The sequence below is a fragment of the Adiantum capillus-veneris genome, chromosome 2 (genome assembly GCF_014529385.1).
Source record: "Adiantum capillus-veneris isolate H3 chromosome 2, ASM1452938v2, whole genome shotgun sequence".
In the NCBI taxonomy this organism is placed as follows: domain Eukaryota; kingdom Viridiplantae; phylum Streptophyta; class Polypodiopsida; order Polypodiales; family Pteridaceae; genus Adiantum; species Adiantum capillus-veneris.
In genome coordinates this window covers 14,742,165-14,886,343 of record NC_140932.1, presented here as the reverse complement: position 1 = coordinate 14,886,343, position 144,179 = coordinate 14,742,165, and the positions used below count along the sequence as shown (strand labels likewise).

The 144,179-nt window shown below is 44.1% G+C and overlaps 2 protein-coding genes and 1 pseudogene across 2 annotated transcripts; 2 read left to right on the top strand and 1 right to left on the bottom strand.

Moving 5' to 3' along the window:
* Positions 1-29,594: 29,594 nt before the first annotated feature.
* On the bottom strand, positions 29,595-87,374 carry LOC147462405 (uncharacterized). Its single transcript, XM_086483903.1, has 3 exons — positions 84,767-87,374; positions 30,572-30,655; positions 29,595-29,613 (listed from the first exon to the last, which is right to left on the bottom strand). The coding sequence occupies exon 1, from the start codon at positions 86,140-86,142 to the stop codon at positions 84,985-84,987; it is 1,158 nt and encodes a 385-aa protein (XP_086340029.1). The 5' UTR covers positions 86,143-87,374; the 3' UTR covers positions 29,595-29,613; positions 30,572-30,655; positions 84,767-84,984.
* LOC147462406 (uncharacterized) lies at positions 81,938-84,544 on the top strand. Its single transcript, XM_086483910.1, has one exon. It carries the CDS (start codon positions 83,217-83,219, stop codon positions 83,721-83,723), a length of 507 nt encoding a protein of 168 aa, XP_086340036.1. The 5' UTR covers positions 81,938-83,216; the 3' UTR covers positions 83,724-84,544.
* Positions 87,375-124,429: 37,055 nt separating the features above from the next.
* Positions 124,430-125,416, top strand: LOC147462404 (uncharacterized; annotated as a pseudogene).
* The last annotated feature ends 18,763 nt before the right edge of the window (positions 125,417-144,179 follow it).

Genomic DNA, 144,179 nt, shown 5'->3' with positions numbered 1-144,179 from the left:
TCTGCTAGCTTAACCAATATTCTAGCTTTTTCTCCCTTGGCACTTCCCCACATTAAATGATCAGTTTAATATGAGAAAATCATTTAGGAGAATTAGATATTGATTATTATGACATTACCTCTCTCTTGAAATCATAGTCGTCCTCGACTATGGTGTAGAGAAGATAAAGCATATGCATGAGTCCTTTTCTTAGCGGGTAGAGGATCCCTATGTTACCCTATGACATCATTCCATAATGGATGACTAGTCCATTTGGCGCTTGAGAGCCTGAGGCTGCCGCAAGCATGTCTGCACATTAGTCCTATCAATCTTCCATAGTAGAGTGACAAGCTCTACTTGGTGTTTGGGAGATGTTGTCTCCGCAAACTTGATCTAAGCATGCATACTACTTCATTTTTGTGCACAAAAAAGAGAAAGAGAGTCTTATAAGACAAAAATTTTGTTCATTTTTAACATTTTGTACATTTGCTTACTCTTGGGAAGCATTGTAAGCATTGACAAGGTTTAGGTTATCCTTTAATTGTATGCCTTGCATCCATCTAGCATCTTCAAAAGGATAATTCTTAAACTTAATAAGATATCGTCGGATAGTCTTACCGCCTCTTAATACCTTGTCTTCATGTCGGAGAATGGACTCGGGCTGCAGCACCTCCTCGTGGTCCTCGATCTCCGGTGGGTCTTCAATAGTTGGTTCTTGAGGTGGCTCTCCTTTGTAAGGCTTTAATAGGCTCACATGAAAAGCATTGTGTATGAGCCAATGATTGGGCAACTTAAGTTGATAGGCCATCTCATTGATTGGCCTAAGAATCTGGAAGGGACCATAATACCTTTTTGCTAGTTTAGCATAGTACTTTTGGTGGCCCGTAGGATTCTTGCCCGTCGTGTGCCTTAATCGAGCCTTGGGAAACTTTAACAAGACCCAATCGTTTTCTTTAAAGGCTTGGGCTCTTCTGTGCTTGTCAGCAGCAGCCTTTTGCCTTTGCTGTGAGATAGAGATAGCATCCTTAATCTTTTGGAAAGATTCTTGTAGGTCTCGGCTATACTCATCTGCAGCGAAGATCTTCCCATGTACCTTAAGTAGCAAGGGACTTTTTGATCTTCCCTCAATTACCTCGAAAGGTGCTTTTCCTGTGGAAGTATGTACAGTGTTATTGTAAGCATACTCTACTAAAGGTAAGTACTTCTCCCATTGGGATCTTTGATCTACTTCCATTACATAGGCTTTCAGTAGATCAAGAATGGTTAGGTTAGCTATTTCACTTTGGCCATCAGTTTGTGGATGATAGGCCGAAGAGAAGCTAAATTCTCAAAGAGACCCTTCCAGAAATTACTGGTCATTCTAGGATCTCTATCCGACACTATGGACATTGGCAAGCCATGGTACTTGAAAATTTGTGAAATGAAGAGGGTTGCCATTTGATGGGCTTTGATAGTCTTTTTGACAGGTATAAAATGAGCTTGTTTACTGAACCTGTCTACTATCGTCCATATTCCCGTATTCCCATGGATAGACTTAGGCAATCCAAAGATAAAATCCATGGATATGCTCTCCCAAGGTGAATTAGGGATTGGCAAGGGTTGAAGCAATCCAAGTTGCTTCCCTCTATCAAATTTTGTCTTTTGGCATACCACACATTTGGAAACATACTCGTGTATGTTCACTTTCATGGTAGGCCAATAGAAATATGTTTCAATTCCCTTTAGGGTAGACTGAATCCCTCTATGCCCCGCATATGGGGGAGCATGAGATTCATACATTACTTTCTCACGTAGTGAGTTAGTAACGCATAGTCTATTGCCATAGAGAAGATAACCATCTTGTAAAGTAAATGGTTCTTCTTTCTTCCCTAATGCAAGGGCTGAAATCACATCTCTAAAATCGGGATCAATAGCATACTCATCTATCATTGAAGATAGATCATTGTGAGTTGCTATGGAAACCGCATTCACTCTCGGTCGTCTTGAGAGTGCATCGGCTACTTGATTATGCTTGCCAGCAATGTGAGCAATATGAAAATGAAATTGCGAAAGGAAATTTGCCCACCTCATTTGTTTGTCGGAAAGCTTGGTCTGCGTCATGAAGTACTTAAGACTTTGGTGATCCGTTCGCAGAATGAAAGGAGTCCCCAATAAATAGTGCTTCCATGAGTCTAAGGCATGTAGAACTGCAAGGAGTTCTTTTTCGTATATGCCTAGAGCTTGCTCAACAGGGTCGAGCCTTCGACTCTCATAGCCTATGGCGTGCCCTTCTTGGAGCAGAACAGCCCTAAGGCAATCACCACAAGCATCACATTGGACCTCAAATGGTTTTGAGAGATCCGGTAGTGTAAGCACAGGTTGAGAGATAAGCTTTTCGAAAGCATTGTTCTCCTTAGCAGACCACGTATACTTAACATTTTTCTTTGTTAGGTCATGTAATGGTCCCGCAATTCGTGAGAACTTTTCTATGAAGCGTCTATAGTATGCACACATACCTATAAAGCTTCTTAGTTCATGAAGATTCCTTGGTTTAGGCCATCCTTTTATTACCTCTAACTTGGATGGATCCATTTGGATTCCATCTTGAGAGATAATGTGACCTAAATATTGAATCTCTTGCAAGAAAAATTCACTTTTCTTTCGATTAACATAAAGTTTATTCTCTCTTAAAACTTGAAATATTACCTGGAGGTGTTGCTTGTGTTCCTCCAATGAATTAGAGTAGATGATAATATCATCAAAGAACACTCCAGTGAAGGTTCGATGAGGCCTGAACAGCTTCTCCATCAAGCGGTTGAATGTGGCTGGTGCATTAGTCAAGCCAAAAGGCATGACAATGTATTCGTAAAGACCAAATGTAGTACGAAATGCGGTCTTTACAATGTCTTGATCAACTATCCTTATTTGATGATAGCCACTTTTTAGGTCAATCCTACTGAAGTAGGTCGATCCTTGTAGCTTATCAAATAGGTCTTCTACCCGTGGAACGGGAAACCTATTCTTGATAGTGATCCTATTTAGTGCTCTATAGTCGACACACATACGATATGTGCCGTCTTTCTTTTCACTAATAGCACAGGTGAGCAAAATGGAGATGAGCTAGGCCTAACCATGCCCTTCTCAACTAACTCATGCACTTGCCGCATAATCTCCTCTTGTTGAGCTTGAGAAACTCTATAAGGAGGTTTGTTAGGCGGTGAACTTCCTGGAAGAAGTTCAATTGCATGGTCGTCATTACCTCGTTTAGGAGGTAGCTCACAAGGGATGTCGTCAATAAAAACATCTTGAAACCCCTTGAGAAAATTGGATAACTCTAATTCTTTTGGTTGCTTTTATTTTCTTTTGCTAAAGCATTAGGTTCATTTTGAGAATCTTTAACAAAAATCATGTACACGGAAATAGAGCTCTTTATTGACTTGTTGAAAGCTGGTGTATGTACAATGGGGATGGTGTTACCCATCTCCTTAGCATCTATATACATGTCCTTTTCCCTGAAATTAAAGGAGATTCTCCTTTCAGGAAATTTAACATCGGCAGCCAGGCGGTCAAACCATGGTGCCCCTAGGATTACATCCTCATGCTTGAGAGGAGAGATAAAGAAGTCCTCTTTGTCCACATAGCCTTGGACATGAAGCCTCAATTTCCCGATTAAGGGAGTGACTGAAGCTTCTTGCCCCTTGAAGGCACTGTCTGCGGGTAGGATATCTCCCATCTCGTAGGATTGTATGCCTAGCTTGGTGGCTAACTCCATAGATATGAAATTGTGAGTAGAACCAGGGTCAAAGAGAATAAAAGCATCATGTTCTCTTACCTTTCCCCAAGCATGGCATAGAGGAGATCCTTTGTGGTGAGTTTGGTGAATCTCCTCCTCTTGGATTTCAACCAAAGAAGCTCTAGGAGGATCTTGGCGGTTGTTCTTTTGGGGACAAGCGCGGTACGCATGCCCTTGTTCGCCGCACTTGAAACACCGGTTATCCTTACGATAACGCTCAAGCTCTTCAGGAGAGAGTTTATTCTTTCCTTTGTAAACTCCCTTCTCTTTAGCTTTGTTGGAATTGCCCTTAGGAGACTTTTGGACATTGTCCTTCCCCTTAGGCTCATTGGAACCCTTGTTTTCCGGGGGCTTATTATTTCTTTTACCCCCCGTTTGGAAATTGATTCGCGAGGCCACCATAGTATGGTGTATTACCGCCGATATGGTACGTGGCCTTTGGGATTTGACATACTCCGCCATTTCTTCGGTTAAGCCCGCACAAAATTGTTGCTTTTGCTCTCCAAAATCCAACTTTTTGAAGACAGTGGCTTTGAGTTGTAGGTCCCAAAACTTGTCTACATATTTGTGGATGGATTCATTGGGAGAGAGCTTTAAGCTTCGCCATTCGGTGAGTACTTTGTCTTTGGCATCGGTGGCCAAAAACTGCTTCATAATGGAAGCTCTTAAAGCCTTCCATGTTCGTGGAGCTTCACCGTTGGCTCGTAGGCTAGACCACCATTGTCTGGCGGACTTTTGAAAGTGCATAGCTACATGGCGTAGCTTAGAGGACTCCGTGAAGCCCTCATCTCCAAACGCCACATCGAATTGCTGGATAAAGGCCAAAACTTTGTCTGTAGCACCGAAGGTGCCATCATAGGTAAGGAAAGAGATGCTCTTCCCTCCCTCTTTGAATTTCTTCAGCTTGGACGACCTCTTCCATGCGGCATAGGATTTCCTATGGCCTCTTCTTTTTGATGGTTCAAAAGTTGCACCATCACTTTCTTCAGAAGGTGAAGAATTTGAAGAAGGTGGAGAAGAGGGTGACCTCTTTCTCGCCTTTTTCTTGTCTTGATCTTTGTCGTCTTCACCATAGCTTTCATAAGAGGAAGAGGATGAAGAAGATGGAGAAGAGGGTGTCCTCTTTCTCGCCTTTTTCTTCTCTTGTTTTTTATCATCCCTCTTTGAATTATGGCGTGGAGAAGAGTGTGATGGTCTTCTCCGCTTTGGTGGTGATGGAGAGCGTTTAGCCCGCCGTCTTCGTGGAGCCATCTCCGCCGAGGTGGCGGGAGACTCGCTTCTTTCTCGTTCCTTCGATGGAGGCTCTTGAGTTCTCCTTTGAGAAGGAGATACATCATCAAGAAGTAAATTCTTGAGCCCTTCATATGGATTCTCTTCTTCTTCCCAAATCGGAGAGAGACCTCTTTTGGTAGTCTCACAAGGAGGCTTCCTAGGTGTTCTCTCGTCATGGTGATGAGCTTGGAGAATCCCGTGAGCACGGAGCTGCCGTTGCACTTCACTTTGGAGAGATGGATTGCCTATGGCTTGTTGAAGCCTAGAAACAAGATAGTTAACAAGCATTGAAGCATCATTAGTAGCTTGCTCATGAGCAAAATCAAAGTTATCAACATTAATTTCACTCTCTTTACTATTGTCAGCCATTCTAACAACTTTTAGGTGTAAACTTTTTAGGTGTACTTTGGCACTTCAAGCCCTAGTTGCTACTCCTCTTTACCCCTTTAGAAAAAGCACTCAAGCTACTGTACCCGCGGCTCGAATACCATTAATTGCAAGGAATAGAAGAGAGGGTCTTTCGACACCAAGACAGCACCGGCTCCTGTCAAGCTTCTAATAGCTCAATAGTGGTTAAGCCGTAGGCAAGCCCCGTAGGACTCCACTATTAAGACCATAGCTCTCGACGGTGATGCCCCGTTAACTGCACAAAGGCAGGCGCACTGCAAGGCTGAAAAATCCCTATTCTACTTACTCACAGGCAATTAATAATACCAACCATTTGTAGCTAGCTTGAGGACCTCCCTTCTTGAGCAAGAAAAGAGAAACCTTGTGCTCTGATACCAATGTAACATTTAATGGCCTAATAACTTTTGTGTAGCGGAAATCAGCATGAACATAGTGGGCATTTCATTAGAATAGCTTCCTAATGAGAATTACAAGAGTGCTTGGGTGGAGAGAGCAACAAAAAGCATAACACCTAATTAGATAGCATCGACAATACTTTCAAAAGAGAGAGAAATTAAGCTATTGACAACAGTTGAGGACCGGATTTGCATGGAGCCGGTCCCCCCTCCAAAAGGCTTTGTATTATAGTTTCTCCCATCAAGAGAGACATTGTACAATACAATTCTTTGTGTTCCTTCAAGACTAGCTAGTGCAATGAAGATGGAAGCTTCATACACTAAGCAAAACACTAAATCAAACACAACTTGAATTATCCCCGTTCTCAGACCCAAGACCTCACACACCTTCGAAGATGGTGAGAGCTAGCATGGTATGAGAGTAGATTGAGAGGAAGAAGGAGTATCTTACAAGAAAGATGTACATCTCCTCACATTATCACTCATATTAGCATACCTTAGCTTAGTAATTAGCTTGGTAGAGAAGATGAGCATGCATTGAAGCTTGGCTCTTGGTTGGATTTGCATCCACATGCCAAGAGAGTGTTGATGTAGGCTTCTATCTCACAAGCTTGGAGTAGGTGATGAGCTCTCCATTAAAGCTTGGGAGGAGATAGAGTATTCTTCCTTCACACATGGTCAAGTGTGAGTGTGTGTGTGTCAATGCCAAGCAAAAATCAGCCCTCCCTCTCTCTTGGGCGAGCCCTAGCTACTAATTAGGTCTGGCTTTTGCCTCATTGGACCTCCCCAGGTCAAACCAATAGGAATTAAGCAGCATAAGTGATAGCCTTCTGACATGTGTCCCCCTTTCCCCTTTTGTGAGAGCTTTAGGTAATTAAATAATTAAACAAAACTCTCATTGGACCCCTTTGTCTCCTGGCCAAAAGAAATCAGGCAAGCCATGAGGCTTCTGAATGCTCATTGGACCCTTTGGGAGACTGCCCAATAGTCTTCTAGGAGACTTAATTCTCATTGGTTTCTTTTATTAAATGTTTTTAAATTAATTAAACTACATTTACTCTAGCTTAATTCTCATCGGTCCACTTCAAGGGTCTTCCAATAGGAATTGGGCACACCTTGTGGGCATCTGGCCTAGAGAGCTGACATGTGTCCCTCATTCCCTTTGTGTAAAGGGAGCCTGTGTGTGTGTGTGGCTTTCTCTCTCATCCCCTACCTTTGGGGCTCGCCCCCTCCCATGTAGGGATGTGAAAAGACTTTTAGGGCACACACTAAGCATCCAATTTTCCCTAGGGTTGACCTTTGGACACAACCTTTGAATTTTGGAACCTTAGCATTTTGGAAGTCTTAATGGGCTGAACCTTAGGGTCTTTTTGGCCCATTGTTTCACATGGCTCTTTTGCAGATGGCCCCCCCTTTGGATCCCTATTTTCCCTCCTTTGGATCCCTACTGTGGCCAGTCTGCTAGCTTAACCAATATTCTAGCTTTTTCTCCCTTGGCACTTCCCCACATTAAATGATCAGTTTAATATGAGAAAATCATTTAGGAGAATTAGATATTGATTATTATGACAATTAGTCAGGGTTGATGAGGACAGGACTACTAGTCAAGAGGTCTTTGAGTCTATTGAAGTCAGCATCTCTCTCCAAAAAAAAAAAAAAAAAGAGCTATCCTCAACTTGAATAAAATACGTAATTGATGAAGCTTCTCGGATACGTTTTTCAACTTAACTTCTTGTTAACGCTTTCAACTTGACTTCTCTCTTACACTTCTTCATCCCGAAAACTCTGCTAATATAATATTGGAGTCATGGAAAATATTTCTTAATAAGCCATCTTCCTGAATAAGTCATCGCGTTTGTGGCTTCTTTGATACGCTACTTCTTCTTTATAAGCTACTAGCAATCCCTTCTTTATTAGCACTTGTTATCTTCTTATTTTTGCGATCTTCACTCTCTTGTAACTTAGCCATTTTCTTATCTGATGGCGTCTTAGCAAGAAGACTTGGTTCTTCCTATATGCATCTCTCACTTGCAGAGTGCAGATGAGGCAGTTAAAAGACAGTTCTTAGAGCGATACAAAGATCTCCTCTTCCCTCAGCCAAATTCTTGTGTCGGACAGACGATATGGAAGGCATGGCGACATCTCACAAGAGTGACTCTCTGGGGTAGAGACCATTTCCGCAACAATACCCGACTTGCTATGGTTATAGAAGCTCTCGGACTTGGTCCTCGATACTACTGCGTCAAAAAGACACGAGATCCTGGGTTCTCCACAAGGTTGTTCTTGCTTGTGGAGTTTATCCCCCATATTAAGGTTTACCTTGATACCATTTGGAGTCTTCCTCTTAGAGGTCCTCTTCTTTTCTCAGCTCATACCCGAGAAATTGCTCAAGCTGTTTCTCGTAGAACCATTCCAGAGGGTGAGTGTCCTAACATGTGTGGCGCTTGCGATACTTGGTTATGTGACCATATATTAAAGGATCTTAATGAGTTGTAAACTTTCTTGCCTCTCCGTAATTACTTCCTGCCTCCCTTGTAATCCTTTTTGGCTTTAATTGAAGAAATAACCCTTTTTGAAAAAAATGAGTATTGTCAGTATTTCCTTTTCTTCAAATGTTAGTCTCTCTTCTTCAATTGCCAATGAGTTTTTAATGACTTCTCTGTACTGTGTACTTTTAATTTCTGTAAATGGTCTTTCGTCTACAATAGTCTTGGGTAAAGTTTCCCTCTTTAAAGTTCTTGGCTAACTCATAAGTTTGCTTTCTTATTCTTCTCAAGTCTTTGAATGATCCGCAGAATTTGTGAGCTTATCTCTTGCACTTTCCCATCTTTAAGGGATTTCTTTTGGTCGGACTTTTAAAAAAAAAAAAAAAACACTTGGTCATCACTTGCACTCTTAAGATTCTTTCTTATGACTTGCAATTTGGCAATCCAATTCTTCACTTGATCAAAAAAATCCTTGTGTCTCAAGATAATCTTGGTACGATTTACAGTAATCTTGAATTCTCATGAAGTCCTAACAATAGAAAACTTGGAAAATCCGCAACTCTTGCGCTCAACAAGACTTCTTCAATTCAGTGGTGGATAAGTACTCAATTTTTTATTTTATTGATGTAAGCAAAAATGCCATCCTTGCCATTCCATGTAATCTTCCAATCCTGATAAATTTCAACCTTCATAAATCTCTTATTTATGAGCTTCCTAAAATGTTCCAACATAGCGAGCCTTTGCTCTAGCATAGCATTTTGCATCCTCTCATCGATAATCCGTTGAATTTTTTCTGGCAGATCCCAAGCCATATTGAAAAATGTTAAATAATTTATTGGAACATCAAGACTTCATTTTGTAATATAATTGAATTTTTGGGTACTAGACTGAGTTGTTTTTCTCTCATGTATTAATCTTAAATCCAAAATTCTAAATTCCAAGGTCCAAGATTCAAAATTAGGCTCTGCCGAGACTCGACCCTACTCACCTCCCTCAGTCCTCCAGACCGTTCCAGGGAGTGACGTAGATCTATCTGCAGGTATCCCTCCCACTTGGGACCGACACTCAAACAGGACTCCGGCCTATCTCGAACGCCAACCCAATGTAAGGGCCATACCCAGTCTCGACCCTACTTATCTCCCTTAGTCCTCCAGAAGTTCCACGAAATGACGTAGATTTATCTGCAAGTATCCCTCCCACTTGGGACCGACACTCGGCCAGGACTCCAGTCTATCTCGAATGCCAACCCAAGGGGGTACGTCCCTTCATTCAATGATTATATTCGCTTCTCATAATGAATCTGTCCTTGACAGCTTTCCGCACCCAAAATCGTGGTCCTTAGTTTTGATTCTCTTGATCTTTTAACTTGAGGATCTGCTCTTGCTTTCTTGTTCTCCCTTGGTTCATGGCGATAACCCCTCTTTCCTGACAAGCAGGCACGGACGTTATCACTTTCCCCTAAGAAGAGGGATCTTGCAATCCTACTTGGTCTCACTCGTCCCCGATTACCCATTTTTATCCCTCGTAGTCCTAGCGTTTAACATAAAATTTTAAAATCAACATCGGCCATCTGATCCTCCGGATCCGCCCACCCACCGAACCATTTCGTGAAAATCCCTCCCCGAGGTAGTACTTAACTACTACAAAATCATGAAAACAGTAGTCTATCAAAGATCATCAAACAACAAGTAGCATGCAATCTGTTGCATACCCTTGTTCAGGGAAATTCAGCTGGTTGTTCCCACCAGATCCTTATTTAGAAACTTTTAATTCATTTTCTTTCCTTTATCTGCTACAATGAGCTTGTAACTAGTTTCCTAACTAATCATGCAACACATTTAGTTTCAACCAATTCATCTTTCCTCCCCATTCAAGCCAAGATAATCGGTTACAAGCCATCAAAATGGCATCACCTTCACAAAATTTCTCAGGTTTTTGTGTTTGGGAAACGCTCAAGTAATTTAATCATTCCTTCCTAAGCATTTTATTTCGAGAGATATAGCACCATTTGCTGACAGATACACAGGATAGCCCCTATATTCCTAGCCTTTCCAGTTCCTTTTTAAGCAACCAAGTCGAACAAATCTCCTTAATTAAATTCACATCATCCTCCCTGAGTATAACCTTCTCATCCAACTATTGACATCAAGCCATACCCGGATTTTGATCGATTTCCAATAAGATACCGCGGGTACCTCACCCTGCCGGGCCAAAAAAAAAACAAACGCATTCATCCCTTATCCCTCGGACATGAATGACCTAGGTATAACAACTTGTCGGTTACAATACCCTAGCCGAAAAGGACCAATCTTCGACAAGTTCCCCAAGAGAATCCTCTCAATGGACCGGACTTTCAATCAAATTGACCCCAAGAAGATCCATCTTGGTTTCTAGTCATTCTCAGACAATCTTAAAAACTCCTAGTTAAATCTATGTTTTGCAATGGGCTATCCCTATCACCTCTCGAGATTTCTTTTAAACTCCTAGTTGGTAATTTCCAGGTTCATTCATTTATCAACCTTAATTCGTACTTTCATTAATTATCTACCAACCAAGTTTATTTAGAAAATACAAGCGCGTTTTTGCCATATAAATTTGATGGTTAATGTCTCTTTGAAAATGCCACCTTTTTAAGTTCAATCCCCTTTTGTCGATTCTCAGGTTTTTGCAATCCTTTGCCATCCATGGGGCATCTCCATGGAAGCTTGTAGAGTTTTCAGTTCAAACAAGACGGAGATCAATTCCGCAAAGTTATCCCCTACCTCCCCCATCCCGTATTTGCAAACAAACTTGAAATTGAAAACTTTAGGAATACTCTTTAATACCAAAAATTCAACTACTTCTATCGAACTTAGACAACTACTCTTTTCTTATGGTACCTAGCTTTCCATTTCAGGAAGCTAAAAGGTCATCCTATAATTTATGAGTTTTCGAGCTTTCCATTAAAGCTTAAACCTAAAATACAAGGTAGTCACTAAAGCTTATACCTAAGTGCAAAGTTACCATTAATGCTTAGCTTAAGAGTGTAAATCTACCTGTGAAACTTAACTTAATGATGTATAGATACTCTTAGCACTTAACCTATTTGCAAGGTTTCCATTAAAGCTTAAACCTAAAAATACAAGGTAGTCACTAAAGTTTACACCTAAGTGCAAAGTTACCATTAAAACTTAGCTTACGAGAGCAAGTCTACCTTTGAAGCTTAACTTTTTGATGCATAGATACTCTTATCACTTGACCCTTATTGCAAGGTTTCCATTAAAGCTTAAAACCTAAAAATGCAAGGTAATCACTAAAGCTTACAGTTTAAGTGCAAAGTTACCATTAAAGCTTAGCTTACGAATGTAAATCTACTTTTGAAGCTTAACTTTATGATGCGTCAATACTCTTATCCTTAACCCTAATTACAAGGTTTCCATTAAAGCTTAAAACCTAAAAATGCAAGGTAATCACTAAAGCTTATATCTGAGTGCAAAGTTACCACTAAGGATTAGCTTACGAGTGCAAATCTACTTTTGAAGCTTAACTTCATGATGCGTGGATACTCCTATCACTTAACTTTATGATGCGTAGATAGTCCTATCATTTAACTCTAATTACAAGGTTTCCATTAAAGCTTAAAACCTAAAAATGCAAGGTAGTCATTAAACCTTACATTTAAGTGCAAAGTTACCATTAAAGCTTAGCTTATGAATCTAAATCTACCTTTGAATCCTAACTTTATGGTGCATAGCTACCATTAATAATTAACCCTAATTCCAAGGTTACCATTAAAGCTTAAACCTAAAATGATGCACATAAACCTTCCTAGTATTAAAAGACATTTAATTAAACCTACTAAAAATGAAGATCACCTCCTCTTAGCAAGAGGGATGTAGGGTTGAAGTCCTTCTTGAAGAGATGTGAGGCTCAAGGAGGAAGGAAAGGGATTTATGGTGAAGAGGAAGGAGAGAGGAGCTTCTTCACAAAACCCTCAAGGTTTTGGCCTTCACGAGAGGAAGAGAGTTGAGTGTTTGGTCTTCAAGAGAGGGAGAGAGTTGAGGGTTTGGCCTTCAAGAGAGGGAGAGAGCAAGAGCAAGGTTTAATGGAAACCTTGAGTTACTTAAGCATAGTCTTGACCATGGCAAGTATGCAAGTAGTTTAGCAATATGTGTGTGTGTCTAAAAATACAAAGGAGAGGGGGTGTTTATATAAGAAATGGTGGGTGAAATTGTCTTTTCAATTCGTATTGGATCCCAATTCTCTTCTCAATTCCTACTAGACCCCAAATTCTCTTTTCAAATGCTATTGGACCCCAATTCTCTTCTTAATTCCTATTGGACCCCAATTTTCTTCTTAGTTCTTATCCTTTAACTTTATCTTTCAATTAAGTTAGTCCCTTTTTCTCTTAGTTCTCGATCTAGATCAATTTCCACGCGGGTTTTGATGAAGAAGTATAAAAATAATCTCAATCTTTTGGAAAAATATAAGGATGACGTAATTTCTTATCCGAAATATCTTTGTCTTTTCATTCTGGAGCAAAGTCTCGTTGTCCACATGGTTTCTTTGTCCGTCTTGCCTTTTTCTAAATTATTTTTATAGGCAATAAAAGTTCCGAATGGCTCTAGGGTTTAGGGAGGGACCTTACAAACTCCCCAACAAAAAGAAAGAGTTGTACTCAGCTTGGGACATGCTTTAGAGAGTAGACTTACTCCATCTTTGATCAACTTATGATTAAGATTGTCAGTAACTTTAGGGTATCTAGATTAAAGCACAATGAATCTGGTATTGACCTATTTTTAGCGTTGTCTCAAAAGTCTTAATCATAAAGAAGTCTTAATGACTCGGGGTTACTTTAATTACTGAGTGTGATCTTACTCAGCTAGGTATTTTTCCTTTGGTGTGACCGGATTGTGTTTCTCTTGTTAGGTTTGAAGATCATTTCTTCACTTCGCTCTCTATCTAGCCTTAATACGCTTACCATTCTTACCTAAACTTTAATCTTTTTCCGTTTTGAGAGTTGACCCATTTCTCTATTGATATCATCCAACTAATACCATATTCTTGACAGTTAAAGAATTTTATACTAATATTTCAATTAAATCTTGCAATATCTCCTCCCTTGTGTACCCAATTTATTTTCTCCATCCATATTTCTCTTATGTCTATAGCTTACTGCCTCATGCTTCACTTGGTAATCAGTTATTTCACGTATCATAACAACTAGACTTGTAAAACACCATAGACAATTTGAATCTCAAAAGAATTGACTGACTCGAGATGCTTGAATTCCATAAATATGATGATTGATTACATCCGCATAAAAATTTCATCAAAAGTGCCATCGATATCTTGAAGAATAATTATAAGTTGTTCCGAAGAATCAACCAAAAATATGATCAAGGGTTTAGATAAAAAGGAGATATTGATTTGATCCCAAAAGGTCCACAATATCTAAATGCAAGCTTACGGAATTTCCCTAGCTTTAAGGAGTTGTGTTTGGGTTTGATTCTGAGGAAAACTTGTTCGTCTTTGCTAAAGCTTCTAGCGGAGCGGTGAAGATCAGTGTAGCTCTTCTACCTATCACTAGCTCTCTTTAGGTTGTCTCTAACGACTAGAAGTTGATGATCCATCTCTTCCAGGGTAGACTTAGCGGCAGAAACATGAAGAGTTGGGTCGGCTAATCGAAGACGGACTAAACGTTCCTGACCATACAAGGCTTTAAAGGGTGGCATTCCGAGGCTGCGATGGTGAGGAGAGTTATAAGAACCTCAACTAGGGTAAGAAACTTGATCCATTTCTCAGGTTATTGGTTGGAGTATGCTCGAAGCATATCTTCAATGACTTGATTCACTCTCTCGGTTTGACCATCAGTCTTTGGATGATATACTGAGCTAAGATTCAGTTGGGTACCTAGAGATCGAAACATGGCTTGCCAAAGTTGGCATCCCGATCACTGATGATTCTTGCAGGGATTCCATGTAATCTTACTACCTCTTTGACAAATACTTGGGTTATGTCGATGACGGTGGCTGTCTGCTTGACTGGAATTAGATGAGCCACCTTAGTGAGCTTATCTACTACGACAAAAATAGAATCAAATTTTCTAGTTATCTTTGGAAGATGAGTGACAAAGTCCATACTCAGACAATTCCCACTTCATCGAGGAATATGTAGGGGCTGAAGCTTTCTAGGTAGTAAAGAAGACCATCTGCTAAGGTATAGTCAATTAAGTGTTCCCTCTGGTTCTGAGCTTGAATCTCTTACTAAAGAGGTCTAAAATAGGGGTCTATCTGAATTTCTTGTTGAACTTCCTCGTTGAAAGAAGAGCTAAGGAGTGAATTAGTCAGGGTTGATGAGGACAAGACTGTTGGTCAAGAGGTCTTTGAGTCTATTGAAGTCAGCATCTCTCTCCAAAAAAAAAAAAAAAAGAGCTATCCTCAACTTGAATAAAATACGTAATTGATGAAGCTTCTCGGATACGTTTTGCAACTTAACTTCTTGTTAACGCTTTCAACTTGACTTCTCTCTTACACTTCTTCATCCCGAAAACTCTGCTAATATAATATTGGAGTCATGGAAAATATTTCTTAATAAGCCATCTTCATGAATAAGTCATCGCGTTTGCGGCTTCTTTAATACGCTACTTCTTCTTTATAAGCTACTAGCAATCCCTTCTTTATTAGCACTTGTTATCTTCTTATTTTTGCGATCTTCACTCTCTTGTAACTTAGCCATTTTCTTATCTGATGGCGTCTTAGCAAGAAGACTTGGTTCTTCCTATATGCATCTCTCACTTGCAGAGTGCAGATGAGGCAGTTAAAAGACAGTTCTTAGAGCGATACAAAGATCTCCTCTTCCCTCAACCAAATTCTTGTGTCGGCCAGACGATATGGAAGGCATGGCGACATCTCACAAGAGAGACTCTCTGGGGTAGAGACCATTTCAGCAACAATACCCGACTTTCTATGGTTATAGAAGCTCTCAGACTTGGTCCTCGATACTACCGCGTCAAAAAGACACCAGATCCTGGGTTCTCCACAAGGTTGTTCTTGCTTGTGCAGTTTATCCCCCGTATTAAGGTTTACCTTGATACCATTTGGAGTCTTCCTCTTAGAGGTTCTCTTCTTTTCTCAGCTCATACCCGAGAAATTGCTCAAGATGTTTCTCGTAGAACCATTCCAGAGGGTGAGTGTCCTAACATGTGTGGCGCTTGCGATACTTGGTTATGTGACCATATATTAAAAGATCTTTATGAGTTATAAACTTTCTTTCCTCTCCGTAATTACTTCCTGTCCCCCTTGTAATCCTTTTTGGCTTTAATTGAAGAAATAACCCTTTTTGAAAAAATTGAGTATTGTTAGTATTTCCTTTTCTTCAAATGTTAGTCTCTCTTCTTCAATTGCCAATGAGTTTTTAATGACTTCTCTTTACTGTGTACTTTTAATTTCTGCAAATGGTCTTTCGTCTACAATAGTCTTGGGTAAAGATTCCCACTTTAAAGTTCTTGGCTAACTCATAAGTTTGCTTTCTTATTCTTCTCAAGTCTTTGAATGATCTGCAGAATTTGTGAGCTTATCTCTTGCACTTTCCCATCTTTAAGGGATTTCTTTTGGTCATCACTTGCACTCTTAAGATTCTTTCTTATGACTTGCAATTTGGCAATCCAATTCTTCACTTGATCAAAAAAATCCTTCTGTCTCAAGATTATCTTGGTACGATCTACAGTAATCTTGAATTCTCATGAAGTCCTAACAATAGAAAACTTGGAAAATCCGCAACTCTTGCGCTCAACAAGACTTCTTCAATTCAGGGGTGGATAAGTACTCAATTTTTTATTTTATTGATGTAAACAAAAATGCCATCCTTGCCATTCCATGTAATCTTCCAATTCTGATAAATTCCAACCTTCATAAATCTCTTATTTATGAGCTTCCTAAAATGTTCCAGCATAGAGAGCCTTTGCTCTAGCATAGCATTTTTCATCCTCTCATCCATAATCCATTGAATTTTTTCTGGCAAATCCCAAGCCATATTGAAAAATTTTGAATAATTTATTGGAACATCAAGACTTCATTTTGTAATATAATTGAATTTTTGGGTGCTAGACTGAGTTTTTTTTTCTCTCATACATTAATCTTAAATCCAAAATTCTAAATTCCAAGGTCCAAGATTCAAAATTAGGCTCTACCCAGACTCGACCCTACTCACCTCCCTCAGTCCCCCAAATCGTTCCAGGGATTGACGTAGATCTATCTGCAGGTATCCCTCCCACTTGGGACTGACACTCAGACAGGACTCCTACCTATCTCGAACACCAACCCAATGTGAGGGCCATACCCAAACTTGACCCTACTTAGCTCCCTCAGTCCTCCAGAACGTTCCAGGGAATGACGTAGATCTATTTGCAAGTATCCCTCCTACTTGGGACCGACACTCGGACATGATTCCGGTATATCTCGAATGCCAACCCAAGGGGGTACTTCCCTTCATTCAATGATTCTATCTGCTTCTCATAATCAATCTACCCTTGACAACTTTCCGCACCCAAAATCGTGGTCCTTAGTCTTGATTCTCTTGATCTTTTCACTTGAGAATCTGCGCTTGGTTTCTTGTTCTCCCTTGGTTCATGGCGATAACCCCTCTTTCCTAACAAGCAGGCACGACAGTTATCACTTTCACCTAATAAGAGGGATCTTGCAATCCTACCTGGTCTCACTCGTCCCCGATTACCCATTTTTATCCCTCGTAGTCCTAGCGTTTAACATAAAAATTATAAATCAACATCCGGCCATCTAACCCTCGGGATCCGCCCACCCACCGAACCATTTCATGAAAATTCCTCCCCGAGGTAGTACTTAACTACTACAAAATCAGGAAGACAGTAGTCTATCAGACATCATCAGACAACAAGCAGCATGCAATCTGTTGCATACCCTCATTCAGGGAAATTCATCTGTTTGTTCCCACCAGATCCTTATTTAGAAACTTTTAATACATTTCCTTTCATTTATCTGCTATAATGAGCTTGTAACTAGTTTCCTAACTAATCATGCAACACATTTAGTATCAACCAATTCATTTTACCTCCCCATTCAGGCCCAGATAATCGGTTACAAGCCATCAAAATGGCATCACCTTCACAAAATTTCTCAGGTTTTTGTGTTTGGGAAACGTTCATCAAGTAATTTAATCATTCCTTCCTAAGAATTTTATTTCGAGAGGTATAGCACCATCTGGTGACAGATGCACATGATAGCCCCTATATTCCTAGCCTTTCCAGGTCCTTTTTAAGCAACCAAGTCGAACAAATTTCCTTAATTAAATTCACATCATCCTCCCTCAGTATAACCTTCTCATCCAACTATTGGCATCAGGCCATATCCGGATTATGGCCGATTTCCAATAAGATATCGCGGGTACTTCACGCGGCCGGGCAAAAATAAACCAAACCCATTCATCCCTTATCCCTCGGGCATGAATGACTTAGGTATAAAAACTTGCCAATTACACTGCTCTAGCCGAAAAGGACCAATCTCCGACAAGTTCCCCAAGAGAATCCTCTCAATGGGCCGGACTTTCAATAAAATTGACCGCAAGAAGATCCATCTTGGTTCCCGGTCATTTCCAGACAATCTTCAAAACTCCTAGTTAAATCTATGTTTTGCAATTGACTATCTCTCTCACCGCTCTAGATTTCTTTTTAACTCCTAGTTGGTAATTTCCAGGTTCATTCATTTATTCACCTTAATTCCTACTTTCATTAATTATCTACAAACCAAGTTTATTTAGAAAATACAAGCGAGTTTTTGCCATATGCATTTGATGGTTAATGTCTCTTCGAAAATGCCAACTTTTTAAGTTCAATCCCCGTTTTGTCGATTCCCCAAGTTTTTGCAATCCTTTGCCATCCATGGGGCATCTCCATGGAAGCTTGTAGAGTTTTCGGTTCAAACAAGACGGAGATCAATTCCGCAAAGTTATCCCCTACCTCCTCCATCCCGTATTTTCAAACAAACTTGAAATTGAAAACTTTAGAAATACTCTTCAATACCAAAAATTAAACTACTTCTATCGAACTTAGACAACTACTCTTTTCTTATGGTACCTAGCTTTCCATTTCAGGAAGTTAGAAGGTCATCCTATAATTTATGAGTTTTCGAGCTTTCCATTAAAGCTTAAACCTAAAATACAAGGTAGTCACTAAAGCTTATACCTAAGTGCAAAGTTACCATTAATGCTTAACTTAAGACTGTAAATCTACCTGTGAAACTTAACTTAATGATGTATAGATACCTCAGCACTTAACCTATTTGCGAAGTTTTCATTAAAGCTTAAACCTAAAAATGCAAGGTAGTCACAAAAGTTTACACCTAAGTGCAAAGTTACCATTAAAGCTTAGCTTACGAGAGCAAGTCTACCTTTGAAGCTTAACTTTATGATGCATAGATACTCTTATCACTTGACCCTAATTGCAAGGTTTCCATTAAAGCTTAAAACCTAAAAATGCAAGGTAATCACTAAAGCTTACATTTAAGTGCAAAGTTACCATTAAAGCTTAGCTTACGAGTGCAAATCTACTTTTGAATCTTAACTTTATGATGCGTAGATACTCTTATCCTCAACCCTAATTACAAAGTTTTCATTAAAGCTTAAAACCTAAAATGCAAGGTAATCACTAAAGCTTACATCTAAGTACAAAGTTATCACTAAAGCTTAGCTTACGAGTGCAAATCTACTTTTGAAGCTTAACTTTATGATGCGTAGATACTCTTATCACTTAAACCGAATTGCAAGGTTTCCATTAAAGCTTAAAATCTAAAAATGCAAGGTAGTCAATAAACCTTATATCTAAGTGCAAAGTTACCATTAAAGCTTAGCTTATGAGTACAAATCTACATTTGAAGCCTAACTTTATGATGCATAGCTACCATTAATAGTTAACCCTAATTTCAAAGTTACCAGTAAAGCTTAAATCTAAAATGATACACATAAACCTTCCTAGTATTAAAAGACATTTAATTAAACCTACTAGAAATGAAGATTACCTCCTCTAAGCAAGAGGGATGTGGGGTTGAAGTCCTTCTTGAAGAGATGTGAGGCTCAAGGAGGAAGGAAAGGGATTTATGGTGAAGAGGAAGGAGAGAGGAGCTTCTTCACAAAACCCTCAAGGGTTTGGCCTTCAAGAGAGGAAGAGAGTTGAGTGTTTGGCCTTCAAGAGAGGGAGAGAGTTGAGAGTTTGGCCTTCAAGAGAGGGAGAGAGCAAGAGCAAGGTCTAATGGAAACCTTGAGTTACTTAAGCATAGTCTTGAGCATGGCAAGTATGCAAGTAGCTTAGCAATGTGTGTGTGTGTCTAAAAATACAAAGGAGAGGGGGTGTTTTTATAGGAAATGGTGGATGGAATTCTCTTCTCAATTCCTATTGGATCCCAATTCTCTTCTCAATTCCTATTGGATCCTATTTCTCTTCTCAAATGCTATTGGACCCCAATTCTCTTCTCAAATGCTATTGAACCCCAATTCTCTTCTTAATTCATATTGAACCCCAATTTTCTTCTTAGTTCTTATCCCTTAACTTTATCTTTCAATTAAGTTAGTCCCTTTTTCTCCTAGTTCCCGATCTAGATCAGTTCGCACGCGGCTTTTGATGAAGAAGTATAAAAATAATCTCAATCTTTTTGAAAAATATAAGGATGACGTAGTTTCGTATCCGAAATATCCTTGTCTTTTCATTCTGGAGTTAAGTCTCGTTGTCCGCATGGTTTCGTTGTCCGTCTTGCTTTTTTCTAAATTATTTTTCTACGCTAAAAAAATTTCGAATGGCTCTAGGGTTTAGGAAGGGACCTTACACCGTTGGGTCACATTCTATAGGGACACCTTGTGCTCACCTGGTGTTCACATTGCTAGGGTTCTTGCCCTTGGACACTCGAGTGCAGCCTCCTTCTAGGGTGGGTCACTTGAGGAGGAGATTCCCAGCTGTCCTCATATAATATCTTACTTTACTAAATGATTTTCTCATATTAAACTGATCACTTAATATGGAAAGATAAAAGGTAAACAAGAGTTAGGATATAGATATGTGCTTCTAGACCTATCTCAAAAGGGGACCAAAAGGAGAAATGGTTGCATCTCAATAGGGACCAAAAGAAGACGGTCTACCAAAGAGCAATGTGCAATAAGTGCATCTAGATATACCTCAGTAAGGGACCAAGAGGAGAGATGGTTACATCTCAATAGGGGTCCAAAAGGAGGTAGTCTATCAAAGAGCAACATGCATCTGATGAAACTTAAAAGACCTTAGGGTTAGCTTCATTAAAGACCTCCAAAAGTTAATGTTAAAAAGTCATTTGAACTTAGGTAAGCTAGGACTGACCTTGAAGTGGGAATCCTCCCAAAACATGAGGTGCTTGCCGGCTTACTAAGTGTTTGTGGGAACCTTGACCAAAGCTTGAGGTGATTTTTATGCTTAAATGACTAAGGTTCTTGAAGTGTTCAATTCAAAGATAAACTCTCAAGAGACATAAACAGTTTCCATGTTTGAAAGACTAGGTGCTTGAAGTGTTTAATTCAAACAAAATGACTTAAGAAGCATAAAAGACACATGTTAAGATATCCTCCACATGTGGCCCTCATGATGTGCTTAAATCGTATTGGATAGGCTTTAAAGGGGTCCAATGAGAATTTAGATGCATAAAAATAAATAATTAAGTTCTTTCTCTCAAAAAGGAAAAAGAGGACACATGTCCAAATTGATATAATTAAATAATAAGAGAGAGAGAGAGAGAGAGAGAGAGAGAGAGAGAGAGAGAGAGGGGGTATACTCTCCCACAACCACATACACACACTCATTGTGTAGAGTGCAAAGTACAAGAGCTCCATATCCTTCTCCAAGCTTGTTGAGAAGTGGAGAGCCTACACCAAAAATCTTGGCTATGGAATGCAAATCCAACCAAGAGCCATGCTTCAATGCTTAAACTTGTGATCTTCTTCATCTTCATTACTATTCTATTATGCTATGCTAAGCAACAAGAGTGATGCTAAGTAAAAAACTATTTCTTTCTACTATGGATGATTCTTCCTCCTCTTCCCTACCCTCAATCCCTGCTAGCTCTCTTCACCTTCGAAGGTGTTTGAGGCCTTGGGACTAAGGCTTGGGATAGTTAATGTTTTTTGCAAAGTGCATGTTATGCTCGTGATGCATGAAGCTTTTCCATCTTCATAGCATCACCAAAGTCACAAGGAACACAAAGATTGTATTGTTCCAAGTCTCTCTTGATGGGAGAATCTATAATACAAACGCGTTTTGGAGGGGGGACCGGATCCAAGTACATTCGGTCCTCAACTATTCTCATGTTCTCTAATAGTCTCTCTCTTGCAAAAGTATTGTTCATGCCAAGTTAATTAAGTACTATGTTCATGTTGCTACTATCAATTAAGTTCACCCTCTATGTTCTCAGAGTAATCTCACAAAAATGATCACTCTAATTCTCTTAATTCCGCTATTCTCAAAGTTCATAGGCCATTCCCATTATATTGGTATCAAATAATTTGGTTTCTCTTTTCTTGCTTAAGAAGAGAGGTCTTTAAGTAGCCTATTAATGGTTGATTTTGTTAATTATATTAAGGTAAGTGGGATTGGGATATATTATGGGTTTTGTTGAGTCCACTATGTGGGATATGGTGCACACCTCGGGAGCTTTGGTCTTAATAGTGGACTTTTTATACTTACCTACAGCTTTACCATTATTGAGCCATAAGAAGTCCGAAAGGAGCTATACCTCGGCAATTTTGTTATGTTAGACCCACTCCACTACTCTCTATAATTAAGCAATTCGAGCATTGGGTATATACTTAAGTGCTTATTTTCAAAGGCAAAGAGGAATAGCAACTAAGATTTTGAATTGCCAAAGGATACACTAAGTAAACACATAAGTATAGTTAGCATGGCTGACAATAACCAAGAGAGTAGAATGAACATTGGTAACTTTGATTTTGCACATGAAGGTGCTAATGATGATGCCCCCATGTTTATCAATTATCTTGTTATACTAAGTTGCATCAAGCTATGGGCAACCCTACTTTGCAAGCCAAAGTCACCCAATAACTTCGTGCTTATGGGATTTTCCTTCCTCTCCAAGAGGAGAGAGAGTTTAGGAGGCCTCTTGATGAGACTCCCGAAAGGAAACTCTCTCCCATAAGAGAGGAGGAATTTAAAGAACGAGAAAGAAGTGAATTCCTAAGTTCCTCTAAAGATGTGGCTCCATGAAGATGGCGGTCTAGACTATCACCAACTCCTCCCAAGAGGAAACGGTCAACCCATAGTCCTTCTTCTCGTTACTCCAAAAGGAAAGAGAGGAAATAAAGGAAGAAAAAGGCAAGAAAGAGGTCACCCTCTTCTCCTTTTTCTTCGCCTTCCTCCTCTTCCGATGAAATCTATGGCTATTCTCCTAGAGAATACAAGAGGGGAGGACATCGCAAATAATACCCTGCATGGCGAAGATCACAAAATCTCAAGAAGTTCAAAGAGGGAGGAAAGAGTATCTCTTTTCTCACCTATGATGGCACCTTTGGTGCCACAAACAAAGTATTGGCCTTATCCAACAATTTGATGCAGCCTTTGGAGACAAGGGCTTCACAGAGTCCTCCAAGCTACAACATGTAGCTATGCACTGTCAAAAATCTGCTCGTCGATGGTGGGCTAGGCTTCGTGGAAATGGCAAGACCTCAAAGACATGGAAACTTCTACGAGTTTTCATCATGAAGTAATTCCTTGCAAAGCGATGCAAAGGAAAAAGTGCTTACCGAATGGTGGAGCTTGAAGATGCTCTTCAACGAGTCTATCCACAAATATGTAGACAAGTTTTGGGATTTACATCTCAAAGCTACAGTCTTTCAAATGATAGACTTCTCCGAACAAAAGAAACAATTTTGTGCGATATTACTTGAAGAAATGGCCGAGTATGTCAACTCACAACAGCCTAGCACTATCACCGAAGCCATCCACCACACTATGATTGCTTCAAGGATCAATTACCAACAAGGGGTGAGAAAAAATTTCAAGCCCATGGAAAACAAGGATCGAAATGGAGCTAACGGGAAGAGCAATATCAACAATAACAAGGCCAAGAAGAAGGGAGCTTACAAAGGTAAAAATAAGCTCTCTCCCGACGAATTAAAGGCCTTTTATAAAGACCATAAATGCTTTAAGTGTGGCGAGGAAGGACATGATTCGTTCTTACCCCAAAAGAAATATACGCAATGATACTCCTAGAGCTTCCATGGTTGAAGCTCCAAAAGAGGATACTCATTGCAAAGGCTCATTCCTGTCCTATGGTTGGGGAAAAGTAACGGAGCATGATGCCATCATCTTGTTTGACCCTGGCTCTACTCACAACTTCATATCAACGCAGTTGGCCATCAAGTTGGGCATTCAAGCTTTTGAGATGAGAGATACTGTAACCACTTACACAACTTTCAAGGGACAATAAGCCTCCATAACTCCCTTGATTGGGAAGTTGAGGCTTCATGTCCAAAGCTCATGGAAAACAAGGATCGAAATGGAGCTAACGAGAAGAGCAATATCAACAATAACAAGGCCAAGAAGAAGGGAGCTTACGAAGGTAAAAATAAGCTCTCTCCCGACGAATTAAAGGCCTTTTATAAAGACCATAAATGCTTTAAGTGTGGCGAGGAAGGACATGATTCGTTCTTACCCCAAAAGAAATATACGCAACGATACTCCTAGAGCTTCCATGGTTGAAGCTCCAAAAGAGGATACTCATTGCAAAGGCTCATTCCTGTCCTATGGTTGGGGAAAAGTAACGGAGCATGATGCCATCATCTTGTTTGACCCTGGCTCTACTCACAACTTCATATCAACGCAGTTGGACATCAAGTTGGGCATTCAAGCTTTTGAGATGAGAGATACTGTAACCACTTACACAACTTTCAAGGGACAATAAGCCTCCATAACTCCCTTGATTGGGAAGTTGAGGCTTCATGTCCAAAGCTATACTTTTTCATCTCTCCTCTCTAACATGAGGATGTTATCTTAAGGGCACCATGATTCAACCGCATGGCTGCCAACATGAAGTTCCTTGAAAAGAGAATCTATTTCACCTACAGGAGAAAGAGCATGTACATAGATGCTAATGAGTTAGGGAACACCGTATCCCTGGTAAATACGCTTGCTTTTGATAAGTCAATGAAAAGTTGTATTTTTGCGTATATGATTTTTATTAGAGAATCTGTAAATGATTCTAATGTTTTTACAAGTAGTAATAAAGGGAATCAAGAGGAATTAGTGTTTTCTAATTTCATAAATGGATTTCAAGATGTTTTCATTGATGACATCCCTAGTGAGTTACCTCCAAAACGAGGGGATGATGACCATGCAATAGAGCTTCTACTAGGAATCTCACCGCCTAATAAATCTCCTTATTGAGTTTCACAAGCTCAACAAGAGGAGATCACGAGGCAAGTGCATGAATTTGGTGTCTGACAAATACTGCAGCCGCATTCAAACTCACGATGGACAAAAATCTTCAGGCCATTCAAATTCTCTTGAGGAGTACAAGTGCCACCTCCAGGTAATCTTTTAAGTTTGTGTTGTGAGAGAAAATAAGTTTTTTATTAATCAAAAGAAAAGTGATTTTTTTCTACAAGAGGTTCAATATTTAGGTCACATTATCTCTCTAAGATGGTATCCGTATGGATCCATCAAAGTTGAAGGTAATAAAAGCATGGCCTAATCCAAGGAATCTACATGAGCTAAGAAGCTTTATCGGTATGTGTGCATACTATAAACGCTTCATAGCAAAATTCTCTCAAATAGCAGGGCCATTGCATCACTTAACAAAGAGGACCATTAAGTACTCATGGACTGCTAAAGAACAAAATGCTTTTGACAAGCTCAAAGAGAAGCTTATCTCTCAACGAGTCCTGATGCGTCCGGATCTCTTAAAGTCATTTGAGATCCAATGTTATCCTTGTGGTGATTGCCGTTGAGCAGTTTTGCTTCAAGAAGGGTATGCCATAGAATATGAGAGCCGAAGGCTCAATGCCGATGAACGGGTCTTGGACATATACAAAAAAGAGCTTTTAGCTGTTCTACATGTCCTATACACATGGAAGCACTATCTCTTGGACACTCCATTCATCCTACAAATGGATCACAAACCTCAAGAAATTCATGACACAAACCAAGCTCCTCGACAAACAAATGAGGTGGGCAAATTTTCTTTTGCAATTTAAATTTCATATATGCTCACATTGTTGGGCAAACACAATCAAGTGGTCGATGCACTTTCACAACAGCCAATGGTAAATTTAGTGTCTATAGAAACTCACAATGATCTACCTTTTATGATAGATGAGTATGCTATTGACCAAGACTTTAAGTAGGTAATTACAGCTTTTGCATTAGGGAAGAAAAAAAAGAACCATTCACCTTGAAGGATGGTTATCTTCCAAACGGCAATAGGCTATTTGTTTCTCACCAATACAATAAGAAAGTCATGTATGAATCCCATGCTTCTCCTTATGCGGGGCAAAGAGGGATTCCATAATCTACTCTTCGAAGAGTAGAAATGTATGTCTATTGGTATATCAAAAATTGAAATTTGATCGAGGGAAGCAACTTGGATTATTTCAGTGGACAGGCTTAGCAAGAAAACACACTCTATGCCTGTCAAAAAGACTAATAAGGCATATCAAACGGCAATCCTCCTTAGATCTCAAATTTTCAAGTATCATGGCTTGTCAACATCCATAGTGCTGGACAAAGATCCTAGAATGACCAGTAATTTCTAGAAGGGTCTCATTGAGAATCTAGAAAGTAGATTAAATCTCTTTCGGCCTATCATCCACAAACGGATGACCAAAGTGAAATAACTAATCTAACGATTCTTGAATCTACTAAAAGCCTATGTCATGGAAGTAGATCAACGTTCTCAATGAGAGAAGTACCTACCTCTTATAGAGTGCGCGTATAATGACATTGTACATACTTCTATGAGGAAAACACATTTCGAGGTTAAAGAGGAAAGATCCAAAAGTCCCTTACTACTTAAAGTATATGGGAAGATCTTCGCTACTGATAAATATAGCCGAAACTTACAAGAATCTTTTTCAAAGATTAAAAAGATTATATCCATCTTACAGCAAAGGCAAAAAGGGCTATTGTTGCTAATAAGAATAGAAGAACCTTAGCCTTTAAGAAAAATGATTGGATCTTGCTAAAGTTTCTCAAGGCTCATCTAAGGCGTACTACGGGCAAGAATTCTACGAGCCACCAAGACTATTATTTTAAACTAGCAAAAAGATACTACAGTCCTTTCTTTTAAAATTCTTAAGCCAATCAATGAGATGCGTTATTAGTTAAAGTTGTCCAACCATTGGCTCATTCACAATGCTAACCATGTGAGCCTACTCAAGCCTTACAAAGGAGAGCCACCAAAAGAACCAATAACAGAGGACCCGCGAAAGATCGAAGATCAAGAAGAGATGTTGCAACCTGAATCGATTCTTCGACACGAGACAAGGTACTAAGAAATGGTAACGTTATCCAATGATATCTTGTTAAGTTTAAGAATTATCATTTTAAAGATGTTAGATGGATGCAAGGAACCTAGCTTAAGGATAATATGAACATTGTCAATGCTTACAATGCTACAATAAAGTAAGCAAATAAAAACGCATTTTAAATGAAAAATATTTTTGTCTTATATGACTCGTTCTCTTTCTTTTATTGTGCACAAAATTTAAGAATTATGCATGCTTAGGATCATGTTTGTAGTGACGACGTCTCCCAAACACCAAGTAGAACGTGTCATTCTACTTTGGAAGTATGATATGGACTAAAGATCAGACATGCTTGCGGCAGCTAAGTCTCCCAAGCACCAAATGGATTAGTCATCCATTCTGGAATAATATCGTAGCGTAAAAAGGGATCCTCTAACTGCTAAGAAACATGGATTAATGACTATGTTGTATCCTCTCTACCTCATAGTCGAGGACAACTATGATTTCAAGAGAGGTAATGTCATAAAATATAATATCTAACTTTACCAAATGATTTTTCATATTAAATTGATCACTTAATATGAGAAGATAAAAGGAAAACAAAAGTTAGGATATATATATGTGCTTCTAAACCTATCTCAAAAGGAGATCAAAAAGAGAAATGGTTGCATCTCAACAGGCGTCCAAAAAAAGACGGTCTACCAAAGAGCAATGTACAATAAGGGCTTCTACATTTACCTCAGCAAGAAACCAAGAGGAGAGATGGTTACATCTCAATAGGGGTCCAAAAGAAGGTAGTTTATCAAAGAGCAATGTGCATTTAATGGAGCTTAAAAGACCTTAGGGTTAGCTTCATTAAAGACCTCCAAAAGTTAGTGCTCAAAAGTCTTTTGACCTTAGGCAAGTTAGGGTTTACCTTGAGGTGGGAATCCTACCCAAGCATGAGATACTTGTCGGCTTGCTAAGTGTTGGTGAGAACCTTGTCTAAAGCTTGAGGTGATTTTTATGTTTAAATAACTAAGGTTCTTGAAGTGTTCAATTCAAAGATAAACTCTCAAAAGACAAACGGTTTTCATGTTTGAAAGACTGGGTGCTTGAAGTGTTCAATTCAAACAAAATGACTTAAGAAGCATAAAAAACACATGTTAAGATATCCTCCACATGTGGCCCTCATGATGTGCTTAAATCGTATTGAATAGGCTTTAAAAAGGTCCAATGAGAATTTAGATGCATAAAAACTAATAATTAAGTTCTCTCTTTCAAAGAAGAAAAAGAGGACACATGTCCAAGTGATATAATTAAATAATACAAAAGAGAGAGAGAGAGAGAGAGAGAAGCATGAGAGAGAATATACTCTCCCACAACAACACACACACTCTCTCATTGTGTGAAGTGCAAAGTGCAAGAGCTCCATCTCCTTCTCTAGAAGTGGAGAACCTACACCAACAATCTTGGTTATGGAATGCAAATCCAACCAAGAGCCATGCTTCAATGCTTAAGCTTGTCATCTTCTTCATCTTCATTAGCATGTTATTATGCTATTATGCTATGCTAAGCAAGAAGAGTGATGATAAATGAGAAACTATTTCTTTCTCCTATGGATGATTCTTTTTCCTCTTCTCTACCCTCATTCCCCGCTAGCGCTCTCCACCTTCGAAGGTGTTTGAGTCCTTGAGACTGAGGCTTGGGATAGTTAATTTTTTTTGCAACGTTTATGTTATGCTCCCGATGCATGAAGCTTACCATCTTCATAGCATCACCAAGGTCGCAAGGAACACAAAGATTGTATTGTACTAAGTCTCTTTTGATGGGAGAATCTATAATACAAACATCTTTTGGAGGGGGGACCGGCTTCAAGTAAATCCGGTCCTCAACTATTGTCATGTTCTTTAATAGTTTCTCTCTTGCAAAAGTATTGTTCATGCCAAGTTAATTAAGTACTATGTTCATGTTGCTACCATCAATTAAGTTCACTTTCTATGTTCTCAAAGTAATCTCACAAAAATGCTTACTCTAATTCTCTTAATTCCGCTATTCTCAAAGTTCATAAGCCATTCCCACTATGCTAGCTCGTTGCTACAAGTTCTCTTCTTCGTTCCCACCACATAATTAGTTGGTCATGGTGATGCTTGCGCATGGCTCTTACCCGATGGTACGCGGCCCTTGCCCGAGCATGTAACATGGCTAATATTTGGAAGGGATAAGCACCTCCCCTGTGGGCCCCCTGGTGTGTCGGAAAAAAAAAGAAGTCCATTTTGTTCACAAGGAAGAAAACTGTTTCTCATTCCAAAAAAAAAGACCATTGAGGAATGATACATCAAATTTACACTTTGCACAAAGTACAATATTTTACAAAATCAAAACTCTTCTGCTATTACATCAAATTTTCTCTGTTGTTAGCAGTACGTAGAGTTTCGTCTTTGTTTGCTTTAGCGTTGATGACGTATTTACTTCTGCATTGGAAAGCAAATCTTCAGCAGGAATCATGTTTACTTCCAAAAGCTGATAGTTCTTTAACAGCATGTGATAATGATTGACATGGATACCTTCAAAGCATTTGCAAAATAAGTCTCCAAATCATTATGCTAGCATTCCCCAAGATTCAGTGATGAAGCATGAAAATATCCAATGGCTGATTAGGTGCCTTGATTGTTTCAAGCACCGGAATACTTCAGCATTGGCGTATTAGCCATCCCACGCTTGGTGTGAAGAAGCTTTATCACCCATTCAAAAATGAGATTTGCTCTTTGAGCCTGTGCTTGGTATCTACCATGCCTAACCACCTCTTTTTGACCTCAGCCTGAAATTTTCAATCGATCAGCAACCTAGATGGACAAATAAAAGCAGTATTTTGAAATAAATTTCCCAAAGTTAACCGCCCTTCATTTCTTTTCTTTTAATTGGAGGTTTCCAAGATTTGCAGCCCTTCAAGGTCACCCTTTTAAGAGAGGGGTAATGTCAAAGATACAGTATGTTTCCCTCACAGACATGAGATCAAGTGTGCCTAAGAAGAAAAAGGCAGAGATCGAGACAATTTACCGAGGCTATCTGCAAGCAAACACAGATTATATGCCAATTAATTAAAAGCAAAGTAGTGCTTTTCCATCTCTTCGTCCATGCCTGGCCTGAAAAAATGAGGTTTCAATATATATGCCTAGACCTTTTTCGCTAAATTTTGGTAAAAATTCAAGGCTTGTCACCAGATTACGACACGGGTTCAAGTGTGCTTTCATATAGCAGACATCATGTACAAACAAGAGCCTCTCGCCCATGCAGAGTAAGAATTGCCAATGCATTCTTACAAAGTTTTTGAGGGCATGATTATGAGTTCATATAGACTACAATAAACGAATCTGTTTTTCTCAAGACTTCAAGACTTGGTTGAGACACCTCTAAATAGATGTTGATGTTGGTTAAGACACATACTTGATACTTCTCAACATGCACATACACACAGGGGCCCTTACGGTAATTGTATCATAACCTATACCCTTTTATTGGTGTCATAGGCGTCCTGAAATAATGTATCACTTTTACTACAAAGAGGATTAGGCCTATACAAAAAGGCTTATGAAAAAGGTAGGTTTGGTCTAGCCTTGAGGATACCTCTGGTGGTGGACTTGTTTTTGTGTCTGCTGGAAAGTTTAATGCCCTTGAGGACCATTTATAGGAACATGCGGTTTTGGAAGAAAATTATTATATGGACACAATTTTAAAAAAGCAAACAAATAACTGCCAAATAATGCTTCTGAACTCACAGTAACAGGAAGAATATGGCCAATTGCAAAGGATGCTACAATTGGATCCTGAAATTGCTTTCCAGCAGCCAGTATTGAAGCTGCCTGCACAAATTTAGAGCCATCACTTAAAAAATGTACACCACGTACGTGTTATTGTTTATAATGTCTGATTATTGATAGCATGCAGTACAAAATGAGGTACACATACACACAGGTTTTTTGGTAATACTTATCTTACTGGTGGGAAACCTTAGAATGAGGAAAAACCCACAAAGAAGATAATGCACGAAGTAGAATCATGCACTGAGACCATGAATAAGGGGGTCGAGGCAGCGAGCAAGTAAATGCAGTCAAAAGACAACTCTTGGATCTGCTGAGACATGTCTTGAATGGTGAATGAGAAGAGAAACTCTTTGATTCAAGAAATCCTTTCCAACACTTCTTGAGAAAAATGGAATCGATAACTATAAGTTGAAGCAAGCAGAAACAACACACTGGCTCTCGTACTAATAATTAGAAAACATCCAAGTGAATGGGGCACATCTTAAGGTTGTAGAGAAATGCAATGTACTTAGCTAGAATACAAAACTTATTGTGTTTCTACCAGCTTCATAACCATGGAGTTGAATCACAGGAGTAAATGGATGACAAAACCTATCTACTTGACCTGTCTCTCCCTTTCTGTCGCATTTCCCTGAGCATGGCACACTTGCGATCTGCCTCTTCTTCTTTCTCTAACACTCAAGATCACGTTCTTAGTATCCAAGCGGAATGGGTCTAGTAGAGGGCGCCCCGTTCATGTGGAGAAGTTGGGAAGATCCATCATCAACCATGAGTTTGTCATGCAGAAGATGAATAGGTGCGTCTCATCTTTCATTATGAAGGGGCCGATCACATTGGGAATGGAAAAACACATGAAGCAATTGTAATATCTGTGCTTGCAAAAGACGGGCATCACGCATGTTGAGGATATGACCAACTACTTGCCGCAGTTACAAGAACTCCTAGTGGAAGAATATTTCTTGAAATTAGGCTTGGCAACCTACAAGTCTTGGTCTTCAGCGCTATGGACACGTTTATTGAGGGTTGCTTATTTTATGCAGGTTTGGACAACTTTTGAGGTTTTTCATTGAGCAAAGCTCACAAGGCCACCGACAACAATGCAAATATAGCAGGAGTGCTGCTATTGGGGCCATCATCACCGTTTGCAAGCAAGTCACGGCTCGAAGGGGCAACATTGGTGACCAGGAGACTATATTGCCTGTGTAGAACTTGATTGGTAAGGTTTTTTGAGCCAGGCCAAGTAAGGTGGAGATGGCTAGAGCTGGCGAGCAGGAGAGAATGTAGATACAGTGGTGCACCGTCATAGAGAGAGAGCTTGCATGACTCAACTAGCAACAAAAGCAGGGCTAATGGCACTTTTTAAGTGTATAGAAGAGGGTCCTACAAAAAGGGCGTTTTCACTCATTCACTCGTGACCCTCCTCTCCTTGGATTTCGCACACACTCATACCCCGCGCACATGAGCAACCATGGTTGCTGAAAGTGCACCTTTTTCTCACGTAGCTTTGAATCTTGGTGCAACCAAGCTGTGATGACTTCTTTGTCAAAAACCATGGAAAATTTTTGCGTTGGTGGTTAAACTAAGGAACTGAGGGCACGTGTCCTCCTTTCATGCATGGATTCACCTAGTGTTAGCGAGGTACCGTGTATTTTCTTAGTCTTCAGGTGCGTCTCTAAGTTCAACTTAGTAAACCGATATGAGCTGCCAGTAGGTGACCAAAACGTCTTTTTTTGGGCTCATTAAGTGGCATCTGCGGAGATGCTTTGTTGGTTTAATATCAAAAGGGAGGGGTTGGGCAGGCTGAGGGCACGTGGTGGAGAGAGATGAAGAGACGGTAGATTTTTTAATGTGGGTCAACAGGGAAAGCGAGGTACGCATGCCGAGCTACAGGGGACAGTGCTCATGTTGAGCGGAGGAGAGGCGGAGACTCTCTCTCTCTCTCTCTCTCTCTCTATGTCTTGCGCTCAAGTGGCAACAGCGCATGGTGTACAGTTTTGCAGGTGTAGCGCATAGTGGAAGCACATTGTAGGAACAGCTAGTGAAGAAGGGAACTCGCAGAATGTGTGGTTATCAAGGAGGTATCGCGCTCGTATGCAGAGGACTGCCAGTTGTGGCAGTTTTTGGGGATGGGGTCGACTTCAGGTCATGAGGCAAAGACGGGGGCAGAAGGCTCGGGGAAGAGGTGGGAAAGGCAGTAGCAGAAGAGGTGTTTCGAGCTTGTTGGGGTCTCCCTGAGCAAGGCACGGCCTGCTTGCATCGCACTGCTCGTTTTTGGGTGGGCAAGCACACGGAGTGCGACGGCATCATACCAGGGCCAAGATTTGCATGCAAAGGCAATAAGTAAGGGGTTGGATAGCCACCTTCTTGTTGGTAGTACATTGGTTGATATGTATGCAAAGTGCGGCCTGATTGAGAAGGCCCAGGAGGTTTTTGATCAGCTTCCAACACACAATGTAGTCACATGGACCGCGTTGATTGCAGGGTTCGTGGAATCAGGGCATGGTGAAGATGCCCTTTTGCAGCTTGAAAAAATGCAAGAAGAGGAATTTCGCCAAATGCTACTACATTTGTTTGCTGCTTGAAAGCCTGTGGCAATTTAGGATTCACAGATAGGGGAAGAGAATTGCATGCTGACATTGCCAGAAAGGGTTTGGAAAAGGATCCTCTTGTCGGAAGCAGTTTGGTTGACATGTACGCAAATTGTGGCACGATGGAAACAGCTCAAGAAGTGTTTGATAAGCTTAGAGGTCAAAGTGTAATTTCATGGAATGTCTTGATGGCTGGTTATCGCCATTGTCAGGCAACTGGGGGGGAGCTCTGCTGAGGCGCATCTGCAGTATAGGGATCCACAGTTGAGGCGGGGCGGAGACTGTGTATCTTCGCAGGAACAGGGGATAAAGTAAAGGGTTTGGTTTTGGAAGCTAACGAAAAGGTATCTCGAGCACTAATTAATTAATTGGGAGCAAAGTGCATCCAGTAGTGTCTAACATAGTAAACCGATATGAGCTGCCATAAAGTGCATGTTGGTAGATTTGGATTAGCTCATGTGTGAGGGCTTTCTTGGGGGCAAAGCAAAGGCCACTACTGGCTTTTCTCACTTCCCACATGCGCATTTGCATCTTAACTTAGAGCCCCGTCCCACCTAGGGGTTGGGGGGGCTGCAGCGGCTCCATGCGCTGTCAAAAAGCCGTCACACACAAAATAAGTGAGCTCTTATGGCGCTTCATGTTCCTGCAGCATGCGCTCTAGCCCCTGCAAGGTTTCTGAAATTTGCCAATATTTGCAGTGCTTCAATTGTGCAAACGGTCATGATTGCGCCTTGACGGGTCATAACAAGTTGTGAAAACTAATTTAGAACCTATCCGCTGCTGAGCAAGTATACTCACCATATATTGAAGGTCGAACGTGCTGAGAAGGCCCTATTAAATATGTGCTTAGAGTGCTTTGTCTACTTGCGCTGCAGCTGCTGCAAGGCCTCTGCGTGACGGGGCTCTTATCTGTCATCCGCGAGCAAGCTGTGACCTTTGATGCCATCGCTGTGCCACTAGCGTCTTTGAGTTTTCATGCCACATCACCCCAAATTCACACACTATTTTATTTTTTTGTTGTAACCCAAATTTACACACTTTTTTTTGTAAATATGTTTTGATTAATTTACAAGTGGGAAACCTCAAAAGGAGGAAAACCCACCAGAAAGAAAGATCAGATACAAAGGGAGGAACACAGAAGTGTTCTGTGATGTGAAAGCGCTAAAAGCATACATAGAAGAGTTGCAAGATTTCCAGGAATATTTCCCCAATATCAAAGGTGAAATGTAAAGATTGCCTAAGCGAAATCTTGAACGAGGGAAAAGGATCTGCCTCATGCTCATGGAACATGTGAAAATTGCGTTGGTGCCACAAAGACCATAGTGACCAAAATTTGACCCATGTGAAGAAGATAGCAATCGTTGAAGGGAAGTCAGGAGAATGCCAAAAACCCAGAATCGTTTTTGGAAAACTGTTGAGGAAAATCGCAGGTACATACAAGCAGAAACGCGGTCAAGGAAAGCCCTAGTGAAGAGACAATCCCAAAGCAAATGCCTGACAATATCATCACCAGCGGAGCAACTGACACAACGGGAGGAGTTGATGTGATGTGACGCACCGCAAGGAGAGTTCCAACAGGAAAAACTCCCAGCAAACAGCGCCAAAGAAGCAGACGCTCCTTAAGAGGCAAGTGGGTTGTCTGACAATCTCATCACCAGCGGAGCAACTGACACAACGGGAGGAGTTGATGTGATGTGACGCACCGCAAGGAGAGTTCCAACAGGAAAAACTCCCAGCAAACAGCGCCAAAGAAGCAGACGCTCCTTAAGAGGCAAGTGGGTTGTCCAGATTGCAGTAAGAGCCTTTCGCCACCATTGATCAGATTTGTGTAAATACCACCATTGATCAAATTTGTGTAAAGACCAAAGCGCATAATAGTGATCAGCTAGCCAAAAATCCTTCATAAGAGAAGCATAAATATTGCGGGCAAAAATTGCAGCAGAGGAGTGTCCCATAAATTCCAATCCTGCATACGGCATCCACTGGCCAGTGGCGGAATGGGGAGGAAAACAGCCAACATATGCTCAAGGACGCTCCAAATATGACGATAATGCAAGCCCAACCCAAAGCGTGATGCTGCGTGAGAAAAAGGAAGCAAATTCCTAGATGAATCCACCACATCAACCATCGTGCGTATGGCTCGGCAAGAGAGGAAATAAGTTTGGCTAGGCGACCGATCAACAAGAGTAAGAGAGAACGCCCTACTCCAGTGAATGCTTTCCAAACGCAACGAATTTCCATTTGTTTGTTGTCCACCATGCCAAGAGAGATGATCCGTAACAACTTTCCATGCACAAAGCAAACTAGAGGTGATTGAGCAACCAGGAATATGACCGACCATCTTGCCAAACACAATCTTCCAAAGGGAAGTCTGCCAATGGCCAAAGCCGAGAGTGGTAACATGCTGACCTAGAGCCGCGATCATAAATGTCCATGGCTGAGACTGTTGTGCAAGAGTAGGCAATAACATAGCCTTCCTTGCCTATGCGTGGCGGCGAAGGTCCAAAATATTCAGTCCCCCCAAAACTCTTCTGAGTGCAAAGTTTCTTCATTGATAACAAACAGAGGCCTTTCTTATGAGAACTAGAGCGCCACAAGTGAGATTGTTGTGCAAGAGTAGGCAATAACATAGCCTTCCTTGCCAATGCGTGGCGGCGAAGGTTCAAAATATTCATTCCCCCCAGTACGCTTCGGAGTGCAAAGTTTCTCCGTTGATAACAAACGGAGGCCTTTCTTATGAGAACTAGTGTGCCACAATATCAGACATAAGCAACGAGAGGCGAGAATGAGGCCAATGCAACAACGGCAAGTAAAACTGAACATACGCCATCATGATACTTTGGACAATACGAAGTCGAACATGTAACGTCCACGTAAACAGTTTCCAATAGTGCAATTTGACATTTAGTTGTTCCATGACCCAATCCACTTGCTGGGTATTAGTTACCTGCCAGCCACTAGGATATCCCAAGTGTTTGGCCACCACATCCATATCAAGAATTTCCAGGAGATGATGCCAGTCACAAACACCAAGGGGCAAGAGTTTGGATTTTCGAAAGTTAACCCTAAGGCCTACAGCCAGACCAAATGTATCCAATGCCTGCATAATCTCTCACACATCATCCTGGTTACTGCGGGGCATGAACAACGAGTTATCAGCATAGGCTTGCCCAATAAAGTCATTTGACATAGGGTAATTTCAAACCGTGAAGACGACCCGGTGAATTCAAGTGATCCAAATGCAATAACAAGGGGTGAGTGGCAATGGCATACAAGGCGCTGAGTAGGAAACCTTGTCTGACAGAGCATCTGAGAGGCCAAGGTTCAATCAACTCACCATCAAGAAGGCCTGCAGATGTACAGTGAGCACACAAGAATGGGAGTTGTTTATAGAACTAGCGGGTTCTATAGAAGCAAGGGAACAGCTTGTGGAAGTATATAACCATGCACGCACTGCTGCCAAGAAATGAAATGTTATATTAACGTCTTCAAAAGGCCAAAATGACCTATGAGACCAATCTGTTACAAAAATCCATCCTCATTTGCACTCTGGATGTCGAGAGAGTATGGCTCGAATCCTCTGCTGTAGTCTCCGTCAATGCTGTGTAGCCCCTCTCCTCAATCGTGACCGTCTGGATCTCCGTAGCTCCAGTGCTCGGTCGATGAGAGTGCTAGTAGTGGTCGAATGAGTGTGGGTCGAGCTCTCTAGTGATGGCTGCTCCTCTGGCCTATATATATATATATATATCTATATATATATACATATATATATATATATATATATATATATATGTATATATATATATATATATATATATATATATATGTATATATATATATATATATATATATATATATATAGAGAGAGAGAGAGAGAGAGAGAGAGAGAGAGCACTCATACCTCCACGTGGCCACCAGAGAGATCGATCCTCTACCTATTATGATCACAGCAAAATTTCTAAAGATAACCAAGTTTTAAAAAAATTACATCACAGGGAGGCATCACTAAGGGTGCGTTCAGACTCCCTGAGCACTCCAACTGCCTTTTCCATGCAGCCATGATGAAGTCAAGCAATGGCCGAGGATCACGGTTCACACTGCGCATGTTCTTGTTGCGCTTTTCCTACACAGTCAGAGAGTTTGGGTGGTGATGATTGGCTGCGGACAGTGTGTTCTAGCCATGGGTGACCTTTCCACCCCGGAACATTTGAGCCCAGAGTAGGTCATGAGTCAGCCTTCTAGCTCAGATTGCACACAAGTGAAGGATGTGCAGTGTGAATAGCGGAGCATGGACATCGCCTTTCCATTGGTCCACCTCAGAAGTCAAAGGGCAGTCTGAACGCTGCCTAAGAGATCGGTAATGATTACCCAAATCAAACCGATGTCGAGCAATATAAAATGAAATACATTGCCCATTGTCATCCACAAGATCATCCAATATAATCACCCTTTTTTGTGCCAAGAAATATAGTTTCCTAGGAGGAAGATCAGTTAATGTAGTTGGAAAAGCAATGTAAATTGTCACAATGTGATGAGGTGGCAAGAACTAGATTGGCCACGCACACACGCACTCTTTATTAGTAATGTCAGATTGAATTACTAATGAGAAACCTCAAAACGAGGAGAACCCATAGAAAATATTTTAAACGGTAAATCAGAAATAGTCAAAGTAGAGCTTGTATTGACTGAAAGAGAGCTCATCCAAATCATAGGCAACTTGAAGAGACTGTCAAAGAGATGTTTCGAAGAAGGATACATACTCTACTTGAATCTACTAAAACATGAGATAATTACATGCTCTCCACAGTGTATATAGCACCCAGAATCTGAAAAAGTATGTATGTGGCCGAAGTAATGGCGAAAGCACTCTAGAGAGCCTGAAAAATCTACCAAAATGTATTCCAGGGAAACGCATGCGAAGAGCTATAGAGATGCAATCCACAAACTGTTGCATACTAGAGCAATGCCATAATAAATGTGGACTATTTTCAATGCCTGCACCACAACAAACACATCGTGAGGGACCAATCTTCTGGAGCACAAAAAATTGCCAGTTGAGAGAACCCAATGATGCATCTCCATATAAATAATCGCTCGTTTAGAGGTAGCTTAGCATAACTTTCATAACTCTAGTCTGCCACCATGTAGCACCCTTATTCATAATCCACACCTTATTACAGTGTTTCTATATCCATGAGGAAGACTGCAAATGACAATACACCTTCTTTGCAGATATATAGAGGATCGAAAAAATCAACGTAATGCCAATCATAGACTCAATCCTCCACAACCAGGAGCAAAATCAACCAGATCCTTAATGATGTTCCACATGTGCCTATAGTGCATTCCAAGTCCAAATTTAATTGCAGCCTTTGTCTAAACGAGAGCACCCGTCCATCCACGTCAATCACATCTAATATCCTTTCAATCCCTTTCTAGGAGAGAGTAAGCTTGTCTGGGAGACCGCTGAACAAGAGTCTGATGAAGAACCCGACTCCAATACAAACTCTCCAATCGAAGCAAATTGCCACTCATCTTTGTGTGACTATTTTCCAATCAGCCAAAAGACTGGAAGCAAGGGGGCATCCAGGTAATTTGGCCTCAAATTTACCGAAGACTACATCCCAGTATGGAATTGCCAATGGCCAAAAGATGGTGTAGAAACCGCACGAGAATACAGAAACGCCATCATTTACGTCAAGGGCTGTTTTACCTCTACCAATACCAATAGCAAAGTGGCCTTCCTTGCTGTAACATGAGAACACAAATGCAGAATATTCAAAACACCACAATGCTTAGGAGTACACAACTTATCCATCGCGAGCAATCGTAGGCCGGGAGCAAGTAGACCAAAAGTGCTCTAAAATCCGAGACATAAAGGCCCGCACTCAAAGGACATCCTTGCCTGACCGATCGACAAGGTCCCATAATTGAGTCAGCTCACCATCAATCATTCCAGAAGATTGACTATGTTCATAAAGAAAATAAACCACACGACACAATCTGGACTCAAAGCCCAATGCCGCCATTATCTGTGCAATGAAGTCCCAATGAACAATATCAACTGCTTTCTCTATATCAACCTGCATAACAAGTACATCTTGTCCAGTATATTTTGCATACTCAATTCCAATGAAAGTGCTGGCAATATTATCCATAATTTGTCGGCGAGTAATGAATCCATACTGAGTCGGATATATGCCAGAGAACAAGTGATCTTCAATACGTGTAGCTATCATTTTCGACAACAATTTGTAAATGACCGACATAAGCGTAATAGGACGCTAATGTGAGAAGGATTCACACAATGCTTGCTTGGGCAACCATTTCACTAGTCCTTCTTTCCACAATTGAGGCAAAGATTGTGTAGTCCATGCATGATTAATCATGAAAGTAGAGGTTGCTTAAGGGACTCCCAAAAACGGAGAAAACATTCAACCGTAAGACCATCCCATCCAGGTGATTTCCAATGACCAAGATGTGACAAACTATCATGCAATTCTGCTTCAGTAAAGTTGGCCTCAAGAGTAGTTACATCACCCGTTGTCAATATAAGATGTACATATGGCATCAGCAACTGTCTGGCTTGCAAAACCTCACTTGAGGGAGCCTCAGGAGTGGCAAAAACCCATTAAAAATGATCCATTATAGAATTTGCTAATTAAATTTTATTGGTCTTCCATTTCCCAATATCATCTTTAATCCTTTTAATAGTCACAGATTGCCGCGAATGATACAAATGCTTAAAGAACTGTTTTGACGAACAACCTTTATCCATGAAAGCATACTGTCTTGATCTCACCTTCCATTTTTCAAGTTTCCTCTTGTTATTATACATCAATGAGGCTTTAGCCGCACATAACTCCTCTTGTTCCAAATCTGTAAGCGGTCTAGTATCTACAAGACTTTCCAAGGCTTGACAAGTCGCCTTATCTTCATACACTTTATCTGTTAGCTAATACATGTACCACAAACCATAATCCTTTATGATTGCCTCAATCCGCATGACAGAACGATACTAAGCCACATCCACATCAATAAACATATGAGAGACAAGTGGAGGAATCACCGCTTCAACCAAGCTTTGGAAGGCTTTGTGTGAAAGATATGCATTATTAATATGCAACAACCGCTTGCAGGGAAGCGGGGAATCTACGGCCAATGCCTCGCCTCAAAATGGACCAAGAGCCAAAGAGAAATGATCAGATAAGGTTTTAGAATGATCAATCCTCATATCATATTGCAGAGTGCCCAACACATACCAACAATCCAATCGAGCCCTATATCCAGAGTGAGCATCATGAGCAAAAGTATAACCCCTCGTCATTCGCATATGTTGAGCGTTGAGCGTTCTTCTTGGGATGCTATGGTTGATAATACTGGTGCTTTGTATTTGTGGGCCATTACCCATTCTTCGAAGTGGATGTATTGTTTGTGTTTGCAGGTGCATTATTAAAATCCCCACCCAAATAAGCATGCGAACGCTAGGGATATTTGGCTAAATCTTTCCAAAGGCGTCTTCTGTGTGCCGAGGCAGTATAAGCATAAACACCAACAAATTCTATAATGTTTCCTTGTCCCACCCATTGAACAACCATCCAACGCCCCGTTAGGTCATTTTGAGCTACGCCCCCCCCCCCCCCCCCCCCCCCCCCACAAAAAAAAAACCCACCCACGCGCACACATTTTTTTTTGTAATGTCACATTGAATTACCAATGGGAAACCTCAAGACGAAGAAAACCCATGAAAAATACTACAAAAAGGAAATCATAAACAATCAAAATACAGCTCATAATCGCTAACGGGAAGTTCATCCAAGTCATAGGCAACTCGAAGAGACTGTCGGAGAGATGTCTTGAAGAAGGAAACCTAGTCCACTTGAATATGCTGAAACATGAGGGAATTACGTGCTCTCTATACCATCCAAAGCACCTAGAATCTGACCCACCCAAAAAAGTATGCATACAGCCGAAGCAATGGCGGAACGATGCATCTCCGCATAAACAGTCGCTCCTTCCTGGGCAACTTCGCATGCCACTCTTTCATGACTTTACTCCGCCACCATGTAACACTCTTGTTCATATTCCATACCTTATTACAGTGTTCATGGATCCAAGTGGATGACCGCAAATGACAGTACACTTTCTTTGCAGAAATCGAAGAGATCGAAGAACCAGCGTAGCGCCAATCACAAACTTGATTTTCCATAACCAACGGTGGAACGAGAGATATGGAGTCACCAGATTTTTAATGGTGTCCCACATGCGCCTATAATGCATCCCAAGCCCAAAGGTAAGAGCAGCCTGTCTAAATGAGAGCACTTGTCCATCAGCGTCCGTCACATCAGTTATGCTGTCAATACCTTTCTGGGAGAGAAAATAAGCCTGTCTAGGAGAGCGTTGAACAAGAGTTTGATAAAAAACCCGACTCCAATGTAAACTTTCTTATCGAAGTGAATTTTCACAAGCATCATTTCTACCATGCCACAACAATTCCCGCGTGACCAATTTCCAATCCGCTACAAGACTGGTAGCAAAGGGGCAACTAGGTATTGTGGCCTCATACCAAAAACCACATCCCAATACGACGGCTGCCAAAGGCCAAAAGCTGGTGTAGAAACCGTATGAGAGCACAGAAATGCAAACATCTGCGTCCAAGGCTGCTTTTGCTCAACCAACACCAACAACAAAGTGGCCTTTCTTGCTGTAACATGAGAACCCAAATGCAGAATATTCAAACCACCACAACGGTTTGGAGTAATAACTTATCCATTGCAAGCAAAAGCAGACCCTTTTTCTGAGAGAAATTAGACCAGAAGTGCTTGAGTATCCGAGACATCAAAGTCCAAAGACAACGGGGTGGCCGATGCAACATAGGTAGGAAAGATTGCATATATGCCACCAATATGGACTGTACTATTCTGAGTCTTATATGTAGCAGCCAAGTGGATAATTTGTAGCGCGGATAATGTGTCGTGCTCTCTGTAGTGGGTGCTCCTCAATACAATGTGCGCCATAATCTCACTCAAGACAGACTGAAAACAAAGGAACAATAGATAACAATTGATCACACAGAGACATAACAACAGACCAGAACATATGACTCGACTATCTCAAAGAACCGATATAGACTCTGGCATGGCAACACACTCAACTCCAGCCCAAGACTCACAGGTACAATGGGGTGTCGAGGCTCAGATGTGCGGGGATGGTGCAGACGTGCTATGTGTATAGACTCGCTACCCCAGACCACGACGTTGGACCATGTATCAAGAAGATATTAATAATGACCCAACCGCTACTACTCACATGTACCGCCATAAAGAGCCACCAATAGCTCATAAATGTCAGCCATCTGTTTAAAGATTACAAGGGATGCCCAAAAGCAAAGCCCCAAAAGCTCCAGTTCCAAAAGCAAACTCTTTTTTTTTGTTTCTCTCACAAACTCACTTGAGTTTTTACAAAATAAAGCAATCAATTCTCTCTCTCTCTCTCTCTCTCTCTCTCTCTCTCTCTCTCTCTCTCTCTCTCTCTCTCTCCCCTTGCCCATGCGTAGAGAAAAAAGCAACAAGCTGTTGTCGCCGGAAGGCTGAAAAAGCGCCGAAAAATCCGAAACTCCGTACTACTTGCCACGTGGCATTTTTGCCGCCAGTTTTAGGGTTTTCAGAAATTAGGGTTTCTGCAAATTAAGGTTTCTGGTAGATATTAGGGTTTGCAAGTTTTAGGGTTTCTGACAGAAATTAAGGTCTCTGCTCTCGGTAGTCACGTCATCACTTTGTGACAGGGGACATCTCTCTCTACCATACTGGCGCGCCATAGGAGCCGTCCCAGATACTGATGTATATGTATATGATGCCTCGACTGTCAGAGAGCTCCATTGTATTAGCTCACCCTTTGTATTCCCCTTTGTATCAGCTTTCACCCCACCCCTACCCACTATTTTCTTTTCAGATCTTTGTACTTTTTGTACCCAGACCTGGTATAAGATTCACCACATGTAACCTTTTGGTCTCATAGGTCATTTTGGCCTTTTGAAGACGTTAATATTACATTTCATTTCATCTCTCTCTCTCTCTCTCTCTCTCTCTCTCTCTCTCTCTCTCTCTCTCTCTAGAAATAAAAGCATTGCAAAAAATGTACACGTATATCATGAAGGTCAAAGCGATGCCTACTACTCGAATCCCCGCATTGCATGGGAAACAAGATGTGCGCCACAAAAGACAAAAAAAAGCAAATTTATGTCATTGAGCCTCATACAGGTTATTAAGAAATGGTTCGCTAAATGGAATGTAGAGGCATATGTGGACATGCTTATTGAGGAGGGCAAGGAGGAAGAACACATGCTGAATTTTGACATTGCATTACTAAATAGCCTCCACACCTAGTGGAAGACAACGCACCACCGCTTGAAATTTGAATACTATTGCAAGCATGTCAACACAAAGTATTGGGAAGGCTATAGCACAAACCCAATGGAAGCCCAGGCCCACATACAAACACCCATGCCCCACATGGCACGAAGAGCCATCTCTTTGATGCGCACAAGGTCACATATGCTCAAAATAGAAACAGAGGGCGGGCTGAAAATTAATGCTTCTAAACGGATATGCACATCATGTACAATGCAAGCTCCCAAAGATGAAGCACATGTGACATTGGAATGCCCAGAATACGCTCACATCCGGGCTAATTTTCAACCACTTCTAAGCGGTTGTTCTACCTTTGCGGACCTATTATCCAAGACAGACCCCTCCCCTACAGCTCTCGGAACATACCTCACCCGCATACTTGAGAATAAAAAGACACTCATAGGAACACAAAAAGAGAATAACACACACCACACCAGACACCCCTGTGAGGGGAGACTATGTATCACTTTGAGGTCCCATGGGTCATTTCTGGCCCCCCGCGGACGTTAATACCAAATCAAATCAAATCAAATCTCTCTCTCTCTCATTCCCTTTGTTTAGTAGCAGAACATATGATCCATGCTAGGGATCTACTTTCAGAAGTCCTTGCTCGTCTGTTTAATCGGGTCATGTGTGAAGGATTACCTGAATCTTGGAAATTATCTACTGTCCTACCTATTTTCAAGTCAGGGGACCCTATGATACCCGGGAACTACCGTATTATTATGGTAGGTCACACATTGACCCGACTTATGCATCCATTCTTGAACAAAAATTTAGTAGATGGGCAAAGAATGAGGGCATAAGGGCAACAGGACAAGCTGGATTCAGGAGGGGTTATTCCACTTTAGATCATATTCTTACGCTCAGAGCCATTATTGAGGAAGGAAGAGCAAGCGGGAGAAGGATGTAACCCCCCCCCCCCCCAACCCCCCCCCCAGCGCTGCCCACTGCCTTTGCTGCCTGCCTGCCTGACAGCGCAGCTTGCCCCCGCGCTGCCGGCCTGCCCGCCTCTGCTACCCGCCCGCCCGCCCGCCCGCTGCCTGCCCCGCGCTGCCCTGCTGCCCCAGTCACACTGTCCTGCCGCCACCAGCGCTCCCATTTGCCTCAGCCCGCTGCCCCCCCCCCCCCCCCCCCATCTACTCGCCTGCCTGGTTTCCGCCCTGACAGCCCTACAACTGGGCTCATTCAGTTTCATTCTTGGGGTTTTCTGCGCCGGATTGCAACATCCTCCCAGCGTCATCTTCCTTCGACACAGCAGTAGACACAGATGGAGGCTCCAGCTTCGCCACAGAGGGACTCGCCAGAAGCCCCCTCGCCCGACCCCGCTGAGCCCACCATTCGACTTGCTCTCTCGCCTACAGAGCAAGCGAGCCTTGCCGCCGAGGTAGAGTGATTGCATGCGACTTCGGTCATTTGCATGATTCTCGGCACCCGACCTAGCAGAGGAGAGCTGCGAGACCTTCTCCAGGCCCGCCTTCTCACAGAGGTGGGAAAGATTTTGGATGTCCAGATTCTCGGACGGGGCTACTATCAGATCGAGTTTGAGTCCTCCGAGATCGCGTCCAAGGTCATAGCTATGAGTCCACTGGCCATCTGAGCCTCACGTGCCCGCTTTCGACAGTGGCGACATGGTTTTGACCCAGCTTCGGATGTTCTAGTAGAGGAGGCAGACATCCCCATCTCAGTCTGCTTTTCGGGTTTACGGAGGGAGTACCTACCTCTTCTTTCCAGGATCGGTTCCGCCATTGGGACTGTCCTGGAGACACCTCGCACGGCAGCATCAGTAGCTGCCAAGGCGGCTGGCATTCCCTCAGTTCGAGTTTTGGTTAGAGATACCCACACACTCCCGAAGGTTATCGGGTCTCCCGAACCAGTGCATTTGCCGCCAGATGGGCCATCTAGCGAAGGCTTGTCCCCGGAGAAGGCCGCGACCTGCACCACAGCCTCAGCCCCAGCCTGCCAGGGCTGGCCCGCAGCCACAGCCAGCGGCACAGCGTACAGATGCAGTGCCACCCTCCGAGCCTGGGGCTCTAGCAGAGGAGGGGTGGCAGCAGGCCCGTGGCCGCCGACGCCAGGGGCCACAGCGATAGCCTGGCACTCAGAGTGACCTTCACGTGCCGACTCAGCAGCAGTGGGTTCCCACGCGGAACCGTTTTGGTCCTCTTGAGCAGGAGGAGATCCCTACGCCAGCCTCCACCTCCGCTTCTCCCTCGATAGCCGCACCCCCCCCCCCCCCCCCAGAGTTCCCTCCCGCATCCTCCCCGCCTTCTGCTCCCGTCGCCTCTCCACCCCGCCCCTCTACCTCTGTCGCCCCATCCCGCCTCTCTTCTCCTCCTCTCGCCCCAGCTCCCTCTCCTCCTCCTGCTCCAGTTTCTCAGTTGGCTCAGGCGACTGGTCCCTCTCCGGCGGCAAAGAGATCTCTTGGCAGCGCTTTTGCCACGAGTCGCCTAGTGCAAGAGGGTCAGCCCTTCTTGCGGCCCCCTCTGCAGATTCAGACATCCTCCCTTGCAGCCATCCCTCGTGGGCTGACGAGCATTGACATCAGACGCCGCTGAGACTTCTTCGACTACGGGTTCACTCATTTTCTCGGCGACTCCGCAGCAGACCATGAGGCAGCCTGTTTCAGGGTCAATGTTTTGTTCCTCTCCGCTAGGGGGACAGAGGCCCTGGACTCAGCAGTTGGTTTCTCCTTCCCCCTCTGTGGTAGGACCGAGACAGAGTGGTCCCTTGACTCAGTGGTCGGATGGTTGCATACACAGGTTTTAGAGTTCTCTCAACACATGGGAGAACTTGGAGCTAAAGATATGCTGCAGACTTTGTGGCCATTGGCCAAGTTTGCGGTGACACCCCCAAACTCAGCAGGATGTAGGCACATTGTGGTGTACTTCTTTGCTGATACGCAATGTTTGCCTTGCTATGTATACATTCATGAGGACTCCTAGACAGAGGAGGTTGCGCTTCGTACGGCTCGCTCTGCTTGGGCTTGGGCTCGGCACTCACTGCAGTCACGCCTATCTAGAGGCCGCTCGGATGCGGATTACTCCCCATCCAAGCTTGCCTCGAAGATAGCCCGTCTTGCTGCTGCGGCAGCATCTGTTCTCTCTCGCTCCCCATGAGGATCGTCTCATGGAACGTGCAGGGACTAGGTGGGCCCCAGTTTCAGCGACAGCGGTGCCGATTGCGTCAGGAGCTTCAGCGTTGCCTTGTGGGAGGATAGATTGATCTCCTTATGCTTCAGGAGCACCATCTGTGTGAGAGCCGCATTCGGCGTTGTGGTCAGATTTTGCGTGGACGGTATGATACCTTTTGGTCAGCTGCTTTTGGACCTGGAGGCATCCAGGGAGGGGTATGTATGACTATTGCGGACTCATTGCAGCAGGCCATTGTAGGCAGAGGGATTATTGTGCCAGGCAGGGCTCAGTAAGTTACTATGCAGGTTCAGGGTGGCCTTGTGGGCTTCCTGAACATCTATGCGCCCAATGTGGCGAGTGATCGTGCAGAGTTTTGGTCACAGATTGTTGAGTCTTTGCCGCAGGCCGATCATTGGTGTATAGGAGGGGACTTTTTTTTTTTCCGAGAAAAAGATCCTTCTATTAGTTAATGAAAGCTGCCCATAGGGCTACATCCACCTCTGCAAGAGAGGGCTACAACAAACATGATGGGGAGACTCTCCCAATGAAAAAACAGCATATATACAATGGGGCTAAATCAAGAGATGGGAGGAGGGAAAAGCCACACAGGTGGACAATAGTGCCATCTGAGCACCCCCTGGACCATGGAGTAAAACGGCCCAGGGCGCCAGAGACGAAGGAAAGCCTCGCGGCGCTCCCGCATGCGGTCGGAGCTGCCCTGTAGTCCCTCAAGCTGTCCTCTGAGAGTGTGGATCAGCTCTAGCCAAAAGTCACGAACAGTCTCCGCTGGTGGTACAGGGCGAGCCTCAAAGATGCGGAAACAACGGGCCCGCCAGATGAACCAGAGAGCTAGGCCGCTGATGAGCTCCCAACACTCCGCTCTCTCACTGCTCCACTCCTGTGGAGTAAGGTCTGTAGCAGGCTGGAGTGTAGGTCGACCCCCCTGTATCACTATCATCCTGCTGGTGGAAGATAGCTCAAACTGAAGTGCCGGGCTCGTGAGGGTGGACCAAGCCGCCGCCCCCCAAGTGTACTGTCGAGCCGTGGAGAGGGTAGGCATCAGCCGAAGAACTCGTAGCCACACCTGCTGGGCCGAGGGGCAGTCCCAAAGACAGTGTCGCTGACTCTCCACCAACTGGTCACAGGCTGTACATGCGGCCGAGAGACCACTATGTACAAGCCAGCTTCCTACTGCTGTGGCTCTGTGTGCAACCAACCACTGGAACAAGGTGACGCGCCTCGGCTGTCTGGAGTCCCACAGCCTCTGCCAAAAAGCTGCCAAGAACTCAACTGTGAGACCCTCCTCCTGCCAATGACGTGCTGCAGCGGGGCGGGCCTCTCTCTGTGCTGCAAGTATATGACGTCCAAGCCGAACAGTGTACTGAAAGAAAGGGACTCCTGGGCGGTCTGCAGAAGAGAATGGGTCCCTCCATAGCCACTCACCAGGATCCCACTGTACTCGTGCCAGTGGACAGCACTCCCAAGCCCATAGCCTCCAGTGTCCTGTCTCAAGAGCTGCTCGGTCAGGGTCTATGACGCAAGTCCTCCCACAGATGCCCACAACTCGGATCCTCTGGAAACAACACTCTGCTACCTGCGGGGCCTCTACTGCAACTCTCTGTAATCGTCCCCCACCCTGAAGCTCGAAGAACAGGGCTGGGACAGTCTCTGAGCAAGCCCTGACTGAAATGAGAACCTCCAGTCGTGTGAAGGCTCCCAACCACCGGGGTGCTACTGGCTCAGGAGGCGTGAGCCAATCAGCTGGAACTGACTTTGAGATGTCCTGACACATGCTCTGAACCCCTCTCATGCCCTGTAGCTGGACAACCTGCACCTCCTTTGACAAACCTGTGAACTCTAGCCAGTCACCTAGAGAGCGCGCTGGACCTGCTGCCATGGGACCCCAAGAAACATGAGGCCTACTCCCAACCAAGTGGCCTCTCTGAGTGCTAACCATGGGGTTCCAGACGAGGGGCTGCCGTAGGCGCTCCTCCGTGCACGTCGGCTGCCGCTGCTCTAGGCCACGCCGCAATAGCTCCCAAGAACGAAGTAAACTCACAGCGAATCGGTCCTCCAGTCTCCTGCTCAAACCAACTTGGCGCAACTCTGTAAAGATCCATCTGGTCGAAGGTTGCCAAGGGCCTCCTGACTGAGGCACCCTGGCACGAAGCCTCTGCAACAAGAACTCCTTCCAGGGCTCCTCGCCTGGAAGAAGTCCTCTGACGACGAACTTCCCAAGAAGGGCTCTGCTCTGCTGTGCTGGATCAATGATCCCAAGCCCTCCCTGAGAACAAGGAAGTGTGATGACCGACCAAGCCACCTTGGCTCGGGCAATCTGAGTGTCGCGACCAGACCAAAGGAAGTTCCTGATCAACCTCTCTACCTGGCTGATGCAAGAACTCGAGAAGATCCGGCAAGAAGTGATGTACCACATAGTCGCCAACAACACCTGGTTGGCAACTACTACTCTACCAGCCAGCGAAAGTCGTGCTGAGCTCCAATGTAACAGCTTTCTCCTGATGGACAGGAGAAGAGGAGCAATCTGCTGCTCGGGGGACAAATCCAAACCAACCTGACAACCCAAGTACCGAACTGCAGTCCCTGGAGGAATCCACCTAAAACCCTCTCCTGGCATCCCATCTGGCACAGGAGCACTACCAACTGAGAAAGCCACTGTCTTTCTCCAGTTGATCAGTGCGCCCGATGCACAGCAGAAGGTCTCCAAGGCCTGCCCACATCTGTGTAAATTGGCCTCCTGGCCCTCTAAGTACAAGGCTGAGTCGTCGGCAAACTCAACGTCCAGAAGCTCATCTCCCCGTATAGGGAGTGCTAAGCCCCTCAAACCAACCTGCTGTGACACCAAAAATCTGCTCATCGCCTCCGCATAGAACAGAAAGAGAAAGGGGGCAAGAGGACAACCTTGTCTGACCGATCCTGTGAGCATGAAGCGCTCACCTCTACCTCCTGCCAAAAGCACTTGACTGTGGGCCTGCCTGTACAAAGCTGACACCCCTCTGATCCAAGCCTCTGAGAAGCCCATCCTACGTAGCGTGCCCTCTAGAAAGTCCCAGTCAACTCTGTCATATGCCTTCTCAAAATCGAGAAGAAGAATCACAAGGTCCTCCCCACGGAGCCGTGCAAGGGCAGAAGCCTCCCAAAAAGTGAAGATGTTGTCAAGGATACTGCGTTCCTTGACAAAACCTGTCTGAGTCCCATGTATAAGGCTCTCCAAAAGTGGCTGAATCCTCAAACTCAGAGCCTTGGCAATAATTTTGTAGGCTGAGTTGAGAATGGTGATGGGGCACCACTGTCGAATCTCATCCAAGGAGCCACCCTCCTTTGGAATGAGGTAAATCAGGCCCTCACTCATGCTATCCGGCATCACTCCTGTGTGTAGAATGTACTGAAAGGCACTACAAAGATCTGGGCCAAGCAGGTCCCAGTACTCCAAGAAGAAGGTGAAAGTCAGCCCATCCTCACCTGGACAGCTACCACGAGGGAGGGCCCTAAGAGCCGTGTGCAGCTCCTCAAGTTGAAGAGGTAACTCAAGTCTCTGCCGCATCTCCTCAGTCACAAGACAAGGCATCTGTGCCCAGACCTGCTCCCTGCATGCATCCTGTCTCTCTGACTCGGGCTCAGCCGACAGTAGCTCACGGTAAAAGTCAGTAGCAACTGCACGCATATCCTCTGGCTCACAAACAACTGACCCATCGGGTCTCCTCAACTGATTGACCTTGGCATGCGAGTGCCGAGGTCCCACTGTCTCAAAAAAAACACCTGTCACTCTGTCACCCACGTGAGTCCACTGAGATGCCTGTCGGTGGAAGGCAAACTCATGGCGCCTCTCCTCTGTGCAAGCAAGCTCCTGTCGAGCCTGCTGTAGCTGCTCCACCAACCATGGACTGTCTGGATGCTGCTCCTGCATCCTCTGTAGTGGAGCAATGCCTCGTCTGAGACGCTGCTCCTCCTCTCTCGCTGCAGCCCGTCGAGCCAAAGACTCCTGGAGAAAGAAGTGGCTAAGATGAGCTAGGCCTGAGGCCACTCTCTCTGCAGGTGGAGCCTGGCTGTCCATGCCCTCTGTCCATAGAGCCTCGACCCTCTCTCTGAGTGCTGAGTCCAACAAGACCCGCTCTGGGATGCAAAGCATCGTGCTCCCACTCCTCTGCCTGTCTGCCACTGTGAGGATCACTGGTGCATGGTCCGAGAAGGATGTCCCTGCCAGGATGCCCACTGATCCCCCCAAGTTACTGAAGTGGTCACTAGTGTAGAAGCGATCTATGCGCGATAGATTCACTCCTCCCACTCTGCGGTCCGATCTAGAGAAGGCAAGACTCTCTGGAGGCCTCACAAAGCCAGAATGCTGCCATGTATCCGAGACCCTCAGCGTCATACAAAACCTCTCCCAAGCTGCTAACTCGACTCCATGCAAAGTAGCATGGCTGCCTCCGATCCTGTCAGAAGGGTCCTCCAACATGTTGAAGTCCCCTCCTACACACCACTGGTCAACCTGTGGCAAAGACTCAACAATCTGTGACCAAAACTCTGCACGAGCACCCGCCACATTGGGCGCATAGATGTTCAGGAAACCCACAAGGCTACCCTGAACCTGCATAGTAATCCACTGAGCCCTGCCTGGTACAATAATCCCTCTGCCCACAATGGCCTGCTGTAATGAGTCCGCAATAGTCATACATACCCCACCCTGGATGCCTCCAGGTCCAACAGCAGCTGACCAAAAGGTATCATAGCGACCACGCAAAATCTGACCACATCGCCGAATGCGGCTCTCAGACAAATGGTGCTCCTGAAGCATAAGGAGATCAATCTCCCCTCCCACAAGGCAACGCTGAAGCTCCTGACGCAATCGGCCCCGCTGTCGCTGAAACTGGGGCCCACCTAGTCCCTGCACGTTCCACGAGACGATCCTCATGGGGAGCGAGAGAGAACAGATGCTGCCGCAGCAGCAAGACGAGCTATCTTCGAAGCAGGCTTGGATGGCTTGGAGCGTCCTCTAGATAGGCGAGACTGCAGTGAGTGCCTGGTCCAAGCCCAAGTAGAGCGAGCCGTGCGTAAAGCAACCTCCTCTGTCCAGGAGTCCTCATGAATGAATACATAGCAAGGCAGACACTGCGTATCAGCAAAAAAGTACACCACAATGTGTCTACATCCTGCAGAATCTGGGGGTGTCACCACAAACTTGGCCAGTGGCCACAATGTCTGCAGCAAATCTGTAATGCCAAGATCTCCCATGTGGTGAGAGAACTCGAGAACCTGTGTATGCAACCATCCCACCACTGAGTCGAGGGACCACTCTGTCTCAGTCCTGCCACATAGGGGGAAGGAGAAACCAACTGCTGAGTCCAAGGCCTCTATCCCCCTAGCGGCGAGGAACAAAGCGTGGACTCTGAAGCAGGCTGCCTCGTGGTCTACTGCGGAATCGCCAAGAAAACGAGTAAACCCGTAATCGAAGAAATCCCAGCGGCGTCGGAGGTCAAAGCTCGTCAAACCACGAGGGATAGCTGCAAGAGGAGAAGTCTGAATCTACAGTGGGGGCCGCATGAAGGGCTGACCCTCTCTCGCTAGGCGACTCGTGGCGAAGGCGCTGCCAAGAGATCTCCTGGCCGCCGGCAAGGGTCCAGTCTCCTGAGCCGACTGTGGTACTGAAGCAGGAGGAGGGGGAGAAGGGGCTGGGGGGGGCAGGGGAGAGGAGAAGCGGGGTGGGGCGGCAAAGACATGGGGGGGGCAAGGTGGGGAGTGAGCGGTAGCAGAGGGCGGGGGAGGGCATGAGGAGGAGGAGGGGAGATCGGAAGGCGGAGCGGCTGGCGAGGGTGAAGCGGAGGTGGTGGCTGGCGTAGGGGGCTCCTCCTGCTCAAGAGGACCAAAGCGGTTCCCCGTGGGAACCCACTGCTGCTGAGTAGGCACCTGGGGGCCACTCTGAGTGCCAGACTGTCGCTGTGGCCCTTGGCGTCGACGGCCACGGGCCTGCTGCCACCCCTCCTCCGCTGGAGCCCCAGGCTCGGAGGGTGGCGCTGAATCTGTGCTCTGTGTCGCTGGCTGTGGCTGCGGCCCAGCCTTGGCAGGCTGGGGCTGAGGCTGGGGTGCGGGTCGTGGTCTCCTCCGTGGACAGGCTTTCGCTAGGTGGCCCATCTGTCTGCAAATGAAGCACTGGTTCGAGAGACCCGAGTACTCCAAACTCTGTCTAAACCAACCCCCACTCACCCGAGGCAGAAGGATGACCTTCGGGAGCGTGTGGGTATCTCTGACCAAAACTCGAACTGAAGGGATGCCAGCCGCCTTGGCAGCTACTGATGCTGCCGTGCGAGGTGTCTCCAGGACAGTTCTGATGGCGGAGCCAATCCTGGAGAGAAGTGGAAGGTACTCCCTCCGTAAACCCGGAAAGCAGACTGAGATGGGGATGTCCGCCTCCTCTACTAGCACATCCGAAGACGGGTCAAAACCATGTCGCCACTGTCGAAAGTGGGCGCGTGATGCTCGGATGGCCAATGGACTCATAGCTATGACCTTGGAGGCCATCTCGGAAGTCTCGAACTCAATCTGGTAGTACCCCCGTCTGAGAATCTGGACATCCAAGATCTTGCCCACCTCTGCGAGGAGGCGGGCCTGGAGAAGGTCTCGCAGCTCTCCTCTGCTGGGACGAGTGCCGAGAACCTTGCAGATGACAGAAGTCGCTTGCAAGCGTTCTACCTCTGTGGCAAGGCTCGCTTGCTCTGCCGGCGTAAGAGCAAGTCGAATGGTGGGCGCAGCGGGGTCGGGCGAGGGGGCTTCATTGGAGTCCCTCTGCGGTGGAGCATGAGCCGCCATCTGTGTCTGCTACTGATAAAGAAAAGGCGGAGGATCGTCGACGAAGAAAGGGGGGGAAGACCTGCTGGACCGAGCACGTCAATGGTGCTGGCGACGCCCGTCAAGGAAGAATGGAGAGGGAGAAGGCTAACGGTAAAAAGCAAGCGAGGGGGGCAGACAGTGGGAGGGGGCGGGCTGGCGTGGATGACTGCGGGAACTGCTTCGGGCTGGCTGGGCAGCAGGCAGCAACGGGGGGCAGCGCGAGGGGGAGGGGGGGGGGGGGGGAGCGGCAGGGAGAGCTGGCTGAGCTGGGCAACGGGCTGCCAGTGCAGCGGACAGCAGCAGGGGTAGCGCAAGGGGAAGGGGGCAACGCAAGGTGGACAAGCGGGAGAGCAGCGCGAGGGAGTGAGGGAGGGCGATGGCGCAAGGGGGGAGAGGTGTGAGCAGCAGCGAGCCAATCGTATAGGAGGGGACTTCAACATGTTGGAGGACCCTTCTGACAGGATTGGTGGCAGCCATGCTACTGTGCATGGAGTCGAGTTGGCTGCTTGGGAGAGATTTTGTATGATTTTGAGGGTCTCGGATACATGGCAGCACTCAGGTTTTGTGAGGCCCCCAGACAGTCTTGCCTTCTCTAGATCGGACCGCAGAGTGGGAGGAGTGAATCTATCGCGGATAGATCGCTTTTACACTAGTGACCACTTCAGTGACTTGGAGGGTTCAGTGGGCATCCTGGCAGGGACTTCCTTCTCGGACCATGCACCAGTGATCCTCACAGTGGCAGACAGGCAGAGGAGTGGGAGCACGATGCTCCACATCCCAGAGAGGGTCTTGTTGGACTCAGCACTCAGAGAGAGGGTAGAGGCTCTCTGGACAGAGGGTATGGACAGACAGGATTCACCTGCAGACAGAGTTGCCGCAGGCCTAGCTCAGCTTGGCCACTTTTTTCTTCAGGAGTCTCTGGCTCGCCGGGCTCCAGCGAGAGAGGCGGAGCAGCGTCTCAGACGGGGCATTGCTTCACTGTAGAGGATGCAGGAGCGGCATCCAGACAGTCCATGGTTAGAGGAGCAGTTACAACAGGCTCGACAGGAGCTTGCTAGCACAGAGGAGAGGCGTCATGAGTTTGCCTTCCACCGACAGGCATCTCAGTGGACTCAGGTGGGTGACAGAGCGACTGGTGCTTTTTTTGAGACAGTGGGGCCTCGGCATTCGCATGCCAAGGTCAGTCAGTTGAGGAGGCCCGATGGGTCAGTTGCTTGTGAGCCCGAGGATATGCGTGCAGTCGCTACTGACTTCTACCATGAGTTACTGTCGGCTGAGCCTCAATCAGAGCGGCAGGATGCATGCAGGGAGCACGTTTGGGCAGAGATGCCATGTCTTGTGACAGAGGGATGCGCCAGAGGCTAGAGATGCCACTTCAGCTTGAGGAGTTGCACACAGCTCTGAGGGCCCTTCCTCGTGGTAGCTGTCCAGGTGAGGATGGGTTGACTCCCAAATTTTTCTTGGTACTGGGACCTGCTTGGCCCAGATCTGTGTAGTGCTTTTCAGCACATTTTGCACACAGGGTGATGCCTGACAGCATGAGTGAGGGCCTGATCTACCTCATTCCCAAGGAGGGTGGCTCCTTGGATGAGATTCGTCAGTGGCGCCCCATCACCATCCTCAACTCAGCCTACAAAATTCTTGCCAAGGCTCTGAGTTTGAGGATTCAGCCACTTCTAGAGAGCCTTATACATGGGACTCAGACAGGTTTTGTCAAGGAACGCAGTATCCTTGACAACATCTTTACTTTCTGGGAGGCTTCTGCCCTGGCACGGCTCTGTGGTGAGGACCTTGTGATTCTTCTTCTCGATTTTGAGAAGGCCTACGACCGAGTTGACTGGGACTTTCTAGAGGGCACTCTTTGCAGGATGGGCTTCTCAGATGCTTGGATCAGAGGGGTGTCAGCTTTGTACAGACAGGCTCACAGTCAGGTGCTTTTGGCAAGGGGGAGAGGTACGCGTTTCATGCTCACACGCTCGGTCAGACAAGGCTGCCCTCTTGCCCCCTTTCTCTTTCTGTTCTATGCGGAGGCGATGAGCAGATTTTTGGTGTCACAGCAGGTTGGTCTTCGGGGCTTAGCGCTCCCTATTCGGGGAGAGGAGTTACTAGACGCTGAGTTTGCCGATGACTCAGCCTTGTACTTAGATGGCCAGGAGGCCAATCTTCACAGATGTGAGCAGGCTTTGGAGACCTTCTATTGTGCATCGGGCGCACTGATCAACTGGAGAAAGACAGTGGATTTCTCGGTTGGTAGTGCTCCTATGCCAGATTGGATGCCAGGAGAGGGTTTCAGGTGGATTCCCTCAGGGACTACAGTTCGATACTTGGGTTGTCAGGTTGGTTTGGACTTGTCTCCCGAGCAGCAGATTGCTCCTCTTCTCCTGTCCATCAGGAGAAAGCTATTACATTGGAGCTCAGCACGTCTGTCGTTGGCTGGTAGAGTAGTAGTTGCCAGCCAGGTGCTGTTGGTGACTATGTGGTACATCACCTCCTGCTGGATCTTCTCGAGTTCTTGTATCAGCCAGGTAGAGAGGCTGATCAGGAACTTCCTTTGGTCAGGACGTGACACTCAGATGGCCCGAGCCAAGGTGGCTTGGTCGGTCATCACGCTTCCTTGTTCTCAGGGAGGGCTTGGGATCATTGATCCAGCACAGCAGAGCAGAGCCCTTCTAGGGAAGTTCATAGTTAGAGGACTTCTTCCAGGTGAGGAGCCCTGGAAGGAGTTCTTGTTGCAGAGGCTTCGTGCTAGGGTGCCTCAGTCAGGAGGCCCTTGGCAACCTTCGACCAGATGGATCTTTACAGAGATGCGCCGAGTTGGTTTGAGCACGAGAGTGGAGGACCGTTTCGCTGTGAGTTTGCTTCGTTCTTGGGAGCTCCTACGGCGTGGCCTGGAGCAGCGACAGCCGATGTGCACGGAGGAGCGCCTACGGCAGCCCCTCGTCTGGAACCCCATGGTTAGCACTCAGAGAGGCCACTTGGTTGGTAGTTGACCTCATGTTTCCTGGGGTCCCATGGCAGCAGGTCCAGCGCGCTCTCTAGGTGACTGGCTAGAGTTCACAGGTTTGTCAGAGGAGGTACAGGGTTTACAAATTCGCGGAGGACAGTGGACTGTCGGTAAACTTGGGTAAAACCAAAGTTATGGTGTTTAACACCACACCGCAGTGGGTTAGGAGATCGGCACCTACATTTGCATATGGCCAGGATACAGTAGAGTACAGAGATGCATACACATACCTTGGTGTGGTATTTGCAGGACCGAAGTTTACTCTTAAGAAAGCAGCGGATGCTAGATTGTCCAGAGCCTCTGCGGCCTTGGGAGGGTTGGAGAGGATGTGTTCACAAGTGCAGTTTCAGGAACCACGAACAAAACTTTGGCTCTTTGATACTGTGGTGGCTTCGGCTATGCTTTATGGGGTCTAGATTTGGGGACCATCTGTGGATCAGGATAATTGCAAGTCAATGGAGAAACCTTTGGTATCTATGATTTCCTGAATGATTAGAGCCAAGGCCTCCGTACCACACGCGATTACCCAAGCGGAACTAGCTGCCCCTCCGATAGAAATTGAAGCTCTTCCCAGATCAGTGTCCTTTATACATGGTTTATCGGATACAAATAATTGCCGATATACTAGACTGGCCCTCGAATACTCTCAACAATTAGCAATGAAAGGGGATACATCATGCTGGTATGCGCAACTGTCCTCGTGGTTTCAGAGACACGGGTTCAGTATGTAAAGATTACCCCCCTTCCAATACTCTCTTGAGGCTCCATCACTGGCAATTACACGAACGGAGATTAATAAAATCATCCGTCAGGATCTTATACAGTTGGATACTAAGAGGACATGGGTAGACCCTACACAAGAATTGGGCAAGCAGATGGCCGACTACAAAGAAAACTTCCTACAGCTATCTGAAGATGGATTTGTGATTCGCCCGAGCTACATGGATACCCACCTGTCTCATGGTTTGAGATGTGCTATTGGTCAGTTCGTACATCCTCACACCAGCTGGAAATTGAATTTGGCAGATTTAGGGGAATCCCACCTGAGAGCAGAATTTGCAAGTTATGCGGAATGGAGCCGGAGACAGAATTACACTACATATGCCATTGCATCGTATACTATGAGATACGTGGGCGTTTCCATTGCCTATTTAAAGAAGGCTTTGGACCTCTAGATAGAGTCATGCAATACCAAAATCAAAGATGCTTAGGCTTGTACCTACTGGAACTACATCGGCACAGGGATAATCTAATGAGAAGACAAAGAGCACTACAGCCTCAGAGGCAGATCACAGATTTCTTCGGATCGAGAGAAGCAAGAGTGGAAGGAGAAGCAAGAGGCCAGCAGCCAGCACAAAGGAGTACCCACATTCATACCAAAGGCACCCTCATTGAGGGAGCGATTGAGCTTAGGAAATCGAGACGACCACGACCAAGATGCAGAAGCACACTTCACCGGAGGAGACTACAACAAAGGATTAGAAGCATTCTAGCCAGACAACCAGAATGCTCCTAAGAAGTTTATTTAATACTTTGTATTTAGTTTTTCACATTTATTTTCACACTTTCACACTTTTCACACTTAGTACTTTAGTACTAAGGTACCCGGACATTGTAACAGATTCACCACTTTTGTATCATTTTGGTCTCATAGGTCATTCTGGCCTTTTGAAGACGTTAATATAACATTTCATTTCTCTCTCTCTCTCTCTCTCTCTCTCTCTCTCTCTCTCTCTCTCTCTCTCTCTCTCTCTCTGTGTGTGTGTGTGTGTGTGTGTGTGTGTGTGTGTGTGTGTGTGTAGCGAGGATAATGTGCCGTGCTCTCTACAGTGGGTGGTCCTCAGTGCAATGTGCGTGACAATCTCACTCAAACAGACTGAACAGAAGGGAAACAATAAACATCAATAGAGCTCACAAAGACGCAACAGCAGACCAGAACATATGACTCGACTATCTCAAAGACTAATATAGACTCTGGCGTGGCAACACACTCAGCTCCAGCCCAGGACTCACAGGTACAATGGGAGTGTCGAGGCTAAGATCCGCAGGGATGGTGAAGATGTGCTCTGTGAATAGAATCACTCTAGACGACTACGTACAAGATCCAGAGGTGAAGAAGATGATGATCCTGCGCCAACCGCTACTACTCACATGTCCATCATAACGAGCCACCAACGGCTCATAAATGTCCAGTCAGCTAAGTCTATCTCCAAACTGAGTGGTGGTGGTGACCTGGCCACGTATCCACTAGACCACCATCGGTACCCTGCCATGTGTCACTCCCCAGCTAGAGGGTCCGTCCAGTGTGAACCAGACCAACTGTAACAACTGTCCAACTGTCTGTCCTGTGCAGGACACTGTACCGTGAAGGACACTGTAGCCCTGCTACAGGTTGCCCGCCACAAGACCGCTCACCGTCTCGGTCAGAGGAATACTGAAAAAAGTGTGAAAGAAACCCACTAGGCACCGCCTCCATACATCTTTTGTGAAGCAGTGTGAGGCCCAACCATGACCTTATAGCAGGAGAAGCACACCATATTGACAAGGTAAAACACTGCACTGCTTGCAAATGTCTTAAGCCTTTGAATAGGCAGGATCCCAGTATGATTTTTTAGTCCAAGAATCCCAACTGGCACAACAAAATGAGGCTCCACCACAGCAAAGTGATATGCTCACTAGATAGAGGTGAGGGAGGGAGTAGAGAGACTAGGTAGGGGCGCGGGGGAAAGGGGTGATTGGGGGTCTAGATAGGGGCGAGGGCAGAGAGGGGATGGGTAGGGGCGAGTAGGGGGAGGGTAGGGGCGAGAGTGTGTGAGGGGGTGGGTACGGGCGAGTAGGGGGAGGGTAGGGGCCAGGGCAAGAGAGGGGGTGGGTAGGGGCGAGGGGGTGAGGGGGAGGGTAGGGGCGAGAGGGGTGAGGGGTGGGTAGGGGCGAGTAGGGGGAGGGTAGGGGCAAGTAGGGGGAGTGGGTGGGTAGGGGCGAGGGGGAGGGAGGGGGAGGGTAGGGGCGAGAGGGGGTGGGTAAGGGCGAGGGTGAAGGGGGTGGGTAGGGGCGAGGGGGGGGAAGGGGTGGGTAGGGGCGAGGGGGAGGGAGGGGGAGGGTAGGGGCGAGGGCAAGGGAGGGTAGGGGCGAGAGGGGGTGGGTAGGGGCGAGGGGGTGAGGGGGAGGGTAGGGCGAGGGCGAGGGGGAGAGGGGAGATAGGGGGCGAGGGACTAGGACTAGGGCGAGGGGTAGTGAGTGGGCGAGGGGAGGGTAGGGCGAGGGCGAGGGGGTGAGGGGGAGGGTAGGGCGAGGGCGAGGGGATGAGGGGAGGGGAGGGTAAGGCGAGGGGAGGGGGAGGGACTAGGACTAGGGCGAGGGCGAGGGGTGAGGGTAGGGTGAGGGGTAGTGGGGGGGCCGAGGGCGAGTGGGAGAGGGGGAGGGTAGGGGCCGAGGGGATGAGGGGAACTAGGGGCAAATAAGAAGCACCCAACTATCATGGCCAAGACAGATATCATGATCTTGGAATTCATCCTGTAGGACGGGCTCTGCGAAGGGAATTTGCTAGACGGAGAGGAGAGCTTTGTTCTAGTCAGAGAAGCAGACACCACAAGGGTTGATGTCTGAGGGGTGGTGAACTCCTGTAGGGGAGATTCCTTCCCGCTTATATACGTTTTCATAGGCTTTCCAAATTCAACGGCTTCCATCAAGAGGGCTTTCACCGAGAGCGCATCTTCTGTGACCTTCAACTCTTGAGCTGGCACATTAGGTTTAGTGACTGTGGAAACATTTGAAGAGGGTGTATCTTCAGGCCAAGAGTGAATAGAGACTCCATAACAAGGCATAGATTTGGTAGCCTCCAACCACTCGAGCACATCTTCATCTGACCCTTCAGGTGTAGAAGGCTGTTCTTGTTCAGGTTTGGTTTCCATCGACAAAGAAACTTACTGCACCACGGGATCCATACCACCTTCTAACAGAATGGGTTGCATCGAGGAGTCAGAAGTATGTATCCACATTGCGTCGTTTCCCCAATCATGAAGTGCTTTAGTGTGTCGCAGCCATGGTCTTCCAATGAGCAAAGGAAATCCGCCCTCAACCTCGGGAAGACGAACCACAACAAAATCCAAGTTAAAAGTAAAGTCTTGTACCTGCAGAGGCACATTGTCCACTATGCCCATTGGGTAGACTGTCCGTTGGTCGGCCAATGTAACTGTGAAGGGAGCAGGGCGAGTAGGCTGTAGACCTAGAGCTAACATAGTGAACTCGGGCATCAGGTTGATGCCAGATCCACCATCCACTATCACTCCTGAGAATTGCCGACCTAAAACGGACACTGTCAGGCGAGGGCTTCTATAATCAGTGAGTGGAGCAGCGGGATTGGATATCATATAGGACTCTGATGGTCGCACTGGGAGGTGCCCGCCACTAGGACTTGCTCCAGGATAAAGTGACTGAATAACAGCAAGGGTGTCACTTCTAAAATTTGCATCTAGCCGCAACATGTCATAAAGGGACACTTGTTGGAAAGTGTTCTTCAAGACTGTCTCCGCTGTAAGCTTCTCTTTTTCTACCTGTTGTTCCTCTGGTATCTTGATCCTCTGCAGATCAGAAACTGCTTCCAAGAAAGCTTCATCAATATCTGAGAGCAAAGATTTGGATTCTTCCATGGCACTAGGGGATGGCTTGTTAACAACTGCAGGCAGGGTATCCATTGGTGTGAGAACGTGTGGGGGAGTTGAACTTGATGGAATGCTAAGACCGAGAGCGGCTCTCTGGCCCGGGTGAGGACGCCCGATGGCTCCTCTGCCAACTGCGGCAGCTTATTTTGAGGGGTAACCACGTGGGTAGAAGGGGACGGCTGAGAAATGGTGCTCACTGCTATCAAATTGAGCTTGGGAAAGGCAAACTCATTCTGGCTTTGACTTGAGTTCGAAGTCGTGGATGCACGAAGTTTAGGGCAATCCTTACTGTAGTGATCCTTTGTTTTAGAGCAATGACGGCAAGGAGGGGACCCTTCTGGTAGGAGGCATTTGCTTTGGTAATGCCCATATTCCCCGCATCTGTAGCACAAAATGGGCCGATTCAAAGGGCGAGTCGACGGACGAGGTGATCCTTGCTCCTGGTGCATCGAGTTGGAGGTGGAGGCATAGAAGTTTTGAGGGGATGAGGGAGTATGGGTATGATATAAGCTCTGAGACGGAAAAGTACTTTGCATACCTTGGATACGAGGGGCTGTCGGCAACGGTGGCATATGGTGTGGATGGCCACAGGGAGAAACCATGTTGGATGCCGGAGCTGTCCCTTGTTGAAGAGTATGACCAAGGCTTTGCTGTATTTGTCGCAATCCCTTGAGGTAGTAGCAATCCTTGTCCTCATGACCAGACTTCTCACAGAAGTGGCAGTAAACCCGAAGGGGACAGTCCTATGGAGGGTGTCATAGAGAGCGGCATGAGCTGCACCATACCATAGCCTTAGTCTCCTGCTGAGACCTAAGCTCTTCTAGCTCTCTCTTTATTTGATCCAAAGCGTCGTGATGTGGGGGCTTCTCCTGTCTGAGGGAGATTGACTTCTCCTCTATGTAACTTTAGGGCTTCCAGTTCCCTGCGTAAAGAAGTTATCGGATCAGAAGGACTTTCCGAAAACACTGAGGTGGTCTCTACCTGAGGGGAGTTGGTGAACAGCTTCCTAGCCCCCTCTATCCTAGTAGCAGCTACAATGAATTCCTCCATAGTGGCGTCGGCTCGGAGGCTCTCTCGTAGTTTTTGCTGAGAAGTTTTGGGAAGCGCCTTCTCTACCCATTTCTTAACCATAAATTCACCTGGTTGCTGGGGAAGCTTGGCAACCAGAGACTTGGTTTTCCTCATAAGTTCTGCAAAGGTCTCCTCTGGCTGACTGTTTTCCTCGACGAGCTCGCTGCTGCTGTACTCTCCCGCTGCGCCATCGCCATCCCCTCCTCCCCCCCCCCCCCCCCCCCCCCCCCCCCCCCCCCCCCCCCCCCCCCCCCCCCCTCCCTCCCTCCCTCCCTCACGTGCTGCCCGCTGTCCTCCTCGTGCTGCCCTCAGCCCCCGCTGCCCCCCGCCTGCTGTCCCTCCCGCCTGCCCTCTGCCCCCGCTGCCCCCCCCCTCGCGCTGCCCTGTTCCAGCCTTTCTGCCCGCCCTCAGCCCCCTGCTGCCGCCACCCGCCCTCAGCCTCATCCCATGCTGCCGCCTCACGCCCTCATCCCTTAGCCCAAACCCGCTTCATCCCCCCCCCGCCCGTCTCGGCCCGTTCACCCATCAGTTTGGGCCCCCCGCCTCGGTTGCTCCCTGCAGTTTCGGCACTCTCGGCATCTGTTCCAACTCCTTGGAGCAGTGTTTGCGCGCCCTTCTGCAGCATCCTCCCGTCGTCCTCTTCTTACGCCACAGCAGTAGACACAGATGGAGGCTCCAGCTTCGCCACAGAGGGACTCGCCCGAAGCCCCCTCGCCCGACCCCGCTGAGCCCACCATTCGACTTGCTCTTTCGCCGACAGAGCAAGCGAGCCTTGCCGCAGAGGTAGAGCGCTTGCAGGCGACTTCGGTCATCTGCAAGGTTCTCGGCACTCGACCTAGCAGAGGAGAGCTGCGAGACCTTCTCCAGGCCCGCCTTCTCGCAAAGGTGGGCAAGATCTTGGATGTCCAATTTCTCGGACGGGGGTACTACCAGATTGAGTTCGAGACTTCCGAGATGGCCTCCAAGGTCATTGCTATGAGTCCACTGGCCATCCGAGCATCACGCGCCCACTTTCGACAGTGGCAACATGGTTTTGACCCGGCTTCGGATGTGCTAGTAGAGGAGGCAGACATCCCCATCTCAGTCTGCTTTCCGGGTTTACGGAGGGAGTACCTTCCACTTCTCTCCAAGATTGGCTCCGCCATCGGGACAATCCTGGAGACACCTCGTACGGCAACATCAGTAGCTGCCAAGGCGGCTGGCATCCCTTCAGTTCGAGTTTTGGTCAGAGATACCCACACGCTCCCGAAGGTCATCCTTCTGCCTCGGGTGAGTGGGGGTTGGTTTCGACAGAGTGTGGAGTACTCGGGTCTCCCGAACCAGTGCTTCATTTGCAGAAAGATGGGCCACCTAGCGAAGGCCTGTCCACGGAGGAGACCACGACCCGCACCCCAGCCTCAGCCCCAACCTGCCAAGGCTGGGCCGCAGCCACAGCCAGCGACACAGAGCACAGATTCAGCGCCACCCTCCGAGCCTGGGGCTCCAGCGGAGGAGGGGTGGCAGCAGGCCCGTGGCCGTCGACGCCAGGGGCCACAGCGATAGCCTGGCACTCAGAGTGGCCCCAGGTGCCTACTCAGCAGCAGTGGGTTCCCACGGGGAACCGCTTTGGGCCTCTTGAGCAGGAGGAGCCTCCTTCGCCAGCCTCCACCTCCGCTTCACCCTCACCAGCCGCTCCGCCTTCCGATCTCCCCTCCTCCTCCTCATGCCCTCCCCCGCCCTCTGCTACCGCTCACCCCCCACCTCGCCTCCCCCATGTCTCTGCCGCCCCACCCCGCTTCTCCTCTCCCCCGCCCCCCCAGCCCCTTCTCCCCCTCCTCCTGCTTCAGTACCTCAGTCGGCTCAGGAGACTGGACCCTCGCCGGCGGCTAGGAGATCTCTTGGCAGCGCCTTTGCCACGAGTCGCTTAGCGAGAGAGGGTCAGCCCTTCATGCGGCCCCCTCTGCAGATTTAGACATCTTCTCTTGCAGCTATCCCGCGTGGTTTGACGAGCATTGACCTCCGACGAGTCCACGCTTTGTTCCTCGCCGCTAGGGGGACAGAGGCCTTGGACTCAGCAGTTGGTTTCTCCTTCCCCCTCTGTGGCAGGACTGAGACAGAGTGGTCCCTCGACTCAGTGGTGGGATGGTTGCATACACAGGTTCTCGAGTTCTCTCACCACATGGGAGAACTTGGCGTTACAGATTTGCTGCAGACGTTGTGGCCACTGGCCAAGTTTGCGGTGACACCCCCAGACTCAGCAGGATGTAGACACATTGTGGTGTACTTTTTTGCTGATACGCAGTGTTTGCCTTGCTATGTATTCATTCATGAGGACTCCTGGACAGAGGAGGTTGCTTTACGCACGGCTCGCTCTGCTTGGGCTTGGACCAGGCACTCACTGCAGTCTCGCCTATCTAGAGGACGCTCGGATGCGGATTACTCCCCATCCAAGCCTGCTTCGAAGATAGCTCGTCTTGCTGCTGCGGCAGCATCTGTTCTCTCTCGCTCCCCATGAGGATCGTCTCGTGGAACGTGCAGGGACTAGGTGGGCCCCAGTTTCAGCGACAGCGGGGCCGATTGCGTCAGGAGCTTCAGCGTTGCCTTGTGGGAGGGGAGATTGATCTCCTTATGCTTCAGGAGCACCATTTGTCTGAGAGCCGCATTCGGCGATGTGGTCAGATTTTGCGTGGACGCTATGATACCTTTTGGTCAGCTGCTTTTGGACCTGGAGGCATCCAAGGTGGGGTATGTATGACTATTGCGGACTCACTACAGCAGGCCATTGTGGGCAGAGGGATTATTGTACCAGGCAGGGCTGAGTGGATTACTATGCAGGTTCAGGGTAGCCTTGTGGGTTTCCTGAACATCTATGCGCCCAATGTGGCGAGTGCTCGTGCAGAGTTTTGGTCACAGATTGTTGAGTCTTTGCCACAGGTTGACCAATGGTGTGTAGGAGGGGACTTCAACATGTTCGAGGACCGTTCTGACAGGATCGGAGGCAGCCATGCTACTTTGCATGGAGTCGAGTTAGCAGCTTGGGAGAGGTTTTGTATGACGCTGAGGGTCTCGGATACATGGCAGCATTCTGGCTTTGTGAGGCCTCCAGAGAGTCTTGCCTTCTCTAGATCGGACCGCAGAGTGGGAGGAGTGAATCTATCGCGCATAGATCGCTTCTACACTAGTGACCACTTCAGTGACTTGGGGGGATCAGTGGGCATCCTGGCAGGGACATCCTTCTCGGACCATGCACCAGTGATTCTCACAGTGGCAGATAGGCAGAGGAGTGGGAGCACGATGCTTCGCATCCCAGAGCGGGTCTTGTTGGACTCAGCACTCAGAGAGAGGGTCGAGGCTCTATGGACAGAGGGCATGGACAGCCAGGCTCCACCTGCAGACAGAGTGGCCTCAGGCCTAGCTCAGCTTAGCCACTTCTTTCTCCAGGAGTCTCTGGCTCGACGGGCTGCAGCGAGAGAGGAGGAGCAGCGTCTCAGACGAGGCATTGCTTCACTACAGAGGATGCAGGAGCAGCATCCAGACAGTCCATGGTTGGAGGAGCAGTTACAGCAGGCTCGACAGGAGCTTGCTTGCACAGAGGAGAGGCGCCATGAGTTTGCCTTTCATCGACAGGCATCTCAGTGGACTCAGGTGGGTGACAGGGTGACAGGTGGTTTTTTTGAGACAGTGGGACCTCGGCACTCGCATGCCAAGGTCAATCAGTTGAGGAGACCCGATGGGTCAGTTGTTTGTGAGCCTGAGGATATGCGTGCAGTCGCTACTGACTTTTACCGTGAGCTACTGTCGGCTGAGCCCGAGTCAGAGAGACAGGATGCATGCAGGGAGCAGGATTGGGCACAGATGCCCTGTCTTGTGACTAAGGAGATGCGCCAGAGGCTTGAGTTACCTCTTCAGCTTGAGGAGCTGCACACGGCTCTTAGGGCCCTCCCTCGTGGTAGCTGTCCAGGCGAGAATGGGCTGACTCCCAGCTTCTTCTTGGAGTACTGGGACCTGCTTGGCCCAGATCTTTGTAGTGCCTTTCAGTACATTCTACACACAGGAGTGATGCCGGATAGCATGAGTGAGGGCCTGATTTACCTCATTCCAAAGGAGGGTGGCTCCTTGGATGAGATTCGACAGTGGCGCCCCATCACCATTCTCAACTCAGCCTACAAAATTCTTGCCAAGGCTCTGAGTTTGAGGATTCAGCCACTTTTGGAGAGCCTTATACATGGGACTCAGACAGGTTTTGTCAAGGAACGCAGTATCCTTGACAACATCTTCACTTTTTGGGAGGCTTCTGCCCTTGCACGGCTCCGTGGGGAGGACCTTGTGATTCTTCTTCTCGATTTTGAGAAGGCATACGACAGAGTCGACTGGGACTTTCTAGAGGGCACGCTACGCAGGATGGGCTTCTCAGAGGCTTGGATCAGAGGGGTGTCAGCTTTGTACAGACAGGCTCACAGTCAGGTGCTTTTGGCAGGAGGTAGAGGTGAGCGCTTCATGCTCACACGATCGGTCAGACAGGGTTGTCCTCTTGCCCCCTTTCTCTTTCTGTTCTATGCGGAGGCGATGAGCAGATTTTTGGTGTCACAGCAGGTTGGTTTGAGGGGCTTAGCACTCCCTCTACGGGGAGATGAGCTTCTGGACGCTGAGTTTGCCGACGACTCAGCCTTGTACTTAGAGGGCCAGGAGGCCAATTTACACAGATGTGGGCAGGCTTTGGAGACCTTCTGCTGTGCATCGGGCGCACTGATCAACTGGAGAAAGACAGTGGCTTTCTCGGTTGGTAGTGCTCCTGTGCCAGATTGGATGCCAAGAGAGGGTTTCAGGTGGATTCCTCCAGGGACTGCAGTTCGGTACTTGGGTTGTCAGGTTGGTTTGGATTTGTCCCCCGAGCAGCAGATTGCTCCTCTTCTCCTGTCCATCAGGAGAAAGCTGTTACATTGGAGCTCAACCCGACTTTCGCTGGCTGGTATAGTAGTAGTTGCCAACCAGGTGTTGTTGGCGACTATGTGGTACATCACTTCTTGCCGGATCTTCTCGAGTTCTTGCATCAGCCAGGTACAGAGGCTGATCAGGAACTTCCTTTGGTCAGGTCGCGACACTCAGATTGCCCGAGCCAAGGTGGCTTGGTCGGTCATCACACTTCCTTGTTCTCAGGGAGGGCTTGGGATCATTGATCCAGCACAGCACAGCAGAGCCCTTCTTGGGAAGTTCGTCGTCAGAGGACTTCTTCCAGGCGAGGAGCCCTGGAAGGAGTTCTTGTTGCAGAGGCTTCGTGCCAGGGTGCCTCAGTCAGGAGGCCCTTGGCAACCTTCGACCAGATGGATCTTTACAGAGTTGCGTCGAGTTGGTTTGAGCAGGAGACTGGAGGACCGATTCGCTGTGAGTCTGCTTCGTTCTTGGGAGCTATTACGGCGTGGCCTAGAGCAGAGACAGCCGACGTGCACGGAGGAGCGCCTACGGCAGCCCCTCGTCTGGAAACCCATGGTTAGCACTCAGCGAGGCCACTTGGTTGGGAGTAGGCCTCATGTTTCTTGGGGTCCCATGGCAGCAGGTCCAGCGCGCTCTCTAGGTGACTGGCTAGAGTTCACAGGTTTGTCAGAGGAGGTGCAGGTTGTCCAGCTACAGGGCATGAGAGGGGTTCAGAGCATGTGTCAGGACATCTCAGAGTCAGTTCCAGCTTACTGGCTCATGCCTCTCGAGCTAGTAGCACCCCGGTGGATGGGGGCCTTCACACGACTGGAGGTTCTCATTTCAGTCAGGGCTTGCTCAGAGACTGTCCCAGCCCTGTTCTTCGAGCTTCAGGGTGGGGGACGACTACAGAGAGTTGCAGTAGAGGCCCCGCAGGTAGCAGAGTGTTGTTTCCAGAGGATCCGAGTTGTGGGCATCTGTGGGAGGACTTGCGTCATAGACCCTGACCCAGCAGCTCTTGAGACAGGACACTGGAGGCTATGGGCTTGGGAGTGCTGTCCACTGGCACGAGTACAGTGGGATCCTGGTGAGTGGCTATGGAGGGACCCATTCTCTTCTGCAGACCGCCCAGGAGTCCCTTTCTTTCAGTACACTATTCGGCTTGGACGTCATATACTTGCAGCACAGAGTGAGGCCCGCCCCGCTGCAGCACGTCATTGGCAGGAGGAGGGTCTCACAGTTGAGTTCTTGGCAGCTTTTTGGCAGAGGCTGTGGGACTCCAGACAGCCGAGGCGCGTCACCTTGTTCCGGTGGTTGGTTGCACACAGAGCCACAGCAGTAGGGAGCTGGCTTGTACATAGTTCTCGGCCGCATGTACAGCCTGTGACCAGTTGGTGGAGAGTCAGCGTCACTGTCTTTGGGACTGTCCCTCGGCCCAGCAGGTGTGGCTACGAGTTCTTCGGCTGATGCCTGCCCTCTCCACGGCTCGACAGTACACTTGGGGGGCAGCGGCTTGGTCCACCCTCACGGGCCCAGCACTTCAGTTTGAGCTATCTTCTACTAGCAGGATGATAGTGATACAGGGGGGTCGACCTACACTCCAGCGTGCTACAGACCTTACTCCACAGGAGTGGAGTAGTGAGAGAGCGGAGTGTTGGGAGCTCATCAGCGGCCTAGCTCTCTGGTTCATCTGGCGGGCCCGTTGTTTCCGCATCTTTGAGGCTCGCCTTGTACCACCAGCAGAGACTGTTCGTGACTTTTGGCTAGAGCTGATCCATACTCTCAGAGGACAGCTTGAGGGACTACAGGGCAGCTCCGACCGCATGCGGGAGCGCCGCGAGGCTTTCCTTCGACTCTGGCGCCCTGGGCCGTTCTACTCCATGGTCCAGGGGGTGCTCAGATGGCACTACTGTCCACCTGTGTGGCTTTTCCCTCCTCCCATCTCTTGATTTAGCCCCATTATACATATGTTGTTTTTTCATTGGGAGAGTCTCCCCACCATGCTTGTTGTAGCCCTCTCTTGCAGAGGTGGATGTAGCCCTATGGGCAGTTTTCATTAACTAATAGAAGGATCTTTTTCTCAAAAAAAAAAAAAAGGTCTCCTCTGGCTGGAGCACCATGTTGGCCAACTCATCCAACACTTTCTCTTGGTAGTCACCTAGCCTGAAAGCTGCACAGAACTGTTGTCTTAAGGCTGCCCAAGTTGCAAAATGATTCTCTACAAACTGGCTGTACCATTTGTCTGCTAAGCCATCCAAGGTGGATGGAAAGAGTACCAAATAAGCATCTTCCCTGTTAAGTCCACGACCCCTACAGAGAGATACAAACCTCCTTGCATGGTCGTCAGCATCTTCTGAAGAGAGTCCTTTGAATGTAGAGAACTTGATGTTTACCTTAGCCAAAACACTAGCCAACGGCTCCATGGCCCCTTGCTGAGCCTATTGCTCCGTAGCCTGCTGTAGCAGAATAGGAGAGAGATTTACTAGAGAAGGTGATCTGGAAGATATGGAACTAGATGAAGGAATGGGTGATATATGTGGAGGTATAGGTGATGAGGTTGATGGACTTCTACTAGGTACCAGAGGTCATCTTCTATTATAGTACTTCAGAGGGCTCAGTAGTGCGCTTTGACGCTCGACTGACCGCCTTGTATGTGTCATGCAGTGACCACCAATCCAACCAACCCTTGGGCAAGAAAACCTTGAACTGGCTGAAGACTGGTCTAGACTCTACTAGACCAGGCGTGACTAGACCAGGCTGGCCCAGGGACGAGGAGGACTAGACCAGGGTCGAGAAGGTCTAGACTAGGGACGAGGACAGGTTGGACCAGGGCGAGAGAACAGTTGGACCAGGGCGAGAGAACAGTTAGACCAGGCGAGAGGAGAACAGTGCAAGGCAAGGTTGGCCAAGCTAGGTAAGGTAGGCAAAGCTAGATAGACCCAACTAGCTTCAAGATTTGCCCCTCACAGAGTGAAATTTCAATTGAGGTCCCATCGTGATCGCCAAAATGAGAGCACCTGTAGCGAGGATAATGTGTCGTGCTCTCTACAGTGGGTGGTCCTCAGTGCAATGTGCGTGACAATCTCACTCAAACAGACTGAACAGAAGGGAAACAATAGACATCAACAGAGCTCACCAAGACGCAACAGCAGACTAGAACATATGACTCGACTATCTCAAAGACTGATACAGACTCTGGCGTGGCAGCACACTCAGCTCCAACCCAGGACTCACAAGTACAATGGGAGTGTCGAGGCTCAAATCTGTAGGGATGGTGAAGATGTGCTTTGTGAATAGACTCACTCTACATGACTACGTACAAGATCCAGAGGTGAAGAAGATGATGATCCTGCGCCAACCGCTACTACTCACATAAAGAGCCACCAACGGCTCATAAATGTCCAGTCAGCTAAGTCTATCTCCAAACTGAGTGGTGGTGGTGACCTGGCCACGATGTCCACTAGACCACCGTCGGTACCCTACCACGTGTCATTCCCCAGCCAGAGGGTCCGTCCAGTGTGAACCAGACCAACTGTAACAACTATCCAACTATCTGTCCTGTGAAGGACACTGTACCGTGAAGGACACTGTAGCCCTGCTACACACTCTCTCTCTCTCTCTCTCTCTCTCTCTCTCTCTCTCTCACTGTAGCATCGATCGACTCCCAAGTTAATGAGGCCTTCTTACAACGCCAATGTATCACGGCTTGGGAGAAATCCGGAGGTTCTCGCTTCAGCCATTACACCACACACGTTGCCCCAAACTACAAATCTCTCTTCTTCTCGGAACGAGGTAACCGAACCCATTCCTACATCCTTGAGCCCATCCCTTTGAGTGCGATCCGCACCATTGCCTCCATTCGTCTTAGCTCCCATTCTCTACGCTGCGAGACAGGACGTTGGGGCACTAGCGAGGAGTGTCATCGACTTTGCACCTTATGCCCTCGTCAAGTGCGAGAGAGTGAGTACCACACACTACTTGAGTGCTCAGCTTTTGACCACATTAGGTCCTCTTTTCCCCATATATTCAGCCATGATCTCTCCCTACATACCTTCCTCTCCCAACCACGATGTGGACTCTCTATTGCGACGCTCATTTCAGCCATTTTTGAGCATCGAGAGTCACTTATGAACTCCACTCACACCACGTGACATGTTCATTTGGTCCCATAGGTCATATTTGACCTCCCAGGACGATAATAGAACTCTCTCTCTCTCTCTCTCTCTCTCTCTCTCTCTCTCTCTCTCTCTCTCTCTCTCTCTCTACTTCCCTCCCAAATTGTCTACACATTGTATAGCTCAGTTCACATGATTCACGCCTTTCGCCTTTCACACCTATCCGCTTAGTTTAGGATTCCGCAGTATTTATATCTTGTTATCCCTAGTTTAATTTATTTTGTTAATCTGACTTGATATCAGATACACCGCATTGTAACTTCCTGGTCTCATAGGTCACTTAAGCCTTTTGAAGACGTTAATATAACATTTCATTTCATTTCTCTCACTCATTGTAACTTTCTGGTCTCATAGGTCACTTTGGCCCTTTGAAGACGTTAATATAACATTTCATCTCTCTCTCTCTCTCTCTCTCTCTCTCTCTCTCTCTCTCTCTCTCTCTCTCTCTATTCAGGGAGGGTTTTGGACCCTAGATAGAGTCATGAGGTATCAGGATCAGAGATGCCTTGGCTTATATCTACTTGAGCTACACCGACATAGAGATAGTCTGTTGAGGAGACATGGAGTACGACAGTCGTAGAGACAGATCACAGACTTCTTTGGATCGAGGGAGCCAAGAGACCAACCACCAGCACAGGGCTGTACCCAGCATTCTTACAAGAGGCACCCTCATTGACAGGGCGACTGAGCTCGGGAGATCAAGACGACCACGACCGAGACACAGGAGCACACTCCATCGACGGAGACTCCAGCAGAAGATCAGAGGCATTCTAGCACGACACCCAGATTTTCATTGAGGGCCTATTCTACATTTTCACATTTCACACTTCATTTTCAGTTTTCATTTTTTACTTTCAGTAGTTTTTGTACTTGTACTTCAAACATTGTATTAGATTCACCACTTTGTATCTGATGATCTCATAGGTCATTTTGGCCTTTTGAAGACGTTAATATATCATTTCATTTCATTTCATTTCTCTCTCGCATGACGCCCGGTCAGACTACTGACCATGGAGGAGATTGATGAGATCCGCCAGCACTTAGAGGCCTTAGAGGCAGGTCAAATTAGCTTCCACGCTATTACGGTATTGTATTTGGTACAGTACTTGCAATAAAGCTAACGGGGAAGGTTTGAAATTTGGGTTACCACTTGCTAACAGAGAGCGATCTTTCTCAGCTAAGAGAGCGTGCAGGCTTTCGCTTACACTCGATAGATGTTTTAAAGAAAGTGTATGATAGACCACCTACCGTGTCTCGGCAACGGTATTTCAAGGGGTTTGGGAGGTTCGACAACGCAGCCAAGGCTCAACTTTGTCTTCCGCGCAATGAAGCAAAGTATGTTAAAAAGGTGGCAAAGTCTAACCCGGGAGACCCTAAAGTAAAACTAATCGAATTGGCACTACAGGTAGAGAAAGAAGTAGGGGATAAAGAACAAACAAGAGCAAAGAACCTTAAGTGTAGGTAAACTCAAACAGGAGCAACAAGAACTAAGCGAACAAGTATGCTTTGAAAAAACAAACCCTTAGTGACTCCGAACAGGAGCAACAAGAACTAAGCAAACAAGTATGCTTTGAAAAAACAAACCCTTAGTGACTCCGAACACGAGGGCGGCGATCTTGACGATCCTTGGGCCGAAGCTCATAGAAAATTAATATTAGAAAACCCTGCAAGAAAGAAAAAAAATTAAAAAGGAAAGCAAAGATTGAGAAATGAAAAATAACCCCTGCTGTGCCCTGCCCGTTATGAAAGATAGTAAGTAATCTAAAAGAAGGAAGTAACAAGTAGCTTAACTATTCACTTTTTGTCTTTGTCGCGCCGACACCGAGGAAAGGACAGTCCGACCCTTTCCTTTCCGCACGTATGTCATACGACTTTCTACGCGTAGATTTCGATTTAGGTTTCATTTCTTTTAACATCAGCTATATGGCATATTACATGCTTTTTTTCTGGCGGGTTTCCGTGAAAACAATGCAAAAGAGGTTTTGTTTCCTTGCCTACATCTAATGAACCGCAAGGTTCACTTAAGTGTGCGTTATACCTTATGCAGTTAGCAAAGATGATGCCAACTCCAAATGTAGAGTTGGGTAAGATGGGACTCAAATTAGAGGCCGCTAGTAAAGTAAGATTATTCGCTATCCTAGATTCCATTTCCCAAAGACTCTTGCAACCATTCTTTTCTTTTCTCTCTCTTTTGTAGTTTTCTTTCATCTAGGCATCAATGTTTAACTTAGCCAACTCTGCAGCTACCTCCTCAGTTACCAATTAATTTTCCAAACCTACATATGTATTAATAAGTCGGCCCCTAGTTAATAGTTTATTTTCCAAATCTACGTCCGGGTGACTACGACCAATACAAAAGTCCCACTAATTATGGCCACTTTTGCTACGTTTCTTATCACTAGCTTCTTGTTTTAGTTTCTCTAAAAGATCAACTACACCTTTTGTCGCACATAGACCACTGCCATGAATGTCAAAACCTCAAGCCAATATCCAATAATATACTAGATTAGTTTAATGTTATATGACCCATCATTTTCCAACTTTATTTGTCAAAGTAGCCTTTCAAGATTTACTAAAGGTATAAATAGAACATATTGCTAGAATGTCCACACTAATCGCTCAGGTAGGAAATCCCAGCTAGCTGCTTAGTTCACACCTAGCAGTTTAGGATTCCATAGTATTTTATTTTGTCATTTTGTCATCTTGTTACTCTGACTTTGTATCAGATCCACCACATTGTAACTTTCTGGTCTCATAGGTCACTTTGGCCTTTTGAAGACGTTAATATAACATTTCATTTCATCTCTCTCTCTCTCTCTCTCTCTCTCTCTCTCTCTCTCTCTCTCTCTCTCTCTCTCTCTCTGAGCAGCCAACAGTGGAGAGGTCTGCCCTCACTACTGGCATTCTCATAGACCAACCATTGGAGCTAGGCAGATCTAGATGACCCCGATGGAGAAGAGGAGCTACACAGTTTTGAAGGAGGCTACAGCAAAGGATTCGAGCCATACTTTTTCGTCGTCCAGAGTGCAGATAAAGATGGATCTCTATGAAGATGGATTCTCTACTTCCCTCCCATATTGTCTACACATTGTATTGCTTAGTTCACACATTTCGCGCCTTTCACCTTTCACACCTATCAGCTTAGTTTAGGATTCCGCAGTATTTATATTTTGTTATCCTAGTTTAATTTATTTTGTTAATCCGACTTTGTATCAGATACACCGCATTGTAACTTTCTGGTCTCTTGGCCTTTTGAAGACGTTAATATAACATTTCATTTCATTTCTCTCTCTCTCTCTCTATACAGAGGCGTACACTTACCTCGGAGTGGTTTTTAGTGGGCCAGCATTTTCATTGAGGAGGGCAGCAGACACTAGACTGACCAGAGCCCATGCAGCATTGGGTAGATTCGAAAGGATGTGTTCACAGGTTCAGTTTCAGGAGCCTCGGACGAAGCTCTGGCTCTTTGACACTCTGGTGGCTTCTGCATTGCTTTATGGAGCTGAGATTTGGGGACCTTCATTAGATCATCACGGGAGGACAGACCGCAGTGATGGATGGGGGGACATGGAGAAGCCTCTGGTCTCTATGATCTCGCGGCTCATTAGAGCCAAGGCCTCAGTACCACGTGCTATTGTTCGAGCAGAGCTAGCTGCCCCCCCACTAGTGGTTGAGGCACTCACTAGATCGGTCTCCTTCATACACCGCATGTGGGAACTTCCCAGAGACAGATATGCCCGCCTTGCACTTGAGTCCTCTCGACAATTAGCCATGCAAGGAGATACAGCATGCTGGTATGGGGAGATGACATCATGGTTTCAGGCGCATGGGTTTAGCATAGACAGATTGCCTCCCTTCCAGTACTCACTGGATGCACCCTCTCTGACTCTTACACAGTCCGAGATCACCGGGCTCATCCGCCAGGACTTGACTCAGCTAGACACAAGGGGGACATGGATACAACCAGCACAGGAGCTGGGCACGAAGATGGCTTTCTACAGAGAGCATCTCCTCCAGCTTACGGTTGATGGTTTTGTGACGAGGCCAAGATACATGGGCACCCACTTGTCTCATGGGATACGATGCGCTATCGGCCAGATACGTACATCTTCACACCAGCTGCGGATCGAGACTGGGAGATACATCGGAGTACCACCAGAGGCTAGGACATGCCCCCTGTGTGACATCGAGCCTGAGACAGAGTTGCACTACACATGCCACTGCCGCGTCTACTACTAGATACGAGGCCACTTCCATTGCTTGTTCAGAGAGGGCTTTGGACCATTCTCCAGAGTCATGCAGTACGAGGATCAGAGATGCTTGGGTTTGTTTTTGCTCGAGCTACGCAGACACAGAGAGAGCCTGATGAGAGGAGAGGCTAGCCAGTCCCAGAGACAGATCACAGATTTCTTTAGAGCTGCCACTGGACACCCGGAGGAGTTACTACCACAGCAGAGCTCGTCGCCTCACACCAAAGGCACACTGATCGACCGAGCGACTGAGCTAGGAAGATCCAGATGCCCACGACTGCGGAGGACTACACAGCATCGGCGGAGGCTGCATCAGAGGATTCGGATCACTTTGGCTCGACATGCACGACGCCCGGTCAGACTACTGACCATGGAGGAGATTGATGAGATCTGCCAGCGACCGATGCTGGATCTCTTGTGATCTAGCTATCCCAGATAGCTGCTTGGTTCACACCTAGTAGTTTAGGATTCCATAGTATTTTATTGTGACATTTGGCATTTCATTTTTGTCATACTTTGACTTTGTATCAGATCCACCACATCGTAACTTTCAGGTCTCATAGGTCACTTTGGCCTTTTGAAGACGTTAATATAACATTTCATTTCATTTCATTTCTCTCTCTCTCTCTCTCTCTCTCTCTCTCTCTCTCTCTCTCTCTCTCTCTCTCTCTCTCTCTCTCTCTCTCTCTCTCTCTCTCTCTCCGGATAGTTTCCTACGATGTTAAAACTCTCTTCTTCTTCTTCTCTCTCTATAAGCTAGATACAGAGGAGCATTACATATGTAGATGCCCAATGTATTACGAGATACAAGGCTGATTCCACTGTTTATTTAGAGAGGGTTTCGGTCCTCTTGCTAGAGTGATAGACTCATCGATTAGATGTGTCTTGAGCTTTTCCTATTGGAGATATGTAGACGTTCAGAGGGTCTTTGAGAGCCTGTTCACTTGGCCTATTGGGGTGAAGCAGGGATGCCCACTTTCTCCGAATTTGTTTGGATTGTATATTGATGTGGTTTCTGACTATATTGAGACTGCAAGGGATAGAGGGGCACAATTGGCAGGTACATGGATACCTCTACTGCTTTATGCCGATGATATTGTGCTTATTTTAGAGTCTCTAGAGTGTATGCAGAGACACCTAGATGCGTTACATCCTTGTGCACATGATAGCGAGATCTCCATCAACCATGGCAAAACCAAGGTGATGGTATTCAATACTACAGTGCAATGGTTCAAGAGATCAACACCTAGTTTTACAAATGTCACGAGATAGTGGAGCATGTAGACTCGTCTATATATCTTGGTGTTGACTTGTTCTATGAGAGGTGTTGCAGAGGCAAGATTGACGACGAGATATGCAGCATTACGAGGACTAGAGAGGATATGCTCACAAGTGCAGTTTCAAGAGCCATGCACTAAGCTGTGGCTATTTGACACTTTGGTTACTTTGACCATGCGTTACGGAGCGAAAATATGGGGTTCTAGCCTAGATCATCATAGTAGATCAGGGCACACATATCCATAATCTCCGGGCTGATTCGAGCAAAAGCCGCAATGCCACATGAGATTACGAGAGTTGAGATGAGTGCACCACTGATTGTAATGAAGGATTTTGCTAGATGAGTGTCTTTCATTCATAGCACACGGGGCTCCCACACAACAAATATGCACGACTAGCACTTGAGTCATCACGACAGCTAGCAAGTGAAGGTGATATTTCATGTTGATTTGCACATATATCATCTTGGTTTGTGCTACATGGATTTAGTATGGACAGGCTGCCCCCTTTCCAGTTTTCCCTAAATGCACCATCCCTCACCGTCACACATTCAGAGAGTAGCAAGATTATCAGACATGATCTCACTCAGCTGGATAATAGGGGTACTTGACTATCTCTGTCACATGAGTTGTCTCGGGACTCAGGAGCATCATGCTACGCATCCTCTCTGGGTATCATAGTCAAGATACATACCTTGAGGTTGTCAGCATAAAAACCGGATTCGTGCAGCACCTTCATAAAACAAATGACTTCCACAACAATGCATCAACCACGAGACTACTCCCCACGTAAGAAAACCAAACTGGACCCCGGCTCTGGAAAGAAGTAATGCAAGAGCTCTCCAAACAAGGAATGATATGAACCATCCCCAAAGGCAGTGGCTAGGAGTCTTCACAATCCTATCTGTCCAGCGTATACATAGAGGATCTAAGCCCAACTGAGCACTCCAAGAGACAACTGGAAGACCACCATGAGTAATCAGCCAATGGAAACAAGGAATCCTCCGTGCCACTTGCAAATCCCACAATGCTAACAAGAACTGATATATAAAAGCATGTGATAAACCTGCATGTAACCACTCTCTTTCGTTTGGGCATCTGAGACTCCTTGCATAAGCAATGTGAAACCTATCGTGACAGAATACTCAAAATAGGTGATTGAAGGATGTCCCTGTACATCCCTGACAGCCACTGCCACTCACCAGCATCCCAATAGAGTTGAGATAAAGGACCACCCTCCCAAATCCAAAGCCTCCAAGAGGCAACATCCTCTGTGGAAAGATCAGGGTCCACACATCGCTTTTTACCACAAGAATCCATGACTCTGATCGGCTGCCAACCAAGGCTAGAAAGAACAGGTCCCTTCTCATCAAAGTAAAAATGGATCCGTGTGTATGCACAACAGTCCTGTTCTCTAGCAGTAATGAACGAAAGGAACTGACACTTGACAAGAAGGGATGTGCCAGACTCATCAAAGTAACGCCACCAACCTTGATGCTCTGGAAACGAAAAATCTCCTCTCATGACCTGGTCGCACAAGTCTGGAATGGCAGACTCTATTTCAATAATACTAGGATGAATCCCTCTGTGGATATCATACCTCTCTGCCAAGATATCTGCCAGGAAGAATCTATCACGACACCAAGTGCTCATCGAGCTCGCTGTGGACCGGCATACCAGATAGCCCAATCAATGTCTAATCGCTGCCGTAGCTACTGAGGTCTCTCCTCTAGAATCTGAGTGGAGAGGGATAATCACTAAAGAATTACATACAAGAGGTTGTCACGCAATCTCCTCTCTGGATCAAGGCGTACATTTGACCAAAAACTCTCTTGAGGAGCTCCAAATGTATAACAATGAGGGCATGAAAGGAGACAGATGATCTTGATGCAAAGGCGCATCTGTAAACAAAAACCGTATCCTTGCAGTCCATGTGTGCATGTCTCTAACACCATGGGTAGGAGTGACTATAGCTAAGGTGGACTAGAGTAACATCTTCCAAGGTTCTTTGCCTTGAAAAAAACCCCTAACAATGAGCTTGGTAAGAAGTGCACGGCTCTGTAACTCCAAATCAATGACACCGAAACCACCGTGAGAATCATATTGAACCATCGAGCTCTAGCCCAAGTGTCACGAGTGCCGTCTAATCCCCCAAAAAGAAAGTTCTGAGTCAAGCGCCTCAACTACGTCATTACTCCCTCATGCAGCATCCAACATGATGCAATATACCAAGTAGAGGCCAACAACACTTGATTGACCACCAATGCTTGATCGGCCAAAGAAAGATGCCTCGAGGACTAGTAGCATCCTATGCATCAACTACATAATAGGTGCAAACTGCTCCTCCAAAGTCACAACCAAACGTACTTGAAACCCCAAGTATCTATAAGACTGACCAGGTCTCAAGTTTCAACCAAGTAAAACCATCCACTGTACCACAGGTCGGTGTGTCATCAACCCCCCTAAGAATGCCAAAGACTTGTGCCACTTGATACGTGCACCACTAGCCAAACAATATACATCCAAAGAGTGACGACTCGCATCCAAAACATCCACAGCATAGTGTAAAAACAGTAGAGTGTCATCAACATAGTCCCGATCTACCAAATCTAGCTCATCCTCAACGGGCACGAGTAGACCTCTAATACCTAGCTACTATGCTCTGATGAAATCCGACATCATCTTCGCCACAAATAAATACAAGTAAGCTGCCAGCAGGTAGCCTTGCCTGACTCAACAAGAGAGCTCAAATAAGCATCCAACAGATCCTCCAATGGTCACTACACTAGAGGCTGATCTATATTGAGTTGAGACTCCTCTAATTGAAGCATCTGGAAAACCTATCCGAAGTAGGTATCCTCCAATCAACTCTATCATAGGCCTTCTCAGAACTGAGGAGGAGGATGGCCGATGGTGTATGCGATGATCGAGCCCGCTCTACTGCCTGATGAAAGTAAAACAAGTTGTCTAGAATACATCAATCCTGAATAAAAACTGTGAGTGCTGTGTATAAGGTCCGGCAAAAAAGGACACAATCTAGCACTAATCAATTTGGCCAATATCTTATAAACCGAATAGAGGAGTGTGATGGGTCGCCACTGTCTCAACCGAGTGGTGTCCCCTCCCTTTGGTATAAGAGATATAAGGCCTGAACACATGGACTGTGGCATAAGACCCGTATCAAATATGTCCTAGCAGCCTCTCAAGAGCCACAATTGTACTACATCCCAATAAGTCTCTAGTGAGACCATCACCATCTGGACAAGAGGAATAAGCCAAACTATGCACTACATTTCGCAATTCATCCAAGGAAAAAGGAGCCATCAACTGAAGGCACATGTCTGTATTCATGCGCCTCCTCGTGAAGTGCCAGACCTGCTTTCTAGCCTGTAGAATCTCTCAAGGAACTGCTACAACGCATGGGCATCACATAGCTTACTCACACAAGTGCATGGAGAGTGGGCAAGAAAGGAATCGATGAGAAGGGAAACGTAAAGGATAGGGCACTTATTCTCCGATTCCCGAATATAGAAATAAGGAAAGAATTTCTAAAGAAGAGGCCAACTCTTAAGAAAACCGGTATTTTCCTGGGAGATGACCTTACATTGGCACAAGTGGCACACATGCAAGAGTTGATTCTAGAGATCAGGGCAGCAAGAGAAAAGGGGAAAATCGCCTTTTATAGAGGAGGGAAAGTAGTGGTTCTGGAAAAGCGCTCAGCATGACGGTGCACACACACACACATGCACACAGGCGAGTGGAGGCATTTCGAAATTCTCTCTCTCTCTCTCTCTCTCTCTCTCTCTCTCTCTCTCTCTCTCTCGGCATGGCACAGAAGGGTATCAGAAATGGAGTGTGTGTGCACGCTCGACAGCAGGACATGCAAATGTATGGGAGAGTGGTTGTCGACAAGCGCGAGGATCTGTGCAATAGCCTTGAATGCAGACCTTACACATCATTAGGCAACTATCGAGATGTGCATAGGGAAGAGAGCGAGAGAGGGAGAATGAGGGTGATAGAAAGAGGAGTGATGGTGTTTGGAGAGGACGGATACTGCTGTGGCACAGGTCTTGTGGAGCAGCCAGGTGCAGGTATTGAGCTCGCATCGAGATTCTCTCTCTCTCTCTCTCTCTCTCTCTCTCTCTCTCTCTCTCTCTCGTGTTGCCTCCATGCGCTTCAGTTCTTTTTATGGCCATCAGCGATACGACTGAAGAGAGGAGCTACACAGCATCGACGGAGACTACAACAGAAGATTCGAGCCATACTCTCTCGACATCCAGAGTGCAGATGAGGATGGATCCTCACCATTTCTTCCATCTTTGTTTCACACACTGTTACATCCAGTTTACCGGGTATCTATTGTATCAGCTGCTACACCCACGTAGTTTTAGATTGTAGTAGTAGTAGTAGTATTTTGTTCCACTTCTAGTTCTTTTCTAGTTCTTTTGTACCCAGACATGGTATTAGATTCACTATTTTGTAACTGATTGGTCTCATAGGTCATTTTGGCCTTTTGAAGACGTTAATATAACATTTCATTTCTCTCTCTCTCTCTCTCTCTCTCTCTCTCTCTCTCTCTCTCTCTCTCTCTCCTTCCTCGTCCGTTAGATCTTTAAGGTCTCTTGGGATAGTTTCTTGCGACGTTAAAATACTCTTATTCTTCTTCTTCTCGCTATTCATTTTAGTATCTCTTTTTTGTACTCACAAATCGTATCAGATGCACCAGTTTGTAAGGGATTGGTTTCTGCTGCCACTTTGAAGAGGTAATGCGTAAGGATATATTGACCAATTATGGAGGCCTCCATACATGCATAAGAAAGTACATAAGTAGAGACGTATAGACATAACTAGGAAACAAATACAAATCAGACAACATGCGTTTCTATACATAATGTACAGACTTGGACATTCCAAGTCAAGAATCTATCACGACAGCACCAAATAACCACTTCAAAACAGTTCACAATACACAATTGATTTACACTGGCCCGGCGGAGTTCCGTGCCTAGAGATATTGGCCCGAAAGACTGACGCCCCTTTCGATATTTTTTTTTGTATTAATCTGAGTTCAAAGTACAAGAGTGGTAGGGTCTCACCCTCAGACTTTGCGTCCAGATGCTCTGAGAAGTGAGGCCCTGTGCACTATTTTAAAGATACAAGGGATGCCCAAAAGCAAAGCCCCAAAAGCTTAAAATCAAAAGCTCTCTCTCTCTCTTTCAAATTGCGTAGAAAAAGCAATATCAAAAACTGCCGTAAAAAAAGCCAGCGCAAAATCCGCCGTAATTTCCGAGCCGTCCGTACTGCTGCCACGTGTCATTTCTGCCGCCAACTGCTGCCATGTGGCATTTCTGTCGCCAAAAATTAGGGTTTTCAACAGTTAGGGTTTTTGGCAAAAATTAGGGTTTCTCTGGCACAGTTTAGGGTTTTCAACCACGTCATCACTTTGTGACATACCCCCCCTTGAAAGCATTGTAATCGCCCTCAATTACGCCTGCAAAACAGACAGAGGCCATAAACCGTCTTAGCAGACACTGACTGTTAGCACCTACGTACTAGGAACTCACATCTAGCACATGTACCAATCGACAGTCACATCACACGAAATCACAGAACATCACATGACATTCAACATTCATTCTTCCGCAAAACATGCTGACAGCTTTTGGACCAGATGCTTTTGAGTTTATAGCTTTTCATGTAACTGCTTTTCATAGGCCAAGGGTCTTTAAAAATGAGCCAAGGTCTCTTTCTCTAGCATGCTTCCTGGAGAAGGTGCAAAGTCTGGAGTATCGGCATTGTATTGAGTTCAAGCAATATAAAGAAATACCGAAAGGGGCGCCAAGGTTTGGGGCCAATACTCTCTGGGGTGGAATTCCGCCACTTCGTGTCGTGTGTGCTATATCTCTTTCACTTCAGTTGTTATTTGAAGTGCTTAAAGTTGTTCAGTCTATTCTTTTCTGTTGGCACGTGGTGCCCCGTCCCGTGACAACTTATAGCCTAGGTCTGGTGCTACTACTAGCCCAGATATAGTGCTCGTTCCCCTGCTCGTCTTGGTCTACTATATACTCTATTCGAGTTCATGTATGACCCATAGCAGTCAATCTAGAAACTCTTGTGGAAGCCCACTCAAGAGTCCCCTCAAGTAATATCACACTCGGTGCCACCGCTTCATCCAGCCGCCCAGAAGTTCCCAACATGCTTATTGTCACTTCTGTGAGAAAAATGGCCACAAAGACAAAGACTACACCTATGCTTCATCAGATAAAATAGGTACTAGGTCTTGTTCACTTTATGAAGCATGACATGCCACCAGCAACCCGAATTTTTTCACCAATATGCGCAACGCAGCAATCTGCCCCCTCTGTTGGCCACACCTTTAACCGCCACCATCACAGTAGTATCCCACCTCAAAGCTTCTACACGTGTTGGTAACTCATCCTGGTCCTCCCATGATTCTTTGTCTTCCTGCTCCCCTAGCAAGCCATCAAATCGGCCATATTCTATGCTACAGATGCAGAGAATATGGTCACTATCAAAGTCAAAAGTCCAGGGTCTCCACCATGTCATCTCTATTCTGATGCAAAGGACCACTATACCAGAGATTGTCCCAAAAACCAGTCATCTACATTTACCAACTCGTCAATGGGAGACTTTGATTTTTCTCAACATGGAATCAGTTGGGTCCACTTTCCACCAATCTTTGCCATATGCACAAGTGATGTCTCCTCAGGCACAGAAATGGCTCAAGGAGCCCAGTGGGGTGCTCACTATAGCTCAAAGGGCATCCCTCTCTTCCCCTACCTGACCCCACACTTGAAGTTCCCACTCTACCCTCTACTGGGATACTTAAGCGAACTTCACATGGCAAGCCAACTGCTCCCATTCAGATACCTCAGGTTGATAGAGGTTACATGGAGTGCAACCAGGTGGCACCTCGAGCCGACATGAGAATCATTGATACAGACTGAATGAGCAGAGCTTAGAAAAGTACTTCACACTTAAATTCTGAGACAAGTTGACAAGGAAGAGGCGTAGTTCCCCTTAAGAGCGTGTTGGCCCCTCAACTAGGTACCCCGGTCGTATTCTTTATTTTATTGAAGAACTGGCGTGGTTACTGTCACAAAGCGTGATGACATGTCTGTCACAAAGTAGTGACGTGTCACACCATACCAGACCCGAGAGAGTAGAATCAGATAGGAAGCAGATTCCACCAAAGACCGCATGGATAATGCAATTGCAAAGCACTAGGACTTGAGGCTTTTCCATGAGTGGTACCACGACCGAGGTTCATATATACAGTGTCTCATTCCTTCACAGCTAGTGGGAGGAGCATCCCCACGACACTAAGTGGCACAAGGTATTCAATGAAGCTGGAGAGATGGGACCGATGGTTGCGAGCCAAGCGCGGGAATCTCGAGGCGGGTGGACAAATGAAAAAAAAGCTGCAGTCAATGCCCACCAGGTGAATCAAGTGAATCGAACCTGCCCGTTGACAGATGGATGCTCTAACCACGCGGGCGTGGAGGTTTTGATGGCATCCAAGGAAAAACACACCCTTATATGGTGAACACAAACGCGAAAAAGTAAACTTGGCCAAGAAAAGTAAACTCGGATAACATCCGACGGTGCACGCTGTTTTTGAATTTCGAGCTCTGCTTATGCATCGTCAATCCCACGGCTTGGGCTGCCCCCATGGTCTTTAGTGTTGAGGGGAGCATCCCTCTAGGAAAGGTGAAACCCATGCTAGGAAGAGAGGCAGAGGAGATATAACATAACAGAGGTGAAAATAATCACCACTCGTGTTACTTGATTATCAGCAATATGTATAGCACAAAACTAGGTATACACCTGGAGCACCCAGTAACACCATATGGGGATGATTTGTTGTAACGGCAGTTCCCAAATCTGGAAGCCATGGAAGTCGAGCTGTCCTCGTGTAAAAACCTGTAGCCTTCACTCCAGGCATGTTTGCTACACATAATGACAGCATGTATGTCTCTTCCTGTTCCTCTTCCTCCCCCTGCCCTTCACCATTGCATGTTCTTTTACTGTCCGCATTGCGCTTATCAACATCCACAGGCTGAGAGAGCATTTTGGACCTTCTTTGCACAAACAAGCTTCCCTTCTTGTCCAAATCTTCTGACATCTACAGTATATTCTGAAAATCCATTCTTTTCTGAAAATAGGACAACTGGCCACTGTTCTTGAGACTGCCTCACTTTGTTCTCGGAGTGAGCTGTATTTGGCTCATTAATATCGATGGCAAAAGCGTGTTTGAAAGGCTTCCATTTTCCATCTACGCACTTATTTTCACTGAGAATTTTCACATTGGATGCATTTCTAGACTGCATACAACTGAAGTTCATACCATCCCCTCTGCCAGAGTTGCCCTCCTCAATAGCAGACTCATTGTTACAGCTTCCAAAACCTCCATACCGTGCAGCACTACCTGTGTTTGAATCATCACCTTCCTCTTCTGGAGCTTCTAGCCAAAAAAGATCGTCACTCATCTCAGCATTTGCCCTGATGATGGAAGTTGTCCATGCTGCCCTTCCTTGGTCTGCAACAATGCAACCAATCAGAGGAGCTAGCTGCATATTTTCATATGGCAAGGGGGGTGTTGATGTCAAGGGGCCAATAGAGCACGGCATTGATGGTGAATTGATCAGTTGATCTACCAAACTTAACGAATTCTGGTGAGTCTCGCATCCTACAGGTGGGTTACCTGCCGAATTGTCCACACCTAATTCATGGGACTGAAGAGATGAGTTATTGCGCCCAGCAAAGCAGGATGCATCTGTGAGGCCTCCATCATGCGAAGAATGACTGTCTGAGCCCATCTGCTGAGCTTTAAATGGTGTATCTGGGGGCCTTCCATGGTCATGGCATGATCCACCCAAATTATCGCAAGTGACAGAGAATTGATGGGCTAAATCGGCAACTGCAGCCAAGGCAGAATCCGTGGGCCTTGAGATGAAGGCGATGGCAAGAGTGGGTGGGTTGGCCTTTACAAGCGAGCAGGCATGCTGCCATGCAAGTGAGGCGGATTGGCCCTTGCACATTTTGTTAACAACAACCGTTGCGAAGAGGAAAGCCCTCCCGTCCCTGGCAACATGCTTGGAGGTGAAGCTGTGATCGACTGAAGATGATGAAGTTGAAGAGCTGCAGCGTCTACAGGTCACAAGTAAATGAGGGTAAGCACGAAGGATGACGCAGCGCAGCATCGAACACCACCACCAACTGTCAGTTTCTCCACGTCTTTCTTTAACTTAAAGTGTAAGGCACGCGAGCCTTAGGATTAATTGACACCACTTGTGTCAACAATGGTCGCTATTAATTGGGGGCGGCGGGATTGGTTTTGCGCCGTTCGATGGCGAATTAATCCCCAAGTGATCGTCATGTGATCACAATCGAAGTGAACCCCAAGGAAACTCAATGTGAACATCAAGTGATCGCCAAGTGATCCCCGTGTGATTCCCAATTGAGATGTGATCACCCTATGAACCTACCTATTCCAAAGTGATCACAGTGTGACTCCAACCATTCTAAAGTGATCACCGTGTGACCCCAACCATTCCAAATTGATCTCCAAGTGAACACCATATGATCCACACCCCATCACTTTTGCCATATCATACTATGTTCTCACCCTCTTTTTAAATGGTGCACGATAGCTTAATGGGAGAGTCGACGTCTCTAGTGCGGGAGGTGGTGGCTTCAAATGGTAGTGTTTGCACAGTGTTGGAAACCAACAACATCTGATGTTCTGACAAAGTGTTAACAGAGTTCATCATCAATTTTGCCTGCTAAGAGATGTTAAAGACAACGGCACTGAGTTTATTGACTACTTCGATCAGCATTCGTAAAGTTCTTCCCCCTAAAAACAAGACTGCAGTTGGAGAAATACAAAAGTAAGCAAGCTATACAACAATCCAGAGAATTATGCAAAAGGAACTTATAGACTCGCTGGCTGTTGGAGCTGATATCGATGGTGTTGATACCGATGCCACTACATGATAGAGGAGGATAAGCAATGGGGTCTTACCAAGTGCGCTTCTCTACACTCCAGAAGTCGATAAGCAATTGAGGTTCGTTTTTTGGCAAAGTACTATAAGTGCTATAGAAGTACTACAAGAATATTATCTCTTGGAGATGGCAGTGACCATGTTGTTGAGTCTTGATGATAAGTTGATAATGAGCATGGGGTTGTTTCTGTGGAGCACGAGTCATGCATCCCATTTCAGTAAGCAATGTGGCATGTGGAGGGATTACTCTCGTGAAGTAACAAGTGAAAACTATGTAGCAAAGTGGATGACAGCTTGTGTAGAGTAGACATGTAAAGCACAGTCCTACACATGCCCTTGCTTTCCGTCCACAACCTCGTAACTTTGTACACAATGTACTAGGTGCTCTATTCTTTCAAGCATGCATCATCTCCTCATTGGCTTTATTCCAAGTGATCCCACCCAGCCCTTACACCCTCACACACACAAGCGGTTGCATGAGCCGCATGTCGAATTTTTTGATATGGTTGTCGCCATTGGTTGTCATAAAATTTAATATCTAACCAACCCAAATTCTTTTCTCATAAATTAAATTGATCATCCAATGTGGTAGAATAAACGGGAACAAGGGTTAGAACATAGACATGTGCTTTCAAATCTATCTCAACACAAGGCCAATGGTAAAGGGGTCCAAATGAGACATGGTCTGTCAAAGAGCAAGACTAGCTAATGGAGCTTAAATACCTTAGGGTTAGCTTCATTAAAGACCTCCAAAGTTTAGTGTGTTAAAAAGTCCTCTCACCTTAGGTAAGCTAGGGCTGAGCTTGAGGTGGGAACCCGGTCCGATCTTGAGGTGCTTGTCGTGCTTGGTGTGCTTGTTATGCTTGCTGACTAAGGTGCTTGAGGTGCTTGTCGTACTTGATGACGAAGATGCTTGAGGTGCTTGTCATTCTTGCCGACTAGGGAGCCTAAGGTGCTTGTAAGAACACTACCCAAGCTTGAGGTGCTTTGTCATGCTTGCTGACTAACGTGCTTAGGGGTAAGGTGTGCAAAAGTCAACATCTATCCCTACAAGGAGGGGGCGAGCCCTACAAGAGGGGGGTAGAGAGAGAACACACACACCCTCACACAAGGCAAGCTTGGTACAAACAAGGCAAAAGGACACTTGTCAAGCTTCTCCTCATGTTGCCTTCATGGTGTGCCTAAAGCCTATTGGCTGGCCTCCCAAGGGATCCAATGATAAATTAGTTAATTTAATTAATTGTTTTAGCATTTATCAAGTCCTCTCTCTCAAAGGGGAAAGGGACACTTGTCCCAAGGCTACCCTTGTTGCTTGATATGTCCCTGCTTGTGATTGGCTAGGCTTAGAGGGGTCCAATTTGTGCAAAGTGCAAGAGCTCCCTCTCCTTCTCCAAGCAAGTAGCGAGGTTGAGAGCTTACACCAACACTCTTGGTTATGGAATGCAAATCCAACCAAGAGCCATGCATCAACGCTTAAGCTTGTCATCTTCTCCATCTTCATTACTGTGCTATTATGTATGCTAGCAAGAAGAGTGATGATAAGTGAGGAACTAATTCTTTCTCCAATGAAATGTTTCTTCTTCCTCTTCCCTACCCTCATTCCCTGCTTCTTTCTCAACCTTCGAAGGTGTTTGAGGTCTTGGGACTAAGGCTTGGGATAGTTAATGCTTTCCACAAAGTTTATGTTATGCTTGTGATGCATGAAGCTTTCCATCTTCATTGCATCACCTAGGTCACAAGAAACACAAAGATTGTATTGTAACAAGTCTCTCTTGATGGGAGAAATTATAATACAAATGCCTATTGGAGGGGGGACCAGCTCCACATAAATCCGATCCTCAACTGTTATCATGTTCTCTAATCTCTCTCTCTTGCAAAAGCATTGTTCATGACAAGTTAACTAAATGCTATGTTTATGTTGCTACCATCAATTAAGTTCACCCGCTATGCTCTCAAAGTAATTTCCCAAAAGTACTTTATCTAATTTCCGCTACTCTCAAAGTTAATAGGCCATTTCCATTACATTTGTATCAGAGCATTTGGTTTCTCTTTTCTTGATTAAGCAGAGAGGTCCTTAAGTAGCCTATAAATGGTTGATTTTGTTAATTATATTAGGGTAAGTGGGACTGGGATCTATTACCGGTTTTGTTGAGCACACTATGTGGGCTATGGTGCACACCTCGGGAGATTTGGACTTAATAATGGGGTCTTTTTAGACTTGCCTACGGCTTTACCATTATTGATCCATAAGAAGTTCGAAAGGAGCTAGCCCTCGGAAATTCTGTAATTATTAGACCCACTCCACTACTCTCTATAATTAACCACTTCGAGCCGTGGGTGTAGATACTTAAGAGCCGATTTTCAAAGGCTAAGAGGAGTGGCAACTAAGGTTTTGAATTGCCAAAGCATACAGTAAGTAAGTACACAAATTTTGTTAACATGGCTGACAATAACCAAGAGAGTAGAATGAACATTGATAGCTTTGATTTTGCACATGAAGGTGCTAATGATGATACCCCCATGTTTGTCAATTATCTCGTTACTAGGTTGCAGCAAGCTATGGGCAACCCTGCTTTGCAAGCCGAAGTTACTCATTAGCTTCACGCTTGTGGGATTTCCCTTCCTCTCCAAGAGGAGAGAGAGATTAGGAGGCCTCTTGAAGAGACCCCCAAAAGAAGACTCTCTTCCATATGAGAGGAGGAATCCAAAGAGCAAGAAAGCAATGAAACTTTAAGTTCCTCTGAAGATGTGGCTCCACAAAGATGGCGGTCTAGACGATCGCCAACTCCTCCCAAGAGGAAACGTTCAACCCACATTCCTTTTCCTCGTCACTCTGAAAGGGAAGAGAGGAAACAAAGGAAGAAAAGGGCAAGAAAGAGGTCACCCTCTTCTCCTTCTTCTTCACATTCCTCCTCTTCCGATGAAAGCTATGGTTATTCTCCTAGAGAATATTAGAGGGGAGGACATCACAAATCATATCCTGCATGGCGAAGGTCACAAAAGCTCAAGAAGTTCAAAGAGGGAGGAAAGTGTATCTCTTCTCTCACCTATGATGGCACCTTTGGTGCGTATCGTCCTTCATCCAGCAATTTGATGCGGCCTTTGGAGACGAGGGCTTCATAGAGTCCTCCAAGCTACGCCATGTAGCTATGCACTTCCAAAAATTGGCTCGTCAATGGTGGATAGCCTTCATGGTGACGACAAAGCCCCAAATATATGGAAAACTCTATGATTTTCCATCATGAAACAATTCCTTGCAAGCAATGCAAAGGACAAAGTGCTCACCGAATGGCGCAGTTTGAAGCTTCTCTCTCATGAGTCTATCCACAAATATGTAGATAAGTTTTGGGATTTACCTCTCAAGGCTACTGTCTTCCAAAAGATAGACTTTGCCGAGCAAAAGCAACAATTTTGTGCGGGATTATGTGAAGAGATGGTTGAATATGTCAACTCTCAATGGCCTAGTTCTATCACCGAAGTAATCCATCACACCACGGTTGCTTCACGCATCAATTTCCAACAAGGGGCTAGACGGAATGTCAAGACCATGGAAAACAAAGACAAAAATGATGCAAAGGGGAAAACCAATGCCCAAAATTCTTCCCAAGGCACTTCCAACAACAACAACAACAACAATCATTCCAAGGAGAAGTGAGTTCACAAAGGCAAAAACAAACTCTCTCTTGAAGAGCTTGAAGCTTTTTGCAAGGACCATAAGTGTTTGAAGTGTGGGGAGCAAGGACATGGCTATCGTTCTTGCTTCAAGAAAAATGCTCGCAATGAGACTCCTAGGGCTTCCACCATCAAAGCTCCAAAAGAGGATGCTCATTGCAACAGATCGTCTCTCTTTTATTCTTGGGGAAAGGTAAGGGAGCATGATGCCTTCATCCTATTTGACCCTGGCTCTACTCATAACTTCATATCAAGGAGTTGGCGACCAAGTTGGGCATTCAAGCTTTCGAGATGGGAAATATTGTAACGGTTGACACAGCTTTCAAGGGACAGTAAGCCTCCGTCAACTCCCTTGATTGGGAAGTTGAGGCTTCATGTCCAAAGCTATGCCGACAAAGAAGACTTTTTCATCTCTCCTCTCCAACATGAGGATGCTATCCTAGGGGCGCCATGGTTTGATCGTATGGCTGCCAACATGAAGTTCCCTGAAAGGAGAATCTACTTCACCTTCAAGGGGAAAGAACATGTATATAGATGCTAGTGAGTGTGGTCATACTATAATACTTGTAAATCCTCCTGTGTTTGATAAATCAATGAAGAGCTCAGTTTTTGCGTACATGATTCTTGTCAAAGAGTCCCTAAAAGATCCTAATGTTTCATCAAATGTAAATGGTAGGAATCAAGAAGAGTTAGACATCTAAAAGGATTTGAAGATGTGTTCATCGATGATATCCCTATGGACTTACCTCCAAAATGAGGGGATGATGACTATCGCATTGAGCTCCTTTTAGGAATCTCACCGCCTAACAAGCCTCCTTATCGAGTTTATCAAGCTCAACAAGAGGAGATCATGAGGCAAGCACAAGAATTGATTCACAAATGATGGTGAGGCCTAGCTCCTCTCCCTTTTGTTCTCCAGTCCTTTTAGTACAAAAGAAAGATGGTACATAGCGTATGTGTGTGGACTATCGAGCACCAAATATTTTCCGTGCCTCGAGTAGAAGATCTATTTGATAAGTTACAAGGCTCTACCTACTTCAATAGGATTGACCTTAAAAGTGGTTATCATCAAATAAGGATAGTGGATGAAGATATCCTAAAGACCGTGTTTCGCACAACGTTTGGTCTTTATGAATATCTAGTCATGCCCTTTGGCTTGACTAATGCACCGGCCACGTTGGCCATGTTCAATCGTCTAATGGAGAAAATATTTATACCCTACCGCAATTCACTAGAGTGTTATTTGATGATATTAACATCTACTCCAAGTCCTTGGAGGAACATAGGCAACATCTCCAAGTAATTTTTCAAGCATTGAGGGAGAACAAGCTTTTTCTCAACCAAAAGAAAAGCAAATTTTTCCTTCAAGGAGATTCAATACTTAGGTCATATTATCTCTCAAGATGGTATTTGTATGGATCCATTGAAGTTATAGGTAATAAAATCATGGCCTAATCCAAGGAATCTACATGAGCTAAGAAGCTTTATTGGTATGTGTGCATACTATAGATGCTTCAAGCATTGAGGGAGAACAAGCTTTTTCTCAACCAAAAGAAAAGCAAATTTTTCCTTCAAGGAGATTCAATACTTAGGTCATATTATCTCTCAAGATGGTATTTGTATGGATCCATTGAAGTTATAGGTAATAAAATCATGGCCTAATCCAAGGAATCTACATGAGCTAAGAAGCTTTATTGGTATGTGTGCATACTATAGATGCTTCATAGCAAAATTTTCTCAAATAGCAGGACCACTATATGACTTAACTAAGAAGAACATTAAGTATTTATGGACTGCTAAGGAGCAAAATACTTTTGACAAGCTCAAAGAGAAGCTTACCTCCCAGCCAGTCCTCATGCTTCCGGATCTCTCAAAGCCATTTGAGGTCCAATGTGATGCTTGTGGTGATTGCCTTGGAGCAGTCTTGCTTCAAGAAGAGCATGCCATAGCATATGAGAGCCGAAGGCTCAATACACATGAACGTGTCTTATGCATTTATGAGAAAGAGCTTTTAGATGTTCTACATGCCCTGGACACATGGAAGCATTATTTATTGAGGAGTCCATTTATTTTACAAACCGACCACCAAAGTCTCAAGTACTTCATGACACAAACCAAGCTTTCTGATAAACAAATGAGGTGGGCAATTTTTCTTTTACACTTTAATTTCCATATTGCTCACATTGCTAGTAAGCACAATCAAGTGGGTGATGCACTTTCACGATGACCAAAAGTTAATGCGGTGTCTATATCTACTCACAATGATCTATCTTCTATGATAGATGAGTATCCTACTGACCTTGACTATAGAGACATAATGTCAGCCCTTGCTTTGGGGAAGAAAGAGTAACCATTCACCTTGCAGGATGGTTATCTTCTCCAAGGAAATAGGCTATGTGTTACTCACTCCCTTCGTTGAGAAAGTCATGTATGAATCCCATGCTCCTCCCTATGCGGGGCATAGAGGCATTCAACCTACTCTCCGAGGAGTAGAAACGTACTTAGTGGACATACAAGAGTATGTTTTAAATTGTGTAGTATGCCAAAAGATCAAGTATGATAGAGGGAAGAAACCTGGATTACTCCAGTCATTTCCTATCCCAAATTCACCATGGGAGAGTATATCTTTGGACTACCCAAGTCTATCAATGGGAATACGGGAACATGGACAATAGTCGATAGGTTTAGCAAGCAAGCACACTTTATTCCTGTGTCAAAAATACTTTTAGGACACACCAAATGGTAACTCTCTTCATTCATATCACAAAGTTTCAAACACCATGGCCAAAGTGAGATGCCCAATCTTATGATACTCGATCTACTAAAGACTTATGTTACCGAAGTAGATCAACGCTCACAATGAAAAAAGTACTTACCGCTTGTAGAGTATGCCTACAATAATAATGTACATACTTCTAGGGAAAAGCACCTTTTGAAATCATTGAGGGAAGACCTAGAAGATCTTATTAAGTTCAATAAGACCTAGCATCTTCAAAAGGATAGTTTTTAAGTATAGCCGTGACCTACAAGAATCTTTTCAAAAGATTAAGGAGGCTCTCAACAAAGGAAAAAAGCTGCTGCTAACAAGCATATAACGGCCTTAACATTCAAAGAAAATGATTGGGTCTTACTTAAGTTTCCTAAGGATCAATTGAGGCAAACGACGGGCAAAAATCCTACGGGCCATCAAAAGTATTATGCTAAGTTAGAAAAAAGATATTATGGTCCTTTCCAAATCTTGAAGCCCATCAATGAGATGGCTCACCAACTCAAGTTTCCCAACCATTGGCTCATACAATTCTTTTTATGTGAGCCTACTTAAGCCCTACAAAGGAGATCCACCAAGTGAACCAATTATTGAAGACCCTCCCGAAGTTGAAGACCAAGAAGAGGTGTTACAACCCGAAGTATCCTTCGGCATGAAGACAAGGTACTATCGACATGGTAAGATTATCCGACGGTATCTTATTAAGTTCAAAAACTATCCTTTTGAAGATGCTAGATGGATGCAAGGAATACAGCTTAAAGATAGTATGAACCTTGTCAATGCTTACAATGCTACATTTGACTAAACAAATGTACGAATTTCTTTTAAATGACCAATGTTTTTGTCTTATAAGACTAGTTCTCTTTTCATTGTGCACAAATTCAAATAGTATGCATGCTTAGAATCATGTTTACGATGACAACGTCTCTCAAACATCAAGTAGAATTTGTCAGTCCACTTGGGAGAATGAAATGGACTAAAGAGCACACATGCTTGCGGCAGCTATGTCTCTCGAGCACCAAATGGATTAATCATCCATCTTGGAAAGATGTCGTAGGGAAAAAAGGGATCCTCTACCTGCTAAGCAAGATTGACTAATGACTAAGGCTTTATCTCTTCTACCTCATAGTCGAGGACAACTATGATTTCAAGAGAGAGGTAATGTAATAAAATCTAATATCTAACCAACCCAGAATATTTTCTCATATTAAACTGATCATTTAATGTGGGAGAATAACCGGGAACAAGGGTTAGAATATAGACATGTGCTTTCAAATCTATCTCAACACGGAGCCAATGGTAAAGGGATCCAAATGAGAGACGGCTAGCTAATGGAGCTTAAAGACTAGCCAACCCAAATTCTTTTCCCATATTCAACTGATCATTTAATGTGGGAGAATAAACAGGAACAAGGGTTAGAATATAGACACGTGCTTTCAGATCTCTTTCAACACGGGGCCAATGGTAAGGGGTCCAAATGAGAGATGGTCTGTCAAAGAGCAAGACTAGCTAATGGAGCTTAAAGACCTTAGGGTTAGCTTCATTAAAGACCTCCAAATGTTAGTGTTAAAAAGTCCTCTGATCTTAGGTAAGCTAGGGCTGAGCTTGAGGTAGGAACCCGGCCCAAGCTTGAAGTGCTTGTCGTGCTTGCTGACTAAGGTGCTTGTCGTGCTTGCTAACTAAGGTGCTTGAGGTGCTTGTCGTGCTTGATGACTGAGATTTTTGAGGTGCTTGTCGTGCTTGCCGACTAGGGAGCCTGAGGTGCTTGTGGGAACACTACCCAAGCTTTAGGTGCTTTGTCATGCTTGTTGACTAAGGTGCTTGGGGGTAAGGTGTGCAAAATTTAACATCTATCCCTACAAGGAGGAGGCGAGCCCTACAAGAGGGGGGTAGAGAGAGAACACACACACCCTCACACAAGGCAAGCTTGGTACAAACAAGGAAAAAGGGACACTTGTCAAGCTTGTCCTCATGTTTCCCTCATGGTGTGCCTAAAGCCTATTGGCTGGCCTCCCAAGGGGTCCAATGATAAATTAGTTAATATAATTAATTTTTTTAGCATTTATCAAGTCCTCTCTCTCAAAGGGGAAAGGGGGACACTTGTCCCAAGGCTACCCTTGTTGCTTGATATGTCCCTGCTTGTTATTGGCTAGTCCTGGAGGGGTCCAATGAGCTTCAAGCATGAGCTACAAGGGGGGATCGACCAAAGCATGCTAGGGGGTTGCTTGAGGGGTATACTCTCCCACACACACTCACATACACTCTCATTGTGTATTGTGCAAAGTGCAAGAGCTCCCTCTCCTTCTCCAAGCAAGTAGAGAGGTTGAGAGCCTACACCAACACTCTTGGCTATGGAATGCAAATCCAACCAAGAGCCATGCACCAATGCTTAAGCTTGCCATCTTCTCCATCTTCATTACTATGCTATTATGTATTCTAGCAAGAAGAGTGATGATAAGTGAGGAACTAATTCTTTTTCCAATGAAATGTTTCTTCTTCCACTTCCCTATCCTCATTCCTCATTACTATGCTATTATGTATTCTAGCAAGAAGAGTGATGATAAGTGAGGAACTAATTCTTTTTCCAATGAAATGTTTCTTCTTCCACTTCCCTATCCTCATTCCCTTCTAGCTCTCTCCACCTTCGAAGGTGTTTGAGGTCTTGGGACTGAGGCTTGGGATAGTTGATGCTTTCCACAAAGTTTATGTTATGCTCGTGATGCATGAAGCTTTCCATCTTCATTGCATCACCTAGGTCTCAACAATGAACAAAAAGATTGTATTGTAACAAGTATCTCTTGATGGGAGAAACCATAATACAAATGCCTATTGGAGGGGGTACCGGCTCCACATAAATCCGGTCCTCAATTGTTGTCATGTTCTCTAAACTCTCTCTCTGCAAAAGGATTGTTCATGCCAAGTTAACTATATGCTATGTTTATGTTGCTACCATCAATTAAGTTCACCCGCTATACTCTCAAAGTAATTTCCCCAAAGTACTTTATCTAGTTTCCGCTACTCCCAAAGTTAATAGGCCATTTCCATTACATTGGTGCCCCATTTTCTAGCCATACTACACGAAAAGATGCCATCATGGTGGCTATCTGGACATGGCAACATCAACTATTCCAATAAAGTGTTAGCAGAGGTCATCATTGACTAGTGATCAGGAAACAATAAAGAGAATGAGACTAAGCTTCTTGACTACTTCGTCAAAAGTTTACTCACCAGCATTCATGTTGTTCTCACCCTTAAAAGTAAGACTACAGAGACAAGGTGAAACACAAAGTAAACATTTAGATTCAACCTTCTGTGGGCTTTGTCTTGATGAGAGAGGGAATGGCATTGAGCTTACTAACTCAACTTCAAACGTTTACTCAACATCATTCTTTCTTTCCTTCTCCGTAAATGGAAGACTATAGACAAGGTGAAACGCAAAAGTAAACATTTAGATTGAGCCTTCCTTGGTCTTTTTATTCCTCATGACAATGAGAATCAAAGGTCAATGTTTACTTTGGTAAGCCTAATGTCTTTATAAGCATTCAGACCTCCCAAGGTTGAAGGGTTTCACGTGTCATGGATCATGGCTGCTTTGTGCAACTTGGAGGCTTTCGTGATTGAAAGGGAAGGATTGTGCATGTGTCACAAATTTCCACAAGTATGATTGCTAATGCAATAGATTTTGTGAAAAGAGATCAAGAGGTTTTGGTTAAGGTTGTTTCCTTGATTGGAAATATAATTACCCTTTCCATGAGGGATGTGGACCAAAAGATTGGGCAAGATCTTCTACTGATGAAAAGTGGCTCTTTGAATGATGTGTATAATCCCTCCATCATGAATTAGCCTTCAATAGGTCACAAAGGGCTTTCTAGGATTTTCATCATTGAGGAGGATGAATATGGCTCTTCTAAGAGACCACTAAAGAGAATGATTTTTCCAGAAAAGTAGCTCTTTGGGAGCTCTTTGGATGAGGTATCTAATCCCTCCATTATGAATTAGCCTTCAATAGGTCACAAAGGGCTTTCTAGAAATATCATCATTGAGGAGGATGACAATGGCTCTTCTAAGCGACCACTAACACTTGAGAGAAGGAAAGCTAAGCAAGTTGCATACCAAATTATTAGAGTTAAAGTTTGTCATCTTATTCTTGAATACCATAACCATGTAGTAGAAATGGACTATGAGGCAGGGCATGGCTTCTGTTTCTTGTAAATTTTGGAGAGACATTGTTCCGACTCTCCATCATACTTCCACATGACATTCACATAGACCGTGCATCGTCTACTTTTTTTAAATATCTATCTAAAATTGTCTTAGTACCAAAGGTTTAATTGGTGTTTTTCTTTTACTTGTATAGCTCCCCAAAGCTGAGATTGTTGATGCACAAACTTGTTCGAGCGAAGACATTACTCATAAGGTTAGAAGACATTCAAAAAATCTTCTATGCTTATTTTTATTTTTTCTTCTTGTTAGGGAAAAAAATCTCATCAAGCAATTTACCCATAGTGATTAGTATCCTATTTACACATTAACTACTATTTTCACGTTCCCACCAATCCACACATTACCTACTATGACTCATGAGAGTAGGTATGAAAGAAGAAGAGACCATGACAAAGAGGATGAATATAGAAGGGATCATAGCCATAGCAATGGTGATTGAAGGATTCATAGGGCGAATATTGATTGCAAGGATAGATAGAATGGAAAAACTAGCAGCAATGACGATGATGAACATAGGGATTGGACCATGCATGGTCAAGATTATAGAAACCCAAGCTCTTCAAAAGGACAGGTAAAAAGAAAATCGGATAGTATGGACTCAGGCTTTTCTAATCGGCTTCATTGAGTCAAGCTTCTATACCCCATAAGTGCAATTACCTTCCTCTCCCTCTCTCTCTCTCTCTCTCTCTCTCTCTCTCTCTCTCTCTCTCTCTCTCTCTCTCTCTCTCTCTCTCTCTCTGGGTGTGTGTTTAAAATGAAAAGCCTAACAATAGTTTGATTATACAAACTATTGAACCATACAATGGAGTAGATCACATTATACATACGGACAAGGGTACAAGGATATTGACAATATACTCAAGAGATAAGCTACATGTACCTGTCAATAGTTTACATTAGCCAAAACCTCTACTGTATGAAGAAATGTAGATTTTCCTTTATCCAGGTATTGTTTATTGATTTGATCCACTTTGAAGATATCCAGTCCTTAGAAACAAACCTCCACTAATCCTACGAGGAGAAGGATCCAGTTGTTACCTGCATCCATACAAAAGCATTCAATTAGAACCGGCAATGCTTGTGTGTATTGCACGTGTCAGAACTGGGTCCAGTTGTTATCAATGTCACGCCTGCAGAAATAGTTTGCAGTTTATACTACGGACTATCATATGTCGCATGTAACTCCAAAGCCAAAAATTAGGCTTCTTTTCAAAATTGGGCAGCATCTTGTTTGTATTTTGAAGAATTTGTCAAAAAAAACTGTAATTGCCATCCCATTGGAGACCCTCATAGGAGGATTAAGGGGTTTAAACAATGTATACAACTTTAAGTAATCATGCAATCATAGGAAAACAACATTAGCATATAGTTTATCCAATGCCCTTCACTATACCAAAAAGTTTGAGCACAATGTCTAAATCTAAATCAACCATCAAGTAAGACTTCACAATATAATCTAAGTGTGTTTCTTTTGTTCCAAAAGACATTGTTTTTCAAAAATTTAATCAGATCTAAGAATTTTTAGATATCCTTTGGTGGAAATTAGAATCCAAAAATCCTTATGAACTCAACCACCCTTGAGGCCCTCAATAGAAGTATTATACAACTTATAATTGAATCAAGTTAACAAAGGCTTCCGTGTACGTCTCAAACTTTTAAAAATTCCTTATACAGTCAAGAAGGTATCTACCAGCTGATTCAAGTTTAATGTACTTTTGATATAAGTCACCAGCTTAATCAAAGTAAGCAAACTCCCACTATGTTAAAAAATTTGATATCATTAGCTTAACCAAAATCAACCAGCACCTTGCTTGTAATTAGAACAAATAATCAAAAGATTCAGTTTATGACATCTCACAGTGAGAACCTCCACAGAGGTTTATGGCTTGCCAACCATAGTGGGTATCAAGTGTGATCAAAAACCAATTTTCTAGTAAGTGTCCATACATACAAAAAGTTACCTTGCCACTATATCAAAAAAAGTTGGCCCATCCTCATACCAAATTCCTTTTTTGTTTTGATGTCCTCTTGTATGTATTTAGTTTCAGTGGATAACCTTACCTCAATGAATGTCATCTCGTACTGATATCCTCCACAGGAGGGTTATGGCTTGCCAAGCAAGGTGGGCAAGTATGATAAAAAACCAAGTTAAAAAAGTAATTATCAATTATTCATTCCATTCATTAATCTATTGTGTACTGATGGGTTAGGGAATCCCCCGGGAATCCTTCCTTCCCCTTGCCATCCAAATTTGATTACCAAAAAATCATTATCAAATTCGAGCAGCATCTAACTAGTATTTTGGACCTTTTTTATATTAAAAAACTAGTTTATGTCATCACTCATGAGACCTTCGAGAAGAGTATTAAGGTTTTTCCCTTGCACCTATCACATGATAACCTATACATAGCTCTCGATGTATAAATCAAGATTGCATGACACTTATCAACAGTAGTCAACCCAGTCTAGCAGTATATATATGTATTACCAATTAAACATCATATAAACATAAATGAATTCTAAGTAGGTGCAAACGGCACCTACTTGAGTGTTGTTATTGATGCGGTAATCCGTATGAGCAATGTTCTAGAAAGAGCCAACTATGTCCAATTTTGTGATCCTTGAATACTCCATAAGGATGAGTGTATGTATGTGTCGCAGCTTATCCTTGCTTGGTGTTTCAAAGAACCAATATCTCTAATGTTCATATGCAAGATGCGAGTGTGTGTGTGTGTGTGTGTGTGTGTGTGTGTGTGTGAGAGAGAGAGAGAGAGAGAGAGAGAGAGAGATAGAGAGATGCAGTTCATGTGAATGAGTAGGATTGGGATTAGCAAAGGAGAGACTTAATACTGGCAAGCAGCAAGCGACCTAGCCAAACCAAGCTAGAAGAATAATGTGTTATGTCCGTCCTGTGATTCAATCAAAACCATGCATAACAAGAGTGTGCACGCGATTGAGCTAGGTTGTGTGTGTGTGTGTGTGTGTGTGTGTGTGTGTGTGTGTGTGTGTGTGTGTGTGTGTGTGTGTGTGTGTGTGTGTGTGTGTGTGTGTGTGTGTGTGTGTGTTCATATTTTTAGATTGAACGGGCAGATAGGGGAAACGTTTTCACCTTGCCAAGAGGATGGTGCATGAACATTTTCGATGGGTTGTAGAGCACAGGTAGCTCCCACTGTGGCATGCAAGAGAATCTAGAATGAGAGATCTCATGGTTCCAATGAAAATGTCGTGTAGGACTGCCTGAGCATGGAAGCCTTATGATAGATGCATGAACAATTGCAATAGAGTCGATTGTGAGATAGTAATATGTTGAATGCTTTATGAGCAGGGGCCATCTTCTTATCTCAATATGAGAAAGAATGAGAGCAAGTGTTAGAGAGAGTAACGTACTCACGTGGAGTTCATTAAAGACCACCAATGAGCATAACATGGTTAGAGGATTAAGTGGATTAAGTTTTTTACACTCCACTCAGATTCTTGGTGAGCAATACCTAAGGTATCATTCTTTTAGGCATTAAGATGGCCAGCTAAGCAGCAATCCCATGTTAAGCTAAGTATGGATCACCCAAAGGGAGAATAAACTCAAAAATTACATTTTTGGCCTGTATGAAGCTATATGTATTTACCAGGTAGTCATAACATTGTAAATAGGTCACCGCAATAACTTATTACGTTAACCAAATTTCGATAATTGTCCACAAACTGCCAATAGGGTTGCATGTATCCACCAATAGGGTTGCATGTGGATACAATACTACCTGAAGCAGCTTTTTTTCAGAGAGGGAATAAATTGGCCAATGGTTAGCGGAGGCTTTTCCCTCTAGATAAGTTGGTGTGTGTGTGTGTGTGTGTGTGTGTGTGTGTGTGTGGTCGAGGGTAAGCTAAGGCATTGTCATTTTAATAGTATTCGCTTTAGCTATAGCCTGCCAAGGTTTAACCAAGACATTGTTGTCCAGATAGAAAGAGCGAGATTACAAAGAGGGCATATGTCAGCCCAGGGTTATTCAAGGAAATGTCAACTAGATAAGTGTGTGTGTGTGTGTGTGTGTGTGGCCCTCCCCCATCCCAAAGGAGAGATCCACTTGGTGGAGGATGGTCCACCAAGTGGACCAATCTCCTACCAATTGTAGTAAATGCTTCCTTAAAAGATTCCATGTTTATAATTCAATAATTTGTACTATGTTAAAAAGGGTTTAGATGCAAGAATAACCATCTGTACTGTGTTGAAAAGGGTTTAAATGCGAGACTACCCAATTGTTGTATGATAAAGAGGTCCTCCAGGGAGGAAAGTATCGTACTATAAAAACTACATACCTGACATCTCATGATTTTGGTCGATGTGTCATCCCAAATTTGTGAACTATGTCGAATGGTGGTTTTTTTAAAATACTCCAATCCTGCAAGATAAAGACCAATTGAAATGCCACACTTTCTTGAGGGTGGACATTGATTATCATATATGGTTTATATGTACATATGTAGGTGCTTGACCAATTTTGGAGTTGAGATTCCCAACCCATCCCTTTGGATTGGGTGGATCAAGCTAATAATAAAGTAACTTGTATTAACTTGACCAATGTAGGAGCTAAAGAGCCCCAACCCATCCCTTTGGATTAGGTGGGTCAAGCTAGTAATAAAAGTAACTTGTATGAACTTGACAGTTTACGAGCTACAGAACCCCAACCCATCCGGTTGGATTGGGTAGGTCAAGATAGTATTAATGTAACAGATCTACGACTATTGTATGGTGCTAGCCCGACCACGACCAAAGGCTAGCTAGAAAGAAGTGTGTGTGTGTTTGAAATGAAAAGCCTAACAGTAGTTTGATTATACAAACTATTGAACCATACAATGAAGTAGATCAAATTATACATACGGACAAGGGTACAAGGATATTGACAATATACTCAAGAGATAAGTTACATGTAAATAACACCCTCTCAATAGTTTACATTAGCCAAAACCTCTACTGTATGAAGAAATGTAGATTTTCCTTTCTCCAAGTATTGTTATTGATTTGATCCACTTTGAAGATATCTAGTCCTTAGAAACAAACCTCCACTAATCCTACGAGGAGAAGGATCCATCTATTACCTGCATCCATACAAAAGCATATTAGAACTGGCAATGCTTGTGTGTATTGTAGGTGTTAGAACTACGTCCAGTTGCTATCCATGTCACGCATGCAGAATTAGTTTGTAGTTTATCCTACGGACTATCATATGCCGCATGTAACACCGAAGCCAAAAATTAGGCTTCTTTTCAAAATTCAATAGCATCTTGTTTGTATTTTGAAGAACTTGTCAAAAAAATCGTAATTTCCATCCCTTTGGAGACCCTCAGAGGAGGATTAAGGCGTTTAAACAATGGAGATGTTACCATATACATGTGGTAGTGATGTGTGTGAACACACTAGGACCGCCGGGGCATTTTTTTCCCTCTTTAGGAGGTTTTTTCCCCCGTGCATTGTATATACGCCCATCACTCTAGGGCTATCCATCTTTCCATTGCACATTAAGTAACACACTCTCTATTGTGTGCCTTGAGCTTCCTTCGTCTTCTCCAAGCTGTGTGTGTTTCTCTGCAACCCTAATTCCAACAATTGGTATCAGAGCAGGTCACGTCCTCCCGGGCTTAGTCGCCAGCTACTCCAGCACACGCCTGCTCTCTTTCTCCGATTTCAGTGAGCTTTGGCGAGCGTTCGCAGATCGAAAAATATTTTAGGATAGCTCGAAGAGCTTGGTCTGCTCAGAATTTTGATTTGGGCTCTTTTCGGCCTCCGTTTCCACTACAGACAGTACTACACAGGCTATTTCGTCATTTTGTGGAGAATTTCTGTTAGTGTCGTTTTCTGCATAACAGGTACCTTATAGTATTCTATGGTTTGTGCTATATAGCACAGGTTGTTCCCGCTCCGTTTCTCCTATTTTCGGGCAGTTTTCACATCAGGTGCAGCATTTACCATGGCTGACAACAACAACACAGATGTGTTCAAGATGTTTGCTGCTGAGGACAGGTTGGATGGGGACAACTACCCTATGTGGGCTTATATGATGCAACATGTTCTTGTGTCAAAGGGTGTCTGGAACATTGTGCAGGGCATTGATGTACGTCCTGGTTCTGAAGATGTAGGCGATGTTGAGGATGTTGCAGGTCTTGCTGCAATGATTGCAGCTGTTAGAGTTGTTTTGCCTACGGCAGAACAAGCTCGTTGGGATGTTAAGGATGCGCAGGCTCAAGCATTGATTGCATTGTCTGTGAAGCACACCATTGTTCCTCACATCCGTTCAGCAAAATCTGCAAAACAGGCTTGGGATATTTTACCAGGTCTTTATTCAAGCCGCAATGAGGCTAAAATTGCTTTGCTGCGTAAAGAGCTGGAGTCGAAGATTATGCATGAGGAAGATGATATGGACACTTTCCTTGCTAGTGTCAAGGATATCAATGAGCAGCTTATTTCTGCAGGTGAAGTCATTTCAGACAGTTCCCTTGTGAAGACTGTTCTTGATGCCTTACCAGATTCCTACCAGACTTTTGCTAGTACTTGGAGACTGATGACCCAAGGAAATCCTGAAGTTGTCAAGTTTGATGCATTATGAACATTGCTTTCCAGAAAAAACAGGACTAGGCAGCGTGCAGTTGAACAGGCTTTTATTGCTTCTCAAAGAAAGGGTGGTAACAGTAATGTAGCCACTTCTTATGGTTCTGCTGCGAGTGGCAAAAATTCTGTTTCTAATGCTTCTGCTGGCAGTACTTCGTCTGGCAATTCTGGTGATAAGGGCAAAAAGAAGATGTGTTGCCATTATTGTAAATCCAATGATCACTTGATCAAGTCGTGTCCTAAGTTGAAGGCCAAAGAGGCTAAGAAGAAAGAAGGTGGTTCCACTGCAAATGCTGGTTCCACTACAAATGCAGCCATTGTTGAGTCTTCTGTGAAAGGAGACTGTGTTGCTGATGTTGATGCAGAATGGGCTTTTAGCGCAGAGTGCACTTACAATCCTGTTGTCCATGATGCATGCTTGTCAGTTGCTGCAGATTCACATGTGTGGTATTTCGACAGTGGTGCTACAAAGCACATTACCTCACATCGTGAATTGTTTACCTCTCTCGAGTCTGTCCCTCATGGGAATTCAGTCACTTGTGCCAACAACGCCTCTTATCCACTTCAGTGAGTTGGAAAGATTGTGCTTACTGCTGATAATGGCAGTTCTTTCACACTTGTTGATGCACTTTATGTACCTGGGATCAAGAAGAATCTCTTGTCTGTATCCGCACTTGCTAGACTTGGACTTGTAGTCAAATTTGTGGATGACAGATGTACAGTTCATGATCTCAGTTTTGGTGATGAAATTGTTGCATCTGGGCTTTTGTGTCGTGGGCTGTATAAGCTCACTTTGTATGACAGTGTGGACAAAATTTTGCAAATGCTGTTGCAGATTCAAGGGCTATTTCAGATGCAAAACTTTGGCATGCACGTTTTGGTCATCTGAATTTTGCCAGTTTGCTGCATTTGCAGAAATCTGATATGGTTGCTTCTTTGCCACGTCTTGAAGCACCTGTCAAACATGTTTGTGAAGGCTATATTTTGGGTAAGATGCAGCGTTCTAAATTTCCAAAGGATGGTTCAGTTCGGGCCACATGTAGGTTGCAGCTTGTGCATAGTGATATTTGTGGGCCCATGCAAACTCCGTCCTTGGGCAATTACCTGTACTTCGTGACTTTCATTGATGATTACTCCAGGCATGCATGGGTATTTCCGCTTAAAGCGAAGTCCGAAGTTTTTATGTGCTTCAAACAATTTTTGGCTATGGCTGAAAATGTCTCAAAATGTACTATGGGCACCCTCCATTCCGATCGAGGGGGGGAGTATATGTCTCATGAATTTAATGCATTTCTGGCTAGTCGTGGGATAAAACACCAATGTACAGTGCCTTATACACCTCAGCAAAATGGTGTTGCTGAGAGGAAAAACAGGTCACTGACGGAAATGGCACGATGTATGGTCAAAAGTCAAGCTTTGCCGCATTCTTTTTGGCTTGAGGCCATTATGTGTGCCACTTATGTACTTAACATGTATCCTACGAAAGCTTTGCAGTCTATTACTCCATATGAAGCATGGCATGATAGAAAACCTTCTATTGAGCACATGCGTGTTTTTGGCTGTTTCGCATATGCTTTGGTGCCACAAGTGCAGCGCAGAAAATTGGATGATAAGGCTGTCAAATGTATTTTTGTTGGTTATAGTGCTGAAAGCAAAGGTTACAGGTTGTATCATCCGCAAACAAAACATATTCTGGTTTCTCGGGATGTAGTGTTTGTGGAAGATTCTGTTCAGCCCTTGCTGTCATGTACTAGAGACAGTAATGTAAGCTCACATGACGTTTATGACACTTTTTGCCTCTTTTCAGTGGTGGAAATACGAATGTAAGTTCCAATGAGGCAAATGTACAGCCTATGGGGGTTTCTGAAAATGTTCTAGATCAGCTTATTACTGATGTAGATGTACATGATGTACTTGATGAGGAAAGGGCTGAAAATGAGCAGGCTAGAGGTATGCCAAAATGGCTGGTGCACACTTTGCGTGACAGTAAATTGGATGCACCATTGTCTAGTCGTACTCGTACAGGCTCTCGCCATGCATCTTATGCATCAGATTTTTATGCTTTGGCTGTGTCTAGTTTACATGATGTTGAGGAGCCTCTATCTTTTGATAAAGCACAGAATTCAGAAAATTGGATGGCTGCCATGCAATCAGAATATGATGCACTTATAGAAAATGACACATGGACTTTATGTGATTTGCCTCCTGGCAAAAAGGCCATTGGTACGAAGTGGGTTTACAAGTTGAAACGCAAGCCGGATGGCGAGATCGATCGCCATAAGGCTCGACTTGTTGCAAAAGGTTATGCACACCAAAAAGGCATAGACTATGAAGAGACTTTTTCTCCCACTTGTCGTATGACTACTGTGCGTTTCCATGTGCATTGGCAGCTCATTTTGGTTGGGATGTACATCAATCAGACATTGTTACTGCTTTCTTGAATGGTGACATATTTGAGGAAGTTTATGTAACGCACCCTCGCGGTTTTGTCATAAAAGGACAAGAGGATAAAGTGTGCAGATGTAAGAACGCTTTGTATGGGTTGAAGCAATCTCCTCGTGCTTGGTATGAGAAAGCTGACACTCATTTGGTTAAACGAGGCTTTCATAACAGTCCAACAGAAAGCACATTGTACATAAAGCGTGAGGATGATGTATTTCTCATTGTGGTTCTTTATGTCGATAATTTGCTGATCACTAGACCAAATGAGAGACATATTGCTGAATTTAAGGCTGATTTGAATGCTACTTTCAAGATGAAAGATTTGGGACTGTTGCATCATTACTTGGGTATACAGTTTAAGCAGTGTGATGGTGGTATGGCCTTGTGTCAGAAAAGTTACATAGAGACATTGCTATGTAAGTTTGGACTTGAGGATTGCAAACCTATTGCCACTCCCATGGAAACAGGTTTGAAGTTGAGTCTACATGATGCTGGTGATCCTGCTGATGTCACTTTTTACCAAACTATTGTTGGTTGCCTCATTTATGTATGCAACACGAGGCTGGATATTCAGTTTGCAGTCTCACAGGTCAGCAGATTTATGCATAGCCGAGGGTCTAAGCATTGGCAGGCTGCCAAGAGGATTTTCCGCTACCTTAGTGGCACTTTACATCTTGGCTTGTTTTATCCCAAGGGGGGATCATTGCCGCCAGACTTACATGCTTTTTCGGACTCAGATTGGGCTGGTTGTTTTGACACGCGAGTGTCCACAAGTGGTTTTTGTTTCATGCTTGGCAGTTCATGTATATCATGGTTGAGCAAGAAGCAACCTACTGTGGCCACTTCGAGTTGTGAGGCTGAGTACAGGGCAGTCTTCATAGCTTTGGTTGAGTGTGTATGGCTCAGACGCCTTATGGCTGATTTGGGTGTTGGACAGGACACTGCCAACACCATCTACACTGACAGTCAGAGCGCATTGGCAGTTGCGAGGAACCCAGTTTTTCATGCTCGCACAAAGCACATTGAGGTGCATTACCACTATGTCAGGGAGAGGCTCTCAGCAGGAGAGATCATCTTGGCTTATGTGCCAACACAGGACAACCTTGCAGATCTTTTCACAAAGGCATTGTCTCATGAGAAGCTTGAAGCTTTCCGCAAAGCTTTGGGCTTACTCCCCTTTGTGGATTGATCCTGTCCTTAGGGCATGGCACTTCCCTTTACTCATGTGCCAGCTCTCGTTCACCGCATCACTCCAGGGGAGATTTGTTACCATATACATGTGGTAGTGATGTGTGTGAACACACTAGGACCACCGGGGCATTTTTTCCCTCTTTAGGAGGTTTTTTCCCCCGTGCATTGTATATACGCCCATCACTCTAGGGCTATCCATCTTTCCATTTCACATTAAGTAACACACTCTCTATTGTGTGCCTTGAGCTTCCTTCGTCTTCTCCAAGCTGTGTGTGTTTCTCTGCAACCCTAATTCCAACAGGAGACAACTTTAAGTATTCATGCAATCATAGCAGAACAACATAAGCATATAGTTTATACAATGCCCTTCACTATACCAAAAAGTTTGAGCACAATGTCTAAATCTAAATCAACCATCAAGTAAGACTTCACAATATAATCTAAGTGTGTTTCTTTTGTTCCAAAAGACATTGTTTTTCAAAAATTCAATCTGCTCTAAGAACTTTTAGATATCATTTTGTGGCAATTAGAATCCAAAAGGCCTTATGAACTCAACCACCCTTGAGGCCCTCAATAGAAGTATTATACAACTTATAATTGAATCAAGTTAACAAAGGCTTCTGTGTACGTCTCAAACTTTTAAAAATTCCTTATACAGTCAAGAAGGTATCTACCATCTGATTCAAGTTTAATGTACTTTTGATAAAAGTCACCAACTTAAATCAAAGTAAGCAGACTCTCAGTATGTAAAAAAATATGATATCATTAGCTTAGCCAAAATCAACCAGCACCTTGCTTGTAATTAGAACAAATTATCAAAAGATTCAGTTTATGCCATCTCACAATGAGAACCTCCACAGAAGGTTTATGGCTTGCCAACCATAGTGGGTATCAAGTGTGATCAAAAACCAATTTTCCATTAAGTGTCGATACATACAAAAAGTTACCTTGCCACTATATCAAAAAAAGTTGGCCCATCCTCATACCAAATTCCTTTTTGTTTTTGATGTCCTCTTGTATGTATTTAGCTTTAGTGGATAACCTTACCTCAATGTGTGTCATCTCGCAGTGATATCCTCCACGGGAGGGTTATGGCTTGCCAGGCAAGGTGGGCAAGTATGATAAAAAACCAAGTTAAAAAAGTAATTATCAATTATTCATTGCATTCATTAATATATTGTGTACTGATGGGTTAGGGAATCCTTCCTTCCCCTTGCCATTCAAATTTGATTACCAAAAAATCATGATCGAACTCGAGCAGCATCTACCGAGTATTTTGGACCTTTTTTATATTAAAAAACCAGTTTATGTCATCACTCATGAGACATTCGACAAGAGTATTAAGGTTTTTCCCTTGCACCTTTCACATGATAACCTATACATAGCTCCCGATGTATAAATCAAGATTGCATGACACTTATACCAATAGTCAACCTAGTCTAGCAGTGTATATATGTATTACCAATTAAACGTCATTTAAACATAAATGAATTATAAGTAGGTGCAAACGGTACCTACCTGGTTGTTATTGATGCAGTAATCCGTTCGAGCAAAGGTCTAGAAAGAGCGAACTATGCCCAATTTTGTGATCCTTGAATACTCCATAAGGATGAGTGTATGTATGTGTCATAGCTTATTCTTGCTTGGTGTTGCAAAAAACCATATCTCTAATTGTTGATCTGCAAGATGCGAGTGTGTGTGTGTGTGTGTGTGTGTGTGAGAGAGAGAGAGAGAGATGCAGTTCATGTGAATGAGTAGGATTGTTGTTAGGAAAGGAGAGACTTAATACTGGCAAGGAGCAAGCGACCTAGCCAAACCAAGCTAGAAGAATATGTTGGGGTTAAGGCCTATGTGCCTTGACCGATCGCCCAGGTCATGGGCGCCCGCCCACTGTTACCCTATACTTATAGTGAGTATACTGTATAGTGGGAGCTGCTACTTCACAGTCTCCCCACCCACATCATGTGTGTGTCTCCTTCTCTCTCTCACTCTCCATCTGTGGTGCTCCCCGATCCCCTTCAATTGGTATCAGAGCGAGGTTTTGTGCTTGCTGTTTTTGCGTCCGCGCGTGCACACTTTCAAGAGTGCAAACAGGGTTTTGACTTCGGCATCGGCAAATTCAGCTTTCTGAGAGCGTTTCCACCAAGCGTCATGGCGTTTTACCCCCCTTTCGAAGCCATTCGAGCCATCAGAAACCTCATTCGAGCTACGGTTGAGAAGCCATTCGAGCCATCAAAAACCTCATTCGAGCCCATCCGTTTTGACATGGTCTACAACTTTGCAGAACAAACTTTTTGCAAATTCCTCACCGTTTTGCTGATATTCAACTCAGACTGACTGTATACAGAAATTCCAGATTTTCTATTGTCGCATTGTGTGCGAGTTTGATGCACTTTTGGAAGCACGGGAGATGCTTGAAATTGAGTGCATAAATTCTGAGTTGAAGATGCAATTGCAGCTTGTGTTAAGCTTGTGATTTGAGGGTTTTTTGGTAGACTTGGGCAACGAAGTACGGAGGCGTTTACACACCACCGAGGCGGTCTTTTGAGAGACGCAGTTTTTTTGGGAGCACACAGGTGGAGCTTCTTTCACTGGTTTTCATAGGATACTTTGGCAGTGATTTTTTGCTTGGATTCATGGTCTTTGTGGATGGTTTGCATATGGTTATAGCGCATGGTTGATGCCCATTATACATGCATTTTGGCGAGCACTTTCAAGTGCCGGTGAGCTCTCTTGAGAGCATTGTTTTCGCATTGATTAAGTTTCCGGATTGTAAATCTTTTGGCGCTTGCTTATGCGCGGTCACTCCGTTGATGTACGTTGAGTGCGGATTGCCATTGTATGTGAAAATGTGGAGCCATTTTGGCATTTCTACTCATTGACATTGAGTAGTGTTATGGTTTATGGTAGAGATTCTACTTGAGTTTTTTGCTCAGTTTTCAGGGGAAATTCTGTCGGATTTTTCCCAAATTCTCGCCATAGTTTGTGATCGAGTGTTTACTCTCACTTTGACAAGTTTTGTTAGTTTGGACACAGTTTTGTGTTTTTGTATCCACTCTCGCAAGAGTGCGGAGTTGTGTATCTTTCTTTGCTTGAGACAGTGGTTTGCTCTCGGGTGGGAAAGTCTTGTGATCTCGAGCATTGTTTGCCATAGTTTTGCAGAGCTTATGCATGTATGTTGAGTGTAGTTTGATGCGCATTGATTGCTCATTGTATTGAGCTTGCAGGACAATGGTTATTTTGTGTTGATAGCCATTGTGCGTCGAAACTCTAGCGAAATTTTCCCAGGAGTTTTATGCGTATCATTTATGCGATCTAGGTAGAGATTGCGGGTTGCACTCAACATTTGCGTGCGGTGTTCTCTGCAGGTGGGAGATTTGTGCATGTGTATGCATCGACACCGCATAGTGTGGGCTTGGTGATTAGCTCACAGATTGCAATGTGATACTAGAGCAGGCGAGGCTTGTATTGACATTGCGGGAGCTCTATTTTGGAGTCTGTCTCACAGGTTTTACATTGTGTTTCTGGCCATATTTGTAGACAGTTTCCAGGTGTTGTTGGTGAGGTGGTTTTGCTTTCTAGTTTGCTACATTGTGCTCATGCCAGAGACAGGTGATTACTCAGATTATGATCTCTCCAAAATGTGCATGTTTGATGGGTCTGACTTTGCAGCATGGAGAGAGTGTATGCTTGATGCATTGACATAGCGAGGGTTGCATCGACCATTGAGTGGTGATGCAGGTAGACCTTCAAACATGTTTGACGATCAGTGGCAGGAGCTAGAGGAGATGGCACTATCTACACTCTCTTTGCACCTTGCGGAATCTGTATATGCTCTTGTTATGTATGAGACTACTTCGAGAGCACTTTGGCGCAGATTACATGATACGTATGATAGATCTGAGTCATCACGGACTCGTGTGAGACATGTACATTCACGAGTACGCCGACAGGTGATATGTTGGTGTTGTGGTCATTATGGACACATTAGATGGAGCTGTTTTCGTCGTATGCAACATCGTAGGACACATGGCAGTCTCAGAGATGTATGTAGTGATGCCATGGACTCAGTTGCTTTGACAATTGAGACAGATGTAGTGTCGGAGTATACTAGTGACAGGGATGTCACTTTTACCTCGAGCTATGCACGACATGCTATACATGTGGACAGTGCACTCCCTTCGCAGTGGTTGCTAGACGCAGATGCTATGTTTCATGTCACGTCGCATCGTGAATGGTTTTGTAGCTATTCTAGCGGGATGCTTGGCTGTGTACATTTGACCGATGGATTGGTGTATGCGATAGCAGGTGTAGGAGATGTGAGTTTGTCATTACCGAGTGGTGCATCTTACTTGTTACGACATATGCGCTATGTACCAGATTTGACAGTGAGTTTGATCTCGATTGGTCAGCTTAGAGATTTTGGATGTCAGATTTCGCTACGAGAGCGAGATTTTGTGATGCATTTGGGTTCGCTAGTGATTGTGAGAGGTGCCAGGAGTGGTACAGGTTACCCATTGCATGTGGATCATGGGAGAGACGGTGTTGTCTCTGTGATCATGCAGTCAGGTAGAGAGCGAGAGAGCAGGCGAGTCTCTTTTGCTTGTGGGTTGCAGGATGATTTGCATGGAGTGTAGAGCAGTGACCTTGTTGTGCAGGTTGCATCTACGGATGCACAGGTAGAGCGAGACAGCTCTAGTGAGTCACAGCAGGATGAGTCATCAGAGGTGATGACAGAGATGACTCACATGGATGCTGAGATGTCGGCTATTGTGGAGTCATTTCTTAATATGCTTATGCCAGAGCTTGATGCAGATTCAGGACAAATGGATACTCTTGGTACACATGTGATATGTGGTGGGCATGAGGAGTCACTCCAGAGCTCGGAGTCAGAGTGCCATGCTCTCTATGATAGGGGACAGGATTTCCATGAGTTGAGTTCTGAGTTGGAGGTGGCAGAGGTTGCCAGGGTTGCATCAACGTTCGGTGTCCTCATGTACGAGATGCTGATCTTGAGGCCCGACATAGCAGCTGCAGTGGGAGCATTTGCAACAGGGTTGATTAGTTGTTCGATGACTGATCTCGGCATAGAGCATAGGGGAGGTTTGCAGGTATTAGACCGATACTTGCAGGAGTGCATGAGCTCTTGTAAACTCTTTGCAGCGGCTTAGAGCTAGCTTTGTGTGGCTTTCGCAGTAGGATGTTTGTCTATCAGTAGAGCCGGATGCACTAGCTCATCGAGAGTCAGTGGGCATAGGTTGAGAGAATATCTCGCTTTCTATTAGTTGTACACTAGTAGATCTTGCTTAAAGGCACATTGGCCTTTAAGTGGGAGGTTGTTGGGGTTAAGGCCTATGTGCCTTGACCGGTCGCCCAGGTCATGGGCGCCCGCCCACTGTTACCCTATACTTATAGTGAGTATACTGTATAGGGGGAGCTGCCACTTCACAGTCTCCCCACCCACATCGTGTGTGTGTCTCCTTCTCTCTCTCACTCTCCGTCTATGGTGCTCCCCGATCCCCTTCAGAATAATGTGTTATGTTCTTCTTGTGATTCAATCAAAACCATGTAGAACAAGAGTGTGCACGCAATTGCAGCCAGGTTGTGTGTGTGTGTTCATATTTTCAGATTGAATGAGCACATAGGGGAAACATTTTCACCTTGCCAAGAGGATGGCGCATGAACATTTTCCATGTGTTGTATAGCACAGGTAGCTCCCACCGTGGCATGCAAAAGAAGCCAGAATGAGAGATCTCATGGTTCCAATGAAAATGTCGCATAGGACTACCTCAGCATGGAAGTCTTATCACAGATGCATGAACAACTGCAACAGAGTCAATTGTGAGATAGTACTATGTTGAATGCTTTATGGGTAGGGGCCACGTTCTCATCTCAATATGAGAGAGAATGAGAGCAAGTGTTAGAGAGAGTAACGTACTCACGTGCAGTTCATTAAAGACCACCAATGAGCATAACATGGTTAGAGGATTAAGTGGATTAAGTTGTTTACACTCCACTCAAATTCCATGTGAGCAATAACTAAGGTATCATTTTTTTAGGCATGAAGATGGCCACTTAAGCACCAGTCCCATGTTATAAGCTAAGTATGGATCACCCGAAGGGAGAATAAACTAAAAAATTACGTTATTGGCCCTTATGAAGCTATGTATTTACCAGGTAGTCATAACATTGTAAATAGGTCACCCCAATAACTTATTATGTTAATCGAATTTCGATAATTTTCCAATCACAAACTGCTAATAGGGTTGCATGTATCCGCCAATAGGGTTGCATGTGGATACAGTACTAACTGAAGCAGCTTTTTTCAAAGAGGGAATAAATCGGCCAATGGTTAGTGGAGGGTTTTCCCTCTAGATAAGTGTGTGTGTGTGTGTGTGTGTGTGTGTGTGTGTGTGTGTGTGTGTGTGTGTGTGTGTGTACTGTGGTCGAGGGTAAGCTAAGGCATTGTCATCTAAATAGTATTCAAGCTTTAGCTATAGCCGGCCAAGGTTTAACCAAGACATTGTTGTCCAGATAGAAAGAGCGAGATTACGAAGGGGGCATATGTCAACTTAGGGTTATTCAAGGAAATGTCAACTAGATAGGTGTGTGTGTGTGTGTGTGTGTGTGTGTGCGCGCGCACGCTAATAAAAATATAAAAATGGTATAACCTTTCTATCACCCAAGTATTATAGATTGGTTATGCCATTTCCCTCTTGAATAATAGGTCTTGAGTTCAACTCCTCGCCGGCTAGATCTTTTCCTACGATGTTAAAACCCTCTTCTTCTCGGGTATGTGGGTATGTGTGTGTGTGTGCGTGTGTGTGCGCGCATGCACTAATAAAAAGAGGAAAATGGTATAACCTTTCTATCACCCAAGTGTGGTAGATTGGTTATGCCATTTCCCTCTTAACTAACGGGTCTTGAGTTCAACTCCTCGTCGGCTAGATCTTTAATGGCTCATGGGATAGTTTCCTATGACGTTAAAACTCTCTTCAATTTGGGTGTGCTGGTGGGTGGGTGTGTGTGCACTAATAAAAAGAGGAAAATGGTATAACCTTTCTATCACCCATGTGTGGTAGATTGGTTATGCCATTTTCCTCTTGAATAATAGGTCTTGAGTTCAACTCTTCGTTGGCTAGATCTTTAAGGTCTATTGGGATAGTTTCCTACGATGTTAAAACTCTCTTCTTCTCGGGTGTGTGAGTGGGTGTGGGTGGGTGGGTGGGTGTGTGTGTGTGTGCTAATAAAAAGAGGAAAATGGTATAACCTTTCTATCACCCAAGTGTGGTAGATTGGTTATGCCATTTGCCTCTTGAATAACATGTCTTGAGTTCAACTCCTCGTCGGATAGATCTTTAAGGTCTCTTGGGATAGTTTCCTACGACGTTAAAACTCTCTTCTTCTCGTGTGTGTGTGTGTGTGTGTGTGTGTGTGTGTGTGTGTGTGTGTGTGTGTGTGTGTGTGTGTGTGTGTGTGTGTGTGTGTGTGCACGCTAATAAAAAGAGGGAAATGGTATAACCTTTCTATCACCCAAGTGTCGTAGATTGGTTATGCCATTTCCCTCTTGAATAACAGGTCTTGAGTTCAACTCCTTGTCGGCTAGATCTTTAAGGTCTCTTGGATAGTTTCCTACGATGTTAAAACTCTCTTCCTCTTCTTCTCCTCCTCCTCCTCCTCTCTCTCTCTCTCTCTCTCTCTCTCTCTCTCTCTCTCTCTCTCTCTCTCTCTCTCTCTCTCTCTCTCTCTCTCTCTCTCTTTTACAAACTCAACTATGCAGAGTCTCACTTGAAATCACGCATGCATACTCAAATCATTATGGCTGTGCAACTTATGCAATCAATTTACAAAAAGATATATTAAATCCACTCAAACGGAAAGACAAGCTTGTTTCTCCCAAAACCCTTGTCTATTTTTAGGCTTATTTTAGAGAACTACCAGTTTTGGTACTTTTCAAAAAAATGTGTTTTATACATGCTATGTATATACTCAATCCAAGATCACTTTGTCAAAATATATCATTTGGCTATGTTTAGAGAAATCTGCACTTTCTTTTTTATAATACACAACGTTTTTTACTTTTTGGCCTAGATTTGGAGATTTTGGTATTCGAATGGCTTGATATATGGTGTGCTAGTCCTTTATGCTATGGATATACATCAATAATTATCAAACATGGAGAAATAATGCCTTGATCAGGTTAAAAGAGACTTGGCAATTTTGTCAAAAATGCGTTTTTCTCTTTTCGACCTAATTTCAAAGATTTGGTGATCCAAGCAGCTTCGAATCTAATATGCGAGTTGTGCATGCTATGAATAAATTTAATCTAAGATCACTTTGTCAAAACATCCCCTTTGACCATGTTTAGAGAAATGACAATTTTCTTTTTTAGCAATTTTCTTTTTTCGGCCAAATTTGGAGATTCCAGTGTCCAATTGACTTGATATTTGGTGTCTATACAAGGTATTATGCATATACATCAACAATCATCAAATATGGAAAAATTATGCCTTGATCACCTTAAGAAAGAGTTAGCATTTTTTTGCAAAAACTGTGGGTTTGTTTTTGGCTCAAATTTGAAGATTCTGGTAGCCCATTGACTTAATATCTAGTTAGCTAGACCTGTGTACTATGAATATACATTAGAATTCATCAAACATGAAAAAATGTGTGTCTCAATCATGTTAGGAGAGACTTGGCATTTTTTGACGAAATTGCTAATTTCGAAGATTAGGCAATCTAGACAGCTTGGGATCTAGCTTTAGGGACCCATTTGTATGTTTTCTTTGTTATATTACGATGAGTCTTGTGTGTCTCATGCTTTGTTTCAACTACAAAAGTTGAGGTTCTAGAGGGTTGGGCTATAGGTAAAGACGGTTCAAGCTCTTAGACATGAAATGTTTCGGGTTGTATTTCCTCAGGAGATAATAACTCAAGGACTATCGCTTGAGTGGTAGGGCTAAGAGTTGGTTTCTATGTTGTGACATGCACTCCCAGTCCCCCAATCAATAGTGCATTTGGTCGCTATCATCCACGTGCATCCAAGGTATTTCCTTCCATAGTTCCAACAGGCATGACCAAAAACTCTTGAGCTATGACCCCGTTGTCATAACTGACAAAAGTGTGCCAGGTTCCAAAAACCATAATTTTTTTCGTGTTGATACCCTTGACTTGGATGGTACTCTCAGATAGAGATGTCTTACCTAACTGACACCACAGTCCATATGATAGCAATTATATTTAGCACATGTGTCCAATAAGACGTTATATAGCACTTTTTCATAGGTACTATTTAACTCAATAGGGTATTGTAGAGGCGCTATTCCAACCAATCATCCTCTATTTCAGCTTGAAATGCATGTGTAACTCCAAGGTTGGCCTCTCATTGGCGTCTAATATGTTGTTGTCGCTCCTTGGCCTCAGCTTGAGCTTGTATCTTTTACAATTGTGCTTGTGCCTTGGCTGGCTTTTTTTTTAATGGATGGCATGTAGCTCCTCTTGGCTTAAAGGATCATAGTATCTTTTAAATTTACTCTCATTGAAGAATCCAATGGTTTCAACTCCAACAAGAGTTTCCATACGAATGGTACCTTGTGGGGTGATTTTGCATACTCTATATGGTCCTTTTTACGCATATTTCAACTTTTTCTTCTTGTACGTACTCCATACATAAGGACTTTATCCCCAACCTTGATATCCTTGTTCTTCAAATGACGGTCAAACCGTTTCTTTCTCCTATCTTTCTCCACAAGTGTATTTTGCACAGCCAATTGTCTTTCTTCATCTAACCTCTCAAGGATATATAAACGCTCAACTAAAGGGTTACCATCCCGACCTTCTTGTGAAGCTACCCGTAGACTAGGAATTACAAACTCCCATGGCATAACTCCTTCTTGGCCATATACTTGTTTGAATGGTGTATAAGTAGTACGATAAGCCCATAGAGCTGACGTCAGCTTCAAATCCCAATTTGGACGCTAAGCTTCCAGTGTTTTGGTCAAGATAGAAATAAAAGTCTTGTTAGTGAACTCAGTTTCGCGATTTTCTTATGGATAATAAGGTGTAGTCTTATGGTGGGCTATCATGAAGTTTGTCGCTCGTGAGTTCCTTTATCACTCCATTTATAAAATGAGTACCATTGTCACTCACAATCTCAAGGGGACAACCAAATTGTGTAATAATGTTCTCAAAGAGAAACTTAGTAGTTGACCTTGCATTAGCCTTGTGTGTCACCTTGGCTTCCGTCCATTTTGTCACATAGTCAGTGGCAACAATAATATATCGAGATTGAGTGTTATGAGCTGCCAGATTAATTCGACCTACAAATTCTAAACCCCATTTTTCAAATGGTTGAGTCACTTTAATAGAATGTAAGGGCATCTTATTCTTTTGTTGTGTGATCTTATAATGTTGGCATTCATCACACCCTTTTGCAAAAAGTGATGCATCCTTGAATAAGGTAGGCCATCAATAGCCTGATTGCAACAACTTTCTAGCAATTAGTTCCCCTGAAAAATGTCCTCCGGCTATACCCATGTGGTATTCTTGTAGTATGTGTAGATACTCATTCTCACGAGCACAACGTCTAAGAATATCATCCTTCCCTAGCTTGTAGAGAGTTCCTACAAATAGAGAATAATGTCCACACTCCTTCAACAGTTTTTGAGCTGTATTCTTACGAAGCTCTTTGGGTGGAAAACCATTAACTAAAAAGTTCACAATCTTCTCACTCCATTCAAGCATGATCTCGACTAAGAATAGGGAAGTATTGAGCAATTCGTCATCGATTCCAGTAGGGGCTTCAGCATTGGGTATGCGAGACAAATGATTCGCAATGACATGTCTTTTATCATGTCTTGCCACAATGGTAAAATCAAACTCAAGAAGAATTAACAACCATCGTGTAATTATTCTCGTGGAACAAGGTTTATTTACTAGATACAACAATGCTTGATGATCCACATACAAAACAAACTTGTTGGCAAGAAGGTAGTAGCAAAATTTATTCACTGTGTAAATCATAGCATCATTTAATTGATGACTTGCAAAGCTAATGGGATAGTCCAATTTATGTTCTCCTGGTTGAGCTAGAACACACCCAATAGCAAAGTTTAATGCATCAATATACACATGGAACATTACATTCCAATCGGGCACTCATAGAATGGGAGCACTTTTTAAGATCTTTTTTAATAACTCATAAGCATGGTCACACTCCGCGGTCCAATGGAACTCAATAAGAAGCTTGTACAATGGGAGAGCTATCTTAGCAAAGTTTAAAATAAACCGCTGGTAATAACCAACATGGCCCATGAACCTTTGAACTCCTTTATAATTTGTAGGTGGTGGCAAATTAATTTTTAGGTGGTGGCAAATTAAAAATGGCTTTAATTTTGCTCTCATCCTTGGAAATCCTATTTTTGGACATCATATGCCCTAAAATGACTCCATGTTTAGCCCAAAATTGGCATTTGAAAGGGTTTAATGAGATGCGATACAATCTGCACTTTTCAAACACTTTTTGTAAACATGATAGATGTTCTTTTCAAGAGGTCATCTAAGAAAGCTTCCCAAAACTCCCTCAAATATTCCCTAAAAGTAGTGTTTATTAATCTTTGGAAGATAGCAGGGGCATTGGTAAAGCTAAAAGCCATAACACGAAATGCGAACACACCAAATTCGATTATAAAAGTAGTTTTAGCTTGGTCCTCAAGTGCAATTGTGATTTGATTGTAGTCATATTATCCATCTAAAAAGCTATAAGCTTCCTTCCTGGCCTGCAACTCTTTCAAGCACATGTTCTGAATATGGCAAGGGGTAATGGTCTCTCCTAGTAGCGGCATTGACCTTCTTGAGATCCACGCACACTCTGAGTTTCGCATTCTTTTTTGGCACAATAACTATTGGAGACACCCATTCTGAGTGCTCAATAGGGTATATGAATCCGCATTTGACAAGCTTTTCAATCTCTTCTTGAACAATCTTTGCATACTCAGCATTCATTGGGGTCATTGATGGGACTGGTTTAGCCATGCTGTTCATGGGAATTGTGTGTTGCACCACGGAAGGTGGAACACCTTTCATATCATGATATGTCCAACCAAACATATCCTTGAATACCTTGAGAAGCTCCTTAAGTACATATTCCTCAGTCTCTGTCAGATCTTGGGCAATGAAAACAGGTTTGGACTTTTCGCCTGGGTATAATAACTTTGTTTCCTTAACTATCATTGGACCATCATAGACTCCATTGCTTCCATTGATAGGTGTTCTCTAGGCCTTTGTATACACAACCTTACGTTCCTTTGTGGTGTAGGATTTGAAATGCTAGGTTTAGGATGTAAGTCTGTGGGGTCTTGTTGTTTTGTGGATCGTGATTTCTCTTCTGCTTCCTTTTGTTGTTGAGCTAGCTCTTGATTTTGTCGTCTCCTTACAGTACGGCTCAACTTTGGCTTCTCCGTAGCTTCTAGCTATGCGATGTCAATGGGTTGTGGATTGCACCGCATGACGCTTTGAAGGTATTCATCCGAATTATCTACCAACTTTTGATGAGCATCACATGTCCCCATATAATTAAGCCATTCTGCAGTAGATTTCTTTTCATTTATCCTAGCATACACATTTTCTCGATATTGTCACCTCTTATATCTCTTACTCCTCTTGTCTAATTTTTTATTATGGCCGATCACCAATGAAGAGTCACTAGATGAATCGCTACTCGTGTCTTCTCCTCTCCCGGACAGATTGTCATATGGGGTACCACTGGGCCTTGAATGGTTTGTTTCCATATTTGCACCATAATTTAACTCAGATTCTTCGTCCCGAGAGTCGATTTCAACTAATGATTCCGACTATGAATCGTGCGGGCTATAGTCTTTTGAGACGCTATTGGTTCCAATGTAAGTCAAGCATTCATTTGGTAGGTCATCAAAAGCGATATGCATTCCTCCTATCATATTTAAAGTTACGAGTGGTGGGATTTCATCCCCCTCAGGTGTTACCTAGGTAGTCCCTCTATTTTCTTAAGTGTTTATGATTGTTGCTAGGTGGACCCAATCCACATTGTCAGATTGAGTCATCCAAGGTAGAACATCCATATAAGGGGAATCTTCCCCAACATCAGTGTCCTTTTCATACGTGTAACAATACTGCAATTGGGCCGAGTGAATTGTGATGTCAGATCTATGATCAATCTAATATGTTTCTTAGAGGGTGTGCTCAACTAGTTACAAGATCAACTCAAATGATAGAGTCTTGAAATTGCAAGTAGACATGGTTTTTAGACCAGTCATGCACCATTTTTGCTTCCCTCATGAAAGGATGTCCTAAGATCATCTCAGATGACATAGTGTGCTTGGAAAAATCCATAACAATGAAGGTATGCCTTATTTTGTGTCCAAAGACCTTGATCTTGAGATCTTCTAGCATCTAACAATAGTCCCATTGGTCATCTTTACCACTAAGTTTGTAGTCCGAAGGTGAGGTCTTCCCATAAATTCCCAACAACTTTTAGTTACAATGATGACCCCAATGCCACCATCAAGGATTCCCTTCACAATTAATCCCTTGGTAGTGATTGGTCTGGTTGCATTGGATTCATCGCCTTCAAAGTATTGTCCCAACTTGTTAACAAGTATATCTATGAGTGATATGCAACCAAAACCCACATAGGAGAGGATTGTTGGGATGCAAGGTTTTGTTGCATCTCTTGTGTGAACAACCCCTTCCACCTCATGTGTCAATCCAGGTGAAGAACCTCTTACAAAATTTTTGTAAAGAGCAACCACTTGTATTTGTGCATGACCAGCCACATCTTGCACTCATGTATCAAAAGGCTGTTTATTTGTATAAGCCTATATAGAGGCACATTCTGCTGAATAATATCAAGCTTTATCATTTGCAATATACCCTATTGTATTGTGCAATAGTTTCTCTCTCTAGCTCTACACTAACCTCTCCAAGCATGCCATTAGCATGAATGGCACACTAACCTATCTACCATGACTTACAACTAGTATCAGAGCATGGCTTAGATTAGCATTTCCTAATCTATTTTAGATCCTAAGCATCCTCACTGCACTAGATTGCATCAGCCCTATCTCCTTAGCCATTGCAATTGTTAATTCAATACCCCTTTGCATTGCCTATGAATCATGGTGCTAATCTCCTCCCAACTGACCTTGCCTTGCTCGTCAACCTGAGGCTGCCCCGCTGCCCTGCTCGTGAATAGTCAACCATGTTCACTTAGGTTGCTTGTTCCCTCAGTCCTCGGCTTCAAGTAGCCCCAAGCTTCACATCATTTTCAAATGGCACCACACGACACTGCTTGCATCAATCACTGACAACACAACATGTTTGCTGCTAATCACCCACACTACCGAGCCAGGAGAGCTTTTCTTCTTTTCGACCCCATCGACAACGCGCCAAATCGATAGCTTTCCACGTCATCACCTACAGCCCGAGAGCAATCGACTCTGCTCATAGCCTACCACTCAGAGCCCCGGCCCCATCCTCGTGCCACGCGTTGTCCAAGTGTTGACATCCTGGCCCTGGCCTGCACCTACTCGTCATCGACATAAAATAAAGCTCACATTCAAATTATGCTCGGCCTGCACCTTGAAATTATGCTCACATTCAAATAAACTTGAAATGCTCGGCCTGCACCTGCTCGTCATCGACATAAAATAAAGCTCACATTCAAATTATTTTAATTTGAAGCTCACATTCAAATTAAAGCCTTCAAAGTCTCGTTAGTTCGTTAGCGTAGCAGCCTCTTTTGAATTCTTGAGCTCTCAAGCCTCCACGTAGTGAGAGCTTTTTCTAGTATTTTTAATGCTCTCTCTCTCTCTCTCTCTCTCTCTCTCTCTCTCTCTCTCTCACACACACACACACACACACACACACACACACACACACACACACACACATACACACACACAAGCACGCAAACACATTCCTGATTTTCAGTTTTCCAAAAACAATTACTATTACATTGTTAGTCAGAGGCTGTTGTCATTAGCGTGGCAGCCTCTTTACTTCGTTAGCATAGCAGCCACTTTTGAAAATCTGCTTCCCCGTTGCTCCACGTGGTAGCCTACGTCACACCCAGCTTATTTTATCGATCACGTGCATTATATTTATATAACGAATCCGGAGATCGTCCAAGTCTCTTGAATAAAGATGTCGTGCTTGGTGCTGGCTTGGTTGATATGTATGCCAAATGTGGTGGGGTTGCGAAAGATGTCATGCTTGTCATTGTCTTGGTTGATATGTATGCTAAATGTGGTGTGCTTTAGAAAAAACAAAAAGTGCTTGAGGAGCTTCATGTCCGGAATGTCATCTCTCAGAATGCACTGATTGCAGGATGTGCACAACAATAGCCGCGTCAAGAGTCCAAATTGTGGACTCTTGTAATGCACTGATTTCAGCATGCTCTAGTCTATTTTCAGCAGATGCAATCACTAAATGTGGCTCTATGCATAACAAGACCAGGGCCAGAAAGATATTGTGCTTGGCACTGCCTTGGTCGATATGTATACCAAATGTGGTGCGCTTGATAAAGCACAAAAACTGCTTGAGGAGCTTCATGTCCAAGATATCACCTCTTGGAATGCACTGAACGTGGGATGTGCATAACAAGAGAAGAGCTAGAAATCTCTAGCTTGTTTTCAGCGGATGCAAAGCATTGGAATGCTCTAGTCGTGGGATATGCACCATAGGAGCAAGGCCAGAAAGCTCTAGGCTGTCTTCAGCTCCCTATCCGGAGTGTGGACTCTTGGAATGCAAAGACTGCACGATTTGCCCCACAAGGACAGGGCCAAAAAGCTCTAGTCTATTTTCAGTAGATAAGAAGTGAGGCCCTCTCTCTAGATGCAATCACCTACGCATGCATCTTGAAGGCATGTGGCGCAAGATGCTGATATGGACAAAAATTCACAATTATATTGTTTGTCTGAGTCTGTTGGAAAAAGATGTCATGCTTGGCATTGTCTTGATTGATATGTATGCAAATGTGGTGCGCTTGAGAAAGATGTCATGCTTGGCACTCTCTTGGTCGATATGTATGCCAAATTTCGTGCGCTTCAGAAAATTCAAAAAGTGCATGAGGAGCTTCCTGTCCAGAATGTCACCTCTTGGAATACATTGATTGTGGGTTTCCTTTTTTGAAGCGTTTCTTGCCATTTTCTTGCTTGCTGACTTGCTAACTCAACTCATCACAATTTGAAGTTTCCTCAAATTTTTTGGTTCTCTCTTTGTGGGTAGCAAAGCTAGGTTTCCTAGTTCTTGCAACATCACCCACAAATTATTTTGACAGAGGTTTGCTGTCTTGAAGAGTTATGAGCTTGCTCTCTGCAGACGTCTCGGATTAGGTCACGATAAGGATGCCGTTAATTTGTTACCTTTGTTGCCTCTTCTCGAGCAAGATTGCAATACAATTGAGGGTTTATCCTTATCATCTGACTGCATATTGTCAATTCAAAAGAATTTTTTCAGCATTTGGAAACAAATAAATGAGTGGTATTGGCCTTCGCTTCAATGAGCATACATAATCTCATTTGTTTACCGACTGTTTTCTGATAATCCCACACATCCGTGTGCTAATCCAACGAGGGCATGGTTCCTCAAATGTCAGACCAACTTCATCTTCCTCATCCACAACTACTCCCCCACCCTCGCCCCCTCCTCCTCTCCCACCGCCACATTCAACTTCACCAACTTCAACCATAGAAGATGACTCAAAGGAATCGGTGCCATCAAATTTTGATGACCCTTCAAATGAACAGATAGAGTTATATCCCTTGGTAGAAGATGAAAAATTGGTGTAGAATGTTGTGGTAAACTATGAAGAAATTAGTGAGACCTTAAATGCTACTAGAAGTGCTTTTTTTATCAGAGTAGAGTGAGAAGGAGTCTCTTGATTATTGCAGGCAGTTTCAGGTAGGCACATGCAGTGGAAATGCTCTGACAATTGCATAATGTACTGTTGTGGGACACGGGAATTCACAACTGGAGGCTGTTGTGTTGTCAATAAATGCATTTCGAGAAGACCAAAGCAATGCTGAAGGTTTTCCATTACCTTCATGTAAGCCTGATGGAGGCTCCGTTGTTTTACTGATTCATCCTCACATGTACAGGGTATGTGAATGAATCAACCATCATTTGCTGCAATGAATCTGGATTGCAGTGGTCAAAGGTTAATTCTAGTCTTCCTTTTTCCACTCTCTCATCGTCATCAGCCATAATTCCAAGCTCCCGACATGAAAGGTGGGGCTTATCTCTTGCATCTAGCTCAATCCAAACAACAAGTGGATCCTCTTGCAACAGTGGAGGAGTGTAAAATCATCAAAGAGCTTCATCTCCAAGGTTGCAATTCGCCCATAATAAAATGAGAGAGAGAGAGAGAGAGAGAGAGAGAGAGAGAGAGAGAGAGAGAGAGAGAGATTTTGAAGTTGAAACTAGACACTCAAAAAGGTGTGGGGGTGCAGCGGATGGCTAAAGATGGGAATTGTCTCTTTCGTGCAGTAGAAGATCAGGTCTATGGAGATTTTGAAATTCAATCACCTATACTTTTGTCTTGAAGGCTATGCTTACATCTTGAAGGGATGTGGCTCTCTACAAGTGCTCGAGGAGCTTCCTATTCGGAGTGTAGACTCTTGGAATGCATTGGTCGTGGGATACGCACAACAGGAGTAGGGCCAAAAATCTCTAGGATGTTTTCAATTGCCTATCTAGAGTGTGGACACTTGCAATGCACTGATTGCAAGATTTTCCACAAGAGAAAGCTCTAGTCTATTTCAAGGAAATGAAACCACCTACACATTCATCTTGAAGACATGTGGCTCTACCCAAGATGTTGATATGGACACAAAGCTTCTCTCTCTCTCTCTCTCTCTCTCTCTCTCTCTCTCTCTCTCTCTCTCTCTCTCTCTCTCTCAGTTTCCAATGTTTTGTTTAAACTCAATTCAATGCGAACGCAGCTAACGAAGCACTCTAGTTTTAATTCTCGAGCTCTCAAGCCTCCACGTGGTGAGAGCTTTTTCTAGTATTTTTAATGCTCTCTCTCTCTCTCTCTCTCTCTCTCTCTCTCTCTCTCTCTCTCTCTCTCAGCATATGAGGAAAGAAGCAAGAAGGTTAAGGTATCACCTCAAGAAGAAAAGCCACTTAAGGAGGATGCAAGTCCACCCAACAAATAGGGACACATGATCTATGAGACCAACTCACGCTTGCGAATAAGCTTTTGGAATTGTAACGGGTATCCATGGAATGCAGGAATTGGCATTGATGAGCTTACCAATGACTCCGATGTGATACTTCTTGTCGAAACATGGGAGCATGATGCGCAACGAATTCTTGGATTTGACAAATACGATGTGCATTCTTTGATGTGGGCCAAAAATGCAAAGCAACGAAGAGGCCAAGGAGGCGTAGCATGTATGACCAAAAAGGGTTTGAAAGATGTTTCCATTGTCAAAGAAGATAAGTATAAACGCTACTTATGGCTGAAAATTAGCCCACCAAATGGTCAAGTCATGTTTGTGGCCGGTTGCTACATTCCTCACTATGACTCCAACTTTTATGCTTGCTTGAATATGGATAGAGATCAGCCCTTTGTTGAACTAGAGGAAGACATTGCTCATTACAAAGATCAAGGTGAAGTCATTGTTTTTGGAGACATGAATGCTCGCACAAATATGATAAACAACAAGTAGACATGCCGCATGTCTCAAGAAGAATGGATGACTCATACATGTATAATCGAAGTTCTAATGATGCAAAAGAAGTGGATCACTATGGAAAGTTACTTCTACATATGTGTAATAGTACCGGAATGCTCATTGCAAATGGTGTATCTCTATGGCAAGGCACCAATGACTTTACATGTAGAAAGCACAACGTTGTTAGCATGATTGACTATATGTTGTTCTCGGAAGCCACTCTAGAATGCATACAAAGCTTTACACTTGGTGAATGGAATCCGGAATCGGATCATAGGATGTTATGTATTGACCTCAAGTGTGGTAAATGGCCCAAGCATGTAGCTTCCAATCATGATGTGAATCATTTGTACCTACGTCTAGACTTCAAACGTGCACTTATATATGCTGATATGGTGGACCAAATGTTAAGCATGATAGAGCATCAAGAGAGCCCAACATTAGAATGCAAGTGGAAAGTTTTCAAAGAAGTAATTTTCTCTTGTGCGAAGGAATGCTTTTCGGTGAAACACATGTCTTGCAAAAGGTCTAAGAAGGGTAGCACCAAGAAGAAATGGTTTGACATGGAATGTAGTCAAGCCCGAAAACACTTGCTAAGATTGGATGCAATCAAAGACAAGGAAGTTTACTTGGAATGTTCACACACATACAAAGCACTTGTTCAAAAGAAGAGGAGAAGGTGGGAAGTCGAAAAACAACTTCTTTTAGCACAAGAGAAAGCACATGCATGTGGCAAGTTTTGGCAAAATCTAAAAGGCAAGCGCGTTGAGAGCTTTGGTGACTTGACTCTTGAGGATATGTATATGCATTGTAAGAATCTCTATGAGCAACCCAATGTTGATAAGATGGAGTGTTGTAGCTCCCTTCCGTTTATGTCTCCCTTCTTTACCATTGAAGATGTATGCCGCGCGCTTGAGAAACTTGCTACTCGTAAGGCAGGTGACCTTCAAGGTGTCAAGGCTGAAATGATTAAATGGACAAGCAAGAAAACACGATATTGGATATGCGATATGTTTAACCTTGCACTTCAGTATGGCATGCCTCATGATTGGAGTGCAAATTGGATCAAACCTTTGCACAAAGGAGGAGATGTAAACAATGTGAACAACTATCGCACTATAATGGTTGGTTCTTTAATGGCAAAGTTATTTGGATGTATCATGGAGATGAAGATAAGTGAATGGGCTGAAAAGAATGGCAAACGTGCACTTGGCCAAGCAGGTTTTCGAAAGCATCATAGCACTATTGATCACCTTGTCACTCTTCGAGTTCTTATGGAAGCGTCTCGATTGAAAGGAAAAAAGTTGTATTGTTGCTTTGTGGATTTCAAGAAAGCTTTTGACATGGTACCGCGAGGAAATCTTTGGAGACGTATGCAAAGCCTTCAAGTGCCGAGAGAATTTATGCATGCAGTCTTTTGCATCTACCAAAAAGTGATATGTCGATTACGTATGGGAGATGGAATTTCAGAATTTTTTGCAAGCACTATTGGTGTCAAACAAGGATGCCCACTTTCCCCAACCCTCTTTGGGCTACTCATTGATGAATTGGAATGCATGGTTCTTGACTTTATGCAGCAAGAAGGCATAGAAGAGGTTAAGATTGGAAATGCGGTGATCATGCTTTTGCTTTATGGCGATGATGTAGTGCTCTTGGCACATACCTTAGAAGATGCACAAAAGCTTATGAGTGTCTTGGAACGCTTTTGCCTACATAGCGGGCTGATCGTGAATAGATCCAAAACCAAGGTTATGCTTCTAAAGACCCTCAATGATGAAAATCCATGCATTGTATAGAACAATGAGAAACTTGAAGTGGTAGATCACTTCAAGTACCTTGGCCTTGAGGTTCCATCCAATCATAAATGGAAGGATTGTGCAATGCGTCGCTTGGAAGCCGGAAAGAGGGCCTATTATGCATTTGAGAACATGTGCAATGCAAGAGAGATCAAGTGTTGGGCTCTCAAAAAGTACCTCTTTGACACATTGGTGACACCGGTGCTTCTTTATGGAGTGGAGCTGTGGGGTGGAAGCATCGGGAAGTCTACTTGGAAAGAGTTTGAGAATGTCCAAAAGCGTTTTCTCACCAAATTTCTCCAAGTCAAGACACAAACACCCTACATGCTCTTACTTCTTGAGTCCGGATTGCTTCCCATTGAGGTCTTGGGCATGCAAAGGGTTGTGGAGTACATGCGTAAGACACAACGTAGCCCTTTGCATCGACTTCCTAGAATCGCATATGAAGCAAATCAAATGGTTCAAAAGACATGCAAGAGCAAAATACTAAGTTCGGGGTGGATGCTTGATATCAAGAAATGGTTTGGAAGATGGGATGCATGTCACTTGGTCAAGGATGCGTCAATCGACTCCCAAGTTAATGAGGCCTTCTTACAACGCCAATGTATCACGGCTTGGGAGAAATCCGGAGGTTCTCGCTTCAGCCATTACACCACACACGTTGCCCCAAACTACAAATCTCTCTTCTTCTCGGAACGAGGTAACCGAACCCATTCCTACATCCTTGAGCCCATCCCGTTGAGTGCGATCCGCACCATTGCCTCCATTCGTCTTAGCTCCCATTCTCTACGCTGCGAGACAGGACGTTGGGGCACTGGCGAGGAGTGTCATCGACTTTGCACCTTATGCCCTCGTCAAGTGCGAGAGAGTGAGTACCACACACTACTTGAGTGCTCAGCTTTTGACCACATTAGGTCCTCTTTTCCCCATATATTCAGCCATGATCTCTCCCTACATACCTTCCTCTCCCAACCACGATGTGGACTCTCTATTGCGACGCTCATTTCAACCATTTTTGAGCATCGAGAGTCACTTATGAACTCCACTCACACCACGTGACATGTTCATTTGGTCCCATAGGTCATATTTGACCTCCCAGGACGATAATAGAACTATCTATCTATCTCTCTCTCTCTCTCTCTCTCTCTCTCTCTCTCTCTCTCTCTCTCTCTCTCTCTCTCTCTCTCTCTCTCTCTCTCTCTCTCTCTCTCTCTCTCTCTCTCTCTCACACACACACACACACACACACACACACACAAGCGCGCACACATTCCTGTTTTTCAGTTTTCCAAAAACAATCACTATTACATTGTTAGTCAGAGGCTGTTGTCGTTAGCGTAGCAGCCTCTTTTTAATTCTCGAGCTCTCAAGCCTCCACGTGGTGAGAGCTTTTTCTAGTATTTTTAATTCTCTCTCTCTCTCTCTCTCTCTCTCTCTCTCTCTCTCTCTCTCTCTCACACACACACACACACACACACACACACACACACACACACACACACACACACAAGCGCGCAAACACAGTCCTGTTTTTGAGTTTTCCAAAAACAATTACTATTACATTGTTAGTCAGAGGCTGTTGAAAAAAGATGTTGTGGCCATATCAGCGTGCTTGGCACTATCTTAGGCGATAAAAGCTCTGACCACGTGGAGGCTTGAGAGCTCGAGAATTCAAACGAGGCTGCTACGCTAACGAAGTAGTATTTTTAATGCTCTCTCTCTCTCTCTCTCTCACACACACACACACACACAAGCGAGCAACAGTCCTGTTTTTCAGTTTTCCAAAAACAATTACTATTACGTTGTTAGTCAGAGGCTGTTGTTGTTAGCGTAGCAGCCTCTTTTGAATTCTCGAGCTCTCAAGCCTCCACATAGTGAGAGATTTTTCTATTATGTTTAATTTTCTCTCTCTCTCTCTCTCTCTCTCTCTCTCTCTCTCTCTCTCTCTCTCTCTCTCTCTCTCTCTCTCTCTCACACACACACACACACACACACACACACACACACACACACACACACACAAGCGTGCAAACACAGCCTTGTTTTTCAGTTTTCCAAAAACAATTACTATTACATTGTTAGTCAGAGGCTGTTGAAAAAAGATGTTGTGGCCATATCAGTGTGCTTGGCACTATCTTCAGCGATAAAAGCTCTGACCATGTGGAGGCTTGAGAGCTCGAGAATTCAAACGAGGTTGCTACGCTAACAAAGTAAAGATGTTGTGTCCATATCAGCGTGCTTGGCACTATCTTAGGCGATATGTATGCAAAGCGGGGGCCTCTCTCCAAATGCAATCACCTATCTGTGCATCTTAAAGGCATCTAGCTCTACACAAGATGTTGATAACTTTGTTAGCGTGGCAGCCTCTTTTGAATTCTGGAGCTCTCAAGCCTCCACGTGGTCAGAGATTTTTCTACTACTTTTAATGCGCTCTCTCTCTCTCTCTCTCTCTCTCTCTCTCTCTCTCTCTCTCTCTCTCTCTCTCTCTCTCTCTCTCTCTCTCTCTCTCTCTCTCTCTCTCTCTCTCTCTCACACACACACACACACACACACACACACACAAGCGTGCAAACGCAGTCCTGTTTTTCAGTTTTCCAAAAACATTTACTATTACATTGTTAGTCAGAGACTGTTGAAAAAAGATGTTGTAGCCATATCAGCGTGCTTGGCACTATCTTAGTCGATATGTATGCAAAGTGGGGGCCTCTCTCCAAATGCAATCACCTATGTGTGCAGGCATGCAAGCTCCGTGAACGACATCACAATAGAGACATCAGCGTTTCCATTCCTGTTCCCTTTTGAGAAAGGTCGGTATGATGGTAAAATCAACTTCAGTATATATGTAAAGACACGTGCATCGACTCTGTTCTCCGTTTACACCCTGTACAAGCCATACCTGCTCATAATGTACCAACTAAAGCACGTTGTGTTGGGCTATGTGCAACACCACTTGGTTAGATATGAGGTCCAAAATATAGGATCACTGCATGCTCATGTCATACTGTGGATGCATGAAGAAGACAGAGCGCAACTATTTGCTGAGATAACTGCATACATCCCGCCAGAAACTAGCTTTGTGGTTTTGCCAGAAGTAAGCCGCCTCCGAGAACTCGTACTCAGGAAACAACTTCACAAGTGCCGTACAAGTTGTTACCACGGTCATGGTTCCCATAGAGCGGACTACAACAACCAACTCGAACTCACAATCCTGCAATAGTAGATATTGGCACCAAGCTACCTTAAATTTTCATCAATAAGGAAAAATTTGGCCAACAAAAGCACTGCCTTTTGAGGATGGTTTTGACACGACTTCATCAAACATTCTACCAAAGGCTTCCCATCTTTCGTGCTCACCAAAGTTTTTTGTAATCGTCAATCTCAAATCTTTTGAACCTCAAAATATACCGTAAATTTTGTGAAGGCGTGCTCCATACTATTGAAGAGTGACTTCACAACTACCTTTGTAAAACCCTTTAAGGACTAGACACTACCCAGTCACCTGGGTAAGACCTTCCTCTCACCACACATGGAAGTACACCATCATGGGAGAAAAGGAGATCGATAAATTCAACGGCCATGGTTTCCACACATGGCAGGCAAAAACCAAGGGCTACTTGATGCAAAAGCAGCTATGGTTCGTCATTAAGCCGCCAAATGACGATGACAGAGTGGAAACACGATAGAACTTAGCGTAGTTTGCAGCTTAAGATGAGCAAGCTCTCGGCATTCTGCTCACATCCCTTGACGCCAACTTTGTGCATTATTTAGATAATTGCACCACTGCACATGATGCTTGGATAACTTTAAAGAGGCATTTTGGTGCTATTGCCAAGCATTCTAAAAGTGCATTAAAAATGCAACTTTTTGGATACTTATGGAGCCTGAAGAAGACGTGTCATCTCTAATCAATAGGCTCAAAAATATTTGCTCACAGTTGACATATATAAAATTCCCAGTAGATAATGAAGACCAAATTGTTGTGCTTCTCAAAGCAGTACCAGATGCATATTTTGGCCAAATTGTAACAGTACTTAAAGAGAAAGTCCCAATCCCCAAAATTGAAGATGTAATAAACTCTCTTCAAGAGCATGAAAAGAAACTTAAAGGCAGTCAACAACAGTTAAATGGTGCATATGTGGTCTCATCCAAACTGCTACAACCGCAATCACAAAATGAACTTAAAGTGCACACACTGTGGCAGAACAAATCACCTTTCAAAGGATTGTTATGAAATCAACCCTTGTCGCATTTGTGGCAAAAACAACCATGCTACAAAATATTGTAGATTCAACAATAGATCTTCACAGGTTACCAATCACAAAGAACATTTCAAAAATCAAAGAAAAGGAAAAATCAACCTTGCCACCGCCTCTAGAGATTATGACGAAGATAACAACAACAATATTGGCTTGATTTATGATGATGTATTGTGAGCATTCTCTCAATTGTAGCTTACCCTCTATTTGTGTCAGGGGAGGCTTGTATGGCCCACACCCTGATGTTTTGTATGCCTACACCCTCTGTGTCTAGGGGAGGTAACTTTGTGTACAAGGGGTGGCTTGTGAATTGTGTGCCTCACCCTAGTGTGTTTTGAGGGGAGGATACTGTGAATGATATCAACCAAAACCCACTTAGGGGAAGATTGTTGGGATGCGAGGTTTTGTTGCATCTTTTGTGTGAACAACCCCTTCCACCTCATGTGTCAAGCCATGTGAAGAGCCTCTTATAACCTTGGTAACAACCTTTGTGTAAAGAGAAACCACTTGTATTTGTGCATGGGCAGCCACATCTTGTGCTCATGTGTCAAAATATTGTCTATTTGTATAAACCTATATAGAGACACATTCTGCTAAATAATATCAAGGTTTATCATTTGCAATATACCCTATTGTATTTTGCAATAGTTTCTCTCACTAGCTCTACACTAACCTCTCCAAGCATACCATTAGCATGAATGGCACACTAACCTATCCACCATGACTTACAATATCACCAACAGAGTTATTATCTAGGTTGGGTTGTGGATCTAAATGTTCCTCCTCTATTAGCACCTCCAGGATCCCTAGCTCCATCCATCTGTGTAAATTGTGGTAGCCCGACTTTTAGTTCTCCATTGAAGAAAGATCGAAGAGCTAAGAATAGCTCGGGGTCTCCATATAGTATAGACATGATGGTGGTTCTACCTTTTAAAGCCATGAAATCCATCAATTTGGCAATATTTAACGGCACTTTTTGGGCTTCAGTCCCTTCACATGGGAAAGATGGGCTCTCCATTTCTTCGATAGGATCAAGTAATCCCTCTGTAAACATTCTCTCCAACAAGAAGGGAGTACGTTCACTTTTCAATGACTTAAAGTCAGTTTCTTCTTGGATAACACTAGGTATGGCTAGGGGTCTATGGTCTTTGTGAGGTTTTTTCACGTAGGGAACATTGTGTCTGTAATTTGGATCTGCATAGGTGTTGGCTCTAGATCCCTTTGGGTCTCTTCCACCAAACCCATAAATTGCTTGACTTGCTCGACTTCCTCTATAGGGTTTGGGTAAGTTCTTATCTTCTTCTTGGGTTCCTTAGTTCCTGGCTATTGTGGCTCATGATGATCTTCCTTGGGTCGTCATCAGTCCCTATCTTGGTCTTTGAATTGGGGTCACTTTGCTGCTTTTTGTGATCTCTTCCTTTGTGTTTTCTTCTTCTTCTGAGATTGGGCGTTGATGCTATGTCTCTTTCTTTAAGAATATAATTTTGGTTTTGGAGCATCGATCGTGTGAGTACATTTATTGGTACCACAAGTATACTTTGTGATGGCTCTTCGGTAACCTCAATTAAGTTCAATGGCATGATCTTTGGTTCATTTGGATTATTAGGACATTGGGCAATCAAATGATCTATTCCACATCGATTACACATGAGTATCGGCATGGTAGTTATACTCACATCGATCGTGAGTACATTTATTGGTACCACATGTGTACTTTGTGATGGCTCCTCGGTAACCTCAATTGAGTTCAATGGCATGATCTTTGGTGCATTTGGATTATTAGACATTGGGCAATCAAATGATCTATGCGACATCGATTACACATGACTATCGGCATGGTAGCTGTGCTCGCTTGTTGATTGGTTTGCATTAGTGGGGCATTCGTTTGTAGTCTAATAGGACACTCGGCTACACGATGTGGACCCCACACTCATAGCATTGAAGAGGTGGTCTCTTGGCAGTGAAATTGATATTTTGGCCTCTTGCTGCAAGAGCAGCTACTTGATAGATATGTTTGACTTGTCCCCAATAGTCCTCGATATAGTATTGTGGACTTTCTTCAAGTGCATCAATCCCATAGGCAACATTGGGTTCTAGCTCATCCTCGCAATCCACACAAGCAGTATTAGATGACTCACAACCCACTTGATTCATAGAAATGATTCTTGGAGGTGGGGGTTGTAGTCCTAACAGAGGAGGTGTGTTGTTTGAACAACATTTTATGCACTAGGGACCATGTGTTGTGACGGTTGTTCAAGATGTGGGGCCGGCATCAATGCAGGCACTCGAGGTGTGTCCGTGCTAAGGTTGGTATATTGGCCATCACGCATTTCAATATTATGCAATCCGTGGCTTGATGACCATACCTCCCACATGCACTGCAATTCCCATTAAATTTTACTCTAAACGTAGGGCATTCACTAAGGACATTCACTAAGGACATTCACTGATACTATGTGGACCAAAGCAAACTGAGCACTGATGTTTCTCCCTTCTTGGATACATATGATTGTTTTGTGGAGCACGATTATCTCTAAGACTTTCTTAAATGGCCTTAGTGAGATTTACTAAAGTCATATGAGATATCTTTGGCTCTTTAGCAATAGGCTTTATGGTCATTGGCTCATGCCCCGATGCTTGCGAGCTAGTAGATTTAGGCTCAACAGACACTCTTTCTCCTTGAATCATTAAATTTTCCTCCAATTGGATTGCATTGGTGGTGGCTGCTTCCCAAGTGGTGATAGCTCTAATGACTAGGCCATTGTAGATATCCTCATGTCATAGTCCCCTAATGAATCTATCAAGAAATTGGTTATTATTAAAGCGCTCATTTGGATTACAAGAAGAATTCAAATGCTTCAAGAGACTAATAAAGTCTCTCACCGACTCCCCTTCCTCTCATTGGGCTTTTTGGAACTGAGATGCTACACTCCAAAGTACTCTCTCTCGTATGTACTCTTTCAAGAACAGTCTCCTAAGAGTAGGGTAAATCATTTTTTCTTCCACCCTTACCTTCCCACTCAAGGTCAGGCGTAAAGTATTACTCTTATGCAGGTCATTGTGTTCTCCTAGGAAATTGTATATTTGTTCAAATACTTTGATATGCTTTCTCACATCCCCATCTCCACTAAATTTTTGTGTGAGCTTGGCTATTTGTATTGCCTTACTTCTAAGCTCTCTATTAGGCGTGTTATGCATATTTTCAACAATAGATTGATCAAAAGCTTGAGCAAATGTTGCCAAGTCACCCAACTAAGCAAGTATAGTGGGGATAGGTGCTCTCAGGACTGCATGTGTGTTAAGAGACAAATCGAACGGGCGTCCACCTGGTCGGACACGTAGTCAGACACCACATTTGTACTCTATTAGTTTTTTTGAGCTAGTGTAGTAATACTCTGTGTAATCCTGATGTAGATCAATTCCTTGAGTTGTAATGCTGTAATGATATTTGTAAAGATCCATGTGAGTCGGCCATTGGCCATTTAGAATTCCCTAGGTATAAAGGTCAATAACTTTAATGTGAAAGGAGGTTTATCTTTAGAGAAGAAAAAAGCTTTGTTGCACATACGCTCAAGCGACTACGAAGCTCCAACTTGTAATCATCGGAGCTATTGATTGGGTAATCTGTTTTCAGTTTTGAAACTTGCATTATGTTCCTCTCTCTTTGCTCTTTCATTTAAGTGTAAGCATTGTCAATTTTGTTGAGGTTTGCGACTATGCGTCTGTGAGCCTAATCTTCATATTGAGTGCTTAAATCATCGTTTTTAGTCATTTTGACCATAGGAGAGCGTTCCTAGACCATAGGGTGATATTTTTGGTATATTTTGTTGCAGTTTTCAGGACCTTTTTCATGATGCATCATGATTTTGGTACCTTGTCCGACTGCGACTAGACTTGGTAGGATAGTGCCCTTAGGTGTCCCAGACCTCCTCCTTAAGTTTTGTTGCGTTTTGAGACCGTTGAAGTGTCAAAATGGCATGATAACTTAGAGTTGTGAGAAAGGACATAGGTAGATTTCCCTGATCATTGAGTGATTGATTTGCTTGCTGAGTTGTTGTGTTGGCTTGTTAGGTTCACTGCTTGAGATTGACGATCTCAAAGAGTCTCCATGCCCCATCTGAGTCACTTCCCTGAGTATTGACATTATGTTAGTACCAAAAAGCTATGCTGCAAACGTCCGTCACGGTGACCCTCTAACATTGGCACTGTTGACGGGGATATGATCTTTAGATATGGTGAGTGACCTAGTGCGTATTTAGAGCATTCTTTTTGAAGATTTGTCTCTCCGTTCCATTTACACTTTAGTAGTGAAGCAGCTAGACACGGGGTTTAGTGCTTGGTAGAGTCTAGAAGTCGATGACTTGCTAGATCTATTCTTGATGGGTAAAGAGGGTTGTGAGTGAGATATCCAAAAAAAATTAATTCTTCGATTTTCTCTATGCTTTTAGAGTGTTGTACCATTTTTCGTTTCGACTTTATTTTTTATTGTTCTGTTTGTTTTTTATTTCATGTTTCATTTCAGTACTTAGGAGTAGGGTAAATAGAAACTAATACCATCAAATTTGAGCTAAAAGATGAAGGAAAAATGAGTGAAAACCATATTTTGGCCGAAATAACCATAACTCTGAAATTCTAAAAAATTGATGGTAGAGACCTCAAAAGTGATCCAAATTCAAAAATCTGTGGATCAAGGGCATCAACAGACTCTCTAGAAGCAATCTAGAAATTTTGGCCAAAATCTGTGGAGGAACACGGATCGTGATCCATGTACCCCAGAGCCCATTTTTGGTGAAAAGTGATCAGTGACATTAAGCATCAGTGGGATATTGCTTTGATTAAGTTTTCTTAAAAGAAAAACTCAAAAACCACATCAAAATTGACTATTAGCTCAAAAATAGCAAAACAAGCAAACACAGAAGTTGGGTTTGGGATTCAAATTCAAAAAGGGTTGAGATTTGGATTCTACATGGAATAGAGACCCAATATAACAAAATTCATGAAAAAATGTAGTCCAACATGGATCGCGATCCATGTACCTTTTGACATTTGTGGCTGATATTTGACAAATACATCCCTGATAACTAGTGGAACAACTTTGCCAAAAGGGACCATGTCAAAAAATTGAAAAAAGTTGGTCAAAATAGCCAAATACAAAAACTAGTCAAAAACCGAAAGAAGATAGAAAAACTCACTTTTGATTGGGAAAAATTTGTCCAAATCCAAAAAGAAGTGGTGAAATAGACTACTGATACTGCTGGTAATCATCAAGCCAAATTTGGTGTTCAAATGTGATGGAACATGGATCGCGATCCATGTACCTCATGAAAAAATTTTGAAGGCTAAGATTTGAGCAATAGGTAGCTGAGACATAGACAAACACTTTTCCCAAAAGAACTATATGCAAAAAAGTTGCAAAAAGTGGTCAAAAGAACCAAAAACATAACATTGTCAAAATTGTCATAGCAAACTGTAGAAGTCTGTTTTGGTTGGGCACAACTGATTCAAATTCAAAAAGATATGTGGAGCAAGCTACAAATATCACAAGCTATCAGCACACCAAAAATTTAGATCCAAAAGTGGTGGAACATGGATCGCGATCCATATACCCGTGAGAAATTTTTGGAGAAAAACTTTTCCAACTTGTAGCACAGACCATTGTGAACAAAAGTCCCCAAAGAATTTTTGTCAAAAAAGTCTAAAAAGTGGGTCAAAGGGGCAAAAAACAGTTCAAGGTGAAAATCCTAAAACAGCCTTGTGAATTGACTTTTGTCTGACCTAAACAAGTCCAAATCATACAACAACCATATATCAGAGATCCAAGAGACCAAGGACAAGCTGCGTGCCAAGTTTCAGTGCAATTTGACACATAGGTACATGGATCACGATTGATACGAAACTTGCATCATAGCCAGAGGACATCACAAGAAGTCTAGTGGTCTTTTCAAAACTGAATTTGGATACCAAAATCCCAGAACTACAAGTATGTTGAGCAAGTACCGGAATTGACCTAACTTTCAATTCAGAGGTCCATTTTCAAAAAAATTGATACCATAGGACCTCCTAATCATGCTGAATCTGATGGTACCAAGAGAAGTCAATTTGGGCTCCAAACGTGGATCGCAATCCATGTACTCATAGTGACATCTTGACCTAAAACTGTTTATATCAATAGTGCATACACAATGAAACATATCCCCAAGTCTAGTTTTGGAAAAAATATAACAAATTTGGGTCAAAAGGGATCAAAACAGGTGACTAACTAAAACCCGCAGTGCAGACCTAGTATTGGCTATTTGACCTATCAAACCAAGTCCAAATCCAAAAAGATTTGAGATTTATCTTGTGGACATAGAGTGCAACAAGCTGCCAAGAGATCAAGTCCAGATGTGGTTGAACATGGATGGCGATCCATGTACCTCAATCTCAACATTTGATGAAAATTGGTATATAGTCTGCATATGACCTTGTCTACATACAATCAAAATTTCGGAAAATTTGGGAAAACATTTCGACAGAGGAACATGGATCGCGATCCATGTACCTCACGTACTGGGGGTATCTGACTTGGTGATCTTGTAAACATACTTGAGGATAGCCCAAATCTCAAGTTTGAGCTAAAACTACCTTCGGCAGGCCAAGATACAGCCAAAGTTCCTGTGTTCTGGCCCTGAGATTGTTGAGTGCTGTGTCAAGTGTAGTTCACTAAAATTGCTCTAACTTTTGATACACAACTCCAAATTGAGTCAGATATAGCCAAGAAGAAAGCTGAATTTTTCTAGGTTTCCTAATTCCAAACTTTTAGGGTATCCCAAGACCAGTTTCCAGATACCAAAATATCACAAATTCCTTACTTTTGAGAGACCTGATCAGGGGCAGCAAGGGATAAGTTGCACCAAGCCAAAGTGCACTTGTCAAGGACTACCTTGAGAGTTTTGAGTGAGTCTTTTATTATGACAATCATCCGCCACCAGGGTTTTATACTCCATTCAGAGACATGAAAAAGGCTAGAAACACTACAATGCCTTCACCAATGGGATTGGGAGAATACCTAGAGGAGAGGCATCCTCTTATCAACAAACCGAATGTGAGATTCAAGAGATTTAGTGAAGCCATGTGAGTGCTTACAGATTATGCTCACGAGGGAATATATAGATTCACAAACAAGTATCCATATATCTTCTACAAGTGTGTAGAACCCAATGCTAGAGAGTTGACCACCCATAAGAACCTCTATGCATTCACGTATATAGATGCCCATGAAGTGCACATTTTGATGGTATATAGGTATGGAAGAGAGTACAAACTTGTCAATCCAATTGACCTAGAGAGATACACATATGAGGGTACTCCAATCTCTACTTACTTTCAGCCAATAATGATGCCAGAGCACATATCAGAGAGGATTCCACCGGGATTTCGTCCAAGACAAGAGGAGAGAGCGAGAGACATCTTTTGAAGAGACCACGACTTGGTTAAATTGGTGATTGAACCACAATGATTAAGACCATATCAAGTGGCTCAATGTGTCAAGACAAAGTATAGTGGGTCAAGGGATCCATATGCTCATGTCTCACTCTTCAAACAAGTTTTCAGAGCTAAACAGATTGTGGATTTTCATACTCAATATGAAAAATTTGGATTGACATTAGAAGGAACGGCTTTGACGTGGTTCCAACCTCTTAATAGAGGTGATTTCCCAAACATAGCACAACTCTTACAAGAGTTTGTAGAGGAGTTCACAAAAAGGGGAATCAAACATAACATAGTGTCACATATCTATGCATTCAAAAAAAAAAGACAAAAAGGTGAAGGAAGCTTTGCTTCACTTCAAACAATACATAGAGATAAGTCGTGTGAGAGAGCTACCACAAGATGAGAGGCTATCAGTTCTCTTTATAGAGGGCTTGAGGAATGAAACTCTCAAAAAGGACCTACATTTGAAGGGATGCACGACATTTGAGCAAGTCACTAGAGAAGCTCTATATCTAGTTTTGACAATTGTAAGGCCTATGGAGAGGTGAGTGAAGATGCATACAACACGACTAATAGTGCCTCATCTCCGAAGAGGGAACCAACAACAAAGAGAGATGTTCAAACTCCTTGGGAACTAATCATTGATCAAGTGGTCGAGAAGATAATTAGAAGAATAAACCAAGGCTATAAACAAAACCTAGATGTACAACATCCTCAATTGAGGAGATGTAATACTTGTGGAGGGGATCACACCACTCCATGGTGTAGCACTTAACCAAAACTACAACATATTCTAGGGTAGCAACCGCATCTTTTGAATGATGGTAGAGTAGTAGTCAACTACGATCAACCAACGTATGTTCCACAACCTATAAGAAATCAGTACTCCATGGATGCAATTACGCTCATATTCATAGCCAATCAAGACTATGGCTCAAAGAACACTCTTACCAGGCAAGAACAACCATTAGCTCGATGACCAGCTGTGAAACAAGAAGGTCCATGCTGCGAGTGTGGAGGTGACCATTGGGCACAAAGTTGTCCACAAGGGTCCAAAAATAGAAATATTTGTATTCTGTGAACGTTGTGGGAGAGACCATCTACGCCAACACTATGCTAAAATTCCTGACTACAAAGGAAAAGCAACAATGAATGTTGTAGGCGTGATGCCTTCTTCAAGCGGGTCCGAGGTAGAGCCTGCCATTCCTTTGAATGTGATGACTTGAGCTCAAGCTCAAGAAGCTGCCAAAAATGCACCCATTGAGGAGGATCCCACCTTGGCACCTCAAAAAGAAATCGAAAACTTATCATTGAGAACTACAAGAAAATCATGGAAATCCAAACGAGACAAAATAAAACCAAAGAGGATGAAGGAGAAAATAGCTTTAGAAACTAAACTGAATCAAATAAAAGAACATCTTAGACAAGAGCAAGAAAGCAAGAAAAACATAAAAGGACCTAAAGAGTCAAAGACTAACTCGGGAGGTTTACTCTTGGTCGACAAAGTCTTTGAACCTTTAGATACAATTTTGAAGGCCTATGAAGCTAGGCTAAAACCCAATCAAACCCAAGAAGATAGATGGCTAATATATCCTCATCTAGCGTATGGAAAAAAGAGGTTGCAAATGTGCAAGGAGCTCATCCACAAGGCCCAAGCTCTCAAGGAACCACATATTCCAGATGCTCCAAAAATGGAGGTGCTAATCCTAAAAAAAAATCCAAGAAATGGAGAGCCATGGTATTGTAAACAGAGACCAGGAAGAGCGAGGAGGTGAGGCACCTTTACATACAAGGAAAGTAGCCAATACCACAGATGGGGTGGGTTCACAAGCAGTGATGCCTATTTAGGAGGTAAAAGAACCGTGGCCACAATCCTTATGGGAACAATTAGAAACCAAATAGATGGTAGTGCTACTTTACAATCAGCACCTATCCCTGAGATAAACATGGATCATGAGTTTTCCCAGGGGATATAAGATCTTTATATGGGGATGTTGAGTTTGTCATATCTGAAGAGATTAAACCACGCTCTCTAAAGACTTTGTAATCTTTCTTAAGAGAACTTGAAACAAAATCTGAGGTTAAAATGGTACCTTCTCAGTGGAAAGCCACACCAAAAATGATGGATACCAAGAGCTTGCATGAATTGATGTCTTCTCCTATACAATGTACACTTTATCTCTCAGAGCTACTGAAAATTAGACCGCATCTATGGGGCCGAATGGGCAAAAACTTGGAAAACATGGGGTTGAAAGTCCCTTTGTATGACCAACTTGCAGACAAAAACATGGATGACACCTCGCCTAAGAAACCACAATTAAAGCCAGTACCAGTAAATAACGTGGGTGACTACTGTGAAGGAGAAGAAGGAAACACCACCTTACCACTTGAGTAAAAGGAGTAAAGACAGCTGCTATATTAGATAGTGGGTCAGGAATTTCTATTGCAACCAAAGAAATATGGAAAAAATGGGAAAAGCCTGCTGTAAGGAAAACTAGAATGAAACTTCAATTAACAGATGGATACTTGGAGAGACCTATTGGCATTTTGGAACAAATCGTAGTAAGCTCTTGTGGAATTGTACATGAACACGCATTTGCTATTATGAATTTCGATGAGAGAAACAATTTCTATATCATATTGGACAGACCATTTATGCGTCAGCTCAAAATGGTATAAGATTGGGGCTATGAATATATATATGTAAGACACAAGGATATCACTACGAAGATCAGTGTCATGGACCATAGTTATAGAGATGTGGAACAAACTCCAGGAGAAGAATTAAACTCCACAACTGACCAAGAAGGAGAAATACCTGCTTGGCTGGAAAACAAAGCTCACAATCGGATGTGTGAAGCTTCTGAGGGTGGCAGTTTGAAAAAAGAGGATTGTATTCATGATAGGACAGTACACAACGAGGCGAATGTATTAGAGACTTTTCTAGAGGAGTTATTTAAACCCTTTGGATGGGATCAAATACTTGTGACTCTTGATGTCTGCATAAATGAGGTGACCAACACCAAATTTTGCGATGAAGATGGATATGATATCATTCCATTATTTACAATAAAGGCGTTGAAGGAAGCTAACAAGGTTTGTGAGTGTGAAAGCAAAAAATGTCAAACATATGGCTATGTCATTGAGCATGAGGCACAAGTGAAAACGAAGGAAGCAGAGCAACCACGAGAATATGTCATCATTGACATACCTAAAGAATTGACAAAAGCTATTTCAAAGAAGCCGATTCCAAAAAGAGCACAATCATCAAATGTGCAACAAACACAAGATCAAGACAAGAACAGCGATAAGGAAGAAGATCAATTGTCTCCTACGACGATCAAATTCAGCATATGTGGAGAAAGAGGACTTAGAATCGCATGTTCAGCTATGATACGTGGATGATGATGGAAAATCCGCCAATCACCAAGCTACAAGGAGCGAGCCAAGCAATCAACAGAATACAAACAACTCACGCAAGAGAAAGAACAACAACAAAACGTAGAAGAAAAGACCTTCCAAGAAAGAAATGTGACAAGTTTGGGTACCAAATTCAGACACTAGTCAAGTTACCCAAGAAAAACAGGTGAAACAGTGGATGATTCCAGTCAAGCTCCTCAAAGAACAAGGATTTTATGCAGGTAACAATCAAATATGGTCACCAAAAGTTGTAGCTCAATCTGGAACAACCAAGAGAAATCAAGCAGCACAACCTTCTACCCAAAGGCAAGCAATGACAACCAAGAGCCAACAAAATCCAATTGCAACCAAGACTGTTGCAATCTACAGATAGATACCTCGTCATCAACTACAGAATCAAGGCTTCTACACAATGAAAACAATCAGTTATGGCTACCAAAGCCTAGTGTCCATCAAGTCATCGAGCAAAGGAAGCAAATGCAAAAGACGGTCACACAAGGACCAAAAAACAAGATGGGTTTCAAAATTTCTAATGGAAACTCAAACACAAATAACCCACACACAGACTCAACCTCTTCTTATGCGAGATAAAGCAAAGGCTACATCAGTCCCTACAAGAGTTGAAGGACTTGTTTCACAAAGCAATGTCAACATACAACAAGCAAGTCAAGAGGATCCAAA

Coding starts and splice junctions, on each gene's coding strand:
- LOC147462405 (XM_086483903.1), bottom strand. CDS start 86,142: ATGCTGCGCTGCGTCATCCTTCGTGCTTACCCTCATTTACTTGTGACC.
- LOC147462406 (XM_086483910.1), top strand. CDS start 83,217: ATGACATGCCACCAGCAACCCGAATTTTTTCACCAATATGCGCAACGC.